General features: G+C 44.8%; 1 protein-coding gene across 2 annotated transcripts; it reads left to right on the top strand.

The window, feature by feature from the left end:
- The first annotated feature begins 18,029 nt into the window (after positions 1-18,029).
- TTPA (alpha tocopherol transfer protein) lies at positions 18,030-82,929 on the top strand. 2 transcript variants are annotated; one of them, XM_068234791.1, is made up of 5 exons: positions 18,030-18,270; positions 60,357-60,510; positions 66,800-66,993; positions 75,663-75,773; positions 81,030-82,929. In XM_068234791.1, the coding sequence occupies exons 1-5, from the start codon at positions 18,067-18,069 to the stop codon at positions 81,201-81,203; spliced, it is 837 nt and encodes a 278-aa protein (XP_068090892.1). In that variant the 5' UTR covers positions 18,030-18,066; the 3' UTR covers positions 81,204-82,929. The 2 variants fall into 2 exon arrangements, with proteins under 2 accessions (XP_068090892.1, XP_068090893.1); XM_068234792.1 differs by lacking the exon at positions 18,030-18,270 and adding an exon at positions 33,659-33,744.
- The last annotated feature ends 23,804 nt before the right edge of the window (positions 82,930-106,733 follow it).

Genomic DNA, 106,733 nt, shown 5'->3' with positions numbered 1-106,733 from the left:
CCCATGAACTGCATAACGGTTTCTACCTTAATGCAGCTCTCCACTTGTGATCAGATTGTGTTGTCCTCGCCAATACCGCTCTCCCACTGGCTCTCTGTCTGCTCCTGGTTGGTTGTCAGAACTTAGATCAGCGGCAAGAGGAGAGACACACAGAGCGCACACTTCCCGCCCGGTGCGCTTCAAATGCAGGAAGTGACCAATGACGTCACTTCCGCATTTGACGTACCGAGTGGTTGATGTGTGCGTTGCGTTCCAGGTCTCTCTTCTTGCCGTTACTCTGCTCTGAGTTCTGACAGACAGCCAGGGACAGAGAGAGCAAGTGAGCGAGCGGAGCGGGCGCGCAGGGGACCAGAGGCAGTGCAGACAGGGAGGGAGACCGGAGGCATAGCGGACCGGGAGGGACAATGCCGACAAGGTGGTGGGCAGCATGGGGGCAGGCATGGGCGCCCATGGTGCACTGGCGCCCATGGCACTAGCCATACCTGCACCCCTTTAGATACGCCACTGTAATATACTCCTGCGTAAGAAATAAACTTCAAAGATCTGTATACATGGAAGGCCTCTTACAAAAACTACAGTAAATGTTATTTTTATTTATTTACTTATTTTTAGACAGGGGTTTTCGGAGATGTGCATTATGGAAATGGTGCACTGCACTTGTGAACTCAGTAGGTGGCGCTAAAACACCTCCCTAACCAACCAAAACTTTCTCATAAGCTTCCTTTGTCCATTATTTGCAATCTGCAATGAACAGCAAATTAGTAGGCAGTGTAGGTAGCAAACTCAAACTCAATCATGAAGACTATCGTAATACAGGAGAAGAGGACCCTGTCCCACCAGGCTTGAAAGTTTTATGACAACTGTTGGAAGACAGAATTGTTTCTAAGCATTGCTAGTGCAATAATACATAAAATGATTTTTAATCAATTTTTACTTCTCTTGTTTCAGCAGTGTCCTTGTTATCACTGGGTTTTTACCCCTGAGACTTCTTGCGCCCTACGTTGCACTGCGGTAAGCTTCCACGCCGCAAGGGTCATGCAAGTCTATTTGCATACTTTGCATTGTGCGGTTCACTGGAAGTATCAAAATCGCTACAATCCTGATACAAAGTCGGCAGTGCATTACTACATGATCTGTGCCTACCACATGGATTATGCAGTAAGGCAACTCAATGAGCGATGCAGCAAGTGTGCACTATGGGAGTATGGTGCGAAGCAGCGCCATTGCCTGGACCAACGGGAATCCCAGTGATTTACTTCCTGCTGAGCAGGAAGATTATTTACTTTGTAATATACTCCTGCGTAAGAAATAAACTTCAAAGATCTGTATACATGGAAGGCCTCTTACAAAAACTACAGTAAATGTTATTTTTATTTATTTACTTATTTTTAGACAGGGGTTTTCGGAGATGTGCATTATGGAAATGGTGCACTGCACTTGTGAACTCAGTAGGTGGCGCTAAAACACCTCCCTAACCAACCAAAACTTTCTCATAAGCTTCCTTTGTCCATTATTTGCAATCTGCAATGAACAGCAAATTAGTAGGCAGTGTAGGTAGCAAACTCAAACTCAATCATGAAGACTATCGTAATACAGGAGAAGAGGACCCTGTCCCACCAGGCTTGAAAGTTTTATGACAACTGTTGGAAGACAGAATTGTTTCTAAGCATTGCTAGTGCAATAATACATAAAATGATTTTTAATCAATTTTTACTTCTCTTGTTTCAGCAGTGTCCTTGTTATCACTGGGTTTTTACCCCTGAGACTTCTTGCGCCCTACGTTGCACTGCGGTAAGCTTCCACGCCGCAAGGGTCATGCAAGTCTATTTGCATACTTTGCATTGTGCGGTTCACTGGAAGTATCAAAATCGCTACAATCCTGATACAAAGTCGGCAGTGCATTACTACATGATCTGTGCCTACCACATGGATTATGCAGTAAGGCAACTCAATGAGCGATGCAGCAAGTGTGCACTATGGGAGTATGGTGCGAAGCAGCGCCATTGCCTGGACCAACGGGAATCCCAGTGATTTACTTCCTGCTGAGCAGGAAGATTATTTACTTTGTAAGTATAAGGTCCCATCAGGGCCGGATTTAAGCCAAGGCCCCCTAGGCCATGGCCTAGGGCACCACAGGTTCAAAGGGCGGTTGGGCAGCAAGCTATACTAGGGGGAAGGGAAAGGTCATCTGGCTATCTATACTGGAGGGAGGAGGGTCATCAGGCTATCTATACGTAAGGGGGGGGGTCATCTGGCTCCTTATACTAGGGGAAGAGAGGGTATCATCAGGATACCTATTCTGGAGGGAAGGGGGGTCATCAGTGTATCTAAAAGGGGGGGAGGGGCATCTGACTACCTATACTGGAGGGAACGGACAACAGGCTACCGATACTGGAGATAGGGGGAAGGGTCATCTGGCTATCAATACTAAAGGGGGGCGGCTGCTGACAGTGGCCTTGGGCGGTAAAGAGTACAAATCCGGCCCTGGGTCCCGTTCACAGTGATCAGTCACGTTGCAGAATAGTTGTGCATTTCAACTCATTTCTCATACAATTCTATGGGGCTCTTCACATCTTATCCTGTAACTTATTCTACCTCACTGCATGCAGGCTTTGAATTATAGTCCATGTCCAATCTGCATTGCAGTTCACACTCATTATAATGCATGTGTTCTGCAACACACCACTGGGATTCCAGCCTTATTGTATTACCTAACCACCATGGCAGTGATATTTTATTTTACTTTTTCTTTTGTATATTACATAAGCAAGGTTTGGGTTTTTTTCAAATCAGAATTTCAAACCTTAGGCCCTGTTCACAGTGCTCAGTTGCATTGCATATTAATTCTGCATGTCAACTCACTGTCCATACAATTCTATGGGCCTGTTTACACTGTTTCATTGTAATAGATCACACTATTCTAATTTGCTGCATGCAGGTTTTATATTAAAGTGCATTATGCAACTGACCACTGGGAGCCTAGCCAAAGCCCATACCTGAAGAAGTGATCTAGTAGCCATGAACACATTTTGGTGTGTCAATAGCAAGCCTACAAATCATGAAGTTCACTAGCTGTAGTATGTGGCCCCCTGTGCAGCATGTGAAGGTCTCAGTATATTGGCTGCTCTGTGTTCCTAATGCTGGGAATACACAATGGGCTTGATTCACAAAGCGGTGCTAACCTACTTAGCACGTCTAAAGTCTTTAGGCGCGCTAACCAGGGTGCTAAGTAGGTTAGCACCGGTTTTCTCAATCTGATTGTGCGCTAAGTACCGCGCGCAAAGTCCTATGCGCCCGCTAAGTCCCATAGGATTTAATGGGCACCTCGCGCGGAGCGCCCTGCGCTCTGTGCAGTGCGCGCGTAACGTTTTACGTGCATAAAGTTTTGCGCGCGTAAAGTTTTGCGCGCGAAAAGCTCGTTTAGACGTGCTAAGGGTGTTTTCAGTTTTCACAGGCGTGCTAACAGTTAGCACCGCTTTGTGAATCAAGCCCAGTGAGTTTTTTCAGTAGATAGATTGCTTGATAGATAATTTCTGACAGGTCTATTCTGATTTTGATCCTTTTTCTGAATGATTTTTGGATCACTTCTATACAAATCGATCAGAAAAACGATCGAAAATGTGATGGAAATGATCTATCGAGGCCATCTATCTGCCAAAAACCTCATTGTGTATTCCCAGCATTAGTTACAGATTTCTAGCACAATGCTGCTCTGTCTCCACTGATATCTGTGATTTCAGATCAAAATGTTTTTTAAATGGTTTAATTATCAGTTGCATACAAGGATTTAACCACTTCGCATCCAGACCTTGTTTTCCCCTTATTGACCAGAGCAGTTTTGACGCTTTTGCGGTGTCCCTGTTTAATCACCAATAACTTCATCTGTACTCGTGCCACATAAATGATCTATATATCTTTTTTTTCAAGACAAACTAAGCTTTCATTGGGGGGTATTTGGTCCCAAGTAAAATGTTCCTCTCTATGCATGTTAATGGGAAAAGGGGGGGGGGGAATAAAAAAATTTCACTATTTCTCAATTTTGACCAATTTCTGTTTAAAAATAAAAAGTGCGATTGACATAAAAACTGTGCCACCAGTTAAAGTCGCCCCAGTATAGATATCCAGATGTGTCCCCAGTATCGCCCCCCCCCCCCTCAGTATAGCCAGATGTGTCCCCAATATTAGCCCCCCCAGCATAGCCAGATGTGTCCCATGTTTGCCACCCCCAGAAGAGATTAACAGATGCACCCCCTGGAATAGTGCCCCTCTTTATAGCCAGATGTGTCCCCCGATCAGGATTACCCCCATTATGGCCAGATGTACCCCCAGGATTAGCACTGCCCCCCATTATAGCCAAACATGCCCCCAGTATTAAGTTATGGGCCCCCCCAGGTGCCCAGATGTGCAAAATTTGTAACCCCCCCCTCCCCTTGGTTCCTCAGATGCCCCCCAGTAAACATGTATACCCCCTTTGCATATTTCCTCCCCTCCCCCCAAGAAACTATAGCCAGATGTCCCCCCCCCCCCATCAGGCAGCCCCCTCCGTGCACATAGAGTTAATAAAAATGCACAAGCAAGCAGCGACACTCACCTACCTCGGTCCTGCGACGAGCCTGAAGTCTGATCCTCCGATCCCCGCTCTGCAAGTCAGCCGCATATTGCCGGTAACCCGGGTCCCGGCTTGATGACGTCATCAAGCCGGGACCCGGGTTTCCGGCAATATGCGGCTGACTGCAGAGCGGGGATCGGAGGATCAGACTTCAGGCTCGTCGCAGGACCGAGGTAGGTGAGTGTCGCTGCTTGCTTGTGCATTTTTATTAACTCTATGTGCGCCGAGGGGGACAGGTGAAGGATCGCTGCAGTTCACTACTGCAGCGATCATTCATGGGAGGAGGGTATACTAATTGGCCAAAAGGGAACATGTTCCCTTCCACCAATTAGTATTGCAGCTGACAGTGCCGGAGGGTGCACTCTAAAGAGCACCCGACCGTGCACAGCAGGGCTGCAGCCAGGTCAGTATATCTACGTGGCTGTGGCTTGGAGGGTGCCACAGCTGACGTAGATATACTGTAGTGGAGGGGAAAGTGGTTAAACAAGTTGTATCATACAGGAAAACCTGTTCCTGCTCTGGAAGGGCTCGTTCACAGTAAGGGCGTTTTTGCCCTTTTTCAAGCGCAGACGATTATCCAAATTCCCCCCAAAACGCTTGTACAATGATCCCTATGAGAAAGTTCACATCTGAGCGATTTATTTCTGATCTGCTCAGAAAAGCGGTGCCTGTACCATTTTTGAAGCGATTCCGCCTCAATTGAAGGTATAGGAAGAGCGCTAAACGCTCACAAAATCGCTTTGTGCAGCGATTGTGTGAGCGGTTTTATACATTGTATTTATTTCTTATTCAGGTCAAAGAGTTCACTTCCTGACTTGCATCAGGGAGTGAATTTCAAAAATGCTTAGAAAAGCGCATTTCTCAAAAATGCAACGCCCACCCAAGCGCCAGGTAGCCAAAAAGAAAAAAAACGCATAAAAAAAGACAAACTCGATCGGAATGCAATGTGAACGAGGCCTCACTGTTGCTGCTGTAATGTTCTGCAAAAACTTCCTCGTAAGAAATGTTAAGTGAAAGTAAATAGTGGGACTAAAAACTGGTATCCTTAGCACCTTCACATATGGGTATGAGTTGAAAAGGGCGCTAGAGCTGTCAGAGTTAAAAGGGTGCCGCCATAGACTTCCTGTGATTGCAGCTATAAGTGGTAGAAAAGGGCGCCTGTAATCTTTTGCAGCTATATACCGGTAAATGCGGCTACAACAAGTATGTCTAAAGATTGGTTATATCAGCAGGTCACAAATTTGGTTACATTTTCAGAATACAAATATGTGGCTAATGCGCTCCTCTACTATACTCCTTACTACTATCACACCTTAACACCAATATACTAAAGTCTCTCCGTACCTCAAAACAACGTGTGAAATGCTGGATCGCTGCACCATGGGGGGTGTCACCACCCTGATAAGTATGTAGAAAAGGTGAAGCGCTCGACAACAGATCCACGTATCTAAACCCTTATGGCTAATAACTGGCCGTAATCTCTCTATAAACATATACCCAACAGATTTGTCACATTACATGCAATAGTACAATACTATATGATAAATGCACAGCATTAAAGAAGAGAACATCAACCTGTGAAAAGAGGCACAATAAAAATTTGCATAATATAAGTCCTAAGAGTCCACGTAGACCAGGAAAAAACCCCTAAGTAATAATATTTGCTTGCACTATGTCCACACGAACAATCCCATAGACATCATAAAGTCCATAATCATTCTACTAGATTCTTGATCCCGCTCTTTGTATCCATCAGTCTACTAGATCAGCTGAAATACTCTTACCATCAAATATGGCTGATTATATCACAGATCAGCAGACAGGGCATAAATGTACTTGTAGTTCCTTGGACTCAAATCACCTTCTTCCTAGTTAGTACTCAGAAAAAAAGGGACAACTTAGCGTAATCCAATTTCAGAAGAACCACCATACCACCATACCACCATTAGTGCTCCCAGCGTGACTTAGACTAAGTGCAACACCACAGTGGTATATGAAAGAAATGCACGCTCAACTTTTATAACAGAAATCACTTTTCTCGGCTATATCCGGTAGGGCTGCTCAAATCCGATCCGGGAGACATCCGGATAGTTGCTATCCGAATATCTCCCAGTAAACCCGTGCGGGGTGGGCGGGGGGTTCAATCTTACCTGTCTGACGTCTTCTTCATCCGTCCCTTGGCGCCTCCCACGCGCGTCACATGATTACAAACACTTCCTCCTTCAACCCGGAAGGAGGAAGTGTTTGTAATCACGTGACCGCCGCTTGGACAGCATCGTGGGAGGCGCCGAGGGATGGACCGAGGAAGACGTCAGACAGGTAAGATTGACCCCCCCGCCCACCCCGCACAGGTTTACTGGGAGATATCAGAATAGAACTATCCGGATGTCTCCCGGATCGGATTTGAGCAGCCCTGATATCCGGTGCTCTTTTATAACAGAAATCCCTTTTCTCGGCTATATCCGGCACTCTTTTATAAGAGAAATCACATTTTTTTGGGGCTATTTCTTGCACCCTTTTATAACTAAAATCACTTTTCTCGGCTATATCCAGCACCCTATCATTTTTCTCGGCTATATCCAGTGCTCTTTTATAACAGAAATCACTTTTCTCGGCTACATCTGGCACCCTTATTTCCCAGGCACCTTTTTCAAATGAACGTCACAAATAGTTATTTTGCTTTTAATGAGGTAAATGGAGAGCCCATTGTAGTAAATCTAAAGATACAGAGATGTATGAAATTTAGCATCCTATTATGTGAGTATTTTGTGAAAATAAAGATGGAACGCCTTATAAGTATTTGACGCTGGGGTTTACTTGTATTTGTCACTAAGAATTTACCTTTAATTTTTCTGTAATGAGAGCAATGAGGTTTACCAGGTAAATTTGGTACCAAATGGGACTCTGGCTGGCTTATATAGTTATACATGTCTCATCAGTGACATCACTAACCATTAGGCCTCTTTCACAGTGCAAAGTTAAAGTCGCACGTTAGAAAATGTTTTAATGTAGACTAACGCACAGCCATACTGTTTGTGCGACATTCACAGTGCACACGTTGCGTTTGTGTGTATTCCGTAGCGTTATTAGAAAGTGCTGCGTGCTGTGTGTTATTAGCTGCGTTGGTCTGTTTGCACATGCTCAGTAATGACTTGGAAGCATACTTTTCATTGCCTGTATGCTCTACTCTACTGTACGGTAAAACAAATCTGGTCGGGAAAATACCGCATTCAGTATTTTAGACTTTTGTGTGCTAATTCATAAAAATATTCACGGTACGGTGATTTACCGAAGTAAACTTTTGGTATCATCAAAAGAGTAGCTGCCTGAGTTGTTACACTGTTCTCTGTGCAGAGCTGCTAAACTTTAGTGCTCCTTTTATGGCCTGAGGAAACATAGACCCATGAAACACATTACAAATCTGGAACTACAAATAAATAGATTTTTGCTGATAAAACTGATTATTTAGTCTTCTGGGGAGGTAAGTCCACCACTCCCTCCCTTTTTAAACGGCTTTTTAACTACGTTTTTTTCTATACTGGCGCCTCTGTTGAATAAGTCTACTAGTGTGTTACCCAATTTTCTTTCCTATCTACAGAGAGCGACTTTTTACCCGAGTGGGGTCAGATCAAACTCCCCACCTACTGTTACAGTGGTTGCCTGTGTGATAACCCACCTTTGTGAGTACCTTTCTTGTGTTTACACACATTATTTCATTTGTAATAACATACTACACTATTGTGGGCTCTCAATTTAGCATCAATTTTCCATAATTTCAACTCAACACACACAATATCCAGCATGGCAGATCAAGTCTTTGTGGAATGTTGATCATTCAGTGGAGCAATGATACTGGCTACGGAGGCTTATCAAATTATCAAGAAAATGACTAAAGAAAATAGTTTCTTCTCAGGGCAAATTAATGTCAGTGTCCTGGTATGTGTAAAGACGCGTACACATGCCGGATTCCCCCAAACGGCGGGGCAGCAGTTTGCCTGTGTGTACAGTCTGTCGGCAGGCTGATAAGGCCAGTTTTGACAGAGGCGGATCTGCCAAAACCAGCCTTATCAGCCTGCCGACCGACTGTACACACAGGCATACTGTCGGCAGAATGGCCGCCCCGCGGTCGAGTCTGACGACCCGTCGTTTACGGGAATCCGGCGTGTGTACACACCTTTAGAAATTCGTTTACATGTCTCAATGCAGGACATGAGCAACCTGAATGTCTGTGTGGTTAGAGAGTCATGTAACATCTGGCATGTAGTTGCTGTCCACTAACATGTTACAACATAGGGAAGAGCATTGTTTAAGGAACATGCCATCACCACCTTCAGGTTCCTCTGGACTCCTCTCGCACAGCAGTTGGGGATGACCACTTGTCAGCTGTTCTATGAACGGCCATACATGGGTGAATTGTAGCCTAGTTTCACCACTTATCCATGATGTTACCTTCAGAGAGTTGCAAACAGTGCACAACTTTGCATTCAGTTTTAGGCCAGGAGCACATTAGACCTTGCAAAGCGTTATCGCAATCGCTAGCCCTTTGTGTAAGCATTTTGTTGGGGATTTGTATTGTACTGTGTTTTACGGCAATTAAAGAAAACCCGAGGTGGCATATGATAATCCTAATAGGACCAGAGGCATGTCGTGTGCACAATGACATGCCTCTGGGTCATTGTACCGCCGCTGCCAGCTCCCCCCCCCATGCAGCGCTGCACCCCCTTAAAAGATCGCCAGGCTAGCGACAATCTGCTTGTTGCTAGCTGGCTTTATTTATCTGAGGCTGTCAGTCAGCCTCGTAGCATCTCCGCCTGTATTTGCAGCTTGGCTTCCTGGGTGACCGCTTGGCTTCCTATTGGAGGAAGCTAACAGAGGCGGGAGCGGAGGGGGTAGGCTGGAATCCAGGCGTAGATGCTAAAAGGGTGACTGACAGCCTCACATAAATAAAGCCAGCTAGCGATAAGCAGATTGTCGCTAGCCTGGCAATCTTTTAAATGGGTGCAGCGCGGCACAGGGGGGGCTGGCAGTGGTGGTACAATGACCCAGAGGCATGTCATTGTGCACATAACATGCCTCTGGGTCCTATTAGGATTATGATATGCCACCTCTGGTTCTCTTTAAGGTAACTCATATATTATGTATTGGAGCACAAATGCTCTCAAAATGCTGCATGTCCTGTGTTTGCGATTTCCAAAATTGCAAGCGCTCTGCAGCCCGCCCACGGGTATCGCCGGACCACAAATTACTTCTCCTTCTGAATTCCTAAGACTCAGAGGAGGAATAGTATTTAACGCCACTGGGAATTTGAGTAACAGCAGGGTGAGCCGTCATTTGGCTGACCCTATGCCTAACTCACTGGCGCATACTAATACATACGCTTGTTCAGGGTCTATGGCTAAAGGTATTTGAAACAGAGCATCAGCAGGACAGCCAAGCAACTAGTTTTGTTTAAAATGAAATAAATATGGCAGCCTTCATATCCCTCTATTTTCAGGTTCCCTTTGAGTTACTCATTGGCCTCACTGCTATTTGGACTTTTGCTTGTGAAGAAGAGTTCAGTGCACCTCGAAACAGCGCTGTTGGGTGACTGTGGCTTACTACTTTTTCCTCCTGTGATGGGACCTTTGTTTTGCATATATTCATTGCCTATGGGTTAAAATGGTCAATTAGCCTCCTTTTTGTATTTGTTTACCTCTTGCTATTGCTGCACATACATACTAATTTGTATGCAGTTTCTGTTTACCCCTTGCTATTGTTACAGTTTGCACACTAATGTGTATTAATCTCCCTGGTGGCGCATTTCTGTCTGGATTTATGGGTCTAAAAGTGGTACATTTTTTTCAAGAATTTTAGGCCTCCAATTCTTAAGTCATAACTCGCCAAAATATATCACAATAAAGGCCTGGTAGACTGCGTATAAATAAAAGACTGGAACACAAAATTGTTGAAATAATTACATTTATCAATAAACTGAAAAAAATAGTGAAACTACAAATAAGGCACCAGATTATTATGCAGTATGTACATATATACACCTAAAAAACCTCCTGCGTTTGGTATATTTTAAAACAGGGAACGGCACAGAGGGCAACATCACAATCGGGGCAGTACAATCGGGATTCCGTACAGACTTTTTTCCCTTTCTCATCAATCTTGCTGCAGCATACAGCACATGTCCTGGTTGGCGCTTCTTTTTTGGAGTGGGCGGAATATACTCAATGAAGTGACGGTCAGTGAGGCGCTCCGGGTTCACTACGTAGGAAGCACGGCGCCCAACTCTGGCATCTGCCGAGGTCTGGTATTTGAGGCAGATGCGCTTACACCTTTTCCAGACGAAGTTAGCATGTGTCTGTCACTGCGCTGTTTGTGGAGGATGTAGGCGTTTCACAAGCTTTGCTCCAGGAGATATCTCTTTGTAGTATTTCTTTCTGCTGCTTCCTTACTGAGGGGGAAAAAGTCATCCCCTGGTCGGCTCTGTCCACACCACCCATCATGCTGTTATAATCCACCATGACCTGAGGCTTCTGAATGTCTTACTTCCTTTCATCCTGGCGGTGACATTCATGGACTGTGCTCAGGAGACAGACATCCTTTTTGTCACGCCAGCCGAGAGCCAGCATTTTACCCTTTTGCCACGCAACAATGTCCCAAGTTTTTAGTTTCAGTTTGGCAAAGGTTGATGGCATTTCCCACCTGTTAGGCCTTATGGTGCCGTAGGCATCCGTCTTGATTTTTATGAAACTCAAAAAGTTCATAGGAACTGTAAAAGTTGTCAGTGGTAACACAATAGCCTTTGTTCAGTAAAGGCTCAACCAGTGAAAGTACAGAGGATGTTGCCACTCCGTAGTTGCTGAACCTGGGGTTGAACTTTGTGCCTTTGCCAGTGTACAGTATAGTGTTCCAGATGAAACCGGTTGCCGACTCACATAGCATGTATGATTTTACGCCAAAGATACGCTTGGATGCTATAATACTGTGTCCAACTCAGCCTCCCCTTATAGGCCATCAGAATCTCGTCTATGCTTATGTCCCTCTGTGGTACATAAGTGCGCCGGAAGTTCTCAACTGATACACTTCCAAGATTTTTTTAAGTTTTGGCGCAGGGTGGGTGGACTCCTCGAGGTGTGGTTGTTGATGAAGTGCAAAAAACGTCATAATCACACTGAAGAGTTATTTGGACATCACAGTTCCAAAAAAAAGGGGTAGCAAAATCTTTATTGGTAGACCAATACCATTTCTGCAGGGGCTTCCCCACCACCCCTTGCAGAATAATTAGGCCGAAAAAGAGCCAAATGTCCTGTTTTGTGACCGGCTCCCATGTCCTGCTCCTGGAAAAGCGCCCTTGTGGAGCAACCAGTTGTTAGGTGGCATAGCAGTTTGTCTCCTCCACTATTTTATCAATGACCGCGTCAGTAAAAAAAAAGCTGCAGGTAGGCCAGGGGATTGTGTTTGCAGTCTACCATCAGGCTAGGCTCCCAAGTAAAAGGGTAACATAGGGGCGGTGACGGAGCCTGACTAGTGTCAGTGGGGCACCAAATGCGGACATCACAGACCTCGGTGGTGATTGAGTCACCGTTGTTGTCACTACCTGGGTCAGATGACAGATCTCCAGGTGCGTCACTGTCCGCCAGTGACTGCAGATCTCTGTCCTCAAACTCCACCAGCGCTTCCAGTGTGAGACACCTTCTGGAGGCTGACGCCATAGCAGATGACAGGCGGGCAGAGGTCGGTGCAGGCGGCAGGCAGAGAATAGTCAAATCCAGACAGAGGTCGGGGCAGGCGGCAGGCAGAGAGTAGTCAAATTGAGGCAGAGGTCGGTGCAGGCGGCAGGCAGAGAGAGTAGTCGAAATCCAGGCAGAGGTCGTACAGGCAGCAGGTAGAGAGTAGTCAAAATCCAGGCAAAAATCTGCAACAGTAAGGCAATCAAAGTCCAGGCAAAAATCAGTACAGGCAGCAAGCAGAGAATAGTAAAAATCCAGGCAAAATTCAGTAACAGGTAGGCAGAATAGTAAAGCAGATCAGCAGATCACACAAGCACTTAGCTCAGACGCAGCTGGGAACCAAATGGCTACATTGCATTGGATACAAATCCCCTTGTATCCAATACAATGCATAATTGACCCAATCACCTTTAAGAATTTATTTTTCCCTCTCCTCCCCATGACGACACGCCGCCCCGACATCATGCCGCACTGCTGCACATAGCTGCTCCTCCATCCTGATTGACCGGTGGCCGGGAAAAGAAGCCTGGTGTCCCACTGGCCAGCGCTGATCAAGCGCGGGACCCAGGAAACAAAGAGCAGCGGCGGTTTAAGCTAGCTAGCTGAGCTCGGGCTTACCGCTTTCAGCTCATGTCACTCAGCCCGAGCTCAGCTTGGGAATACCGCCAGGGGGGTTAACGGTTTCCCAGCCTAAATTTTGCAAAACTTTGCAAACAGTACTTGTATTTTGTGTAAACTGAGTTTATATTTTCAGTTGCAATAACAGGAGAGTAGCAATAGGGGGTGCAGAGGTTCCGACTGCATCGCGGTCCTCGGGCCAGAGGGGCCCCGAAGGGCCCTCCCTCAACTGCAATATTAGCTCTCTATTGGTTCTGTGCTCATAATAATCACTTCTATAGATACTTTGAATAGTGGTAATCATTAACAGCTGTTCCCCATCCCCTTCTTGCACCTCTGACACTACCGTGTTTCCCCTAAATTAAGACATCCCCTGAGAATAAGCCCTAGCATGAATTCCTAGCATGCTTGAAATATAAGACCTCCCCTGAATGTAAGCCCTAGCTAGCAGCAGCCCACATGACACCATCAAGTCACGCTCAATACAAAGCCTGGAAACAGGAGAGCAGCAGTATAATGTGAGTTCTACAGTCCTATATATGTGTAAGGCAATTTGTGTTTTTGTTGGAGCCAGCCCTCCTGATCTGTCGTAAAGTAATAAGCATCAGCAGCACTTCACCTCTTCCCAGGACACACAGCTTATCCTATCATAGCTCTGGGAGCCTGACAGCGTTCTCTGCCTGCAAGAAATAGACTCTAATGCTAGGCATACATGGCTCGTTTTCCCCTTATCAATCGAGCCGCTAATAGCTCGATTGATAATTTCCGACAGGTCCGATGACCCGCCAGATCGATTCTCCGCTCGATCCCCGCGGGCGGACAATAGCGGGGAATCGAGTGGAAGATAAGGAGCGCCCGCGTGGACGAGCGGGAATCAATCCGGCCGCCCACGGGGTCGCGGCGGGAGTCGATCCGGCGGCTAATCGATTTGCCGGGTCGACTCGTGTATGCCCAGCATTACCCACATGATTAGCAGAATCAGTTTCTTGTAAGTGAGAGCCACTATCTGCACACCACAAGCTCTGTGTATGCTGCTTGTGTTTCAGCATGGCATGCAGTATATACATTTTGTATTGGAAAACTACCAATGTTTCCCCAAAAATAAGACATCCTCTGAAAATAAGCCCTAGCACATCTTTTGGAGCAAAAAATTAATATAAGACAGTGTCTTATTTTCGGGGGAAACACGGTAGTTGCCATTGGCAGGTTTTGGTGCGCCGTATCAATTGTTATTGTAGAGTGCTTAGGGGGGCCCCATTGAAAAACTAGCATCGGGGCTTACAGCTCTTTAGCTATGCCACTGTACAATAATATAAGGGGGCCCATACATCACTTGATTTACGGCATTTATTTCCTGCCGATTCGATAATAATGATTGAATCTATCAGATATCAATGCCACAACATTGCCTCTTCGGAGGAGGAGATGATACATACACTTGGTTGGGAAGCACAGTGGCACTAAGATGTCTGCAGTGTGTGAGCAAGCAATAGATCCCTCTCTGATCACATTTGATCAGGGAGGGGATCTATCTGATGGTCAATCTGGTGGCAGATCGACAGCTGTTTAAACACCCTAAAGTGAACCTCCAGACTAAAAATCTACTCAGCAAGTCAGCAGCACTGAAAAGGCCTGGTGTTTCTTTAACAGTTTCACAGCATCAGAACTTTGTTTTTCTTATCCGAAACTCATTTTTAGCTGCACAGAAGAAAACTGCCTGGGCATTTTTCCCCTGATGCTGTGTAAAGCATGATGGGAGTTCTGATATTGTTGCTCTCTTTCTGCTGTTTTGGTGCAGGTTTTTTTTGGGGGGGGGGGGGGGGGAATTTGAGATTTGAAGCCTAGCTTGTGCATCTGGGAGGTGTGATCAGGGCACAGGACAGTTGGAACTGTGTCTCATGCTCCCTGTCACCTCCTTTCAACCAAAAAGATGGCTGCCCCCATGAACAAGATGGCTGCCCCCATGAAATAACAAACATTTGCCTGTTCTTTTAAAACTGGGTGGGTAAGAGATTATATTACCTATCTATTTTAATTAATGTAGCTAATGTAACTTAATGACAGTATGTTTGTTTAGGCTGAAGTTCCCCTTTAATGTGCCCATACATTACTCCATTTCCCTGTTCGGAAGACTATTTGATTCAATTATTTTATTGGAGCGGGTAAGAATTGATTATGTTCTATTTTGCTCCATCATAAAAATTGGCAAATATCTGGTCAAATCGATCAATTTACTCGATCAGGCAGGATGGAAAATATTGCTTGATCTTACAAAAAATTGGCTACACATGATTTAGATCAACACAGAATCGATTTTTGGTTTCAGAGCATGGAGGCATAACATCGTTCAGCTCAATTAGCAAAGTAGAATAACAAGGGATCTTGCTTGCAGTGTGTGGGGCACTAGTCGCCCACACTGTTTTTGATCGCTCAATAAAGCTGATTGGTTAATTATTTGAAGGAAAATTAGGTAACGTATGGACACCTGTTTGCATATTTATTTGCAATTTGGTGTGCGTGGTAATTCATATTGATCACATTTTTGAATATTTTGAATATCCTTAAAGCGGATCTCCATCCTATAACCTGCACCTTGCCAATATCCTGCAGCCTTGCCATAAAGAAAAGTTATAGTTACCTGCGGTGGGTTGTTCCACAAAGCTGTCCCAAAGATCCCTCATCACTCCACTTCCGGCCCAAAGACAAAACCCCTCCCCCGGGGGATACTTTCCTTGGGAGGAGGAAGCCTCTGGATGCTAATGAGGCGTCCCTCATCCTGGTGATCCAGTGCTGGAAGCCCTCACTGGGGAGGTAAATATTTACCAACCACAATCCAGCGCAGGCGTAGTAGTGGAATTCCAATGGGGCTCAGGCAGAAATAGCCCAGCCCAATTGCGTCTGCTCTACTGCGCAGGTTCAGGCAACTCACGTCTGCACAGTAGAGCAGACCCAATCTCCACCTGAGCCTGATTGTAAAGCCATGCCTGAGATGGAGACGGGGAAGGTAAATATTGCAGGCGCTATCGCATTTGCGCCTCAGCTGACATTCTTGTTGGCTGTGGTTTTGGGGGCTTCCAGTGCTAGATCTCTGGGACGGGGGAAGCCTCATTAGAATCCAGAAGCTTCCCCTTCCCAAGGTATTCCCCAGGAAAGATCTTTTTTCCTACAAATCATCTTTAGGCTGCGTTCAACGTGCTCAGTCACGGCCCGTTTCCACTTGTGCGGTGAGAATCGCCGCGGAAAAAAATTTGCATGCGGATGCGAATTTTGCATGCAGTTGTATGCGAATTTTCATGCGAATTTGCATACGATTTCGCATGGATGACTATGTATGCGAATTTAACTATGGCAGTGCCTGTGTGCTTTTCCATTGTTTCTATGCGAAATCGTATGCAAATTCGCATAAAAATTTGCATACCAAAACCGCATGCGAATTTCCTATTAAATACATTGGGCCTGATTCACAAGACTTTAGGCGTGATAACCTTTGCACCGCTGAGTTAGCACCGCTTTGTGCTGGTTATCGCGCGCAAAGGCAATCGCGCAATTCCGCGTGAAGCACCCATAGGGTTTAATGGGCGCATCGCGCGCACTGCACCGTGATAAAATGACACTCGCGTGAAATTCCCGCGTGCAAAGTTTTGCGCGCGGGAATTTTGCGTGAGTGTCATTTTATCACGCCTAAACTGAGTTTAGGCATGATAAAGGGCTTTTCACAGGCGTGCAAACACTTTGCACCGCTTTGTGAATCAGGCCCATTGTATGCGAATCGCATAGTGGTATGCGGTATGCGAATTCTGATGGCTCTGCCGTGCAGATTTTTTCTGCACAGAAAAACGCTCAGGATTTCTGACAAGTGGAAACAGGCCCATCGACTTGTATAGGTTATGCGAATCTGCATGCTGGAAACGCGTGCAGATTTCCAATAGTGGAAACGTGCCCTTATGTTGCTTCATAATGGAGTTTTTTTAAACTGAGAAAATCGCACAGCAATGAAAAGTAAATGCGACGTTCACAGTGCATGCAGTGGAAGTGTGACAACGGGGCACGTCAAAATAACGCAGATCCTGCTCTGCGTTTATGCAAGTATATGCGTTGACGCGTTTAATGTTAGTCTATGGTAACGCTTTCATGTTTGAATTTTTGCACTGCGTCACACTACTTTACAGGGATTACACATGTGCACGTATAAAAAGGGCGGGGATTTATACGCTATGTCGCACATCTATGATGCTATTTTGATTCTCATGCCTCCGTTACATTGCATGCCACTACAACCACATTCCTTGCTACTTTGCGTTGCGTTTTATCTGCGTTGTGTAACAACGCAATGCGCTTCTCCACTGTGAACCTAGCCTAAAGATAATCATGACTCATGACCCGTTCAGACTTGTGTGTTCCTAGCCGTTTTTACAGAACACGCATAGAAACGGCTACTAATGTTTTCTAATAGCCTCGTTCACATGTATGTGTATGAGACGCATTCGTTTCTCATCCGCATTGCTGCACGCAGTTCTGTGCGTCACGCACAGAAACAGACGTAATGAAAGTCTAAAGATGCGTATCAAAAACGCGTACTATTGCATTTTTAGCGTACGTTTCCCTCTGCGTTTCCCATAATTCTTTTCTGTTTCCTGTGTGACGTGTGTGTGCAAAACGCAATAGAAAACGCATTTGAATGCATAGAAAACGCATACAAACGCATGCGTATTTTACCTTGCTTTTCTTTAAATTTATACGCATTCTGCAAATGCTGATAGTCTGAACAGGGCATCAAAAGCAGCAAGAAAGTGGTTCCTATAGTTGTACTATTTGTACTGGAACAATTGAATAGTCTGAACTAGTCTTTCAAAAAATGGTGCAGGAGAAATATAAAAAAACAAACAAAAAACAAACAAGAAAAAAACGGCTGCTCTGCATTCATTGCTGCTTTTACAGCCCTTTCCTCTGTGAGCCCACTGGTCATTGGTCAGTGATGCCCCTTCCAGGCTAGTACTATACTAGTGTTTATGTAAGGAGGAGTTTCGCAGTCCTATAACTCCCACTGCTGCACGTGTTACAGCAGCAGACTGACTAGCAGAGCTACAGAAACATTCCCAGGCAACTTCCCTCCGCAACATGTCGGAGGCACAGGCTGACTTTGCGAAGGGAAACCCCAAGCTAAACGAATTACCAGATTACTCTCCAGTGGTGACACAGGCAATCAGGATCATACGGCAGAGAGCAGTGGATGACAGCACGCACTGGCCTCTGGGACTGTCAGATGATTTCTTACTGAGATTTCTCAGAGCAAGGGATTTCTGCATAGATCTGGCTTTCAAGGTAAGCAAATCCCATAGGTGACTATATGTATAGCTTCTGTTTACTATTTCACTGTTGGTGACAGGGTCATTGAAACACACAATCGTTTACTAGGGTGTGTAGCTGCAACCTTTAGGTAGGAAACACACTTGACTGTTTTTGTGCGGGTTTTCTGCACAGAAACTGAAAACTCATGTTAATCAATGGGCTAGTTCACACCTAATGCGTTTTACGCGCGCAGAAAAAAAAACTGACATTCTGCATCATCATTCTGCACATTTTGTCAGTTTTCTGTATCAATTACATTAGCTGCTGTGAAAAAAGTGTGCGTTTTCCTGCATAGAAACAGACTTAGTGTGCAGAAAATGTACGCAGAAAAACGCACGCAGAAAACGGAAAGACAAGTGTGTTCCCTGCCTTAGGCTTTGTTCACAGCTAAAATCGCAGTTGCTGAGGCCAGCATTTTGGTATTTTTTTTTAATATTTTTTTTTCCCCTCCCGACACTTAACTGCGCTACGATTTTTGTAAAGCTCTTTTCAAATCGCTTTTGCAGAGCAATTTGTTTTTTCACTTCCTGACGCAAGTCAGGAAGTGAATTCTTTGACCCGGAAAAGAATAAATACAATGTATTTATTCTTAAAAGCGCGAACGCAATCGCCACACAAAGCGATTTCATGAGCGTTTTTGCTATACCTTCCATTGTAGCAAAATCGCCCTAAAAATGGTACAGGCAGCGATTTGCTGAGCAGATCGGAAACAAGCAGCTCAGATGTGAACACTCTCATAGGGAATTATTGCACAAGCGCTTTTAGGGTGATTTTGAAAATCGCCGGCACGTAAAAAACGAAACGCAAAACGCCCTAGGTGTGAACAAGCCCTTATTGTAGGTACTCCAGTCCTTATGCTGTGTGTGTATATATATATATATATATATATATATATATATATATATATATATATATATATATATATATATATATACAGCATATACAGACATTGCATGTTCCTCATGTTGCCAGGGCCGGTTTAAGGGGCCCTGGGGCAAACTTCAGCGTTGGGCTCCCGCGCCCCCACCACCATTACCCCTCTGGTCCCCGGGGCCCTGCTGCAAGGATATTAGCAGCCATAATTACCTATTAGTCCCTGTGGGTGAGTGGGCGGGCAGCGGCTGCACTCTGAGACGCTGTCTCCCTCCTTCTCTATGACCCGGCGCTTCATATGTAAACACACGCTGGGTCATAGAGTGGGTCGGAGACAGCGTGTCTCAGAGTACAGCCACTGCCCGCCCACTCACCCACCCGCAGGGACTAATAGGTAATTATGGCTGCTAATATACTTACAGGTGGGGGGGGGGGGGGCAAAGAGAATATAGCAGGGTCGGCGCTGCTGGGGCGTCAGTAGAGGTCAGGGCCCCGGGGCAAATGCCCCCTTTACCTCTATGGTAGCTGCGGCCCTGTATGTTGCTGTAAATGTAATTTAATGGAGAAAATTGTGCCGTTTGCAACATCTCGGTCATCTGATAAGATGTAATACCAAAAGTGAAAATTTGTAAATAAAAGGGAAGAGGGGTTTTGATTGTCAGCATCCTAGTTTACACACATCATATGGACCTTTGATTCTGCCTACAAAGTATTGCAGTGGATAATAAGTAACACAGTTTATAGATTTATTGTCTTATAAATAACATTGTATTTATTGACCAGGAATGTGTGCAGATGCTGATAATATAGCTTGCATATAGTGCCAGACTATGAAAACTACAAGCATTCAAACTAAAATACAGGAGGGTAAAAAGTAGCAAAAATGGGGAATCCATGGAACACACCGTATACTAGCATTTTTTTGTGCGTTTTTTTGTTCGACACTCTGCGATCATGTTTTCCTTACACGATTTCCTGTGTTACAACATATTGTAATTGAAATGGTGCGCATTGTGTGAAAAAAGCAAAGGTTGTCCAATTTTTAAATGTTAAAAAACGTAAACAGAACAAGAACGAATGCAAAAATAAATCCGATTCCATAGCGGACCATTGACTTCAGTTTAGCATACATCAAAACGCACACAAATCTAACAAGTGTGCTCCCCAACTTGCACATTGGGCAGTTGCTTCTTTGCATGTGTTGCATTGCAGGCCACTGTAAATGTTATGTGTATATTATACCGCACCACAAAGTAATGCCCCAGTGTGAAACTATGAAAAGACAGAAATATATATGTACAGTGTCAAGCATACAAATTACTAGGCTGTGTTGCTTTTTTATTTTCCTGCTTGAAAGATAGAACATTCAAGTAGGTAAGTGACAGTTCCTCTCCAGCATAACTCAAGCCTGGTGCCCACAAGAGCTGTTTCAGCAACCATTTGTGCTTTCAAGGAATCACCAGTGATTCCAAAAGTGCTAGGCTAATGAAAGCCTAGGGCAGTGATTCCACAGATTGGCTGAAATCACAGTATTTAACAATTTTATTCAGGGGGTGTAGTGGCCAAAATTTGCTTTGTGTTTAGTAGTAAAATCGCTCTTGTGAATTGCGATCTCTAGTCGGTCTTAGGCCCAGAATTAAGAATTTCCTGGTAGAGAACAGCTTCTGATTGCAGGGGAAAGATAAAAAAGGTTAATACATTGTATCCCCGGGACACAGAAAGACTGCATCATAGAGCAGAGACAATAGAAACATTACATCTAATCTACGTTTTTAAACATGAAATAAAATTGTGGGATATCTAAGAAGTTATTTTAGGACTATAATAGATGCAGCTGTTTATCTCACCAGTTTATTTTCAACTCAGGTTCGCTTTAAAGAGAGGTACTAAATATGCAATACACAAAGTAATTGATGCAGATTTACTGTAATATGCACTAAATAACGTGGGAGTTTGACCTAAAGCGTGCAACATACTATAAGAACATGTAAAATATGTGCAAACAGACATATAAGAAGTACGTTTTTTCCAGAGTAAAATGAGCCATAAATTACTTTTCTCCTATGTTTCTGTCACTTACAGTAGAAATCTGACAGAAGTGACAGGTTTTAAACTAGTCCATCTCTTCATAGGGGATTCTCAGCAAGTCTTTTATTCTTTATAAATATATTTCCTAAAAAGGATTTAAAGAATGATGCTGGCCAGCTTCCCTGCTCGCTACACAGTTTTTTGGCAGTTGGACAGAGCAACTGCCGTTCACTAACTGCTGGTGCACATCAAAAACCGCTAGCAGATCTGCAAAACGCTAGCATTTTTTTATTTGTTTTTTATTATTATTATGAAGCGTTTTGCTTGCGTTTTGCGGTTTTGTGTAGCAGATTACAGATATTGTTACAGTAAAGCTGTTACTGAACAGCTACTGCAACAAAAACGCCTGGAAAACCGCTCTGATCTTTTTTTCGTTTTTTTCAAGCGTCTTTCCTATACTTAACTTTGGAGGCAGAAACGCCTACGAAATCCAAAAAATGCTGCAGCCTGGGAGTTTGCGTTTCAGCTAAAACCGACCCGCTCTGGTGTGCACCAGCCCATTGAAATACATTAGCCAAGCAAATTTACAGGCGAATGCGGCCGGCGGATCGCATCCAAATCCGCTCGGTGTGCACTGGGCCTAAGTGCTTTTGAAAATTAATAAATCCCTGAGAATCCCCTATAAAGAGATGGACTAGTCCAAAACCTGTCGTTTCTGTCAGATTTCTACTATCTACTGTAAGTGACAGCAACATAAGAGAAAAGTAATTTAATGCTCATTTTACTCTGGAAAACACGTACTTCTTATTTGTTTATGTTTGCACATATTTTAAATTTTACAATTTTTTTTTTTTGCCATAAGTGCCCCTTTGCACCTGGCTAGGGCACTGTACTCTCTTCAAAATGTAAAGGCAAACATAAAAAAAACTGTGCTGCCGCACTGCGTTATGACTTATGATGGCAACGCCCCCCTCCCCTGTTTAGGAATGGCTGCTCCAGTTTGACATAAATGGCTTTTCTCACCCCTCTGTGCACTTTCCTCATGATCCTTAAAAAAGTCTCTGTCTGCTTTGAGATGCTGTGGAGTCTCTCAGCGTTAGCACTTCTGGGCTGGGGCGTGCCATTGCTTGATCTTCCCAGTGTGCAAATGTTTGCCCTGTGCTCAGTACATATGACTATTTATAACAAACTGCCCTGCTTGTGTTTGGGTGCCGGATCTTTATAAGGTACATGTTTCTGTCTCTGAGGGATGCTTGGATTACAGAAAACAGGGATGTGATGTTTGTTAAATATCCTCCTAAATATGATGTTTGTTAAATAGCCTCCTAAATACATACCCGATAGCAAGACTGTACCTTAGGTGAAAAAAATAATTTAATTTATACTTACCTCAATGTTCCAGACGCTCTTCAGACCTGCATCCGGCCTTCCATTCGTCTTGCTGCTATATACCGTACCTGGTCACGACTGGGACCAGTCGTAGCCTAACACATGCGCAATGCACTCTGCGTGCTGCATGTATTGTGCTCTGGCACGGCTGTGCACAGCTGCCTAGTCTGAGAGCATCCTGGGCATGTTCAGTTCAGAAATAATCAGAACTGTGCAGATCATACCCAGCTGCGAGATACAGCCGTGCGGGAGCGAGTATAGAAAGAGCACACATATGGACAGCGCATGTACTCTGAAGATCCAGTTCCAAACGTAAAGACAGAGGGATGGCAGGACGAAAGGAGAAGAGGGATCTGAAGAGCCTATAGATCATTGAGGTAGGTATACACTTTTTTCACCTCAGGTTTCCTTTAAACAATTAATAACTACTTAAAGCAAACCTGTGGCTTTAAAAATAGAGCAAGTCGCATACTTACCATGGTAGAAGGAAATTTCTGGCGGCCACCAATACAGCACTGGGACCATCTGGAAGTTTTCAGCTGCGCTCCCATCCGTGAACAAGTGCGGCTGCACTGTGGAGGCGCATGAGTTAGACGCCTCAGGCCTGCGCAGAAGCACAGAGCCAGTTGGAATCGGCAGAAAAAAACTAAGCCCAAGTGGCTTTGTGACAAGAATAACGGCAAGTAGACCTCAGGTGTTTTTATCATGTCATTTTCTGTACTTTTTGTATTGTATTGCAAAAGTTACTGTAAATCCAAAGTTGTTTAATAAGGGGACAAGCAAAACAGTATATGTATTTTGGTACCTTGAGAGGATACGCTCAGGACACTTACTATTGAAGTACTGTATACCTGAAAAAGAAAAGTTACATTATTACTTCAGTAGTAAACCCAGTGGCTTCCCATAACCTCCTGAAGCCCACTGATCCAGCACAGGGACCCTCTGTACCTATTCAGCTTGTCGTGAGTCAGATAGGTTATTCCAGACATTGACAAGTGCACCTGGACTGAGCGTGTGACGGTAAGGTCTGTGTATCCCCAGTAAAGCAAAATGCTTGTGCCCAGAGGGAAAAAAGCCATGTGTAAGTGGCTTTGTTTTACTGGACATGTGCGGAGTTTATCAGAACATCCCGGTGGCAGTGAACCTACCATGGAGCCCGGAAGGTGAGTATTTACTACACAGCTCCCGCTGCAATTCTTTCTCTGCAATGGGTGGGGGAGCCCGGAGGGGGATGTCCGAGGAGAGGGAGGGACGAGTAAGGCCCCCCTCCCAGCAGCTGTGTTCCAGTGTGCCACTCCCCCCATCACTGCGCCCTCCTCCCTCACTGCGCCCTCCTCCCTCACTGCGCCCCAGGTGGACACCCAACTCGCCAATCCCAAGAAACGGGGCTGGACTCAAGCTTGATGCTCAAGCCAAAATAAAATCCAACCAAACAGACCATGTTATCATTAAACTGTGATTGTTTATAAGGCGGGGACCACACTTGTCCACGTAGAAAATACATGTTTTTCCTCAATTCAAATTTTTTGCACACTGTGTACGTTTATGTGCATTCAAACACATACACATTATTCCACAGTAGCTAATGATAGTCAATGAGAAAATGCACACAATGTGCAATATTATGTTACAAAGTTTTAGTCATGCATCTGAACGTTGCATCAACTGTGAACCATTCCATTGACTTATATTAGTTTTCAGTTGTAATGTGACTTTACATGTGGAAAAAAGCATGTTGTCAGCCCAAGGGGTGGTGAGCTTTTTTATTATTATTTTTTTTTTTAGTGTATCTTGGTAAAAGTGGCATGTCTGTAGCAGCCCATATTGGTAACTTTCTCCTAGAAGGGTACTTACACACTGATGCATGGCATAGTAGCAGACACTGTTTAGTGCGCTGTAACATGGTGCGATTCACTTTCTATGCACATTTCACGCCTAATCAATTGCGATGTGAAGCAGCTGATTCTGTTGTTATAATGCAGAAGAGGCAGTGCGTCAGAATGGCACTTGTTGACCCACACAATTTTTGTTAATCATGTGCACTTTGGTCAGTTGCTTCTTTGCTTGCGTCACATTGCCCCAATGTGACTCTAGCATAATAAAAATATCTACAAACAATAATCTCCAATACCTGCTTTCTCACAATAGCATTTAAAGGAGGCACTCAATGGGCAATCCTGACCCTCACCAAATACTGCCAAAATTGTTGGTGGTGAGGACTACACTGAGTGTAACAGAATTCACACTTCTGCTGAAACAATGCTGCGTGACGTCCTGAATGATGCATGAGACATTAACACTATAATTTCCCATGATCTAAAATGATTATTTGGTGACCACAGCTGACAGGAAAGCATTGCAAAAGGTGGTGAAATACCACAGGAGAGGATGTCCTGCATCCTGTTTCAATGTGTACATACAATTGGATGGGGCAAGCCTCATAGCTTTGAACAGGTCTTTTTTGGAGGAACTAAAGGTGGCCATACACTCGTAATGCTGGGCATACACGAGTTGACCTGGCGGCTTGATTAGCCGCCGGATCAACTCCTGCAGCGTCCCCGCGGGCGGCCGGATCGATTCCCGCTCGTCCCCGGCGGGTCATCGGACCTGTCAGAAATTATCAATCGAGCCATAAGCGGCTTGATTGATAAGGGCGCATCGGCCCGTGTATGCCCAGCATTAGATCATCACATAGATTTCTGGTTTAGGAACATTTTTTTACTAGGAACAGATTTCCAATAGATTTCAGTATGAAATCTATAGAAAATCGATCTGATGGCATTTTTTTGCCATCAGATTTCCATTAGGTCCAATGCAAAACTATAAGCAATCTCAACAGATCGACCTAGATTTTCCAGCATGTCAGATCGATTGAAATCGAACAAAATCGATCAAAATCGGCCGCATATCGATCGGTCAATTGATTTGCGATTGATTTCAATCGATCGGCCGCTAATCGGCTCAGTGTATGGGCCCCTTAAATCCCCCTGTCCCTCTTTCTCATTTGTCCCTCTTGCAGGACTCCTGTACAAATCTATGTAAATATATGTATTTTTCTACTTAAAAATGTGTTTAATATACTCTAAATGGTCTGGATTCTTTCTGGCATCAGTGGCTAGGGGTGTGGTGGGGGCGGGATTAGGGGCGTGGCAGGGGTTTATCGTAAAGTGTCCCTCTTTCTTATCTCAAAAGGTTGAGAGGTATGCAAGTCTGACGTTTTGAGTCTTTTAGGAAAAAGCCATTCTCAGGCCTTGTTTCCATTGCGTTACGTTCGCGTTGGCCGTTTTTTTTACACTTTTTTTTTCTAGATTTATGTGCGTTGGACGTTTTTGTTAAGCGCTTTTGCAGAGCGATTTCTGTTTTTGTTTTTTTTTACTCTTTGATCTGGAAAAGAATAAATACAATGGGCTTGATTCACTAACCGGCACTAAGTGTTAGCGCCGGTGTGAAAAGCCTTTTTTTCCCCCTAGTGCTCGCAAAGCTACTTTGCGCGCATCCTTGCTCACTACGCGCACAGCGCGGGGGTGCCTATATTAGTGCGCGGTGCGACGTCGCACCCACTGCCCCTTAAACGTCGCACGGCGCATCGGGTGCCCCTGAAACAACACATTAATGGGGCACCCGATGTGCTGTTATCAAGGGGCAGCGGGTGCGATGATATCAGCGCACCACGCACTAATATAGGCGCACCCGCGCTGCGCGCGCAGTGAGCGGGGCTGTATCCAATGTGTGGGCGCAAACCACCTAACGCCGTGGTTTGTGCACACTAAGTCTTACGGCACACTAACCAGCTTAGCACCGGTTAGTGACTCAAGCCCAATGTATTTATTCTTAAAAACGCTCACGCAGTTGCTGCACAAAGCGATTTTGTGAGCGTTTTGCGTTTTCCTATACCTTCCATTGAGGCGGAATCGCCTCAAAAATGGCCCATGCACCGCTTTTCTGAGCGGATCTGAAACGAACCGCTCAGATGAGAACTCTCTCATAGCTCTTCACTGGCTACCAGTTAATGAGAGGATTCAGTTCAAACTCTTAACCCTAACCTACAAAGCTCTCCACAATCTCTCTCCCCTGTACATCTCCTCACTAGTCTCCAAAAACCCAACCGCAATCTAAGATCTGCACACCAGCTTCTTCTACCCTCTTCTACAATTACCTCCTCACATTCACGTGTACAAGACTTCTCACGTGCCTCACCCCTCCTCTGGAATGCCCTTCCACAACACATCCGCCATTCTCCCACCTTTGAAATCTTTAAACACTCCCTCAAAACCCACCTTTTCCGACAAGCATATTCTCTAGCTTAGGCCATGCACCCACTAAATAACCTAATTGCGCACTGCCTGTACATATACTGTATACTTCCCCACCTCTTGTTTCCACCCCATTCCTTTAGATTGTAAGCTCGCAAGGGCAGGGCTCTCACCCTTTTGTGTTAGACATTTATACATTTTAGTCATCATGTTAAATCAAATTGTAATCAGCAGTGCTGTATTTTGTATCAGTGTTCATATTTGATGTATATCATTGTCTGTATCATTATGTATCCCTTGTTTCTTTTCTTACATTGTACAGCCAGGGCTGTGGAGTCGGAGTCGTGGAGTCATATTTTTAAGGTCAGATATACACATCTGATTGTGACTGTATATATGATGTGTACACAGGAATCTCTTGTTCGACAAAAATTCATTCGGACGACATTTTTTTAACTCGTTCATAATCGATTGTGTCCACCAACAGAGATTATTTACAATCAATCCGATCAGAATTTCTGATCGCTCAAATGATTTTTCGCTAGAAATTGGACCGTTAGTGGCCACCCTTAAAGTGAACCTGAACAGAGTAAAATTATTTAAAATAAACACATGATGTACCTGCAAATGCATATTACATATTTACCTCAGTTCCTCTCAGAAGCTAACCATTTTCTTCTTACAACGATTCCTTCCATTTCTGACATGATCAGTTGCTGTCAGTTATAACTGAAGGGACAACTGATGTGTAAGGTAATGTCCATGTATCCCTATGCAGTAAATAGCCGGGCGTTTTTTTCTCCGTGGAGAGAGGGGAGGCGGGACCAGGCACCAGAAGTGGAGTGATACGGAATCTTCTGGATGGCTTCATGGGACAAGACACAGCAGGTAAATATAACTTTTCGTTACAGCAGTGCTTCAAGTTTTTCTATTTTAGCCCTGCCCATTCAGGTTGAATGGGCAGTGCAGGGATCGCCTTTCCCCGGCAGTTACCGGCGTTTGTGCAACCGTCGCATTTCCAATGCCTAAGTTGCTTCCAGGGTCGTTTAGCACCGCACTCCTGTGTGTGAATAACACTGAGATCCGCCAGAAGCCATCAAAATGAATTGCTTTTATGCATGCATGGCAGGTAAGATGCCGGGCGACCAGGTTCAGACGTCAGCTAAACTGGCCTTTAATTTCACTTGTTTCAATGCACGGGAATACATCCAAATCAAAGAAAAATACAGGACTTTGAGCTGCACAAGCTTTATGCTATACAGAAGAGCAACATCTGGCTGGGCACTGCCATTGCTAAGCTGATGGTATATTTAGATCTGTGCCAGGAGGATTTTAGCAATCCTAGTCTGTGTTAACAATGTGATATACTTTCTCATTGCATCCTCAGAATTCCCTGTCAGTATCCCTGGCATGAGGACAGTAAATGAGGACATTTCCCAATGAAAACACAGGCAGTGGTAGAGAAAACAAACACATATTCTGACCCTTCCCCCGTTTCCTAATTTATGTTTGTACAGGTGTTATCACATCAGCAAACAGCAAGGTCACAGAGAGAAACTGTAAACTGATTTTGTGTTGGAAGTCAGTGCAGCAACTTGTTACCAGCAGGGGAGACCTACAGCCCTCATGGTAATTCAGAAACGTAACTGCAGGGGTACAGTCAGGGCATGTGCCATGGGCGTCTCGTACTGCCACTCCATTGCATCCTTGGTGTTCTCCATACAGATACTAGTTCTTATCTGGGGACATTCTGCCGCATGGTTACACCTTGTAGGTAAACAAGCTGGCTAACCGTTATTTGCGGGATGTTTATAAGCTGACCTATTGCGATACTCCATTCTTACAGCCTATGCTTCACTTCACATGTTAAAATATTTGGAGGGCGCGCCCCCTCCCCTGGGGCTGATTTCAGTGTTTGTTATAAGCGCAGTTTTCCCTAGATATGCCTCTGTGGGAATTACTATCTAAAAAATGTGCCTTGATTATACATATCCCATAGACACACACAAAGGTTTGCAAAGCCACAGAGTTTCCATGTGTGTAGCTCCCTAACTCTCCTCCCACTTCCTTCCACTCAGATTTTGCAGAGCAGTGGACCTGCATAATTTATCTAATTTTGGTGACAGGATAGGTCCTCCTCACTCCTCTGTGATGTCACATGCTATGCAGTGTGAGGAGCCACAAGGTGACTGGCTGCACAGAGGAGTGAGGAGGGCCTGACCCGCTGTGCTCTGCAAAATCAGAAGTAGAGGGTGGGGTAGTTAGAGGAGGAGAGTCTGGGAGCGCACCCAAGGAACCACGGGAGAGGAGCAGCCTGTCAAATTATGCACAGGGCTCAGCATATATAAGTCACACCTCTGTATTAACCTAATTATATGATTTGGATCTGCTATATAAAACCTTGGCCTCAATTCACTAAGAAGTTTAGACTAGTCTACTGATGATTTTTAGTCTACTGATGGCTTGGTGTAATTTTTTATACATGTTTTTAGACCTGGTCTAAAACATTCGGTAATTGGGTCGGTAAAGCAAGGGCAATGATCAAAAGATGCCATTCACAAAGGCAAACAAGCAGTAACCTCGCCCACTTTTTCTGACAGATTAGACCAGCTGATTTCTGTCGGTATAGTAATTCTGTGAGGTATTTTAGACATAAGGATGGAACCTTTTGAATTAATTATGCAGGAGTTTAATTGTATCCAGAGGAGAGCTCATCAGAGGAGAAGGATGTGAGTCCTCGTTTGTGAATTGCATCTTTTGATCTTTTACCCTGCTTTACCGACCTAACTACAGAATGTTTTAGACCAGGTCTAAAAACAGGTCTAAAACATTTGGTAATTATTAGTGAATTCCCTTTGATGCGATCAGTAGACTAAAAACCATCAGTTGACTAGTCTAAACTGCTTAGTGAATTGAGGCCAAATGGTAGGTTGACACTAGAGATGGAGATCATTAGGAATGGATGCCATGTTAATGTTGCTGTGTGTCTGACTATGGCGGTAGCACAGTGTTCACTCTTCCCATGGGGAAATCACATGGTATGTAAAGACGGAGATGTATTTAGTTCATATCAGCATGTCTGAAGGAGGAAGCATGTGCGCCAGAACAAAACGTCATGTGAGCATGCTGCAATCTCTGCTTTTGAACAAACTGTTTTTTTTTCCTGGAATGCTGCTGTGAAACATTTGTTTAATAATGAAAACTGAAACGCTTTTACTGCTGTTCCCCGCTTACTGCCTGGATGCCAACTGTCACAAGGAGGCCTAGTGGTGAAATGTCTCTCCAACAGGAACATGGATAACAGTTACAAAAACTGAAAACAATGTAACCTTTCTCTGCTCTTTGGGTCCTTTCACGCTATACATGTTGGAATGCAATGGTGGTGAAAAGCCGCATTGTACAATAGGAATTGGGATGTGACATATACAGTGAAGCATATAGGACATTGAATTATGCTTCACAGCCACTGTAAACACGCACGTTGCACAGCATGCTGCACGTTACTCTGACGTAGTGTGAAAAAGACCCTAAATCGTAAAATTGAGTGCTCCTTTAAGTGGAGTTCCATCTATAACTACTTTTTTTTTAATGTACCTGTAACGTTAAAAAGTGTGCCAAATGGGTACTTACCTCAATAGAGGAAAGCCTCTGGATTCGTCGTCGTCCTCCACTTGGTCGTTCTAGCGCTGTGTTCTGCCGAAAATTATCTGTAACCCCAATGGCTCCCACCTCATAGGCATACGCAGGGGGGTATTATAGCTGCCCAGAATCCCCCCCTCAGACTAGGGCCGGTGCAGTGTCTGGGGACAGGCACAAGTTAAGACACCAGAATATCTGCAGGCATCCTGCAGCTTACAGCACTGCCCCCTTTCTTTCCCTGCCACAGTTGACTTTGGATGGAGCAGCAGCGTGTGTACAGAGCATGGAGCAGCAGCGTGTGTACAGAGCATGGAGCAGCAGCGTGTGTTCAGAGCATGGAGCAGCAGCGTGTGTACAGAGCATGGAGCAGCAGCGTGTGTACAGAACATTGAGCAGCAGTGTATGTACAGAGCATGGAGCAGCAGTGTGTGTATGGAGCGTGTGTACATAGAATAGAGCAGCAGCGTGTGTACAGAGCATGAGCAGCAGCGCGTGTACAGAGCATGGAGCAGCAGCATTTGTACAGAGCATGGATCAGCAGCATTGATACAGAGCATGGTGCAGAAGTGTGTTTATAGAGCATGGAGCAACAGTGTATGTACAGAGCATGGAGCAGCAGTGTGTGTACAGAGCATGGAGCAGCAGCGTGTGTAGAGAGCATGGAGCAGCAGCGTGTGTAGAGAGCATGGAGCAGCAGCGTGTGTAGAGAGCATGGAGCAGCAGCGTGTGTAGAGAGCATGGAGCAGCAGCGTGTGTAGAGAGCATGGAGCAGCAGCGTGTGTAGAGAGCATGGAGCAGCAGCGTGTGTAGAGAGCATGGAGCAGCAGCGTGTGTAGAGAGCATGGAGCAGCAGCGTGTGTAGAGAGCGTGGAGCAGCAGCGTGTGTAGAGAGCGTGGAGCAGCAGCGTGTGTAGAGCGCATGGAGCAGCACCGTGTGTAGAGCGCATGGAGCAGCAGCGTGTGTAGAGCGCATGGAGCAGCAGCGTGTGTAGAGCGCATGGAGCAGCAGCGTGTGTAGAGAGCATGGAGCAGCAGCGTGTAGAGAGCATGGAGCAGCAGCGTGTGTAGAGAGCATGGAGCAGCAGCGTGTGTACAGAGCATGGAGCAGCTCCAGGGAACTTAACAGAGCCAGGTATGAGCACAGCCCTGTGCCCTGCTGTGTGAATGCTTCACTTTCCCCTCCATTACCAATGTCCGCTGTCCTCATTATTATCTGTATCCAAACTGCTCCTGATCGATCCCGTTTTCGATTGGGAGCAAATCTGACATGTTGGAAATAATCGTCAGATCCTGTCAATTGGACAGGAAATTGCATTATGTGTACGCAGCATGATGTCCTACCATATTATTATACTGTATTGTGCGCGGCTGAGAGAGACATTTCAGTATTCAGTATTATTATTATTATTATTATTGGTTTAATATTCCCTTACTTTGAATCCGTTATTTCCCCTACATCCTCTTTGGCTAAACCTAAAAAAATAAGCTTTGATGAGGTTGTCCTTTAAGCTTTGTTTTCTTGTACAGACGTATGTGATGTGCTGTTTCTAGGTGTAGGGTAACTCAGCGTACTGATTGCATCACACTGTCTTGTGCGGAGCTGTCAGTAGGGAAGGGAGGGGGAAGAGAGAAGAGCACATGTGAACCAAATGACATAATCCTGACCAGTTACCAATCACACACTGGAAAAATTATGTGCTTCATATTCAGTTCTCAGACCGTTGCTGAAAGTATTTGTTTACAAGCACTATCATACTCCATATTGCAAACTACATATTGCTGTGGGGTATACATGGATCTGCTGTGTGTCTGATCAGCTTGAGGCTTACTTTCCTTTAACCCAATCGTATCTCTCATATTAAAAATTAAGTGTAGTATATACATATTTACTAATGCCAGGAATAATCTTTCGTAAAATCACTTTCATCTAACTGTATAATTAGTTTATAAAGCTAGGTTCATACTGAGGCGTTGCCTTGTCTGCTCTGTAAAAACAGAATAGCAACTCAACAGAGGGAAAAAGTTGCATTGTGGGATACACGTGCTATGTGATGCATACAGTGAAGCATACAGTGCATAGAAAGTATACCTCACTGAACTGTAAAGGTTGGGTTCACAGTGGGCCATTGTGTCATAGTGGTTGCATTGTAATGCAGAATGTTGTCTGACACAACCCAATGCAATGTGTAAAGCTAAGTACCACACTGCAAATCCGTTTTCTGATTCTGATTCTCAATTCCGATTTTCCCTGAATACATTCAACAGAAAAACGGATCAGAAGACGCAGCATGCAGTAAAGATTAAATATCGGAATCGGATGTAAAAACGAATTAAAAAGCGGAATCTGAATCGGAAATGCATGCAGTGTGCAAGAGGCCAAAGACGGATCAGGGAAAGTGCGTCCATTAACGATCATTCCCTGATCTGTCTTTCACGAACCTGCAACACAAAAACAAAAGACATGATGCGAACGATTGTTTAAATTATTGCGTATATGTTCATTAAGTAATTGACTTTAGCTGAAATCTTAACTATCGTGTAAGAAGTAAGTTTCTTCCAGAGTAAAATGAGCCATAAATTACTTTTCTCCTATGTTGCTGTCACTTATAGTAGGTAGTAGGAATCTGACATTACCGACAGGTTTTGGACTAGCCCAGCTCCTTAAAGGGGGTTCTCAGGGTTTTCTTTATTTTTAAAAGCACTTAGTGAATGGCAGTTGCTCCGTCCAACTGCCAAAAAACTGTGCGGTGAGCAGGGAGGCTGGTCAGCAACTTTGTATAAGGGCCCATTTCCACTTGTGCGGTGCGAATTAGTCACGGAAAACACGAAAACAAATTTGCACGCGGATGTGAATTTTACCGGGAATTCACAGGCGTTTTCTCATATGTTAATGAGTATGTAAATTTAACCATGTCAATGCCTGTGTGCTTTTACATTGATTTTATGCGAAAATGCCTACGAATTTGCGGTAAAATTTGCATGCATGCGAATTTCCTATTAAATACATCGTATACAAAGGGCTCTGCCGTGCAGATTTTTTCTGCACAGAAAAACGCTCAGAAATCCTGACAAGTGGAAACAGTCCCATCCACTTGTATTGTCTATGCGAATCTGCATGCAAGAAACGCATGCAGATTCGCTCTAGTGGAAACGGGCCCTAAATATTTTTTTCAGGGAATGTCTTTATAAAGAATAAAAGCCATACTGAGAATCTCCTATGAAAAAATGGACTAACCCAAAACCTGTCAGATTTCTACTACCTACTGTAAGTGACAGCAACATACAGGTGGGAGAAAAGTAATGTATGGCTCATTTTACTCTGGAAGAAATGTACTTTTTATTTGTATGGTGGGGTATGAGTGTCTGAGCACCCTCTAGAAGAAAGGCACAGGAGACAAAAGCGGGAGCCCAATAGTGCAATATGTTGAGACAATCGTAATAATAAAAGGTGAAAACACTACTCACAAAGGCGGGTTGCAGGGGGGGCAACCGACCACAGGAAGCAGGTGGAGACAATAAACCCGACTCCACTCGGGGTGGTCACTATGGACCTAGATGTGGCCGCTCTCCTTGGAAAAGAAAGGAGACAGACTTCCACCGTGGTGCAAACCACATGTGTCCTGTCTCCACCCCTCAGACTGGGAAGGTATAGGGGTATAGAATGCACAAAGGGAGGCTCCCTTCGCCTAATTATTCTGCTAGTCTGGCACTGTCATTGGCCTGAGGAAGCGGGCTCAGACCTGAGATACGCGTTGCCTGTGCTACTAATAAAATCTTTTGTTACTGCAAGGATTTTCATTACTGAGGTAAGCTATCTCAATTTCTTTTCATTTTTAAACTGATTTTAAATGCTTTTATCAACCACCAGGCTGCCTCTTTCACCATATTGTTCTTATTTGTATGTGTTTTAAATTTAAAGATTTTTGCGACAGTTCCTCTTTAAAGGGAAGCTACAGTGTAAGAAAAAAGCCAGTTTTACTTACCTTACCTTACTTATGAGAAAATTCATACTGCGCCTGTGCAGGACGGTCCCGACGGTGGGAGTGTGAATGAGGACGCGCAGGTGCAGTGCCGGAGACAGGCTCAGTCAGCAAAACTGAGCAATGGCGGGGGTCCAGAGGATCGTCGCGTACAAGAGTGGGCACAGGGCAACTGCAGGGGGCTGGTAGGAGCCCCAGGTAAGTAAAAGTGTCCTTTTTTTCTTACACTTTAGGTTCCCTTTAACTATCTGCTATTATATGGTAAAACAAAAACAAAAAAACAGCTGTCATATCAGTACAAAGTGCAGGCTGTTAAAAGGTTATTACCAAATTAGCAGCTGTGTGTTTGCTGGTGTCCCCAGAAAGAACTGATTTTCAATGAACTCAGGGAGTTCTGGATTTAATAGAAAAAATGAAACTCTAGAGGCTACAGGCATCTGCAGACACACAGCCAAGAGCATCGGATATTTATCATGACCACGCTCCTCATCACGTATGAGTGCTTGTAGGTGAGGGCCGCAAACTAGAAGAGGGTTTTGGCCAATGGCAGTGGGATCGAGAAAGACATGGAAACAGGACTATCCAGAGGCTTCACGCTACTTGGGTAAGTATCTTACTTGGTTCAGGTCACAGGTGTGCTCTAAAGAACGAGATTGTCAGCCATAAAATCAAGTTCCATTTACCCACTGCTCTGTGTTTATTATGTAGTCTACATGCAGCCTCAGAGCAGGGTCATCCACCAGGCAAACTAGGCAGGTGCTTGGGGCTTAGTGGTTTTCAAGGGGCCCACCACCTTCTATGACATCTCAGCACTTCAGCCTTCCAAAAAAGACCACAAGGGGGCACAAATCCACTACCTTGCCTAGGACCTCATTACATCCTAATCCATCGCTTTTGTAGCCTGCATTATTTGCAAACATTCCAATACAATATGTCTGCTGTAAATAATCTTATCTCAGCCTGGTTCAATTCTGGTACATTGAAGGGCAGAGGGAAGCTTGTTATCTCCCCTCCCACATTCCTGTTCCTCGCTGATTGGCTGAGGGTAGTTCAGTGTGACAAGAGGCTGTGAAGAGAAATAAACCTCATCCCTCTGCAGAAGCTGCTGGAATATGATCTGTGCTGTGCTCACATGCTCACATAACATCAGCAAGCTAGATATGACTGCAGTTTTTAGTACAGAGCTCAGTGGGGAGGAGGGCAGGCAATGCAAATACCATTTCAGGCAGGAGAAAAAAATTAGTAAGGGAGGAAATTACATCAGGATTGGCTTCAGTCAGAGGCTGTAAAGATGGAAAATGCTAACCGCTTTCTCTTTATCTCTGAAATCAAAACGTGGACAATACATATACAGTGGGTTGCAAAAGTATTCGGCTCCCTTAAAGTTTTCCACATTTTGTCACATTACTGCCACAAACATGAATCCATTTTATTGGAATTCCACATGAAAGACCAACACAAAGTGCTGTACACATGAGAAGTGGAATGAAAATCATACATGATTCCAAACATTTTTTTTACAAATAAATAACTGCAAAGTCGTGGGTGCATAATTATTCATCCCCCTTTGATCTGAGTGCAGTCAGTTGCCTATAGACATTGCCTGATGAGTGCTAATGACTAAATAGAGTGCACCTGTATGTAATCTAATGTCAGTACAAATACAGCTGCTCTGTGAGGGCCTCAGAGGTTGTCTAAGAGAATATTGGGAGCAACAACACCGTGAAGTCCAAAGAACACACAAGACAGGTCAGGGATCAAGTTATTAAGAAATGTAAAGCAGGCTTAGGCTACAAAAAAGAATTCCAAAGCCTTGGACATCCCACGGCGCACTGTTCAAGTAATCATTCAGAAATGGAAGGAGTATGGCACAACTGTAAACCTACCAAGACAAGGCCGTCCACCTAAACTCACAGGCCGAACAAGGAGAGCGTTGATCAGAAATGCAGTCAAGAGGCCCATGGTGACTCTGGACGAGCTGCAGAGATCTACAGCTCAGGTGGGAGAATCTGTCCATAGGACAACTATTAGTCATGCACTGTACAAAGTTGGCCTTTATAAAAGAGTGGCAAGAAGAAAGGCATTGTTAACAGAAAGCATAAGAAGTCCCGTTTGCCGTTTGCCACATGCCATGTAGGGGACACAGCAACCATGTGGAAGAACGGGCTCTGGTCAGATGAGACCAAAATGGAACTTTTTGGCCAAAATGCAAAACGCTATGTGTGGCGGAGAACTAACACTGCACATCACTCTGAACACACCATCCCCACTGTCAACTATGGTGGTGGCAGCATCATGCTCGGGGGGGGCTTCTCTTCAGTAGGGACAGGGAAGCTGGTCAGAGTTGATGGGAAGATGGATGGAGCCAAATACAGGACAAACTTGGAAGAAAACCTCTTGGAGTCTGCAAAAGACTTGAGACTGGGGCGGAGGTTCACCTTCCAGCAGGACAACAACCCTAAACATAAAGCCAGGGCAACAATGGAATGGTTTAAAACAAAACATATCTATGTGTTAGAATGGCCCAGTCAAATTCCAGATCTAAATCCAATCGAGAATCTGTGGCAAGATCTGAAAACTGCTGTTCACAAACGCTGTCCATCTAATCTGACTGAGCTGGAGTTGTTTTGCAAAGAAGAATGGGCAAGGATTTTAGTCTCTAGATGTGCAAAGCTGGTAGAGACATACCCTAAAAGACTGGCAGCTGTAATTGCAGCAAAAGGTGGTTCTACAAAGTATTGACTCAGGGGGCTGAATAATTACGCACACCCCACTTTGCAGTTATTGATTTGTAAAAAATGTTTGGAATCATGTATGATTTTCATTCCACTTCTCACGTGTACAGCACTTTGTATTGGTCTTTCACGTGGAATTCCAATAAAATTGATGCATGTTTGTGGCAGTAATGTGACAAAATGTGGAAAACTTCAAGGGGGCCGAATACTTTAGCAACACACTGTATGTAAGTACAGTAAAACAAATATGTATCTACTTATACAGTATATGCGTTTTTATTTTCCGGGGAAAGTTTGGCTGCCCCTGCTTCTTTAAAGGGAGGCTTTTACACTGCACAGTGAAGAGAGAAGTTGCTGCACCATAAAAAGGAGGCTGTTGCCCATGATGTGTAGGGGAGGGGAATTGCTGTTCCACTTGTTGCTGTACAATTAACCTTTTAACTGCCAATTTAATTTGTGACGTGCAAGGCCTCCAAGCAGATTTATTTTAGAAACAAAATGTATTTCTTATCTGTGAAATTCCTTGCAATGAAGAAGCGACTTAAAGTGAACCTAAAGCCATAAAAAAAAAAAATGAGATGAACTCACCTGGGGCTTCCCTCAGACCCCAAAATAGCAGCATAGGGGGAGATATACAGGCTGGGAACGCGAACAATCACTCGCGTTCCCATGCCTGTCGGCCGGTGACGGCGAAACCGGAAGTCGTCGCCGGCGGGTCCAGAGGCATCGGATGCGGAGCTGCAAGGGCACCGATCGGCTGCAGGGGGCTGAGGGAAGCCCCAGGTGAGTTCATCTCATTTTTTTTTTTTTTTACTTAACCAGCCGGGCGGTATGGACAAGCTCAGCTCGTCCATCACCGCCGGAGGCTGCCGCTCAGGCCCTGCTGGGCCGATTTCCATCAAATAAAGAGCAGCACACGCAGCCGGCACTTTGCCAGCCGCGTGTGCTGCCTGATCGCCGCCGCTCTGCGGCGATCCGCCGCGAGCAGCGGCGAAAGAGGGTCCCCCCAGCCGCCTGAGCCCAGCGTAGCCGGAACAAAAAGTTCCGGCCAGCGCTAAGGGCTGGATCGGAGGCGGCTGACGTCAGGACGTCGGCTGACGTCCATGACGTCACTCCACTCGTCGCTATGGCCACGATGTAAGCAAAACAAGGAAGGCCGCTCATTGCGGCCTTCCTTGTTTATTCTGGGCTCCGGAGGCGATCGGAAGAACGCCTCCGGAGCTCCCTCTAGTGGGCTTTCATGCAGCCAACTTTCAGTTGGCTGCATGAAATAGTTTTTTTTTTATTTAAAAAAAACCCTCCCGCAGCCGCCCTGGCGATCTTAATAGAACGCCAGGGTGGTTAAGGTTATCTTTAAAGGACAACTGTAACAAGAGGTATATGGAGGCTGCCATATTTATTTACTTTTAAGCAATACCAGTTACCTGGTAGCCCTGCTGATCTATTTGGCAGCAGTAGTGTCTGAAACACACCAGAAACAGGCATGCAGCTAATCTTGTCAGATTTGACAATAATGTCAGAAACCCCTGATGTGCTGCATGCATGTTCAGGGTCTATGGCTACCCCACAGTCGATAGGCACCCTAGTGAGGGTATCCGTGTGCTAAGCTGATATGGCGCTGTAGTCCAGCAGCTCCCAAAGCATAAGTAGAAGAGATCAGCAGCACCACGTAGATGTATTTAAGCTCTTTATTGCATAAAGATAAAGCCCAGGGACAGCGACAGACGCTGTTTCGGAGGCAAACTCCTTCCTCAAGCTGTATAGGCTCACTCAAAGAGATAACAACCACAATGGCATTTATATACAGTTTCAATAGGGTCACATGGACCAATCAGATAACATCACAATACAAAAAACCATGAATGTCCAATCACAGGGCAAAGCATAATGAGAGGACCTGATGGGGAACAGATATGTAAATCAACATCCGTTACCACAGCAGGATTTAAAAAGTGTCATATCCTTAGTAGCCAATCAGCACTTACCAAGTCAGGAGGACCTGATGGGAAACCACAGCACTGTCATAACGCTCCTCTCAATCTCCCAGAGGGCAATGCAAGAAGCGTACTGCCGAAAAACGGAACGAATGACGTCATGAAGTCAGCCGTTTCCATGCGTAAAAGCGCCCTGACAATGCGTAAAAACGTACGCGTAGAATACTCAACTGCATCCATGCGTAAAAGCATCCTAACTGAGCGTAAAAAACGTACGCATAAAGTCAGATGCGGAACCATACAAATAGCCGCTATGCCGAACGCAGAAATCCGCAAACCTGACACGTAAAATGCATGTAATACAGTACATGCTGACAAAGTCAGCATCATAAATCATCAAATGATGACCAAAAGCAAAAAATGATAGTGCTGTGGTATAAGTAAGGCTGAGTGTGCCATAATAGATAACCACCCTTTTAAATAAATCATTGTATTAGATGTAAAAAAATATAATAGCAATAAAGCCCACACGTAAAAAAAACAGCAACTCCCAGTATACTCAAAGTGTAACCCACAAGGGAAACACACATAGCTGGACTCGGCAGTCAGCACACCACCAACACGACATAGCAGACCGCACAAAAATATGTAAGGGCACAATATATCAATGAATCTTACACTCAATTTGAATATAAAAGTTTAAATGCAAAAAGAAAGGTCGTAATCCCGGTTGAGACCGCCCCCTCCCAGGGTACCCAACCTCGTGATCCAACCCGCCTCCCGCCTAAGTAATTATTTTTCCCTGTTGCCTCTAAAATGAACAGGAACACCATCAATGACTTGCACACGGAGCTGTGGTATAGAGTGGCGGAACTGGGTAAAATGGGCCGAGACAGATTGAGACATATTCTTGGTCCTAATGGCCGATTTATGTGAGGAGATACGTTCACACAAACGCTGGGTGGTCTCTCCCACATATAATAGCCCACATGGACATTTAAGTAAATAAACTACATATGACGAATCACATGTATACAGACCACGTATGCTGAACTCAGTACCTTTGGACGGGTGCCTAAACTTATCTCCCTTAAAAATCAAGCCACACATATGACAGCCTAAACATGGAAAGGTGCCACTTCGGCCACTCTGTACCACAGCTCGAGGAATAGGGGCTCGAATCTTGTCCCTAACCGTAGGGGCTAGTTTAAAGGATAACAAAGGAGGAAATTTAAACTCCGGAACCTGGGGAAAAGCACTTTGTAAGAGACCTCAATGCTGCCGTACAATGGACCCCAGCTTATAGCTGCAGGCATTGTACCTGGAAACAAAAGGGAGTCTCACTCCTCCATGGCGTCTTCTGGTGGGTCTGTTGGATACCAGGGTGTGTTCGGGGTACCCCCTTGACCTAAATCTGTCCCTCATTTCATTAAGCCGAATCTCGCACTTGCTAGAATCTGATACAATCCTGGAGACTCTCTGTAATTGTCCACCAGGAATATGTTCCCTAGTTGACCTGGGGTGGAAGCTAGAGAATTCCAAAACAGAGTTTCTATCTGTTAAGGTTTAACATACAGATCTGTCTGGAAAACACCAGGTCCCAAGACAACCTGAGTATCCAGGAAGGAAACACTCTTCGAGTCAAAGTGTGCTGTCAATCTAATGGGGGGGGGGGGGTCATTTGCTCGAAAGCTCCTCAATAAATGAATTGAGGGCCAACTGTGGCCCCCTCCAAACGCAAAAAATATCGTCAATGTACCTCCACCAACAAACCACATGTTGGCGGAAGTACATGCTAGTATAGACGAATGCCTCTTCATAGAGGCCCATAAAGAGATTCGCGTAGGAGGGGGCCACGTTGGAACCCATTGCCGTCCCCCGTAATTGCTGATAGAAAACACCCTCGAACTCAAAGTAATTTTTCTCCAAGATAATCTTCAAGAGTGAAACTGCAAACTTTCTCTGTTCAATGGTCAGGTCAGACTGGGTCAAAAGATACCAATCGATTGCCTCTACAGGGTCTATGGCTAAAAGTATTAGAGGCAAAGGATCAGCAGGATAGCCAGGCAACTGGTATTGTTTAAAAGGAAATCAATACGACACCCTCTATTTCCCTCTCGCTACAGTTGTCCATTAAGCAGTGCGCACGCTTCGCCACATAGTGTGAAAGGGCACCACTGCACATATTATGGAAGTTAATGGGCCGGTTGCGATTTGGTATTCTATCCGTTTCCGCTATTGTGTTTCCTCAGTGTTTAAAAGTAGAGCAACTTTCTGCTCTTTCCCACATACTGTGCACGCATTGCTAATATTATTGTATTTTACCACAATTACAAAATCACGCATTGGAAAACAGGAATGAAAACACAATCACAGTTTGATGCAAATACTAAAAGAACAGGCAAATGTTTGATTTCATGAGGGAAGCCATCTTTTTGGTTGAAAGGAGGTGACAGGGAGCATGAGACACAGTTCCAACTGTCCTGTGTGCTGATCACCCCTTCCAGTTGCTAGGCAACGTGAACAACATAGGAAATCCCATCATGCTTTGCACAGCATCAGGGGAAAAAAGCCTGGGCAGTTTTGTTTGATGGGTGGAGCTTAGCTAAAACCACAAATTGTATCTTGGTATGTATCCTGTGTCCTCACCTGATCTCTGGACTGCTACCTTAATGAACTGTGTATTCTGCCATTCATCACACAGTGTCATTACATAAATATTAAGCAAGAATTGGAAGTCTGATTTTGAAACGAGTTTAAGGTCTGGGTAGAACTTACCAGTCTGGTCTGTTCAGATCTGCTGCAGTTCATTTAGATTACTGAACAAGGATCTAGCCTGTAAGTCTTCTCAGTAGGCAGAGTTAAAGCCTCATTTCAGGTACAGTTTTATATACAGTACATATAATAGCAGATAGCATTAATTATGCATGAAAAGGTTGGTAAAATCGTTCCAGTTTTTATTATAAAAAATAAGAAAATATTCGCCAGTTCAGAGATTCTTGTGGACCCCCATGTTGGTGGGCTTCACATTCCCTGGGGAGTGCTAGGCTGCAAGTGGGACAATGGGTTATCGGTACTTCGGTGGGGGTCCCTATGCTGTTTTTTTTTTTTTTTCAGTTAAAGAAAATGTATGCTGTCACTGACCAATACAGCTCGGGAAAAAAATGTTTTATAAAGGTTGAGAAAACTAATGAGCTTAAAACCAATAAAAATTGGTGGTGTTTGAAGCACTTTGTCAAAAAATGTTAATAATTTTCTCAAAAATGTCTTTTACATGTTCCCACCATTGGGCCTGACATATGCAGGAATCTTGGTGATTATATATTTGCAATTAACCATGAAATGGGTCTGGCCCAAAGTGCACTGAATATGGGCCTATGGTCTTTATTCAATTCACTTTACTTTTCTCCTGGGTGATATTTTCACACCTTGGCCCATATGCAATTAATTTTTTCACCTTAGTTATCTCCTAGTAGATACATTTCATCTTCTCAGTAAACTAAATCTTCAGCATTTTACAACTGAAAAGGTACCAAAAAGTTGGTGAAAAGGTACTATAAAAATGATTTTGAACATTTTCTTGCTTGCTGATGGTTTAAATAGCATTTTATGACCGTATATGAAAATATCACCTAGGAGAAAACTCAGGTGAAAAAGTAAATTGCATATGGGCCTTGGGCCATGTGCAAGTCACTTTTTCACCTGAGTTTTCTCCTGGGAGATAATTTTTCATCTTCAAATTAAAATAACTTTTCAGCACTTTAAAAAAAAAAAAAGTACCAAAAATTAGGTGAAAAAGTACCATCAAGATTATTTTGAGTATTTTCTTGCTTTCTGGTGGCTTAAAAGGCATTTAATTTACAAGTTTAAAAATATCACCTATGCAAAAACTAAGGAGAAGACGTTAATTGCATATGGGCCCTTGGCCCATGTGCAATTAACTTTTTCACCTGAGTTATCTCCTAGGAGATATCCATAATTTTCATCTTATCTTTAAACTAACTTTTCTGCATTTTACAATTGAAAAAGTACTCAAAAGTTGGTGAAAAATGCTTTCAAATTTATTTTGAGTGTTTTCTTGCTTGCTGGTGGCTTAAAAGGCATTTTATGGCAAGTTGTGATGATATTACCTAGGAGAAAACGCGTAAGAAAAAGGGAATTGCATATGGGCCTTGTAAATAAAATGTCCTTTATTCCACCGGCAAGCATAAAAATAAGTAGTAGAGGAAACAGATGAGGAAACATGGGCCCAATCCAATTCACCTTTTCTCATAAGTTTTCTCCAAGGATTTCATTCTTCGTCTTTGTTTCAAATTTCCTTATTATTATTATTAACTTTTTGCTTGCCGGTGGCTTAAAAGACATTTTTGGTGAGATGTGAATTTATCACCTAATTGCACATGGTCCCTAATTAATTCACTTCATCTCCTAAGTTTTCTCTTAGGAGATCATTTTTCATGTTCTGTTTAAAATAACTTTTCAGCACTTTACAATTGAAAAAACACCAGGACAACCTAATGCTGAAAGGCGTCAAGTGCTGGGGCAGGGTTTTGCAGGAGATCGCGCGCCAATGCGCTCGGCTCCGACATCAGTCTACCAGCGGTGATTGCCACTAGCAGACTGTTAGACGGCAAAATCGTCATCTATTTACATTGTACAGCGCTGCGATCTACCGCAGCGCTGTATTGGGGACAGCCGTGTCACTTGGCTGTCCCCTAGAGAGGCTACGATCGACGCCTATCAGAAAGGATCACCCTTATTGGCGGGGGGGGGGGGGGGGGGGGTTTAAAAAAATAAACAAACAAACAAACAATGCAGCAGCGATCAGAGCCCACCAACAGAAAGCTCTGTTGGTGGGCAGAAAAGAGGGGGATTCATTTGTGTGCTTGGTTGTGTCTCTGCAGCGAGCCATTAAAGCTGCAGAGCACTTATTAGTAAAAAAAAATAGCCTGGTCACTGGTTAAGTGGGATGATACTCCATATTAAATGAAACAAAATTAAAATACATCCTCCAACAAAAAAATATTTATTTAGCTTTTACCTATCCTGTTGTCGTCAGTGTTCACTGTCATATCTAAGAGAAATGTGATCTGAGAAAAAGGAAATAATATTTCTGTTGGTTTCCATTCTTACTTTTTCTCTGAGATGCCAAAAGTAACACCACTTCTACCTCTTTTTAACCCAGCTCAGTGTAAATTTACTGCTTATGTTACATGTCCCTCCCAAAGCAAACATCACCTAAATAATAGGCTTATATCACTGTGTAAAATCGTCAAAGGGAGGGGGATTCAATTACCTTCTGATTATTGTGTCCTTATCTTATCTGAAAGGGGAAGTTTCTGTTATTTGCATTTTGAGATAAGCTTGTTAAGGTATCCATACATCTAGCAATTCTGATGCAATCGACCTTATTAAAGGTGGCCATACACTGGTCGATTTGCCATCAGATTCGACCAACAGATAGATCCCTCTCTGATCGAATCTAATCAGAGAGGGATCGTATGGCCACCCTTACTGCAAACAGATTTCAGCCTAAAACCGATCACAATCTGTGGAGCTGCCGCTGCGGGACCAGGGGACTCGCGCCGGCCGGAACAGGTAATGTATAACCGCTGTATTGCGTCGGTCGTTGGGCATTCGAACGCCGCTATTGACGCACTCCCGACCCACCGGCGATCGAGAAAAATCTTCCGCACGGACGGATCAACGGGAATCGACGGGAACGATCGATTTCGGACGGAAATCGATAGTTCTGTCAGCTGTGTGCGCGGCGATTTCACAGCCGATTCAATCACTGTGATCGAATCGGCCGTATATCGGCGGGAAAATCGTTAGGTGTATGGGGCCCTTAAGGAATCAACTTCAGTGTGGTGGATCGAAAGTCGATCGACTAATGGACCACACACTACAGGCAATATCCTATGCGACTCACCTTCACTAATTGATCTGAAATATGTTGTGTCTCCATGCTCTGAATGCAAAAATTGATTCAGAGTCGATCAAATGACGTGATCAGCAGCCGATTCCTGTGCGATCGGCCGATACCTTGCATCCTGCTCGATCGACTAAGTGGGTGGATTCAACATGATATCAGGAATTTTTCATCGATTGGGCATACTGGAATACACTCGATTTTCTCTCGATCCTTGCTCAATTCTATGAAATCATCTAAGCAAATGGTCAATTGTACAGCTAAATCGCTAGATGTATGGCCACCTTTACTGTAGCTGAGAGCAAGACTTGCCCACATCCTTTTGACACCGCACAGTTCAGCACAGTTTATCAATTGCACACAAACCAGGTACAAATAATAATTAGGGGACATATAGGGACCTATTTTTGGAAAAATGGGGTTTACTGTGCAGGATAGCGGAGACAACGCCGCCATGCAGGGCAGCATGGCGGCGGTCTCCGCTTCTCAGCCGGCAGGCTCCGCCGCTCATACGGAGCTGCCGGCGCAAGCTCATGGGGACACCGCCGCCACGTCTGGCGTCATGGCGGCGGGTCCTCTATTGCGGCATGCGGACTTCAGTCCGCGTTCGGGCGCGGATTCAGGGTCTGGCCTCTCCAACGTCCAGAGGCAAAGGGTCTCGCGCGTGCGCGCAAGGAGGCAGGACTTTTACCTCCTACGTAGGAGGGTCAGCTGACTCTCCAGTCAGCTGACCTCAGGAGGTGTCCTGATTGGTTAGGCCTTTGGGCGGATTTGCTGATTGACTCTCAGCATATAAGGAGCTGAACTTCACTTGCTCCTTGTCTGCTGTCGTGATTACACTTCTGTGTCTTGACTTGGTTATCCCTGACTATTCTCTTCTCTTGTCGATTGTGTACCTTGCCTATCTGATTCCTGTTGCCGACTTCTGCCTGATTACTGATTACTCGTCTGCCTTCTGTTCCTGTACTGCTGCCGCCTTCTCTGTTGCCGAACCCTTGCCTGTCTGACCTTTCTCCCTTCAGTGGAACGTCTCCCACTGGAGGGTTATCTCTGAGGCTTGCCTCTCCGAGACGCCTGCCCCAAGCAGACGATTACTGCTAGGGGTCGAGATTCCTCACTCTGTCTGGTTAGAGGATCTCACTCACGGGGTTCCCATTCAGAGGTAACCACACCTCTGAGGAATTGCAGTGTGGTGGATATTTCCACAGTTCCGTGATATATTACTGTCTTTATTGTGTTCTTTTGCTGGTGTCCAGAGGTTAGCAATATATCGGATTATCGGTGATACTGCAGATCATCAATAATCGGGTATATAGCTGCATTCTTGGTGATACTGCAGATTGCCAATAATCAGATTCTCTCTGCGTGCTGACACCGATCGTTACAGAACAGCAGACCATCATTATGGAAGCATTACGCGACCAGATAGAGACATTAGCCACCTCCCTTAATAACCTCATTGAGGTGGTTAATACGCAACAGACCCAGATTGCCCAACTGTCTGGATCTGTGCAGGTCTTACAAACAACTGTTGCTACAATGCAACCCCCTCCGGTCACAGATCTCCGCATGTCAGTTCCTGAGAAGTTTTCAGGGCAGAGATCTGACTTCAAGAACTTCCGTAACTGAGTCTTGTCTTACTTTGAGTTAAGGCCGACCCTATCGGGTTCTGAGCAGCAAAGGGTGACCTTTATCAAGACCTTGTTGTCAGGGGACTCTCAAACCTGGGCATACGGTCTCCCACCCGAAGATGCAGCTCTAACCTCAGTCGAGGAATTTTTTAAAGCAATGGCTATAATTTATGATGACCCGGATGCTTCGATCACGGCTGAGAGGAAGCTCAAAACTCTCAAGCAGGGTCGAGATTCGGTTGAAGTTTATGCGGCCAAATTCAGAAGGTGGGCCGTGTCATCCAGGTGGGGTCCTATGCTTTATTAGACTGCTTTCTCTCAGGCCTGTCAGACGCAGTCTCTGAATTGATGTTAGGAAACCCCGAACCCAAGTCCGTCGACGACGCCATTTCCTTGGCGATACGTTCGGACCGCAGATTACGCTATCAGCGTCAATCTAGAGGAAGGAACGCAGTAAGGGCACTTTCTTATGCGTCCCCCTCATCTACACCACCTTCTGATGAGCCGATGCAAATCGGACATTCTCGGTTGACACGGGCCGAGAAAGAGCACAGAAAGGCTGAGAGACTTTGTTTGTATTGCGCAGAGGAGGGCCATATTGCTCAGAAATGCCCCAAGAAGTCGGGAAACGTTGCCGTCTAGGTGTAGTTAGAGGTGATACCCTAGACGAGCAGAGGCTACCTCTCAACCAGAATAATCGGTTACTCCTCCCGTGTTCCATTTCTTGGGGTAATTTGTCTTCTTGCACAGAGGCCTTCATAGACTCAGGGTCTGCAGCTAATTTTATAGACTAAGAGTTTGTGAAGGGGCTCGGTATTCCTTTACACAGTTTAGACCGACAAGTAGTCGTCACCGCAGTAGATGATTCCCCATTACAGTGCAAACAACCTATCTCTCAACAACAACAACAACAAATAACATTTGTAAAGCGCTTTTCTCCCGTGGGACTCAAAGCGCATAAGCATGGCTCCGACCATCGTGGTACAGGGGAAGAATTTTATAAATCTGGAAATGCCAGGCTAAACAGGTGGCTTTTCAGTCTGGATTTGAATAGCTCTAGGGATGGTGCTGTCTTTACTGGGTGTGGTAGGGAGTTCCAAAGAGTAGGGGCAGCATGACAGAAGGCTCTGTCTCCAGATTTTTTGAGGTGCACTCTGGGAGTGACCAAGTTTATAGAACTTGCTGATCTGAGGTTGTGAGAGGTGTGGTGCAGCTTCAGCAAGTCCTTCATGTATCCAGGGCCCAGATTGTGCAGGGATTTGAATGTCAGCAGTCCAATCTTGAAGAGTATTCTCCATTCTACTGGTAGCCAGTGCAGTGAGCGAAGGATCGGTGTAATGTGACAGTGGCGAGGCTGGTTTGTTAGCAATCTGGCAGCAGCATTCTGCACTAATTGCAGGCGACGCAAGTCTTTTTTGGGGAGGCCAGCATAAAGGGCATTGCAGTAGTCCAGCCGTGATGTGATGAAGGCGTGGACTAGGGTTGGAAGATCCTCTGGGGGAATCAGATGTTTAATCTTTGCAATGTTCTTCAGATGAAAGAAGGAAGATTTAACTACAGATGAAATTTGGTTTCTGAAACTCAATTCCCCATCGATTAGTACGCCAAGGCTGCGCACAAGGTTGGAGCTGTTTATGTCTGAATTCCCAATCCTGATTGGTGTTGCTTTAGGATAGAGCTGTTTTGATGGCGAGCACTGGCTTTGGACAAACAGGACCTCAGTTTTGTCAGCATTCAGTTTCAACCAGTTATCATTCATCCATGCCTGAAGCTCAGCTAAGCAAGAGTTTATTTTTGGGGTAGGGTCTGTTCCACCAGGTTTGAAGGACAGGTATAGCTGTGTGTCATCGGCGTAGCAGTGGTACGTCAGGCCATGTCGTTGGATAAGTGTACCGAGTGGCAACATGTAGATTGCAAACAGCAGAGGGGATAGGATTGATCCTTGTGGCACTCCGAATTGTAGAGTTGCAGGTTTGGACATTATAGGTCCTAGGGATACTCTCTGTGTTCTGTCAGTCAGGAATGCTCTGAACCACTGGAGGACTGATCCACTGATGCCACAGTACTCCTGCAGTCTGTTAAGCAGGATTTCATGGTCAACTGTATCAAAAGCAGCTGAGAGATCCAACAGGATTAGGATGGAGCATTCCCCTCTGTCCCTTGCCATGAGCAGATCGTTGCAGACTTGGATGAGGGCTGTTTCACAGCTGTGGTGTTTCTTAAAGCCAGATTGTAGAGGGTCCAGGATGTTGTTTACTGACAGCCTGGTTTCAAGTTGCAGATAGACAGCCATTTCAATAACTTTACCTAAGAAGGGGAGGTTGGAGACAGGTCTGTAGCTGCTCATAGCATCTGGATCCATGGAAGGTTTTTTGAGAAGGGGCTTGATGATTCCTTCTTTTAGAGAGGTAGGAAACCTCCCTGCTTGCAGAGAGCAATTTACTATTTTGTGAAATGCTGGACCAAGCAGGTCAGGGCATTTCAGCATATGTTTAGTTGGTCCAGGGTCCAGGTCGCAGGTTGTCTGGTGGAGACGACAGAGGGTGTCTGAGATCTCTTCCTCACTAATACTTTTGAAATCAGTCCAGGGTGTTAGGTTGTTTTTGCAGCTATTTCCATTAGTTGCATGAGTCTTGGGTGCTGTGGACTGAATGAGAGACCGAATAGAAGATACTTTGTCAGCAAAGTAGCAGTCAAATTTCTCACATAGCTCCTTTTAGGGAGTTATAGTGGGTTTTAGACAGGATGGATTACATAGTCTATCAACTGTGCGGAATAGTTGGGCTGGTCTGTTGGCGGCCTTTGCGATCTCCTGTGATAGGTAGGAGGATTTTTTCTTGGTGATCGCATTTTGGTAGCTTTCCCGGTGAGAGACAAGGGTGTGTTTATCTTTTGAATTCTGAGATTTTCGCCACTTCCTTTCTAGTCTGCGCACTTCTTTCTTTAGGTCCTTTAGTGAGCTGTCAAACCACCGTGCGTGGTGAAGTGGTGTAGATCGTTTGATGCGAACTGGAGCGAGGGCGTCATAGGCAGATGACACTGCATGGTTGTAAATCAGGACCATGGAGTCTGGGTCTGCGCAATGATTGGTTAATGCGTCGAAGTTGAGGATATTCTGAACGTGCTGGGGTGAGACATCTTTCAGTGAACGGTATTTTATGAGTTCTTTCCCTCTGTGTTTTATCGCTGGTGCTGTCAGAGAGAAGTGGATGGTGTGGTGGTCTGACCATACCACTGGGTTTATATCCATGTGTGATATTAAAAGTCCGGAATGAAATATAAGATCCAGGGTGTGCCCTTTCGTATGGGTGGGGAGGTTGATAGCCTGAGAGAAACCCAGTTCATTCATTATGAGAAGTAGTTCACTTCCTAGCTGGGAGTCGTGATCATCCACCCATGCATTGAAGTCTCCCAGGATGATCCATCTAGGGTGTTCCACTGTTACGCAGGATAAGAGTTCAGATATTTCCTTAAGAAAGGCTGGACCATTTTTTGGGGGGCGGTATATGAGCAATATGTTGATGTTTACTTCTGCTGACAGTTGAGCTGCAATACATTCAAAGGTTTCAGTGGGGCCTATGGGCAGGGGCCTTATGTTCAAGGAGGATCTGAAGCATATGGCAACCCCCCCACCCTTGCCGACTTGTCTCTCACAGTGCAAGATTGAATAATTGGCCGGCACGGTTGCTTCAAGAGTTGGGCCTGCATGCTTCCCAAGCCAGGTCTCTGTCAAAAAGGTCAAATCAGAGAGCTCTATTAGGTCATGTATAGTTGCAGTCTTATTATTTATCGATCTGGCATTGCAGAGTGTAGCTGTGATTAAGCTTTTCTGAGGGCAAATATGTTTTTTATACTTGGATCCACTACCTCTCCGCCCCCTTCTGCATTTCCTGAGTATCCCAAAGGATTTTAAGAGTAGAGCCAGAGAGGTGTTAATTTGTAATTGATTCTTGGGAGGGCATGCAGAGAAAAGGTCCTTTGATGAGTATTTGTATGTTGACATTAGAGACAATAGACTTGTTCAGATAGCTTGTACTTCTGGAGTCCTGCTGGGATCAAAGGGGGTCTATGCAAAATCCTTTCATTCCTACACAGAGTTGGATCATAGATTTATTTTAAGTAAAGTTCCTTGTTTTAGAAGATAAATGATAACATAAATGTGGAAAATAGTCACTTGGTGCATATGCCTTGGATAATGTATAAAGGATTACTCACAGGGTGGAGTGAGGGCAATCACAGGCAATCAAGTTTCCAGAGAGGTTGAAGGTCTTGTTTCAGGTCAGCTGTTAGAAGGCTTGGTGTGTTCAGCAGAGGTGAGCTCTCAGACCCCGATGTTGTCCTGCACGATAGGGGTTTTGCACAAGGAGAGTTTACAGTTCCTTGTTTTACACATGGCAACCTCCACGGTGATTCTTGGGATGCCCTGGTTGCAACTCCACTCCCCGCAGATAGACTGGGCATCAGGTCAGCTACTCAGTTGGTCGTCTTTTTGCCACAATCATTGTTTGGGGAAGATTGCTATGTGTGCCACCAAGATAGATGTTACAGGGGTACCAATACAATACGCCGAGTTCACTGACGTCTTCTGCCCTAAGTCTGCTGATAAACTCCCACCTCATCGGAGTTTCGACTGTCCCATTGATTTAAGATCCGGTTTTATGCCCCCTAGAGGTCATCTTTATAACCTGTCAGGGCCGGAGAAATTGGCAATGTTGGAGTACATTGAGGGCGCCAAGAGGCTTACTCCCAGACAGGCCCGCTGGTCTTTATTCTTCTCTCGCTTCAGATTTGTCATCACCTACACCCCAGGTTCTAAAAATGTTAAGGCAGATGCTCTCTCCAGGTGTTTCGAACCCGAGACAGTTCAGTCTACACTTCCAGAGGGCATTATATACAGTAAGGTAGTGCTAGCTGCCACAGAAACATGGGAGAATTGGGCTGCTACACTAGCGTCCTAACAGTTAGATACCCCGGAAGGGAAACCAGAAGGGGTCCTCTTCCCTTCCGATTGCAAATCCTGCAGCTGTTCCATGCCCTTAAGAATGTGGGTCACCCTGGGGTCACTCGCTTTCTGAATTTGCTCACTAGGTGCGTTTGGTGGCCGTCCTTGGCCTCGGATTGTAAGTAGTTTGTCAGAGAATGTGTTGTGTGTGCCAGGAGCAAGCCTTCTCGCCTTGCTCCAGTGGGAACTTTACAATCTTTGCCAACACCCAGTGAACCATGGACCCATCTGTCCATGGACTTCATTGGTGAGCTCCCCAGATCGGAAGGCATGTCAGTCATATGGGTAATTGTGCAAAGGTTCAGCAAAATGGCCCATTTTGTTCCCCTTAAAGGATTCCCTTCGGCCCAGGAGCTGGCCGATCTCTTTGTGCAGCACATTTTCCGCTTGCATGGTATCCCGGATGATGTGGTTTCCGATAGGGGGGTCCAGTTTGTGTCTAAGTTTTGGAAGGCCTTTTGCCATACTTTGGGTATGAACCTGTCATTTTCATCGGGGTATCACCCACAGTCCAACGGACAAACCGAAAGGTTCAACCAGGCTCTGGAGCAGTTCCTTAGGTGCTATGTCGCAGATGCACAGACCGAATGGGTTCGGTTTTTGCCTTTTGCAGAATTCGCGCACAACAACCTGAAGAGCTCGTCAACAGGGTTGTCCCCTTTTCAGGTTGTATTAGAAAAGTCCACTAAGTTTTCCCCATTGCCTGTGTGTTCCTCCTCTTTCACAGCCCTGGAGAATTGGCAGAAGGCTTTAAGGGAACTTTGGGGACAGGTAAAGAGGAATTTAGGAGTTGCTTTTCAGAGGCAAAAGAAACAGGCCCACAGGAAACGGTCTGTTGAGTGGTGCTTTGCCCCAGGAGACAAGGTGTGGGTGTCAACCAGACATTTGGCACTTAGACAACCATCTACCAAGTTGGGTCCCAGGTTCATAGGACCTTATCCGGTGGTCAGAAAGATTAATGAGGTTTCTTATGTGATTGATCTTCCAGCCAGTATGAGGTGTGGGAGATCATTCCACGTCTCCTTGCTGAAACCGGCAGTTTGTGGATTCCTCTCCCCCCCCCAGTGGTAGTAGAGGGTCAGAAAGAATATGAGGTGGAAAGGATTCTGGATTCTCGACTAGTGCAGAATTCGGTGCAGTATCTGGTCCATTGGAAAGGGTATGGTGTAGAGCAGTGTTTCTCAACATTTTATTGGTATGTACCCCTTTTAAAGCCCTGTACTCACCAAGTACCCCCTAGCATAGTAAAAATTATCAAAAGTACCCCTTGACAAATGTATATTTAATTGTAGTACATGATAATTGGTTCTAAACAATTTCCAAGCATGTACTATTGCTTTTAACAGGCTAAAATACTAATTTGATGCTGGTTAAATAAGATTTATCATTTTCTAAAACTCTAAATTTGTTATTCTTGGTTAAGTATATCAAGCCTGAGTACCCCCTGGAACCATCAGAAGTACCCCCTGGGGTACGCGTACCACACGTTGAGAACCTAGGGTGTAGAGGACAGGTCCTGGGTACCACAGGATCGCATGCATGCTGAGAGATTGAGGAAAAGATTTCATCAGTTGCACCCTGAGAAATCATGTAGGAAGTGTCCGGAGTCCACTCCTCAAGGGGGGGGGGGGGGTACTGTGAAGGATAGCGCCGCCATGCAAGGCAGCATGGCGGCGGTCTCCGCTTCTCAGCCGGCAGGCTCCGCCGCTCATACGGAGCTGCCGGCGCAGGCTCATGGGGACACCGCTGCCGCGTCTGGCGTCATGGCGGTGGGTCCTCTATTGTGGCATGCGGACTTCAGTCCGCGTTCGGGCGCGGATTCAGGGTCTGGCCTCTCCAACGTCCAGAGGCAAAGGGTCTTGCGCGTGCGCGCGAGGAAGCAGACTATTACCTCCAACGTAGGAGGGTCAGCTGACTCTCCAGTCAGCTGACCTCAGGAGGTGTCCTGATTGGTTAGGCCTTTGGGCGGATTTGCTGAGTGACTCTCAGCATATAGGGAGCTGAACTTCACTTGCTCCTTGTCTGCTGTCGTGATTACACCTCTGTGTCTTGACTTGGCTATCCCTGACTATTCTCTTCTCTTGTCGATTGTGTACCTTGCCTATCTGATTCCTGTTGCCGACTTCTGCCTGATTACCGATTACTCTTCTGCCTTCTGTTCCTGTACTGCTGCCGCCTTCTCTGTTGCCAAACCCTTGCTTGTCTGACCTTTCTCCCTTCATATATCATATATATACTGTACGGGGCACTAACTATTATTAGGCAGGTTTTTTTTTGTTTTGTCTTTTTTGGGGGGGATGTTACAACCCCCTTTAAAATGTACCTGAGATGAAGAGGGTGGAAAATGTACTGTAAATCTACCTGGGGCTTCCTCCAGGCTTATCGCTCCCTCGCCGTCCTCCTCTGCCTCATGGATCTTCTGAAACTGTCCCCAAAAAGTCCTCCAGTCAGGGCCAGTCGGTGCAGATGCAGTCCAGGCCACCCATGCTCCCCCATTGCACTCCAGGAGAGTTCTGTGCCTGTGCAGTAGTACTGCACGGCTATGGGAGCGCAAAGAGGGGTTCACACGCGGCCAGGCCTCGCATGCACATGGCCAGTTTCAGTAAAACAGGAGACGGAGGAAGATGGTGAAGAAGTAATAAGGCTGGAGGGGGCTGGTGAAATCCCCAGGTATGTATAAATTCTCTCTCCCCCCCCCCCCCCCCCCCCACCACCCACCTTTGTCTGGTTTTCTTTAGTCTTTTTGGATTTATGCACAGCTGCAATAAGAACAGCTACACAATAATTTTTCACTTTGAAAAGTTCAATTCCAAAGGTAATACTTTTTTTCAGTGGAATGCAATCATATTTTTACCAGTAGACTGTGCTTACAAAGAGCTCACAATTTTCAAACACAAATAATCATTTTTTTTTTTAATTGTCAGTTTCTTCAAATTATTTTACTTTATTTACAACATTTTTCAAATCAAATGTGTAAAGCAACTAAAAAAAAAAAGTGTGTTGCTGGTCAATAGCATTGTATTCATCACCATCATAAAATCATTTTAATGTACTCTTTTTAAACTTTGAGTAATAAGCAATAGCCATTGTAATGTATATATGTTATTACCTCAATTGTTTCCTCATGTCACTGTGCGTATTGATGTGCCGGTCAATGACTTTGTGGTTACTTGTGGACATTTGAGCCAAGTCACTGTGACTGCCTTGTTATACAAGACCCGGTGACACGGTGCGCACACTGGTTTACAGAATGAAACTTTGCAAACAAATGGTTGGGAAATCTGAGTTGCTTCATTTATATTTAACATGCAGATAGTTTGCTCTTTGAACCATCTTTAAAACATTAACCAATGCAAACTGCTTTAAAATGACCTTGTGAATTAGCCCAGCCTGTTTTATTTTTATACAGTACATGTATGAAGATACAATTGTTCCCAAAGACATATTATTTTGTTTCAGAGGTGTCTGTTTTCTAGTTTATAAGTAGTATAAGCTGACTTACCATTAGGACCACTGCAATTCTGCTTCATTAAGGACTATGGCCCCACAGTTTGGACAGTACTGTCTCCATCAGAGTAGTTAAAGTCGATTCCCATGCCTTGTTTTCTAACTAACCCCTCCCTCCATCTCTAACCAACTTAACACTGTAATCTGAATCTTTAACTCACAGGGATCCTCAACGTTGTGGTCACTCAACTCACTCACTTTCAATGCTGGGTACACACTATGAGATTTTTCTGGGAGATTTACTGTCAGATCAATTATTTCCAACATGTTCATTTTCTGAGTAATTTTCCAACTCTTTTCCGTTCAGGTTTCCAGAAAGGACGCCCCGCTACACCAAATGGCAGGGTAAAAATTCAAGTCTTTATTTAGAACATCAAATGACACACAGGTAAAAGTTTGCGCGTATCGGAGCTCTGCATGGCTCCTTAATCATTGCTCACAGCTATGATTAAGGAGCCATGCAGAGCTCCGATACGCATGAGCTTTTACCTGTGTGTCATTTGATGTTCTAAAATTTAGAACATAAAATGATGTTCTAAAGACTTAGATTTTTACCCTGCCATTTGGTGTAGTGGGACGTCCTTTCTGGAAACCTGGCTTTTGAGGCTCCCATTTGGCTTTGCATCGGTGGTTGTAGCGGCCCTACCTTCTACTTTTGTCTTTTCCATTCAATTCTATTGTAAAATGATTGGAAATCAATCGGAAATCAGATCGGACATGTTGGAATTAATTGATCTGACAGTTAATCTGCCAGAAAATCCCATAGTGTGTACCTAGCATAACTCTCTTATAAGGCCATGTTTAGAATATGGAATACAGTTCTGGGCACCGCATTACAGGAGGGACATTGGAGTTTTAGAACCGGTGCAGTGACGAGCCACAAAATTGATCAGAGAGCTGGAAGGTCTAAAGGTGCCCATACATCTTCTGATGTATGGGAGATTTACCAAGAGACAGATCTCTCTCTGATTGAATCTGATTAGAGAGAGATATGTTGCCTGCCCATACACCACAGGCCGATTCCCAATCGATTTTAACATGAAAGCTCTCCGGAATCAGCCTTGTGACACTACATCCGCCGTGATGGACAGGTAAAGTATACGGCACTGGTGGGGGAACATTTTACATAGGGGGGACAGCATTGTGGGTTCCATTCGTTGTTTGTCCTGATATCGCACACCGTTACCACTACACACCTGATCGAGCAAGTCGGCCCTACATCTTTAAGCATATCCAATCAATGCATGCGACCGATTTTGGCCTAAAATTGGTACAGCGTCTGTGCAGCTTTTGGACTAGTCCATCTCTTCATGGGGGGCTCTCAGGTATGTACAGTAGCTGTACTACACATACAATTCATTATATCACAATTTTATTTTCACTTCAGATTCCCTTTAAGTACAAAGTAACAATTAGTTTCTTGAACAATGTTGATTTCAAATAAAAGCAAGTTGAAAACGAATCTTAATCTCTTCAAAAATTGTTGACGTACCTTATTTTATTTTAGTTTTATAGTCAGTAGATGAAGTGTAGAAGAAAAGAGGAGCTGCTTTGATTGCTTCATCTATAGGTGTTTTGGTGCTCAGTAAGGCTGCAGATCCCAAGAACTGTATTGCTGACGTGGAACAATACAGAGGATGCTAAGGATGTTAAGTATCCTTAGATCACACACAGGCATTATTTGTCAACAATTAACTACCACTATCTCATTGATTCAAGTTCCTTTTCAGTGGTGTAGCAATAGGGGGTGCAGAGGTTGTGACCACATCGGGGCCCTTGGGCTAGAGGGGCCCCGTAGGGCCCACCATCAACTGCAGTATTAGCTCTTTATTGGTCCTCTACTGGTAATAATCACTTCTATATATGCTTTGAATAGTAGTAATCATGAACAAACTGTTCCCCATCCCCTTCTTGCACCTCTAACACTCTGGCTATCCTTGATTAATTTGCTGCGCCGTATCAATTGTTATGTATGGAGTGCTTGGGGGGCCCCAATTTAAAGCTTTCACTGGAGCCCAGAGCATCTTGGCTACACCACTGTTCCTTTTCTTTTTTGAACATTTTTATGAAAACAGGTCATTTCTGCATACAAGCTGCGTCAGATTTGTGCTCTGCCTTAGGCCGTAATGTTAGGGCAGCTCACTATGTAGTTTGGGCACTGGCAATGGCCGAAGCACGAATTATGATAAAATCATTGTAATTTGAGTGCTAGCAATAGCTGGAACCTGAATTACGTGCAGAGAGGAAAAAATAGGTAATCAGTAGTGTCACAGACCGCAAGGCCGGTCTGCGGATGGGGTCAATCGATCAGCGTCAGAAATCCTCTCACACGGTCATTTTGCTCATCACGAAGGGTAACCCGACTTTGCAATTTGATGAACTGCCTCGTGGAGGGAGCGTTCAGACGCCAAAGGACTCACCTCACACATACAATTCAAAGATCTGCCACCAAGCGAGTTACACAGCCCGCTACTGTAATTATACTAGGACTTCGAGAACGCTCTATTAACCCTTAGCAGTATGCAGGAACCTGGGTCAGATCGTTATATCTGGGCCGGGTTCTCGCATACGGGTTATAAAGGCACACTTCTATTAAACACAGGGTAGCGATTTCAGGAGAATAGGTACGATTGTGTATATTCAGAACAGATTGTAAACGTAACGATTTTTAAACGTTTTTATAACAAAGTTGCATTACGTACATTTAAGCAGATTAACACATAGACACAAAGCTTAAAATAACAGGAATAAATCAGAAAGTTCTTATTGTAGTTATGGCTGATCAGTCCATTTAGCGAATGAAGAAACCAAAGTCCAGTTAAAGTAGGCATTAATGTTTGAGAGTCCTTGAAACACAGCATGCGTCGGTTCTCCTTGAATGCAAGCATGGACTTTCCTGGTCGGTGGAATTTGGAGAACTGGGCGGGTTTGGTCCCGCCCCACTTTTATAGGACCTGAGTTTTGGGCTGTCACTACCTGCAAAGTAGCTGTGTTCAAGGCGGGGTTACCTCCTAATCAGCAGGTTGCCGCCCCCAGACTCAGAGCAAAAAATGTAACATTTATGAATTCTCTGTGTGACTCCGCCCAGGCTATATTCATAAGCAGCCTGCGACCCTGTATCAATGAGGCTACACATGCCTATTCTATCGCATTCGCTCTACGCAGGCCGGATAAAGCGGTTTTCCTACGGATTCCTGACAGTTAGAAAATTGTAGTTCAGGTGAATGATATAACTGCTTTATGGGTATCAGAGGGAATCTCTTATCTTTGCCAGTTCAAGCTGGTTTTTGGGAGAGGGCTCTGGCAGGAAATGGCTCTCCCTGGGAGGTCGGGCTAGGTGTCAAATTCCTTGCTGACCTCACAGGATATGGGTGAGGGGCTTTCAGTGGAAGAGAGCAAAAGGAAAGGTATTAGTTTTAATCTACACAGGACTGACAGTAATGGGCTGGACCATTACGCAAGTTGTTTGCGATTGCGCACGACTTTCCGTAATGTTCGCCACAAGTAGGTAATCATATTCCTTAAGATTACCTAGAGCAGGGAGAGGCATCTTTGGCCTTCTCCTTGCACCCAAATTACACACAGCCTTTTCTTATATACTCCATCCTACCTAATAAAAGCTAAGTGTCGCTGCGTCCAGCAGTTTTGTCCCTGTGTCCCAGGATTTTTGTTACTGCTCATGTGCGCAGTAATGGACAGCTGGGACCAGGGAGCTGGACGGGCGAGCAAGATGGCCGGGTGCGGGCGAGCGAGGTGGCCGGGTACAAGCGCACGCATGCGTCGGGCGGCGGCCGTAGACCTAGAGCCCGTTTTTAAAGAGAACCCGAGATGAAGCACCCTCTTGTATTTTACCTTATAAATCAGTGGGAACATGACAGTAAACACCTAATCTGCTCTTTGTTTCATTGTTCTATGTTTAATCTGACTGTTATCACCACTGATAAGAATCCCCGACTGAGCACTCAGTCTAGCTTTGCTATGGAAAGATTATAGCTGAGTCTGTCTTCTCTGGTGTCTTTTCAAGCCCAAGCCTGCCCCCTTGTGGCTCTGCTATAATGACTCCCTGCAAAGCCAGACTGAATGCTCAGTCCGGGATTCTTATCACAGCTGATTACAGACACTTTTAGCAGTAAGGATGAAACAGAGAGCATGGTAAGTGTTTTCTCTAATGTTCTTACTGATATATATGGTAAAATACACAAGGGTGCTTTGTCTCTGGTTCCCTTTAAATGGGCTGGGTCTACTAGTTTTAATATAAGTCACACACAAATTGTTTGTCAATGGTTATGAACCTTGTTTCAAATTTGCTGTCAGATAAATTAATTACAATTCTTTTTCCTTTTATTACTGTTTGGTATTACAAAGTAAATTTGGCAATTCTCAATTTAAAATAACATTGTTCACTCAATGGGCTTGATTCACTAAACTATGTTAAAATTGTCAAACGCACCTCTTGTTAGTGCCAACATCTTCTGCAGTGCTGTACAGAGTATAATGTCTTGTCACTAACTGTTCCTCAAAGGGGCTCACATATATGTCTTTGTATGTATCATGTAGTGTATGTAGCGTAGTCTAGTGTCAATTTTTAGGGGGAAGCCAATGAACTTATCTGTATGTTTTTGGGGTGTGGGAGGAAACCAGAGTGTCCAGAGGAAACCCAGATAGACACGGGGAGAACATATAAACTCCTTGCAGATGTTGACCTGGCTGGGATCTGAACCGGGGAACCAGCGCTGCAAGGCGAGAGCGCTAACCACTATGTCACCTTGCTGCGCAATGTTATTTACACAAGGCTCCCTTTGCTGTTATAATGCACCTCGCTGTTCATTTTAACAGATTTTAGTGTATTAAACCCAATGTCTGGTATAAGGCTCATTATCACCTTTAAATTTGGAAAAGGAGTCGTAACTCTGATTTGCTGTGGAGATAACCTACTACTGTATATTCATATTCAGTAGTATGTTATTGTATTTACTTGTGCCAAACCATTGTGTATTTACTTGTATATTTATTTGTGCCAAACCATTTCATAACATAACAAGAAATGATGTTGCAGATAGTTCTTGCCTGGTTACCTTATATCTTTACTACACTGAATTATGGCCATGTTGAAAATCGTCACTCATTTTATTTATCTATTTCTTTTTTTTATACAGTTGTTGAAAAACTACCACAGATGGAGGAAGGAATGTCCAGAAATTACTGCAGATCTCCGACCCTCCCCTCTCCTCAACCTGTATAGCACTGGGTACCATGGGGTGCTGCGATCAAGAGATGCTTCTGGCAGCAAAGTTGTGATCTATAGGATTGGTAAATACCACCTCTTCTCTCTTCCTCCTTGACCCCATCATATTTATTTTATGAGGCTTTTTTTTATTTTAGTTTGTAGTTATTTTATTTAGCATTAGAATATTTTATACTAGTCACGAAGCCTTTTTAATAATGTGCTCTAGAGAACTGGTGTACGCCGCCTATATTGCGTGCCGTGCGCCCGTTCATGACCGCTGCTCAAAGCCTACCCAGTGCCAGGCAGCTGGCACGGACCCACGGACACAGGCGGACTTAGCGACAGGAACTTTATTATTTAGGATACCAGCAGATAATGTTCTAATTAGCCTTGACTGAAATTCTTATTTGAATTTTTGTTTGGTCAAATTCCCTCTCATGCCTGGAACCCACTACAAAACGCTATTGCTAATCGTAATCGCTAGCATTTTGTATGAGCAGTTTGTAGGCGATTTCATGAGCGTTTTATGGAGCGCTTTTAAAAAGTGTATCAATTTGCCAGGGGTTGTGTAGCAATTAGCGATTAGCGTTTTAAAGTCTGATTGATCCTTTCAATTAATTTTAATTTTGTTACAGTGTGCAGTAACTTCAAAATGCTTGCAAAATCGCTCAGTGAAGGTTTTGATGAGCGATTACGCCAGCAATTATATACTTTATATTGGAGCGCAAACGCTAACAAAATGCTGCATGTCCTGTGTTTGCGATTTTGCTAATCGCAATCGCTTCTGTGGAATTTGCACCATCTATTTACATTACAAATAGTAGAGAAAGTCCGCTCAACCTTTGATACCTGGAACAAGGTGCTGGATATTAGAAGGCAAAACAGGAACAGAGGAAAATGTCCGCACTCTCACAGGTATAGTCCAAGGGTCTTTATTCACACCAATTCGCACATACAGGAATGGCTGACATGTTTCGGATATAATCCTTACTCATAGCCTAGACACTGACATCTTAGTGGACCATATATACTGGCAGGACCGCCCCGAAAGGCGTGTGCTGACACTGCCTCAAACTCAAATTAAAGGCACAGGCCTAAAATCCATTAGAATATATCCACTATACGTTTAAAAAGATAACATAAATACAATAACACATTTAGAAAAATACAAAAATACAAAAGTACAAAACTGTTAATACGATATCAGTATACAAAGTTAATGTCCCACCTGGCGTTTAAGCCAGACGGCTCCCTAGTGCCCATCTGTAAAATCCAAAATGCTTCCCTTATCCGTAGTCTTTTATATATATCCCCTCGTCTAGGGGAAACCATAACCCTCTCTATCCCCTGAAACGTAAAGCCCCTCATAACACCATCATGTTTCTCTCTGAAATGCCTCGCCACATTGCTGATATTATCCGTCTTCCATGAGGCCCCATTATAATGCTCGGAAATCCTTTGTCTTAAACAACGCGTAGTGCAACCCACATACTGTAGGTTGCAAAGTGTGCATGAGACCACATAGATGACGGATTTCGTATTACAGTTAATATACTGTCGCAAAGGAAAAGTTTTTTGTTTAGCAAATGACGAGACAATACGTGAGGAATGATGGTGAATGCAAAAGTTACAGGTGGAGAAGCCACACTTATATGACCCAACAGTGGACAGCCAGGTGGGTCGCACTGGAGCAATAGAAGACTGGAAAAGACTGGGGGAAAGGGTAGAACCCAAAGAGGGAGCCTTCTTATAAGCAAACCTGCAGCCTGGTTTGAGTACCTGACATAGCTTGTCATCTGCGAATAACACGGGGATATATTTCTTGATTACCCCTATAACTTTATTATATTGTTGGCTATATGTAGTGACAAAATTGACAGAAATAGCATCAGGGTCATGCACCAATAAGCTGTTAGACTTATCCCTCAAAAGTTCACCCCTATCCCTGGAAGTGGCAATTTTCTGGGCCCTGTCCAGATCTGAATCAGGATATCCCCTTGCTTTGAATCGTGATCTAAGGGTAGAAAACTCATGTGCTGTGGACTCGTCCGTAGAGCAATTTCTCCTAGCTCTAATGAACTCCCCTATTGGGACACCCCTAAGGGTGTGTTTTGGGTGGCAACTACTGGCCTGTAGTAGCGAGTTCCCAGCACAGGGCTTCCTATAAGTCCTGGTATCAATTGATCCAGAGTCCCCTGATCCACAAAGAGTGATATCCAAAAAATCTATCTGTAAATTGTTAGAAGTACATGTAAAGGACAAGTTAAAGTTATTGTTGTTGAGATAAGTCAAAAATAGTTGTAGAGCCTCATCCGTCCCCTGCCATATCAAAAGAAGATCGTCAATAAAGCGACCATACCAAACAATACAATCAAAAAAGGGGTTCATCTCCCCAAAAATGCGGAGCTCCTCCCACCAACCCATGTAAAGGTTGGCGAGCGAGGGCGAAAACTTCGCCCCCATCGAAGCGCCGCACTTCTGGAGGTAGAACCCCCCATCAAAAGAAAAATAATTGTGCGAAAGGAGAAACTCAGTCACCACTAAAATATAAGATTGCAATGGGGCCAAAAATGAGCTGTACTTGGACAGGTGAAACTCCAACGCTACAATGGCCAAATCATGGGGAATGGAGGAATACAGAGCCCTAACATCAAGGGTGACCCATTTGTAGTGTGGTTTCCATTGTGTGTCAATGAGAGAGGAAAGGACATGTTTGGTGTCTTTAATGAGGCCCGGAAGTCTCAACACCAAAGGCTGTAGGTGGGAGTCCAGCCATTCCCCCAATCTCTCACCAAGAGATCCAATGCCAGACACAATTGGTCGACCCTCAGGAGGAGAGGTCGACTTATGGATCTTGGGGAGATGATGGAAGATGGGAATGACTGGACTTCGTATCCTAAGAAAATCTGCCATATTTTTCTTGAGCAACCCCATGGACTCCCCCATAGAAATAAGTTGATCAAATTCAATTTTAAAATCAAAAGTGGGGTCCATAGAGAGACGTGTATACGTATTGGGGTCCTGGAGCTGACGTAGGGCTTCGGCCTTATAGTCAATAGCATTAAGGACTACCACTGCCCCCCCTTTGTCAGCATTCCTGATAACTATGTCGGATCTAGATTTTAAATTGTCGAGTGCCTGTCGCTCCAAGGGAGTTAAATTGTACCTAACCCTACTGGTTTCAGCCAAAGATTTCAGATCTTTTTCAGATCTTTTTCAACCAGATCTTGGAAAATTTCCACTGGTGAGGACCTACAGTAAACTGGATAGTATTCACGGTTGAGGGGAGTGGGCAAGGTTACATCCTCTATGCCAATCTGGCCCATGCTTTCAGATGCTAACTGCTGTGCTATGACTGATGTGCAAGTGTCATGAAATGGAAGAATGGGTGGAAGTGGATTAGAGGTGTGAGGAGGAAGTGTATTGGAAGAAGGTTGTGAAAGAAAATGTTTTTTCAGTAGAAGTGTTCTAATGAACCTATTCACATCCATAAGTGTATCAAAAAGGTTAAATTTGCAGGCTGGAACGAAGTTCAAGCCTTTGGACAAAAGTGAAATCTCCTCATGTGTCAATGTGACATCTGAAATATTAATTACGTTCAGCAATTGGGTCACTGTCTTCTTCTTATGTTTCCTCCCCCCTCTCCGTGTCTTCCTCCTGACCCTCCCACAGGTGTCTGTTGGGGTCTGTACCATCTCCGTTTGGGTTTTTTGGGATGTTTGGGACGGGTCACCTGGTCTAAAGGGAGGGAATTGAGATCTGGCTGGGATCGTGAAAGCCTATCGTTGCCAGAACCTGGGTATTCTGAACCATCAGAAAAATCCGACTGGATATCTGAGTCATCTGGGGAGCTAAAACTAACTCGTTTGGTGGGGGTCTTAGGGGAACGCTTCAAAATTGGTTTAGGGTTATATGGACCACCTGGACGTCCTCTCCCCAGAGAACTCCACCTGCCCCATTCATACACAAGACCATCACGATAATCTGCCACATCTCTTAAGTATTTAGACCTTTTCAAATTCATAATAGTAGTTTCCAATTTGGCTACATTTTCTTTTAACTGACTATTTAGGTCATCATATAATTCTGTGTCAAGAAACTTGTCGATCTCAGCCCGCGTGCGAGAAATCTCCAGGCCGAGGTCGACAATTCTCTGTTCTTCATAAATCACAATTAATTTCATTAACCTCAAAGAGCAATCAGTCAAAATCTCATTCCATTCTAACAAGAATTTATCAGAGTAAACACTGGTAGGGATCTTCTTAATTCTAAGGCCTCGGGGTATGATTCCCTCCGCCATCTATTTACATTAGCAGAGCGTTTAGGGAAATCGCTAGCGATTGATCACGCTCCCTAAACGCTCAAAAAATCGCTCTAGTGGGTTCCAGCCTATAGGGAGCAAGTGCTCTGAACCAAGCAACACCTGTCCTGTATTTAGGTGAACCAAAGACTCTGTATAGCATGCAGTTTTTTTCAGCACCTGTGTGTATGGGCTGAGAAGTGTATAAGCTTAGTAGTCTATGCATTTGCAAGAGGTGGGAGTCATCTTTTGCTCTTGATACTATTTTTTTCAAGTATTCATGCATTAATTAGTATGGCTGGATAGTGTCCTGGTTAAAGGGAACATAAACTGAGAAGGATATGGATTTTTCCTTTTAAAATAATGCCAGTTGACTGACTCTCCTGCAGATCCTGTTTCTCTAATACTTTTAGCCACCGCCCCTCAACAAGCATGCAGATCAGGTGCTCTGACTGAAGTCAGACTGGATTAGCTGCATGCTTGTTTCAGGTGTGTGATTCAGCCACTACTGCACTCAAAGAGATCAGCAGGACTGCCAGGACACTGGTATTGTTTAAAAGGAAACATCCATATCCCACTCAGTTAAGGTTCCCATTAAGGGCTCTGACACATGCAGCCTGGGTTTGAATCTCAGCTCTTCCTGTACAGTTAGCCAGCATATATTCACTAAGGAGTCCTCGGGCATGACTCCCTAACACTGTAACTGCATACTGAGCGCATCCTAGTGGCTGCAGCTGAAGCGCTTTAGAGTCTGCCAGGAGAAAAGCGCAGTATAACTGTTATGTCTTCCAGGGCCGGATTTCTGGAAAGGACACAAAGGCACGGGCCTTAGGTGGCTGCAAGCCAGGGGGCACCTGGACATGAAAGAGGGGTTACTACATATGAAAGAGGAGAGTGAAAATGGGGAGCAACACATGAAAAAAGAAACTGATGCCCAAGGTAGCTGTTCATCAAAGAAACGGGCTGATCTACATTAATAATACACAAGGAAGAGGGGGCTGCACATTGGTGGGGCTGCGGCACAAAAAAGGGGAGTCACAACATACTTGGCCTTAGGGGCACAAAAAGTATAAATCCGGCCTTGATGGCTACATTCAAACATCCTACACTACATGCCAGTCAATACTGTCCAGAGTAACACTGTAGGTGCTGAGGCTGAGAGTATGGTCATTTCTAACAGTAGCTGAATGATCGGTCTGCCGACTATCGGGTAAAGAAGTTTACCAAATGATCATTAAGTACGATGACGACGAACGAACGATATCAGCAGGATGGAAAAATCCAACAGGACGGATCACATTGAAAGACAATCGTTACAAAACTATGGTGTGTACAGTCTGCCGAGCATGATCGTTACAAGGGCCAATGCGCCTGCGTTGCATTTTGGCCAGCTTCCATACTTCCTGTGTAGCGTGGCACGTAACGATTGTTACATTACAAATTTTACATGAACTCTGTTTTCTAGTTAACTATGATATATTTTTTATCTATTGTAACCTCATGTTTGTGTTTTTTTTATATACTGTGTGTATATATATATATATATATATACACACAGTATATATATATATGCAACTTTTCCTCTTATCGTTCTTTTCTGCGAGAACGGACGTTAATGTGTATGATGATTGCTGTATCCCATCGTTGCATTCCAATCGTTCCAATATTGTTCGTCTGGTAATTATCGGTCCTTGCAAACGATCGTTATCGCAAGTGTGTACGTAGCATTATTGGTATTAACAATGGCAATGACTGGAGGACCTTGGACGACCACGCAATGACCATATTTATGTCGTACAGCAACAAAGGATCTATCAGACCTGTATACCAATGCATTTACATTTTTTCTAAGACCCGTGTACAAAAATAAACCTTTCTCAATGACATTTGCAGCTCCATAAATATTTGCACATTTTTTTCAAACGTGAGTGAAATACGGTTTTTAGTTTTGCTCATCATAAGGGTCAGAGATCTGCAGCTAGCAGGCTTGATTGCTGAAAAAGGAAGTAGCTTAGTTTTGTTTATCTTCTGATGTAGCACAAGTGAAATGATGTTCTTACATTTTCTTTCAGATAAGTGGGACCCAAAGCTGTTTGGTGCCTATGAAGTGTTCCGAGTAAGCTTGATAACCTCAGAACTCATAGTGAAGGATGCAGAGACACAGCGGAATGGCGTAAAGGCTATATTTGACCTACAAGGCTTTAGGTTAGCCCATGCATTTCAGGTCACCCCAACCTTGGCTAAAAGGATAGCTGCAGTTATGACAGTAAGTTACCATAACATCTACAAGAATTTTTGTCACTTTTCTACTGATAATTGTACAAAGTCTTCAGGCCTCTTTTACACCATACGCTGAATAACTGATGTGTTTTAACTTTCAATAGCAGTACATTGTGAAAAAGTTTTCAGTTAAAATGCATACATTGTGAACTGGGCCATAGGAAAACATGGACATTACTTTTTATACCTGAGAGTTACTGATATATTGTGAAAGGACACTTAGTGATCCATTATATGAAGTTTTGAATGAGGATGATACCATTGATTGACTAAAAAAAAGTAAGCTTTTGGCTAATAAGCCTTCTTCAGACTTTGTTACTGCATACTGACAAGATGTGAGAACACACAGTCTATATACACTGGACATTATCCAAACATAAATACATGTTTGAATGGCCATTGTATATAAGCTGTGTGTTCTTACAGCTTGTCGGTACACAGGAACAAAGTCTAAAGAAGTCGAAAAACAGGCTGCTAATTAGTTAATTAGCTTCTAATTAATTTTAATTAGGTTTCTAATTAGCCGAAAGCTTACTTTTTTTTACCTCTCATGCTAGGTACACACGATGCGTTTTTTTCCGCTCGATTTCTCTTTTCTTATCAATTTCCATTCACTTCTATGAGAAATAGAGCAGTAAAATGATCAAAAGTAACATCGGACATGACGGAAATTATCAATCGAACGCATCTATCGAACGTAAAAACGTATCGTGTGTTACCAATGGCTAACACTGTACAACATTCTACTTATTCATTGTATATTATCATTATTATGTGTCTTTTTTCCATGAGAATAGTTAACAAAATATATGCAAAATTCATCATCAACTTCTATTAAATGCATTTTGAAAGCTACGTATCACCTAGAATGAGATATGACCCACAGGATAGAATATTTTCTCTTGGGTTTTCTCCTAGGTAGTATTTTCACACTTTGCCGTTACAATGCCTTTTAACCACTTGAGGACCACAGTGCTAAACCCACCTGAATACCAGGCCATGTTTTGCTTAATTGGCCACTGCAGCTTTAAGGCCTCGCTGCAGGGCCACACAACACAACGCACAAGTGATTCTCCCCACCAACAGAGCTGTCTGTTGATGGGGTCTGATGGTCCAAGCTCCCCCCCAAACCCCCCCAATCCCCTCCGACCACCCAGTGTTTATTTAAATTTTTTTCCAGAAATATTTTTTTTTTTAATTAAATGTGCTTATTTATTTATCTATTTTGTTTCCCCCCCTCCCCCCAGCCAGCCAATCACGGCGATCAGCTGTCATAGGTTTCAGCTTATGAGAGACGATCGCTCGCTTGTGCCCCAGTGGGACAGCCGTGTCACTTGGCTGTACCCAACAGCCGTGTCACATGGCTGTACCCAGTACAGTGCTGCTTTAGATTGCAGCGCTGTACTAACTTAACAGACAGCATTTTCACCGTCTAACAGTCTCCGATCGGCGATCGCCGCTGGGAGTCTGAAGGCGGAGCGGTCCTGGGGCTACCGCCGCAGTCACACCCATTGGCGTGACGCGGTCGTTTAGTAGTTAAACCAACAGCAAGCAAGACAATACTCAAAATAAGTGTGAGAGTACTTTTTTCATACTTCTTTGGTACTTTTTCAATTGCGAAGTGCTAAAAAGTTATTTGAAACAGAAGATGAAAAATGATCTCTTAGGAGTAAACTCAAGTGAAAAGGTACCACCCTCTCCATCAGGACAAAGATTGGTGATTTAGGTAGAGAGAGTGGCTGCCGCATATAGCACATGGCGCATGTACGACGTCACACAGGCACCAGTGCTATATACAGAGGCCACATGGGATACGAATGGAGGAAGCAGGAGCAGTTGGACACCTGTGGTGTCCGGACAGGTGAGAGATTTTAATTTATGGGAACATTAACCTCCTTGGCGGTATGGACAAGCTCAGCTCACCGTTTTTTTTTTGTTTTTGTTTTTTTTTAAACATGCACCTAGCACTTGCTAGCTGCATGTTGGGGACGATCGCCGCCGATGCGCCGCTACCCGCCGCGTAACAGGGCCCCCGAGACCCCGTGCGCAGCCTGGCCAATCAGTGCCAGGCAGCGCTGAGGGATGGATTGGGACTCCCTGTGACGTCACGACGTCGATGACGTCATTCCGTTCGTCACCATGGCGATGGGGAAGCCCTAAAGGAAATCCCGCTCAGAACGGGATTTCCTGGTGGGTTTGATCGCCGGCGGCGATCGAAGGGTGGGAGGGATTCGGCAGGGAGAGGGGAATCATGTAGCTAGCATTAGGCTAGCTACATGATTTAAACATTTTTTTTACAAAAAAACTGCTGTGCAGCGACCCTGGAGATCTTAATAGAACGCCAGGGTGGGGGGGGGGGGGGGGGGCTAGCAGCCGGCGGTTCCATCATTTTCGTCGCTCGTCCCTATATTGCATGGAGTTTCCAAAATCAATCGATATTTATCTGATTCAATAAAACTATCGAATCAGTTGGTCGATTAGACCTAAAAATCGCTATATGTATAGCCACCTTAAAGAGACACTGAAGCGAGACTAAATCTCGCTTCAGGTCTTATATATAGCAGGGGCACGTGTGCCCCTGCTAAAACGCCGCTATCCCGCGGCTTAACGGGGGTCCCTTCACCCCCAACCCACCCCCCGCAAACCTGGGTCGGAAAAAGGTCGCTGGAGCTGATCTTCCTGGAGGCAGGGCTAACGGCTGCAGCCCTGCCTCCAGTCGCGTCTATCAGACGCGCATCGCCGCCTCTCCCCCGCCCCTCTCAGTGAAGGAAGACTGAGAGGGGCGGGGGAGAGGCGGAGGTACGCGTCTGACAGACGCGCATGGGGCAGGGCTGCGGCGGTTAGCCCTGCCCCAACCAGGAAGCGCTCCCCCGCTGCTCGGAGGGGGTTTGGGGGGACAGGGACCCCCGTTAAGCCGCGCTATAGCGGCGTTTTAGCAGGGGCACGCATGCCCCTGCTAGCTATGAGGTCTGAAGCGAGATCTATTCTCGCTTCAGACTCTCTTTTTTTAAGTGCTGTAGTAGTTTACCTGAGGTTGCACTTTGCATTGAGCTCCTAACACTGTGTATTGATAATTTTCTTTCTGCCCCTAGCTAGGTGGGTTACACAGAGATGTGGTGATTTTGGTGTATAACTGAAGCTTTTCCCTCCCTACACATGACCAGTGATTGACATTCACTAAGTGGCAGCTCTCAGTCACTCAGTCCTAGTATCAGAAATTGGCACTTGTAACAGAGTCGTAAGAGGATTACATTACTGCATACAAAATACATGAAATAACAGGAGAAGGCAGCACAGCCCAAAGAAGTGTAGACTTACAAGAGGGGAAGACTATCCTCTATGACCATAACATACTTATATATAATTGAAGTGTAACAACCTTCAGTACATACACCTTTCTACTCTGGCCTTGACATCACTTGGTTCACATTTCAACTATCATTAGTACACTGTTGACTTTTTTTAAAGCCCAATTCTAGAATATATTTATATTGTAGTTTAAACAGTGTGGAATGGGTTAGAATATTTTTGTCTTCTTTTAAATGCTGTCCTTTGTCCCATTTGTGTATATTTTTATTACTTCCTGTCTCTGGAACCTTCAACATGATAACTTGTAATCCTGGGACAGGAAATAAGGGACAGTAATAAAAACTAATCTTACTTTTCCCCACTCTGCAGCTCACTTGCTGTTTGTGTCTTAGCTGTAGAGTTTTTGCTCATTTTCTTCCTTGGGACTTTGTAGCTTAAATATAAAAATTAGAAGTCCTGGACAGCAACTGAGGGACAACAGTGGATTTAGGCTTGGTTCCCACTTGAGCTGATGCAAAATGGACACAGTAAGCCTAGCGGATGCACTCCGTACATTTTGCATCTGCTCTGTGCCATCCACTCCGCACCTGTCTGAAGCAATTGTCACTTCTGTGTCCTGCCACCAATCATCACCACTCGGTTCCTCTGTACCCAGCGCAGAGGCTAGCAGGAGCATGGGGCTCTCCATAGACTGCATTAGACCAATTCTCCCTAGCAGCAGAGAGAATTTTCATTGGGCCACCATGAACCAATGAGAATTCTCCCTGTGGCTGAGGATTCACATTGGTCTTTTGCAGCCCAAAGGAGAGTCCCATGCTTCTGTCCTGTGTGCAGGGACCAAGCAGTGGCCATAGGCTATATGGAGGAATGAATCCACCTGCCCGAGATTATCGCGAGCTGCACAGAAGTGCGGTCCGCTTACCGCAACAAATCCGTTGTAGAGTGACAAGTGTGATTGGCTCTTATTTATAAAATAGGAGCTGTTCACTGTCAGTTTAGCAATGAGTGGAGAACGGACAAAAAAATTTATTTTTCTTCTCAAGTGGGAACTCAGCCTTATAGTGTAACTGTCGGGCATAAAAAAAAAATTGATTCTTTATTTTTATCTGGTAAACAAGTAATGAGGATGCTAACCAGGCAATCCAAAAGTTAAGCCCGAGTGCTCCCGAAGGCTTCCGAAACCTCCCTTCGGTGGCGGAAGTGGCAGTATTTGACCGAACTGGTCGAATACTGCTACTTGGCATCCTGCGTGGGACCGGGCACCGTGAGAGGAGAGGGAAGTCTTATTAGGACCGAGTCTTCCCTCTCCTTAGGTGAGTATCTGACTTTTTTATTTTTAAACTGGTACACATTCACTTTAATGGCCTAAGCCTAGCTGGGGAATTACCATAGGTCTTTAGCAGGAAGTGCTAACATGGTTCTTTTGAAAGACTAGAACAGAAGGCAATCTATGTTCTATTGTTTCTGATGTTTATTCTGTATATCCAATAGATCATTTGGCAAATAAAGTTCTCAGTGTAGCTACTTTTATTAGCTTTTTATAGTATCAGGCCTATCAGCAATACTTTCAATTCTGAGAAATATACTGTATGTTTCTGTGGTGATAGCATGCGTATTGGCTCTCATAAGCTCTCAATATGTACAGTATGTTCTGCCCAGGGTTGTTTCTTTTTGTTCCTAGTGTACTAAAGTTACTTATACATACCGTTGTTTGCTGTAATCTATTGTGTAATTGTGTCTTAACAATATAAATAATAATAAAAAACATACATTTAGGACCGGTATACAATTATAATGATAAAAATGTAATTCATTTACTAATAGTTGTGTAAAACTAGGTGACCCCTTCTATACTGATGGTTCAGTATTGAACTAAACAAATACAGTGATTGTGAGAGATGCCCAAATACTCAAAGATACCCAAAGATTCTCATGGTCTTCAAGGGAATGGAATGTGCAGCTTAGGGTTGTTTTTGCTGTCTCGTAGATCATTGTTCCCCCACCCTGTCCTCGAGGCCCACCAACAGTGCATGTTTTGTGGAAATCCACAGAGGTAGTTAATCAGTTCTGCTGAAACACTAATTACCTCACCTGTGCATGTTTGTGGTTTTCTGCAAAACATTTACTGTTGGTGGACCTTGAGGACAGGGTTGGGGAGCTATGCTGTAGATAACAGACAACACAGTAGACCATATGCAATTCACCTTTTCTCCTAAGTGACATTTTCACATCTTTTCAATAAAATGCCTTTTAAGCCACCAGCAAACAAAACAATACTCAGAATAATTTTGGCAGTACTTTTTCACCTACTTCTAAGGCCCCGTTCACATCACAAACGCGGACGGGCACGCACGCAGAACGCAACGCGTACGAACGCACACCATCCGCGTTTGTGTGCGTTGCGTGGCTGATCCCATCACTGAAAAGTAAATGGGACAGCCACGCGTTTTTACAAAAAAATGCCTGCAGCATGCGTTCCCGGACCGCACAGGTCCGGAACGCATGCAGTGTGAACATCAGACATTGCACTCTATGCAATGTCTGATGTCGTGCGTGTCGGCCACCTGCACGCGTTTCCAAAACGCGGCTGGAAACGTGTGCAGTGTGAATGGGGCCTAAGTACTTTTTGAGTTGCAGAGTGCTAAAAAGTTAGTTAAAACAGAAGTTGAAAAATTGTCCTCAAGGAGAAAATGTAGGAGAATAACTTTTCCTCCTGTGATTTCTCCTAGGAGATCATTTTTCATCTTCTATTTAAAATAACTTTCCAGCACTGCTATTGAAAAGGTACTAACAAGTAGGTTAAAAAAAAAAAAAAAGTACCCTAAAAAATTAGTTTGAGTATTTTCTTGCTTGCTGGTGGTTTAAAAGTCTAAAAATATCACTCGGGGTAAAAACTGGGGCTTCCTCCAAGTCCTCTTCAGGCTGATCGCTCCCTTGCTGTCCTCCTGGATCCTCCACTATTCGGCTCATCTTGGTAATTCCTTCAGTCCGGTCAGTTGGCGCAGGCGCAGAACTCTGCCAGTAACGGGAGCGCGGTGGTGTGCACCCGGGCCGCGCATGCGCAGTACACCCTAATTAGAAGAATTACTGGACTGAATAGCAGAGGATCCATGTGGCGCAGGAGAACGGCAAGGGATCAATCCAGGGACTGGAGGAAGCCCCAGGTATGTATATTTATCTGTATTTTGCTTCTGTGATGACTATATGCCTGCAGTGACTCCTTGCAATTTCTGACCTATTGTCATTGTTGTGTATGCTGTTCTACAATGAGGAGATCAGTTCTCTTAGATGTTATGCTACACCATTGATTTATTTTCAATACAAATGTTTGCATTAACTTTATGCTGGTGTGTGAGTCAATTTTTTTGTAGTTTATTTTTTTTCTATCCCCACCATCTCAGGCTTCCTTTAATTGCATATGGGCCAGTGTATCTTATTAGAGTAGCTAACCTTGAGTTACAGGGGACTATTGTATATTCAAATAACTATAAAATCATTGAAGACTAACTACTTAAAGACAAAGGCAAACACTTATATAGCACTTTTCTCCTGGCGGACTCAAAGCGCCAGAGCTGCAGCCACTAGGGCGCGCTCTATAGGCAGTAGCAGTGTTAGGGAGACTTGCCTAAGGTCTCCTGTTAAATAGGTGCTGGCTTACTGAACAGGCAGAGCCAAGATTCAAATTCATAAATATTTGTTAGGACCCAGTAGTAGTCAAGGTAGGCAGAATAAAGCTGGCCACTAACGGTCCAATTTCTAGCGAAAAATCGTTCGAGCGATCAGAAATTCTGATCGGATTGGTTGTAAATAATCTCCATTGGTGGACACAATCGATTATGAACGAGTGAAAAAAATGTCGCCCGAATGTATTTTGGTAGAACGAAAATTTGGATTTTCCTGGTGGTCGTGATAGATAGGAAGAAATGATTGGTTAGTTGATGGTGTAGTGAAAGATTTTTCGTCCGATCAGAATTTCTGATCGCTCGAACGATTTTTCACTAGAAATTGGACCGTTAGTGGCCAGCTTTATTCTAATCTGTAATTCATTCCAAAGTGTATATATGTCTGGTCCAAGCCTTCCTTGGACTGACATTTCTATAACTCAGAACTTTTTTCTGTCTCCTGTACAGTAAATAAACTTATACTATACTTCTATGAGACTGGTGATATTTCACAACAGTGTCTTATACAATGCATCTTATCACATATCTTGTACAGTACATCTTATCACATCTTATCTTGTACAGTATATCTTGTCACAAAGTACACCGTTTTGTATGATGTATGAGTATGAAGATATTTTACTGTATATACGTATAATAAAGTTTCCCTGGCCCCTTACTGTAGCTTATGTAAAAGCACTTCCACTGATTCTGTAAGCTGTTTATCACCTCTGCCATTATTAGCTGCCCAGGAGCTCTGAAATTCTCTCCCAAAACCATTTGTCCTATTGCCTGGCCCATTGAATTTCTTGGGAGCTGAACTGGTGTGAATGTCAACTTATTAAAGGGAATCTGTAAGAAAAAAAAGAGCCCCTGGGGGGTACTTACCTTGGGAGGGGGGAGCCTCTGGATCCTAATGAGGCTTCCCCATCCTCTTCAGCCTCAGGAATCCAGCGCTGGCAGCCCCCGAAAAATCCACCGGTGCACGCAGGCGTAGCTGCAGCACACGGCAATATTTACCATCTGCGCTCCTAGCCAAGCCCAATTGGGTCTGCTCTACTGCACAGGTGACTTGCGGACCCAATTGGGCTTGGCTATTGCCACCGGAACCCATCAGAAAGCTGCTACTGCACCTGGGCGTGAACACAGATTATAAATATTGATATGTGTGCTGTTGGGGGGCTAACAGCACTGGATCGCCGAGGCTTAAGCTGAATACTCACCATAGCGACGCAGGAAGATGGATCCAGCGATGTCCCTGGACGAAAAGCATTCCCCCAATCATTTTCCAGCTGGCGAGTATGCGAGATGTCATGCAATGTTACATGACGGGCGCAAAGTCAAATGATGGCGGTAGTTTGCGCTGACTTGTCGAGATCCGATCCGCGGTGATTTTGTTATCACCATACATCACTAAATGGCGTTCCTGTGATTGCGCGCCTGTACCCATATCTCGAGAAACGATCACCCCCTGCTCAGAAAATAGCCAGTCGTCATAGAAATCAGTGGGAATATTGCGTAGTGGGTACAGGCCTTTAGCAGCATGGGGGAAGCCTCAGGATCCAGGGATAAATACCCCCAAGGGGAAGTCTTCTGGGTTCTATTTGCATAGGAAAGGAGGGTGGCTCTCCGGGCATCTAGTGTTCATGAAGAGCTGAGCTTTTATGTACTTTGTTTCTTTCAGGACTCTTTCCCTCTTAAGGTTCGAGGAATACATCTAATTAATGAGCCTTTGTACTTTCACCCTGTCTATGCATTAATCAGGCCATTTCTACCTGACAAGATCAAGGAACGGGTGAGCATGCATTCCTGGTCTACTATTTATTTACAGTTCATGTATGAGTATAGTGAATAGCTTGTCCATCAGATTGTTTAGATACTGTATCCTTAATATGCAAATAATTCTGGGTTGTATGCATACTGAATGCAAATTGTATGCAGCTTAGAATTAAGCCAAATTCAAGTTCTCCTGATTTTAATTTACCCAATTCCAAGATGCATACAATTTGCATTCAAGATGGAATTATTCCATCATTGATCATCTCTAATAGTTATATATACTTATCGCCCACCACATTAAATCTAATTTAACTGGTTCTAGACCACAGTGGTTGAAATCTACATCCTGTTTGGAAGCTGTTGCCTGCCTAGGCGTAATTTTCAGCTACTCAGGGCCCACAGTCTCCCTGCTCACACCTTTCGCCACTCTGTCATTGCTGCAGGACATTCACTCTGCTGTCATATTATGACATAACTTAATGAATAAAATTGGCCCCTGACCCCGTGATTACTGTGAGCCAGTCCACATTATGGATCTGGCCCTTAAAGGGAACCTAAACTGAGAAGAATATGGATTGTTCCTTTTAAAATAATACCAGTTACCTGGTTCTCCTGCTGATCCTGTGTCTCCAATACTTTTAGCCACAGATATGCACAAAAGGATCCGCAGACCAGGTACTGGTAGAAAACGCTGATGTTCTTTATTCAAAAATTCCACATGACAATAGCAATAAAACCACAAGGTTCAACTGACGCGTATCGGGCTTACAATCTGCCCTTAGTCATAGTATGGCATTGTTAAAAGGAACTATGACTAAGGGCAGATTGTAAGCCCGATACGCGTCAGTTGAACCTTGTGGTTTTATTGCTATTGTCATGTGGAATTTTTGAATAAAGAACATCAGCGTTTTCTACCAGTACCTGGTCTGCGGATCCTTTTGTGCATATCTGTGGACTGACTTGGCTTTCCTGATCCTGCACCTACCGGTTGGAACTGAGGGGGGTAGAGCGTTTTGAACTTTTCTATTACTTTTAGCCACAGCCCCTCAACAAGCATGCAGATCAGGTGCTCTGACTGAAGTCAGACTGGATTAGCTGCATGCTTGTTTCAGGTGTGTGATTCAGCCAAAGAGATCAGCAGGACTGACAAGCAACTAGTATTGTTTAAAAGGAAACATACATATCAATCTCAATTAAGGTTCCCTTTAAAGTGTACCCGAGATGAGGGGGAATAAAAATATTGTACACACTTGGGGCTTCCTCCAGCCCCCTCCATGCAGATCGCTCCCTCGCGGTGGTCCAAAGCCTCCTATATGCTCCGGTAGCAGCCCTGTTCTCTGTGGCCAGTCTAACGTACTGCGCCCAAGCCACCGTGCTACCTTCGCAGGGAGCGTTCTGCGCCTGTGCGCTTGGCCACACTATGCCTGCACTGACAGGCCGTGGAGAACGGGGGCTGCTGCCGGAGCATCTAGGAGGCTTTGGACGGCGGCGAGGGAGCGATCTGCGCGGAGGGGGCTGCAGGAAGCCCAAGGTATGTATAAAACTTTTATTCCCCCTCGTCTCAGGTACATTTTAAAGAGAACGCAAGGGGGGAATTTTTGTAAAGAAAAAAAAAATGCTACCTGATCTGGGGGGCTAGTCGGATCAGGTAGCCTCAATTACCAACACTCTCTGCCACTCCTGTGACCAGAAATCCTGTCATTTCCGTTTCAGTGGCGCCTGTGTCTCAGTCCAGAGCAGGGAGGCAGGGGAGCGACAGTGAGAGGCAGAGCTGCCCAATGAGAGCTAGGGAAGCCCAGAGTGGGCATTTGTGCAGCAGTGCCTCTCTCTGGTGCGGGTGGGGTGGAGGGGCAGAGAGCAGTGCATACTGGACACAGAGGCATGTTCCATCTGCCCCCTCCTGCGCCGCTTCGGGAACACTTTAAGAGGACATAACCATCCGGTCCCTAAAGGGTTAGACTTTGAAGGTCCTCCTTCTTCTGCCAAGAAAACTCTGACCTGCTAATGCAGGAATTTTGTAGACCTCTAAGGGTGTCCTGTAGCAGTAGATCCTTTGACATAAGTAATCAGCACATCTCACAGAAAATTTAGAGGCTAAAGAAAATGTGATTCATCAAATCAAGTCTACATGGGAAACCAAATGAGACTTGTCGTTCTGAAGATGCTCTGTCTAACTAGAACCCCTTTAACCTCCAATGGGGCCCCAGGGTAAAGGTGACCTGGGTCCCTCATCCTCCAGAAAAACTTAATTTAGCCACTGCCCAAATGCCGACCCGACCACCCCCGCACTGTCAAATATAACCGTTAGTGGGCCACAGCACAACAGCAGCAATTGTAGTTTACCTTACTCGGCTGCTGTGCTGGAGCCACTTGCACATCTTTATTCTACTTCCTGTGTGACCCGGCGCATTATATCCAGGGATGCTCGGGTAGTACTTTTTACTACCCGCCCGAATCCGGATCCGGGTACCCAGTTATCCGGATCCGATTCGGATATCCGAATTTGACATTTTTTTCTACCCGAACAGAATTCGGATACCCGACTCTATTATCTATGCTATCTGGCCGGATTCGGATACCCGAACTGAAAATCTAAAACTCATTCTAAAGCCTAAAATTCTCTCTCTCTCTCTCTCTCTCTCTCTCTCTCTCTCTCTCTCTCTCTCTCTCTCTCTCTTCCTCCTCCTCCTCCTCTCCCTTGAATTGATCATAATGGTAGTATGGTACAATGATGCTAGGCCACCTTTAGCATGTAGTGTGGCTGAGGGTCTAGTGGGTAAGACAGATACCTACTACATACTGAGTCCTGGGTTCTAATCCCAGCTATGGTATGTAAGCTGTTTGAAAAACTGCAATTCCCTACAGGATGATATAAGAGGATGGATGGGGATGGGGAGGAGGAGCATTTTTTTTTAAATCTGTGATTCGGGTAATTCGGATATCCGCGGGTATCCGGATCGGAGGTGGAACTATCTGCAGATAGCTATCCGGATATCTGCAGAACTATCCGGAATCTGGATCCGACCCGGATAATAGAAAAAGGTCGGATATCCGGATTAATTCGGGTACCCGAGATCCGAATGAGCATCCCTGATTATATCATATGTAACATGCACCCTGTCACACAGGAAGTGGAATGAAGATGGGCTAGCGGCTCCAGCACAGCCGCCAAGACAGGTAAACTACAAATGCTGCTGTCTGGCTGGGCCCCGCTAACGGATATATGTGAGAGCGCGGGTCAATTGGGGGGAGGTCGAGGTTCTGTCAGCGTGGGGGGGGGGGGGGCTTGACAGCGCAACCACAGAAAATTAAGTAGGAGGCTTGGGGCCGAAGCAGTGCTCGTGGCCCTGGGGCAATTTTCCCCGTTGTCTTAATGTAAGCGCCGGGCCGGCCCTGCATCTAACCGTCACAATTTGGCCTTTGGCAGATTTGCTCAGATGCTGCCCATTTTCCTGCTTCCAACACATAGCTTTCAAGATTTTATCGTTCGCTTTGCTGATTAGTGTATTCCTCTGCTTTACAGGTGGTGATGTAATGTGATAAACATATTCACTTTATCTTTTTTTTCTTTAAGTGGATGTGAAGTACACCTGAACTGAGAGGGATATGGATGCTGCCATATTTATTTCCTTTTAACAATGCCAGTTGCCTGGCAGTCCTGCAGGTTTTTTTGGCTGCAGTAGTGTCTGATTCACACAAATGAAACAAGCATGGGGCTAATCTAGCCAGACTTCAGACAGATACAATTGATCTGTATGATTGTTCAGGGTCATTAGTGGCAGAGGATAAGAAAGATAGACAGGCAATCAGCATTTTTTAAAAGGAAATAAATATCTCAGTCTCCATATCCCTCTCACTTCAGGTGTGCTTTAATATTGTGGATTTTCTGTGTATTTATGGACATTTGGTGTTATTTCTGAACATTCAGAGTTATTAATGATGCTATACATATTTCTTATTATTCTACATGTAGGTCAAGTGTTTTGTGCTATACGTAGAAAGGGGTAAAGAGGCACCCAGTGAAGTATAAAAAGTTTAAAAACACACTTAAAACTAAAGCTTGAGGTGGCTTACCTCATAGAAGACAACTCACTTGAGTAGAAAATATTTATTAACAAGCACAGGCAACGCGTTTTGTGGGATCTCACGCACTTCCTCAGGCCAAATAAAGTGCTAATGCAATCTAACAGCCGTGTTCGGGGCGCCTCTCAATACATGTTCAGGGCCATACAGTGGATGCACTACTGAGGCTGAGCTAGATTGGCAGTTGACACACACCATTAATATCCCAGGTCTATTCTTGACGGCATGGTGTACTGTCGTTCAGTACCACACTTTATGATAATATGCACGATGGCATGAGAGAGTTGTGTAGGCCTTTTTTAGTTTTATGTTTCTTTTTGCACCTTTGGGAGAAACTTAATATTTTACATCTATTTCATATGTTAGATAAATATCAATGAAAATAACCACAGTAAATATCCATTTTACTTTCCAAATGAAAAATTCCTCCAAGTTTTACAATTATTTATCGTTTCCCACTTTTCCCTCAGTGTCTTGGTTCCATCACTGTCACCCCCAAATTAACTACCTCTGGGAGCCCTTATAAGTCATTCAGTCCTCAAAGTCATTGGCTCCGTACTGAGCACATTCAAGTGTGATGTCATTGCTTCAAACCTACAAGCCCACAGCCCTCATGGAAATAAGCCACAACCCTTAAAAGCAGAATAGTCATCCACAAATCAAAATTCCATTTACCCACTTCTGTGTGTTTATTATGTAGTCTACATGCAGTCTGCATTGCAAGCATTCCATTATAATCATAAATGTCTGCTGAAGGGGAGAGGCAAGCTTGTTCTCTCCCCTCCTGCATTCCTGCTTCTGATTGGCCGAGGGTAGTTCATGGTGACATGAGGTTGAGAAGGGAAATACACTTCACTACTCTGCAGAAGCTGCTGAAATACAATCTATGCTGTTCTTACATGTGTTTACAATGCAAGCTAGATATAACAGTGCAGTTTATAAGCGAAAAAAAAAAAGGAAATGACATTGGGATTGGCTTCAGTGAGAGGCTGTAAAGTGGAAAAATGTCTGAGACAGTTTTCTCTTTATTTACTATATAAAATTAACTGAAATCAAAATGTAGACAGTATAATAGAGAAAATATCTATCTACTTATATATATGTGTTTTTTTTTTCCTGGGAAAGTGTGACTGTCCCTGCTGCGTTAATATAAAGTCTGACAGTATATGTGGTTTTTTTTTTATTGTAGGTTCACATGCATGGGAGCAACTTTACACCAACTCTACACCAACACTTTTCCGAGAATATTCTCCCCCCTGAATATGGTGGAATAGGACCTCCAATAAACGATCTCTGCCAGGAATGGACTGAATACATCATGAGATCGGAGGGTTACCTTCTCAGTATATCAGAAAGCCCATGACAAGCCTCTTTCCTCTGGATAATGCACTTTCGTATAACAGAGCCTATGCTATGGCAATAAGTTCCTTTCTTACTGATTGGTAATGTAGTATTAAATCAGCTCTAGTGCAGAGCTCTAATTATGGAATGACTATTAACAGGTATCATGCAGATACAAAAGCAATATATATAATATGGAATATGGAAGGATTTTACGGGTTTACCTGTGAGTATACATATTGGTTCATACTTGAATCATATTTCCTTCATTGCTATGTGATCTAGATGGCCATACACAAGGTGTACAGTCTGACAGGCTGTTCCCAATGAAACCTTGGCTATGCACTGTGACCTATAATGCTAGTACGTCTGTACGCTGTCTATATTCTAAACTACCTCCATATTTAGTGGGATTGCCACAGTTTTGCCTCCAGAAAACTGTTATGGAATAGTTTTTGTGAATTAGAGGTGTAGCTAAATGTACCCTATTTTTTCCCTTTTGGAGCCCAATTCAGGCAAAAAATGTTTGTCTAAGATATGTGTAGGTAATTAGTTGCAAAGTTTGTTTTTATCTGAGTATAAGCTCCCTGATTAGCTGATGAAAGAAAATATATCTGCTTAGGAGCCAGACACAGACCACGTCCTGTTACTCAGAATGTCATTACTACAGGCTGTAGTTTTTACAGAGTGATCCAGTCTGTGCCTGACACTTTGCAGTCTAAATAACAGGATGATGCAATCGAACCATTAGCAGCAGCTCCATTTATAGTGCCTGTAACCTAGTCCCTATACTCCTTGAAGGGTTTCTTAGATGCAGACCCTTTTCACGTAAAAGAAAGTAACACTTGACCTTTTTGATTACTAATCTATCAGAAGGCATATGCAGAGCCGTGCCTGCAGATGGGGGATCTAATTCAAGTGTGGGTGATTACTGTTAAATAATGTCCCACACATTTGAGAAGCTGGTGTAATTTGAGGATGCCAGAATCATATTTTCTCAATGATTGCCCTTATCTGTCAGTCTGTAAAATCAAATGTATTGGATGACAGATGCGTAAACTCTTTGAGTATCTTTTAAAGAAGCAACAATTCTTTTATTTGTAGTTATAATAGTGGATTTTAAGTTACTGTAATCGCATTACATGGCTGTTCCTTGAAATACATTCCTGGTTTTACTAGAAAATAATTTAAAGAGGCGGGTCTTAAAGAGACTCTGTAACAAATTTTTCAGCCTTAGTTCTTCTATCCTATAAGTTCCTATGCCTGTTCTAATCTGCTCTGGCTTACTGCAGTCTTTCCTAACTGCACTGTCTCTGTAATAAATCAATGTATCTTTCCTCTGTCCTGTTTGTTGGGCTAAAGCTTGATTGTGTGGAATGTGCAGGGCTGCTTGTGATTGGTAGAAGCGATACACACCCTCTGCAGGCCCCCTGCATACTCTGAATGACTCATACACTATGCTTAGCTGAGCCTATTAGAAGCTGGTTAGTTTGTTTGTAAACACTGCCTAAAACTGTTAATTACAAGCCAGGATTGCAGCAGAGAGTGGCAGAAACAGCACAGAGGGGCCCAGGAGAAAATAATGAATAGAATGGTATGCTTTTTATTGTAAGAATATTAGAGTACAGATTCTCTTTAAAGGCAATGTAAAGCTGTTTTTTTTATATTTGCTTTGTTTTTATATTCAATTTAGTACTAAGGGCTTGATTCACAAACCTGTGCTAACTGTTGGCACGGGTGTGCTAAATAGATAGCACGTGAAGTGCCGCTCACAGACTTTTGTGCGCGCAAAGTCCACGAGCGGCACTTCACGTGCTAACTGTTTAGCACACCCATGTTAACTGTTAGCACGGGTTTGTGAATCAAGCACTAAGACTTTTTAATCAGAAAGTTACTGAAGCACTACTGAAGTGATCTTAAAAAGTTACCTAATTTGGATCTTATAGAGCCTTCCTGTTTTTCTCTCTGTCCCCCCCTTGTTCCACCGATGTCCCTCATTGAATTTCCTTGCCTTTGGGACTCCTTTGCAGGCTTCGAAAGCACTTGCCTCTGTACTGTGCATGTGTGAGCCCGGACTTCCACGTTCAGTCACAGTACGCTTGTCTTTGGAACTACTTGGGGACGCCAAGCTGCAGTGTTCTCCCCAGGCTCTTTTAGCTGGGTGCTCCACCTGACTAGTTTTGGTAAGCACCCGGCTGTCATCGGCTCACCTCCTCCTATACTATAAGCAGAGTTGCGCACAGAAGCACCGGCCCTGCATTCTCTCATCTTGCCCCACCTGGCTACTTTTTCATTCCACCCGGCAAGAAAAAAATTCTGAGGAGAACACTGAAGCTGGTCGAAGAACTTCACAGAGGACAGCAATAGAACAACGGGACTTAGCGAGAGCCATGAAGGCTCTATGACATCCAAAGCCTTTTCTTTCAATAGGCAAGTCATCTCATTTTTTTTTTTTTAGATCTCTTCATTACTGCTTTAAATATCACAAATAAATACTGAGGATTGCTTAGAGCTCCACCTGCTGGTTTGACTGAGAATTCTGTGATAACAACAGGATCGCTGCAATTTTAGAGAATTCACAGCAGTAAAGCAAAAAAAATCTACTACTCACAAAGGAAGAAGCAAACCAGCAGATGGAGCATCATAGGAAAAAGTGAGACATTTATTTGTAATATAATATTTTAAGTTGTCCTAAAAAGAATTAAAGAATATTTTTTTCAAAAAATTCAACTTTCATTTGGAAATAAACAACATAGAGCTAGGGACCAGTTCAAAAAGAGTTCCTAGTGTCAGGCAGATTTACATATACTGGCACTGATAAAGCCAGCCAGTAGATAGTGTACTGGAAAATTTGGACTACTGCATAAATAATTTGTATAGATGCAGTGGCATAGCTAAGGAGCTGTGGGCCCCGATGCAAGTTTTACAATGGGGCCCCCCAAGCACTCTATACAAAGCAATTGATCCGGTGCACCAAAACCTGCCAATGGCAACTACAGTGTCAGAGGTGCAAGAAGGGGATGGGGAACAGTTTGTTAATAATTACCACTATTCAAAGTATCTATAGAAGTGATTATTACGAGCACAGGACCAATAGAAAGCTAATACTGTAGTTGAGGGAGGGCCCTTCGGGGCCCCTCTGGCCCAAGGGCCCCGATGCGGTGGCTACCTCTGCAACCCCTATTGCTACGCCCCTGTATAGATGAATGAAAGGTGAATTCTGACTCCTCTTTTTAGTAAAAGCTGTGTTCTATGTTAATTCAATCTGGCCTTCAGCATGGGGCATTTTAATAGTTGACAGCAGTAGGAATTGCTAGTACTGTAATCATTTTAAATCTAATTGCTGCTTATATCTGAATACCTTGACGAATGCTGGTCACACAGAGACAGATTTTAACACAATAATCTTAAATTATTATTTTTAAAGGAAGTCTGAAGCATAATTAAAAATAAAAAAACAGATACTCACCTGAGGAGAGAGGGAAGGCTCTTGGTCCTATAGAGCCTTCCCAGTCTCCTCATTCCCCCATAGAATCCACGGTTTGAATTTCCCGCTGCGGGAGACTTCGACAGCCTTCGGAAGCACCCGGACCCCCAAAGACCGGCGGCTCTGTACTGCACGAGAGAGGGCGCTCGCACGTGTGCAGTATGGAGCGGCCTGTCTTCGGAAGCCTGAGTGCTTCTGAAGACTGCTGAAGCTCACTCAAGGCGGAAGAGAGCAGCCCACAATTTAACGGTTGTGGACTGCTAACGGGGCTGCCTGCGGGGGAACGCGGAGACCAGGAGGAGAATCTGAAGGCTCTAAGGACCCAGAGCCTTCCCACTCCTTGAGTGAGTATCTGATTTTTATTTTCCCATCAGACTCTGAAAAACGACCTTTAAAAGGATAACAAATCTAAAGTTATTCACTCACTTTAAAACATATTGATTTGATTCTGAGGAATTTACTTTTTGTGAATAGAAACAATTCCAGTTAAAGAGGCCCTGTAGAGTAAAATGCTGTAAATGATTCAGGATATCCACTTTTACAATATCGTTCATTGTTTCAGCATCATCAAATGTCCTATAGCTGTATACTAAATGCAGCTCCACCCTCCCAGTAATGTTTAGCCTAGCCCTAGACTGATTAGCTATGCAGAATTCTCATCCCCAGACCATTCTGGGAAACCAGGTATATTTTGTACTGGCTTATGGATATCTCAGTAAACAAACATTCCGCAGAGACCACCTGCCAGTACTAAAGAGGTTGCCCCATGATACATTTCAGAATGTAAATCAGGCTAAGGGAAGATGTTACAATGGATAAACACTGAATTTATAACTGAATACTGTATAAAAAAAAAAAAAAAAAGAAATTTGTATTCATTACAGTATTTTCACTAATTAATTGTTAATTTAAAGTGAAATAGAGCATGCCTTGTTTATAATGCATGAACAGTACCAAAATGTGGTGCTAGTGCTGGAGGAAGGTGGATGTGATGTTTACATTATAGACTCTCTACTTACTGCTGCAAAGATTCCTTTCTTCCTGACCCCACCCACCACCTCTGGCTTGGATGCTGAGGTCCATCCAGTGGCGTAGCTTTGGAGCTATGGGCCCCGGTGCGAGTTTTACATGGGGCCCCTCCCAGCACTCTATATATAACACTTGATACGGCGCAACAAAACCTGCCTTGGTCATACATAGTATTAGAGGTGCAAGAATCGGATGGGGAACAGTTTGTTAATGATTACTACGATTCAAAGCATCTATAGAGGTGATTATTACCACCACAGGACCAATAAACAGCTAATGCTTTGGTTGAGGAAGGGCCCCATGGGGCCCCTCTGGCCCAAGGGCCCCGATGCGGTCGCTACCTCTGCAACCCCTATTGCTACGCCCCTGGGTCCATCCTGAACTTCTGTGTCTTAGTGCTCTGTGCAACCCACCTTCCTCTCTCATAGACCTTCCTGCCCTCAGAGCAGAGGGCAGGGCATTAGCACAGAAGCAGCCTGGCAGACCAGGAGGGCCCTGACAGGCCACAAAGCAGGCATAGCTCCCAACTTTATCTACTGAAAAAAATGTGTCTAATGGACTCTAAACTTAATTTCCATCCCTTAAATTGATATATTTCTTATTTTAAAGGGACTCCGAGCTCACGAAAAAAAGAAAAGTTGTACTCACCAGGGGCTTTCTCCAGCCCAGTGCTGGTCGGGAGGTCCCACGCCGGCGTCCTGGCTCCTCTCCTTCTCCCCGCTCCGGTATAGCTGACAGGCCGCAGCCCGGGCGACACTCGGTGGAGTGTCGGGCTGCAGCTTCCGCGTATGACGCGGATTACGTCACACGCCGGCCGCCTCGCGTCATCACGGCGGCCGGCGTGAAAGTACTGCGCATGCGCGATTAAAGCGCGCATGCGCAGTACTTTCACGCCGGCCGCCGTGATGACGCGAGGCGGCCGGCGTGTGACGTAATCCGCGTCATACGCGGAAGCTGCAGCCCGACACTCCACCGAGTGTCGCCCGGGCTGCGGCCTGTCAGCTATACCGGAGCGGGGAGAAGGAGAGGAGCCAGGACGCCGGCGTGGGACCTCCCGACCAGCACTGGGCTGGAGAAAGCCCCTGGTGAGTACAACTTTTCTTTTTTTCGTGAGCTCGGAGTCCCTTTAAATGTTAATATGAAGGAACATGAAACAGGAAAGAAAGGACCAGTGTGGTTTGAATTATAAAACAAAGAGAAATGGACTAGTCCAAAACCTGTTGAAATCTTCTGTAAGATTTCTACTACCTACTGTAAGTGACAGCAACATAGGAGAAAAGTCATTTATGGCTCATTTTACTCTGGAAAAAAACGTACTTCTTATTTGTCTATGTTTGCACATATTTTAAAATTTTTCGCCATAGTGCCCCTTTAAAGGATACTATAGGGGGGTCGGGGGAAAATGAGTTGAACTTACCCGGGGCTTCTAATGGTCCCCCGCAGACATCCAGTGCCCGCGCAGCCACTCACAGATGCTCCGGTCCCCACCTCTTGTTCACTTCTGGAATTTCAGACTTTAAAGTCTGAAAACCACTGCACCTGCGTTGCTGTGTCCTCGCTCCCGCTGATGTCACTAGGAGCATACTGCACAGGCACAGACCATACTGGGAATGTGCAATACACTCCTGGGGGCATCAGCGGGAGCAAGGACAAGCCAACGCAGGCACAATGGATTTCAGACTTTAAAGTCTGACATTCCAGAAGTGAACCGAAGGCGGGGCCAGAGCATCGGTTAGTGGCTGCGCGGGCACAGGATGTCTGCGGGGGACCATTAGAAGCCCCGGGTAAGTTCAACTCATTTTCCCCTGACACCCCTACAGTATTCCTTTAAGGTAAACAAAATAAGTATCTAGTTGTTATTACGAAAATGTCTGTAAACAGGTTCTGTTTACAGCTGAAATTATAGACCATTTAAGGGCTGGGTCACACAGGTGGTAAACACGACATTTTTGGCAGCCATAGAAGGCATTTTTTGGGATCTACCGCCGTACTATTCAAATGAATGTAAGAGGTTTTTAAAATATGGTAATAGTGGCGGTAGATCCCCTTGTCTTGTCTTGGATGCTAAACGTAGCTTCCAAAGTTGGGTTCGTTTGCGTGGTTTCGTATCAACCAGTGGCTCCAGATGGAACGGGAACCGATGTGAACCATTACTGAATGCTTTTCTGCACAGTAGACCGCCCCAAGCTGCTGACCTAAAGCATAAATCTACATTCTACAAATGTACAATACAATATACCTTAAAGGGACACTTAAGGCAACAAGAAAAAATGAGTTTTACTCACCTGGGGCTTCTACCAGCCCCCTGCAGCTGTCCGGTGCCCACGCAGTCTCGCTCCGATGCTCCTGTCCCTCGCCGGCAGCCACTTCCATTTTCGGTGACAGGCCCGACAGGCCTGGGAACGCGAGTGATTCTGGCTGCAATAGCAGTATAGAGGGCGCTATTGCGGCCAGGAATGAGAAGAATCGCGTTCCCAGGCCTGTCACCGAAAACGGAAGTGGCTGCCGGCGGGGGATAGGAGCATCGGAGCGAGACTGTGTGGGCACCAGACAGCTGCAGGGGGCTGGTAGAAGCCCCAGGTGAGTAAAACTCATTTTTGCTTGTTGTCTTAAGTGACCCTTTAAGCACCCCCCATACTTCAGTGATGACACCATAAGGGAATTCGCTACTCTTGGGCTGAATGGTCACTAGGGCATCACTTATCCCTCTGGGTAGGGGAGGCACAGGACCCAGAATAGCTTGGTTACATGTGACAGTTAGATGCTCCCAGAGGCAGAGTAGACTATCAGAAGGGGACATGGCTTATGATTTTCAGCAATGTACTTGGAGGGATGGGGGGTGTTTGTTGAATATGCATTTAATTTGAGTTCAGGTCCACTGTAAGTGATTACTGGTGGACGTTTGTGAATGTACAGTTCAATTTTTTGTACAGTGTGTAATAATTTTGTATTAATTATGTTACTGATATTTTTATTATGCGTTTATGTAGCACTGACATTTTCCACAGCACTTTGCACAGTACATTGAACAATTTGTGTCATTAACTTTACCTCAGTGGAACTCACAGTCTAATGCCCATACTACGCTATAGGGCCAGTCTGGGGGTTAGTCAGTTAATCTACCAATCTGTTTCTGGGATGTGATAGGAGACTGGAAAGGGTACAAACTTAAAGAATAACTTTAATGAAAAATAGTCGTAGAGGAAAAAAATAAATCAAGTGGAAATTTAAATTAGAAGAGAGACCAAAAATTATTGATATTTGGCACTATGGCAGCAGTAGCCACTCATTAGCAGCTGCCACTGCACACTGAAGGGGACATATTGACAGCACGCATGGAGTATGGTTTATTTCCCATAGAAATGTTTTATTTTGCAAAACTATAGTAGGCATACTGCACTTAGGGGCTATCAGAAGAAAATAGACCGGTGAGATGGCCCTTGGTCCAAAAAGTTTGGCCACCCCTGCACTAAGAGATCAAGGTGGTTACAGTTATCCTTTGAAGACCTGGATGAGATGTTCGTGGTGGTGGTGAAAGGGGGTAAACATTTTTATTTCCAGTGTGAATGCTTCCTGAAGTTTGGAGTGATAGAGAAGGTTGGGTAAAACTGTTGAGTTCATGCTTTCGGGTTTACTGAATGGATCATCTTCTCTGGGCATTACAAAGGTCAGACACTCTGTGGTTTGACAGCACTTGCATACTGGTAATTGGTTATGCTGATACCCTCTGCTGGGAAAGTGCTTTGAACGCCACCTGAGTGACAATGAGCATTAGATGGGCTTTTACACCTAGCACCCATTTGCAAGGCCGGATTTATATTTTTTGTGCCCCTAGGCCAAGTATGTTGTGACTCCCCTTTCTCGTGCCGCAGTGCCCCTCACATTCCATGTGCAGCCGCCTCTTCCATGTGTATCATCCATGTACTGTAGCCCCTTTTCTTTCATGGAGAGCTCCTTTGATCATCCGTTTACTTTTTCATGTGTTACTCCCCATTTTTACTGTCCTCTTTCAAATGTAGTAACCCCTCTTTCATAGCCAGGTGCCCCCTTGGGCTGCAGCCACCCAAGGCTTTTGAGGCCTTTCCAGAAATCCGGCCCTGCCCATTTGAACAACTCAGTGGCAAAGCTTGTTTTTATCTGTGTATAATGTTGTTGGTTTACCTGTTCAGAAGCCACTTTCTGTAGCACAGACATCCAGGACTGTTGGCTGCAGTCTTCTATATGCCTGTGCCCCACCTCCTTATAGGATGAATAAATAACTACACTGAGCCAAGCAGCAACCCCACTGACAGAGCTGCCTGTTAACTACTTCAGTTTGGCTGCTTCAGATCACATAACTATATTTTTAAAACAGAGTTTTTAGCTGCAGAAGTATTTTGGACTGAAATGGTCACATTTGGGCACTGTGGTTACTTGGATACCAGATGGTGTATTTGTTACTGAGTCTGGAGCTAGGTTTTCTCCTATAAAAGTCATTTATTTTTATATTAATTTCTATATACCGGGTTCTCCGATTCTGATAATGTACTGACAATGTAAAGATGTACACAAATATGTCTGCAATACTAGGTGTTTTTTCATTTTTGTAATTGTTTACTAAATCTTTGTAAACTGCAGATATTGGATAAATATTTTTAACAATAAACATTTAAAACCTTGAAATGTTTCTGACCTTATTTCATAGAAGCGAATATTACTGAAGATGCTGAGTTTGAATGTCTCCTTTTGTTTTGCAAGCTTATGAGTATGGTAATATGAACTAATGATGGATTAAGATGAAATGGAAACCTAGACAAGGTAGTAGATTCGGCTCATCTTGATTGTTCTTTTGACAATCTGAGGTGGGAGACAAGAAAGAGAAATTGTCAGTTGTGCCCCCAGACACCCACTGGGCCCCAGGCACCTGCCTAGGCTAGCTGAAGCTGGTCTACCATATGGTCAAAGGGGGTAATGCAACCATAGGGGCCCACAAGTGTCCCCCATCACTCCACTAAATGATGTGGCCGCCGAGGCAGAGGACCCCTCCCCACCACACTCTCCACCCCCCTCCTACAGCGTTATGGAGGCAGAGGGTGACCTGCAGCAAACACTCACCTACTCTACACTTCCTGCTTCTCAGTTTGGGTTCTAGTGCCCCATGCAAGAAGCAGGAAGTACAAAGCAACACTACAGAGGAGACATACGGGAGTTGCAGCGCCTGTAAATCAGAGCAGGTGATTGTGTACCTGCCCCTACTGCCTTCATAACCCCGCGTGGAGGTTGTTAGAGGCACATCTCTGCCTAATACTGCGGGGAGAGGGGTCATTAGGGGCACACCTGGCTATAATACTGGGGGGGGTGTCATTAGGGGCACATCTGGCTAGTATAGTGGGGAGGGAGGAGCACATCTGGGTACTAAACTAGGGGGGAGGGGGTGCTAAGGGCACACCTGGCTACTATACTGGGGGAAAGGAAGGGGAAGCACATCTGACTACTAAAATGGGGTGGGGGGTCAATAGGGGCACATATAGCTACTACACTGGGGGTGTAGAGGGGCCAGAGCTACCAAGGGGCAACCTGGGTGATTGCTCCAGGGCCCTCAAGCACTGCCGGCCACCCACGTCTCCCGCTGACTTGTCTCAGGGCCCCTTGAGGAGGTGAATTTTCTGCCGGGGGGGTGTCTGGGGCCACCAGGTGACTTTTTCCCCGGCCCCATTGTAGCTAGAACCAGCCCTGAGGCTAACATGGCAACAGAGAGGGCAAAATGTATAAAATTGTAGGTCTCCAGAGATCTCCAAGCATCTCCACTGTAGATATCATGACTAAACCAGCAAACCTGGTGTGGAATAATTACAGTACGAACTACTGAACTGCCTGGAAATGCACTATGCACACTTTAAAGAACAAGATTGACAAGCCGCTCGCCCGTAAAGTATTAAAGGACATGAGACTTACGTCATGAAATCTTAAATGGTTAATAATAATATTAGTTCTCACACAACAGTGATTGGGGATATATTAACCACTTCAGGACCACAGTCTTTTCGCTCCTTAAAGAGAATCTGTATTGTTAAAATCGCACAAAAGTAAACATACCAGTGCGTTAGGGGACATCTCCTATTACCTTCTGTCACAATTTCGCTGCTCCCCGCCGCATTAAAAGTGGTTAAAAACAGTTTTAAAAAGTTTGTTTATAAACAAACAAAATGGCCACCAAAACAGGAAGTAGGTTGATGTACAGTATGTACACACATACAAAATACATCCATACACAAGCAGGCTGTATACACCCTTCCTTTTGAATCTCAAGAGATCATTTGTGTGTTTCTTTCCCCCTTCTGCTCTCATGCACTGAAGTTTCAGGCTGCTCTTTTCTTCCTGCAAACAGCTTTGCCCTTGTCTGAATTTCCTCAGTATGTGAAAGCCCAGCCAGCTCAGAGGACACTTTATCCAGCTTGTAAAAGATACGAGAGAAGAGAGAAGCTGCACTAATCTAAATATCACACAGGCAGTGTGCAGAGAAGGGCCTGAAAGGGGGAGTTCATAGCAGAACCACAACACTGAAGAACTTGGCAGCCTTCCAGACACAGGCCGACAAGTCTGACAGGGGAAAGATACATTGATTTATTACATAGACTGTGATAGCAGAAAGTGTTGCAGTAAGCCAGAACACATTAGAATAGCTTTTGGAACGTGTAGGATGATAAAAAACAGGATGCAATTTTTGTTACGGAGTCTCTTTAAGGACCAGAGCCTTTTTCTCCATTCAGACCACTGCAGCTTTCACGGTTTATTGCTCGCTCATACAACCTACCACCTAAATGAATTTTACCTCCTTTTCTTGTCACTAATACAGCTTTCTTTTGGTGCTATTTGATTGCTCCTGCGATTTTTACTTTTTATTATATTCAGCAAAAAAGACATGAATTTTGGCAAAAAAATGATTTTTTTTAACTTTCTGTGCTGACATTTTTCAAATAAAGTAAAATTTCCTATACATTTGAGCGCGAAAGTTATTCTGCTACATGTCTTTGATAAAAAAAAAAACCATTCAGTGTATATTTATTGGATTGGGTAAAAGTTATAGCGTTTACAAACTATGGTGCCAAAAGTGAATTTTCCCATTTTCAAGCATCTCTGACTTTTCTGCGCACCTGTCAGGTTTCATGAGGGGCTAAAATTCCAGGAAAGTACAAATACCCCCCAAATGACCCCATTTTGGAAAGAAGACATCCCAAAGTATTCAGTGAGAGGCATGGTGCGTTCATAGAAGATTTTATTTTTTTTGTCACAAGTTAGCGGAAAATTACACTTTCTGACAAAAAAGAAAAAAAAAAAAGTTTCCATTTCTTCTAACTTGCGACAAAAAAAAATGAAATCTGCCACGGACTCACTATGCTCCTCTCTGAATACCTTGAAGTGTCTACTTTCCAAAATGGGGTCATTTGTGGGGTGTGTTCACTGTCCTGGCATTTTGGGGGGTGCCTAATTGTAAGCACCCCTGTAAAGCCTAAAGATGCTCATTGGACTTTGGGCCCCTTAGCGCAGTTAGGCTTCAAAAAAGTGCCACACATGTGGTATTGCCGTACTCAGGAGAAGTAGTATAATGTGTTTTGAGGTGTATTTTTACACATACCCATGCTGGGTGGGAGAAATATCTCCGTAAATGACAATTTTTTATTTTTTTTTACACACAATTTATAGAGATATTTCTCCCACTCAGCATGGGTATGTGGAAAAATACACCCCAAAACACATTATACTACTTCTCCTGAGTACGGCGATACCACATGTGTGGCACTTTTTTGCACCCTAACTGCGCTAAGGGGCCCAAAGTCCAATGAGTACCTTTAGGATTTCACAGGTCATTTTGAGAAATTTGGTTTCAAGACTACTCCTCACGGTTTAGGGCCCCTAAAATGCCAGGACAGTATAGGAACCCCACAAATTACCCCATTTTAGAAAGAAGACACCCCAAGGTATTCCGTTAGGAGTATGGTGAGTTCATAGAAGATTTTTTTTTTTTTTTGTCACAAGTTAGCAGAAATTGATTTTAATTTTTTTTTTCACAAAGTGTCATTTTCCGCTAACTTGTGACAAAAAATAAAATCTTCTATGAACTCACCGTACTCCTAACGGAATACCTTGGGGTGTCTTCTTTCTAAAATGGGGTCATTTGTGGGATTCCTATACTGCCCTGGCATTTTAGGGGCCCTAAACCGTGAGGAGTAGTCTTGAAACCAAATGTCGCAAAATGACCTGTGAAATCCTAAAGGTACTCATTGGACTTTGGGCCCCTTAGCGCAGTTAGGGTGCAAAAAAGTGCCACACATGTGGTATCGCCAGGGGCGGCGCCAGGGGGATGCAAGGGGTGCTCGAGCACCCCCTAGAATTGTCCAAGCACCCCCAAAGCACCCCCTGGAGTGAACTGACTTCAGGCGTCTAAAAGACGCCAAGTCAGTTCACACAGCGGCAGCACGGAGCAGCAGGCAGGGCTACGGTAAGATGGCCGCCCGGAGCCCTGTTCTGCAGATTTCGAGTCTGCAGTGCATGGCTTCGGGCGGCCATTTTCCCGTAGCCCTGCTCTCTGCATGCAGGCAGGAAGTCTCGTCGTGACGTCGGGAAGGAAGAGGATCGTGGGCGCGCGGGCGCTGCGCGCCACAATGAGGTCGGGACTCGGGACAGGAGGTCGGGAAAGAAGGTCTTCTGGCTGTAGGTGAGTAAATGGGTTTTTCTTTTCTTTTTCAGGTGATGCTGATTGTGCATATTGGGGTCATATCTGCTACGAATTGTGCATATTGGGGTCATATCTGCTACGGATTGTGCATATTGGGGTCATATCTGCTACGAATTGTGCATATTGGGGTCATATCTGCTACGGATTGTGCATATTGGGGTCATATCTGCTACGGATTGTGCATATTGGGGTCATATCTGCTACGGATTGTGCATATTGGGGTCATTTCTGCTACCGATTGTGCATATTGGGGTCATTTCTGCTACCGATTGTGCATATTGGGGTCATTTCTGCTACCGATTGTGCATATTGGGGTCATTTCTGCTACCGATTGTGCTTTTTGGGGTCATTTCTGCTACCGATTGTGCATATTGGGGTCATATCTGCTACGGATTGTGCATATTGGAGTCATATCTGCTACCGATTGTGCATATTGGGGTCATATCTGCTACCGATTGTGCATATTGGAGTCATATCTGCTACCGATTGATTGTGCATATTGGGGTCATATCTGCTACCGATTGTGCATATTGGGGTCATATCTGCTACTGATTGTGCATATTGGGGTCATATCTGCTACTGATTGTGCATATTGGGGTCATATCTGCTACCGATTGTGCATATTGGGGTCATACCTACTACCGATTGTGCATATTGGGGTCATACCTGCTACCGATTGTGCATATTGGGGGCATATCTGCTACCGATTGTGCATATTGGGGCCATATCTGATAACGATTGTGCATATTGGGACCATATCTGATAACGATTGTGCATATTGGGACCATATCTGCCACCGATTGTGCATATTGGGACCATATCTGCCACCGATTGTGCATATTGGGAACATATCTGCTACCGATTGTGCATATTGGGACCATATCTGCTACCGATTGTGCATATTGGGACCATATCTGCTACCGATTGTGCATATTGGGACAATATCTGCTACCGATTGTGCATATTGGGACCATATCTGCTACCGATTGTGCATATTGGGACCATATCTGCTACCGATTGTGCATATTGGGACCATATCTGCTACCGATTGTGCATATTGGGACCATATCTGCTACCGATTGTGCATATTGGGACCATATCTGCTACCGATTGTGCATATTGGGACCATATCTGCTACCGATTGTGCATATTGGGACCATATCTGCTACCGATTGTGCATATTGGGACCATATCTGCTACCGATTGTGCATATTGGGGTCATATCTGATAACGATTGTGCATATTGGGGTCATATCTGATAACGATTGTGCATATTGGGGTCATTGGACGTGTTTTTTTGTTAAAATCTGCTCACATTACGTGTATTTTCTTGAGAAAACCTGCACAATTATGTGAATTTTCTGGGAAAAGGGTCACCAAAACTTGGGCCCTCTGTCTTTGCGTTGCACTTTTAAAGGGAACCCGAGGTGAGAATAATATTGAGGCTGCCATATTTATCTCCCTTTAAGCAATACCAGTTGCCTGGCTGCCGTGCTGGTCCTCTGCCTCTTATTCTTTCAACCATAGACCCTGAACAAGCATGCAGCAGGTCAGGGGTTTCTGACAATATTGTCAGAACTGACAAGATTAGCTGCATGGCTTGTTTCTGGTGTAATTCAGTTCACTACTACAGCCAAATAGATCAGCAGGGCTGCCAGGCAACTAGTATTGTTTAAAAGGAAATAAATATGGCAGCCACCATATCACTCTCACCCTGGGTTCACTTTAAATTACAGTTAGCCCCGCCCTCATCCGGTCATGACCACGCCCATTTTTTCGGTCGTCAGCTCCCCCGGAAATTGGTCCAGCACCTGCATAGCACCCCCTAAAAAAATTTCCTGGAGCCGCCACTGGGTATCGCCGTACTCGGGAGAAGTATTATAATGTGTTTTGGGGTGTATTTTTACACATACCCATGCTGGGTGGGAGAAATATCTCTGTAAATGACAATTATTTGATTTTTTTTTTACACACAATTGTCCATTTACAGAGATATTTCTCCCACCCAGCATGGGTATGTATAAAAATACACCCTAAAACACATTATACTACTTCTTCTGAGTACGGCGATACCACATGTGTGACACTTTTTTGCAGCCTAGGTGCGCTAAGGGGCCCAACGTCCTATTCACAGGTCATTTTGAGGCATTTGTTTTCTAGACTACTTCTCACGGTTTAGGGCCCCTAAAATGCCAGGGCAGTATAGGAACCCCACAAGTGACCCCATTTTAGAAAGAAGACACCCCAAGGTATTCCGTTAGGGGTATGGTGAGTTCGTAGAAGATTTTATTTTTTGTCACAAGTTAGTGAAAAATGACACTTTGTGAAAAAAACAATAAAAATCCAATTTCCGCTAACTTTTGACAAAAAATAAAATCTTCTATGAACTCATCATACACCTAACAGAATACCTTGGGGTGTCTTCTTTCTAAAATGGGGTCACTTGTGGGGTTCCTATACTGCCCTGGCATTTTAGGGGCCCTAAACCGCGAGGAGTAGTCTAGAAAACAAATGCCTCAAAATGACTGTTCAGGGGTATAAGCATCTGCAAATTTTGATGACAGTTGGTCTATGAGGGGGCAAATTTTGTGGAACCGGTCATAAGCAGGGTGGCCTCTTAGATGACAGGATGTATTGGGCCTGTTCTGATGGATAGGAGTGCTAGGGGGGTGACAGGAGGTGATTGATGGGTGTCTCAGGGGGCGGTTCGAGGGGAAAATAGATGCAATCAATGCACTGGAGAGGTGATCGGAAGGGGGTCTGAGGGGGATCTGAGGGTTTGGCCGAGTGATCAGGAGCCCACACGGGGCAAATTAGGGCCTGATCTGATGGGTAGGTGTGCTAGGGGGTGACAGGAGGTGATTGATGGGTGTCTCAAGGTGTGATTAGAGGGGGGAAATAGATGCAAGCAATGCACTGGCGAGGTGATCAGGGCTGGGGTCTGAGGGCGTTCTGAGGTGTGGGCGGGTGATTGGGTGCCCTAGGGGCAGATTAGGGTCTAATCTGATGGGTAACAGTGACAGGTGGTGATAGGGGGTGATTGATGGGTGATTAGTGGGTGTTTAGAGGAGAGAAGAGATGTAAACACTGCACTTGGGAGGTGATCTGATGTCGGAACTGCGGGCGATCTATTGGTGTGGGTGGGTGATCAGATTGCCCGCAAGGGGCAGGTTAGGGGCTGATTGATGGGTGGCAGTGCCAGGGGGTGATTGATGGGTGGCAGTGACAGGGGGTGATTGATGGGTGATTGACAGGTGATCAGTAGGTTATTACAGAGAATAACAGATGTAAATATTGCACTGGCGAATTGATAAGGGGGGGGTCTGAGGGCAATCTGAGCGTGTGGGCGGGTGATTGGGTGCCCGCAAGGGGCAGATTAGGGTCTAATCTGATGGGTAACAGTGACAGGTGGTGATTGATGGGTGATTGATGGGTAATTAGTGGGTGTTTAGAGGAGAGAAGAGATGTAAACACTGCATTTGGGAGGTGATCTGATGTCGGATCTGCGGGCGATCTATTGGTGTGGGTGGGTGATCAGATTGCCCGCAAGGGGCAGGTTAGGGGCTGATTGGTGGGTGGCAGTGCCAGGGGGTGATTGATGGGTGGCAGTGACAGGGGGTGATTGATGGGTGATTGACAGGTGATCAGTGGGTTATTACAGGGAATAACAGATGTAAATATTGCACTGGCGAATTGATAAGGGGGGGTCTGAGGGCAATCTGAGCGTGTGGGCGGGTGATTGGGTGCCCGCAAGGGGCAGATTAGGGTCTAATCTGATGGGTAACAGTGACAGGTGGTGATAGGGGGTGATTGATGGGTAATTAGTGGGTGTTTAGAGGAGAGAAGAGATGTAAACACTGCATTTGGGAGGTGATCTGATGTCGGATCTGCGGGCGATCTATTGGTGTGGGTGGGTGATCAGATTGCCCGCAAGGGGCAGGTTAGGGGCTGATTGATGGGTGGCAGTGACAGGGGGTGATTGACGGGTGATTGACAGGTGATCAGGGGGGATAGATGCATACAGTACACGGGGGGGGGGGGGGGTCTGGGGGGGGGGTCTGGGGAGAATCTGAGGGGTGGGGGGGTGATCAGGAGGGAGTAGGGGGCAGATTAGGGACTAAAAAAAAAATAGCGTTGACAGATAGTGACAGGGAGTGATTGATGGGTGATTAGGGGGGTGATTGGGTGCAAACAGTGGTCTGGGGGGTGGGCAGGGGGGGGTCTGAGGGGTGCTGTGGGCGATCAGGGGGCAGGGGGGGGGAATCAGTGTGCTTGGGTGCAGACTAGGGTGGCTGCAGCCTGCCCTGGTGGTCCCTCGGACACTGGGACCACCAGGGCAGGAGGCAGCCAGTATAATAGGCTTTGTATACATTACAAAGCCTATTATACACTTTCCGTGCGGCGATCGGGCAGCTAGTAACCCGCCGGCGCTTCCGAACGGCCGGCGGGTTACAGCGAGCGGTGGGCGGAGCCAGTCCCCGGCGGCTGATCGCGTCACAAATGACGCGATCGCCGCATAGCCACTCCCGCAGCCGCCCCGGCCGATGGGCGTATTGCGGTCGTTTGAGCCCGGACTTTGCCGCCGCCCATCGGCTGGGGGCGGTCCTTAAGTGGTTAATATGTCCACATCCGAGTTCTGCAAATTCTACTGACCAACTACAGTGGGTTGCAAAAGTATTCGGCCCCTTTGAAGTTTTCCACATTTTGTCATATTACTGCCACAAACATGAATCAATTGGAATTCCACATGAAAGACCAACACAAAGTGGTGTACACATGAGAAGGGGAATGAAAATCATACATGATTCCAAACATTTTTTACAAAAAAATTACTGCAAAGTGGTGTGTGCATAATTATTCGGCCCCCTTTGATCTGAGTGTAGTCAGTTGCCTATAGATATTGCCTGATGAGTGCTAATGACTAGAGTGCACCTGTGTGTAATCTAATGTCAGTACAAATACAGCTGCTCTGTGAGGGCCTCAGAGGTTGTCTAAGAGAATATTGGGAGCAACAACACCGTGAAGTCCAAAGAACACACAAGACAGGTCAGGGATTAAGATATTGAGAAATTTAAAGCAGGCTTAGGCTACAAAAAGATGTCCAAAGCCTTGAACATCCCAAGGAGCACTGTTCAAGCAATCATTCAGAAATGGAAGGAGTATGGCACAACTGTAAACCTACCAAGACAAGGCCATCCACCTAAACTCACAGGCCGAACAAGGAGAGCGCTGATCATAAATGCAGTCAAGAGGCCCATGGTGGCTCTGGATGAGCTGCAGAGATCTACAGCTCAGGTAGGAGACTCTGTCCATAGGACAACTATTAATCATGCACTGTACAAAGTTGGCCTTTATGGAAGAATGGCAAGAAGAGAGGCATTGTTAACAGAAAAGCATAAGAAGTCCCGTTTTCAGATTGCCACAAGCCATGTGGGGGACACAGCAACCATGTGGAAGAAGGTGCTCTGGTCAGATGAGACCAAAATGCAACTTTTTGGCTAAAACGTAAACGCTATGTATGGCAGAAAACTAACACTGCACATCACTCTGAACACACCATCCCCACTGTCAAATATGGTAGTGGCAGTATCATGCTCGGGGGGTGCATCTCTTCAGCAGGGACAAGGAAGCTGGTCAGAGTTGATGGGAAGATGGACGGAGCCAAATACAGGGCAAACTTGGAAGAAAACCTCTTGGAGACGGCAAAAGACTTGAGACTGGGGTGGACTGCAATACGCTCATCGGCGGTGGCAGCGGCGGGCGTGGTTATGCGGTGATCGCATCATTCGTGACGCGATCCGCCGCCGGCGACAGGCTCCGCCCCCCACACGCTGTAACCCGCTGGCCGTTCGGAAGCTCAGGCGGGTTACTAGCACCCGGATCGCCGCATGTAATATGTATAATAGGCTTTGCAATGTATACAAAGCCTATTATACGGGCTGCCTCCTACCCTGGTGGTCCCAGTGTCCGAGGGACCACCAGGGCAGGCTGCAGCCACCCTAGTCTGCACCCAAGCACACTGATCTCCCCCCCCTGCCCCCTGATCGCCCACAGCACCCCTCAGACCCCCCCTGCCCACCCCCCAGACCACTGTTTGCACCCAATCACCCCCCTAATCACCCATCAATCACTCCCTGTCACTATCTGTCAACGCTATTTTTTTTAACCCTAAACTGCCCCCTGCTCCCTCCTGATCACCCCCCCCCCACCCCTCAGATTCTCCCCAGACCCCCCCTCCCCAGACCCCCCACTGTGTACTGTATGCCTCTATCCCCCCTGTAATAACCCACTGTTCACATGTCGATCACCTGTCAATCACCCATCAATCACCCCCTGTCACTGCCACCCATCAATCAGCCCCTAACCTGCCCCTTGCAGGCAATCTGATCACCCACCCACACCATCAGATCGCCCGCAGATCCGACGTCAGATCACTTTCCAAGTGCATTGTTTACATCTGTTCTCTCCTCTAAACACCCACTAATTACCCATCAATCACCCATCAATCACACCCTATCACCCCCTGTCACTGTTACCCATCAGATTAGACCCTAATCTGCCCCTTGCGGGCACCCAATCACCCGCCCACACGCTCAGATTTCCCTCAGACCCCCCCTTATCAATTTGCCAGTGCATTATTTACATCTGTTCTTCCCTGTAATAACCCACTGATCACCTGTTAATCACCTATCAATCACCCATCAATCACCCCGTCACTGCCACCTATCAATCAGCCCCTAGCCTGCCCCTTGCGGGCAATCTGATCACCCACCTACACCATCAGATCACCTGCAGACCCGCCGTCAGATCACCTCCCAAGTGCATTGTTTACATCTGTTCTCTCCTCTAAACACCCACTAATTACCCATCAATCACCCATCAATTACCCCCTGTCACCACCTGTCACTGCTCCCCATCAGATTAGACCCCTATCTGCCCCTAGGGCACCCAATCATCCACCCACACCCCAAGAACGACCTCAGACCCCCCCAGACCCCCCCCCCCCCCCTGTGTATTGTATACATTTATTCTCCCCTGTAATCACCTGTCAATCAACTCTCATTCACCCGTCAATTACCACCTGTCACTGCCACTTATCAGATCAGACCCTAACCTGCCTCTTACGGGCATCTGATCACCCTCCCACACCATCAGATTGCCCCAGACCTACCCTCAGATCACCTCCAAAGTGCATTGTTTACATCTGTTCTGCCATCTAACCACCCACTGATCACCCATCAATTAGCCCCTGTTACTGCTACCCATCAGATTAGACCCCTATCTGCCCCTAGGGCACCCAATCACCCGCCCACACCCTCAGACCCCAGCCCTGATCACCTCGCCAGTGCATTGCTTGCATCTATTTCTCCCCTCTAATCACACCTTGAGACACCCATCAATCACCTCCTGTCACCCCCTAGCGCACCTACCCATCAGATCAGGCCCTAATTTGCCCCGTGTGGGCTCCTGATCACTCGGCCAAACCCTCAGATCCTCCTCAGACCCCCTTCCGATCACCTCCCCAGTGCATTGATTGCATCTATTTTCCCCTCTAACCACCCCCTGAGACACCCATCAATCACCTCCTGTCACCCCCCTAGCACTCCTATCCATCAGATCAGGCCCAATACAACCTGTCATCTAAGAGGCCACCCTGCTTATGACCGGTTCCACAAAATTCGCCCCCTTATAGACCACCTGTCATCAAAATTTGCAGATGCTTATACCCCTGAACAGTCATTTTGAGACATTTGGTTTCCAGACTACTCACGGTTTTGGGCCTGTAAAAATGCCAGGGCAGTATAGGAACCTCACAAGTGACCCCATTTTAGAAAGAAAACACCCAAAGATATTCGGTTAGGTGTATGACGAGTTCATAGAAGATTTTATTTTTTGTCACAAGTTAGCGGAAATTGATTTGTATTGTTGTTTTTTTTCACAAAGTGTCATGTTCCGCTAACTTGTGACAAAAAAAAAATCTTCTATGAACTCACCATACTCCTAACAGAATACCTTGGGGTGTCTTCTTTCTAAAATGAGGTCACTTGTGGGGTTCCTATACTGCCCTGGCATTTTAGTGGCCCTAAACGGTGAGGAGTAGTCTAGAATCCAAATGCCTCAAAATGACCTGTGAATAGGACGTTAGGCCCCTTAGCGCACCTAGGTTGCAAAAAAAGTGTCACACATGTGGTATCGCCGTACTCAGAAGAAGTAGTATAATGTGTTTCGGGGTGTATTTTTATACATACCCATGCTGTGTGGGAGAAATCTCTCTGTAAATGGACAATTGTGTGTAAAAAAAATCAAAAAATTGTCATTTACAGAGCTATTTCTCTCACCCAGCATGGGTATGTGTAAAAATAGTATACACCACAAAACACATTATACTACTTCTCCTGAGTACGGCGGTACCACGTGTGGCACTTTTTTGCACCCTAAGTGCGCTAAGGGGCCCAAAGTCCAATGAGTACCTTTAGGATTTCACAGGTCATTTTGCGACATTTGGTTTCAAGATTACTCCTCACGGTTTAGGGTCCTTAAAATGCCAGGGCAGTATAGGAACCCCACAAATGACCCCATTTTAGAAAGAAGACACCCAAAGGTATTCCGTCAGGACTATGGTGAGTTCATAGAAGATTTTATTTTTTGTCACAAGTTAGCGGAAAATGACACTTTGTGAAAAAAAAAACAATTAAAATCAATTTCCGCTAACTTGTGACAACAAAAAAAAATCTTCTATGAACTCACCATACTCCTGACGGAATACCTTGGGGTTCAGAGTGATGTGCAGTGTTAGTTTTCCGCCACACATAGCGTTTTGCATTTTGGCCAAAAAGTTCAGTTTTGATCTCATCCGACCAGAGCACCTTCTTCCAAATGTTTGCTGTGTCCCCCAAATGGCTTGTGCTAAACTGTAAATGGGACTTCTTATGCTTTTCTGTTAACAATGGCTTTCTTCTTGCCACTCTTCCATAAAGGTCATTGAGCCAAAGCGCTGAGAAATTGGTACATGTAGTGCATTTGCAATTTCAAGAGAATTGAAACACTTAGGGTTCGTTTCCACTAGAGCGAATCTGCATGCGTTTTCTGCATGCAGATTCGCATAACCAATACAAGTGGATGGGACTGTTTCCACTTGTCAGGATTTCTTAGGCTTTGTTCACATTAGCAAACACGGACGGCCGTGCGCTTGGAACGCAATGCGTACGAATGCACGACATCCACGTTTGTATGCGTTGCGTTCTGAACCGCACAAAATTGTTTGGGAAAACAATTTGGGAAAAGATTTTTGGGAAAAAAATGTGTGCAGCATGCGTTCCCGGACCGCACAGGTCCAGAACGCATGCAGTGTGAACATCAGACAGTGCAGTCTATGCCCTGTCTGATGCCGTGTGTGTCGGCCTCCTGCACGTGTTCCCGAAACGCGGATGGGAACGCATGCAGTGTGAACTTAACTTAGAAAAAATCTGCACGGCAGAGCCATCAGAATTCGTACACCGCAAAAGCGGTGTGCGAATCGCATACAATGTAATTAAATAGGAAAAATGCACGCGTTTTCGCCATGCGTTTTTCTATGCGTATTCGCATGTGTTTTTGTGTAAAAACAATGTGAAAAGCACACCAGCATTGACATGGTTAAAAACGCTTGACCACACAACACATGCGAAACCGCATGGAAAAATGCATCCGCATGCAAAATCGCACATGCGTTTTCCGCACTGGAATCACACCGCACCAATGGAAACGTACCCTTACATGTGAACACTGTCATAGGAATTAAACAAGCGCTTAGCACTTTTTAAAAAATCAGCAAACGCTCATAGTGTGAACGAGCCCTAATAGTCAGCATTCCATATGTGCCCAAGGTTTGCCTGCTGAGATGTCTCACCAGAATTTGGCTATTTCTAGATTTGTGGTATAGTAGTATTACTCGTTGTTGGGTAGGCTATTTTAAATATTGTTGAAGTTTTATATAGTACAGTTTGATTTTTAAACACTAGATGGCAGAGTTGCATTCATTGTTACACTGTAAACAAACAATTTTGAATTTGGTTAGAAGTTTGACACCTGAAGTGGATATAAAGGCTGGCATGGGTGATTTCCTTTTATTTAAACAATACAAATTGGTTATCCTGCTGATATTCTGCCTTTTATAGGGCCAGTGCACACCAAAAACCTCTAGCAGATCCGCAAAATGCTAGAGGTTTTTGAAGCATATTTTCAAAACGATTGTAGCCGTGTTTAGGCCCCATTCACACCTAAAAGCGGGAGTGATTTGTTCCGCGATTAACGCGGAAAAGTCAGTGGACGCTGCAGTATTTTGGGAGTGATCGCGATTAGCAGTGCTATGCATGCTAATCCCGATCGCTAATCGCGAAACGTCGGTAAAACGCTGCATGTTACACGTTTGTGGTTAATGCTAACCGCAAACGCGGCAGTGAGAACACTGACATAGGCTTACATGGACTAGCGGTTTTTGAAAACCGCTATCGTTTTGCGCTGAGCGGGAATCACGCGTTTGTGTTTGGACTGAGGGTAGGAACACACTAGGCAGAATCGCATATGCGTTTTCCATAGCGCATAGTCGAAAATGCATATGCAATTCTGCCTAGTGTGTTTCTATAATGTAGTGTTGTCCGGATCATGAACGATTCGGATCTTTGATCCGAATCTCTTTTGTGAGTCGAATCATCCGGATCATCAAAATGAACAGATTCGGATCAAAAGGGGTGGAGCCAGGAGAGGCACGCCCCCCTCTCTCCGCGGGCACCGGGGTCCTGGAAGCAGAGCGGAGATGGATCGCTCAGTTGGAGGGGAGCCAGCCTTGCAGGGTCAGGTAGTTGGAGAGGGGACATGGGTGCCACTGCCAGATATGTGTGGAGCACACTACTGGCTGCAATGTGCTGCTGATTATAGGCTGTCTGTTGTAGTTGTGAACAAATGGAAACTTTTGGCTGAGAAGCACAGCTCAGTAACTGCAGACAGAGTGCTGGGCTGAATGAATGACAGGACAGGCACTGTGATTGATGTGCAATATGATCCTCCTGCACTCTGCTTTAAAGAGTAACTGTCAGGCTGCAGAAGCTAATTTAAACCTCTATTCTCCTGTGTTAAACAGTTTAGAAGGAAGCCAAAAAGGCATTACTGAAGATAAAAATCTCTCTTACCTTTGATGTGTGCTTATCAGCAAAGCTGTTAGACCCAAGCAGGACGCAAGCCGCATACCATACTGCAAAGCATTCTGGGGCCCTCCCCTCGGCTGCTAATGAGAAGTTACAGTATCGAGTTTCAGCAGCTTGTAATCAGTCCAGCGCGTAGCACTGATAAATCTCCGGGCAGAGTACACTGCAGGAGTCCGCTATTGTTCCTAGCCACATGGCTAATTAATATTCACTGCACACTGTGTTATTCAGTACGAGCTTTTCTGTGATCAGGAAGCAGGGAGGACATGAGGACACATTTGGCTTCATAGGACGACAGACAAACATGGAACCTGCCATGAGCTGTCAGGAGCATCAATCTCTGCATATACTATATAAAAATTCTGTGAAATCCAAACGTGGACAGTGAAATGCATATGTAATGTAAGTACAGCCAATCTTTAGCTACTGATATATGTGTTTATTTTCTCTGAGACCCCTTACCTAACAGCTCCTCTTTAAACAGCTGCACTTATCTTCTCCCTAAATTTATGATGTGTTCAAGGTGAGAAAAGGGGAATGCTTTCTTTCACTGTGAGACGTTTGCACTCAGAGTATACAGATGAACATATAGGTGAAATATATGTAAAGCATATGATTGCAATTGGGTATTGTGTGCAAAAAAACATCTTCTGCTCTCTGCTCACCGCTCTTCGTCCACCTCCTACCTTCTGTTCACTCCCTTGCCCGTCTCTGTCCACCATCCCCCCTTCTCTATCTGTCCACCCCCCTCCCCTTCTCTGTCCGTCCACCCCTCCCCTTATCTTGTCTGTCCAACCCCCCCCCCCCTCCTCTTCTCTGTCTGTCCACTGCAGGAAAAGTCCTGTCCTGCTAGTCATTTCACCCCCGAATGCTTCCCTAGTAAAATGATCCGAGAATTCGGATCAAAGATCCGGATCTTTTCAATGATCCGATTCGGATCATCTGAATCATTGAAAAGATCCGAACTTCCCATCTCTACTATACTGAAGTCTGACTGAATTAGCTGCATGCTTGTTTCAGGTGTATGCTTAAAGTGAACCCGAGGTGAGAGTGATATGGAGGCTGCCATATTTATATCCTTTTAAACAATATCTGTTCCTGGCACCCCTGCTGATCTATTTGGCTGCAGTAGAGTCT

Source organism: Hyperolius riggenbachi, chromosome 5, assembly GCF_040937935.1.
Source record: "Hyperolius riggenbachi isolate aHypRig1 chromosome 5, aHypRig1.pri, whole genome shotgun sequence".
In the NCBI taxonomy this organism is placed as follows: Eukaryota; Metazoa; Chordata; class Amphibia; order Anura; family Hyperoliidae; genus Hyperolius; species Hyperolius riggenbachi.
Note: the sequence above shows the minus strand (reverse complement) of the source record. Positions and strands in the feature narration are given on the sequence as shown.

Excerpts from the sequence above, each read along its gene's own strand:
- TTPA (XM_068234791.1), top strand. The coding sequence starts at position 18,067 with ATGTCGGAGGCACAGGCTGACTTTGCGAAGGGAAACCCCAAGCTAAAC. Across the intron at positions 66,994-75,662 it reads GGATAGCTGCAGTTATGACA|GACTCTTTCCCTCTTAAGGT; the intron begins GTAAGTTACCAT and ends TGTTTCTTTCAG. Across the intron at positions 75,774-81,029 it reads CTGACAAGATCAAGGAACGG|GTTCACATGCATGGGAGCAA; the intron begins GTGAGCATGCAT and ends TTTTTATTGTAG.